Source organism: Pecten maximus, chromosome 6 (assembly GCF_902652985.1).
Source record: "Pecten maximus chromosome 6, xPecMax1.1, whole genome shotgun sequence".
NCBI classification, from domain to species: Eukaryota; Metazoa; Mollusca; class Bivalvia; order Pectinida; family Pectinidae; genus Pecten; species Pecten maximus.
In genome coordinates this window covers 46,720,649-46,864,827 of record NC_047020.1, presented here as the reverse complement: position 1 = coordinate 46,864,827, position 144,179 = coordinate 46,720,649, and the positions used below count along the sequence as shown (strand labels likewise).

Below are 144,179 nucleotides of genomic sequence, written 5' to 3'. Positions count from 1 at the left end.
TTCACACGTGGCAGAGTTGCCGGCCTTTTGATTTCAACAGTACACATATCACTGCTGTATCTATTTTTTAAACGAACATTAATGTTCGGTTATTGCAATCAAGAACTGGACTGAGAAATATGACCATATTTGGTAACCACATTCACCAATACGCCATCTACTGTCTGTTTCAATGAAATATGGCTGCCCCCATGGCCTTACGCTTCAAATAATTTACTTGCAAAAACATCTTGGTTTTATATAGTCGTTTTACCGAAAATGTTCAAATGTATTCAGTAGTTGTTTTCAAGATGCATACGATTTGAGAAATGCATAACGCTAGCGAAATGTGAAGACTAAATGAACCTGAACTTTGCGAATAACTCCAGGTCAATATATTTATGTAAACAACTATTGCGCAGGCGCATTCGTCTCCGGATGTTTAGAAAGTTTTGCTCTTCAGTGTTCATTCCAAACCGGCTGACATTATAGCATAGGTCTGCAAATATGTCCGCGATTTACTTAAATGTGTAATATGTATATTCTAGAATGTTACATCATTATCAACTAGGTGTGTATTTCTATAATTTAGAGAAAGAAATATATCAATAACGGCGTAAGAGACGATACATTGTATCATACTATAGGTTACTGTACGTGTTTGCGAGAAAGAACTGTACATATGCAATTAGGTGGCATTTGTGGTCAGGGTGGCTGGTCATAGCGTTAACGTTGTCATCGATTTCCATATACCATTTTCCTTTGACGAAAATGACCAATAAATCAAATGCAAATGATAATATCTTGTTATGTGCACGGGATCGCTTGTTGTAGACGATACTTGGAGCGTATTTACTGTTGTAAGGGAGGTAACTGCAAGATTACGGAAATCAAAAATTAAACCAATTTGATTGGTCGATTCTTCCATGACTTTCGCAGGGGGTTTACAATCGAAGTGACAGATAACTACGGCAATATTCAGATGATATCAACAATAACATTTTTGGATACGTGTGGTTGGCAGTTGTCATGTTTTTATTTCGGCAAAGACGAGAATATTTACTGAAACTGACCACAGGTGAAGCGGACTTGGAAATACCGAAACGAAGAAAAATGGGGCTTAATTATAATATAAATTGGCATTATTTTCTGAGGATTGACCAAAATATATGTTCTTCAATGCCTAATTGTATCATATATAAAATATTAGAGGTTCATTTGACCGAATTTTAGATTAATTATTTATTTGCGAATCGCGGTCTGATTGTCGTTAGAGTTGAATTACCAAAATGGCCGATAGTGGACCCAAAATCGATATTTTTACGAGAGTTTTTTTTAATTTACCTGGAAGTATTTTGAAATAATTTGCAAAATACCGAATTCACGACCAAATTTTCGATTGTGACGAACTACTGAGACGGTGTTAAGTTCATGTTAAGTCAATCTGATTAAAATCAGCTGTTACATGGCTACGTTTACTATGCACTACGTCTACTAGGTAAAAATTTTAAAGACTATAACTTCTGATATATTGTGATTGATACTCTATATAATATTGCTGTGGAACTTGTGTTATTTTTCAAACAAATTCATTTTAATAATTTGTTAATTTAGAATTTTCATTAAGTCATGATCAAGACTTGAAATTCTCACTACACCATACTTCAAACACGGAGTAATCAATGAATTGATAAACTGAAAATTGAAGTCAAGCAAATGAGTTAATATTTACCTTAAATATTTTTTCAATATACAACAAATGTTCAGATGACTATTTGTGCCATGCTGTTACAAGATTCTAAAATTGAATTAGTATGTAAATATATGTTATCCTGTCAATATCCACAAAGCGAGTGTAGTCTACTGTACTCAAAGTCATGCCAGTAGATTGCGGTACATATACTTACTGCTTACATCTAGTGCTTACTTGTGTGAACTATAAATCAATAACAAAATGGTTCATATATTTCTATATATGACTTCACAAATTATGTGGTGTCTGAAGATCTGAATGAAGTTAATAAACGATGTATTAAATTACTTTTATGAAATATTCAAGTCATAGATCATTCTCTTTTAAAAATATTGATTTCAGGTCCATTTTGGTAATTAAACTATGACGGCAATCAGGCCTCTAATGGAGAATGATTACAAAAATTTAAAATACTTCGGTCAAATAAACCCCTAATATTTTACATATGATTAATTTTGACATTGGAGAACATATAATTGTGTCCATTCTCTAAGCACTGGTAGAAAGTACAGAATAGAGCTTCATAAATATATTCTCAAAATTACTAATTGCTAATTAAGTATAACATTTTACATAAACCTCCCATGACTGAGGTGAACTTAAACTTGCAAATCTCCTGTGTCATTCCAATTTTGATATGTGTAAATATATACACGTACGGTATATATAAAGATATAAATATGGAATGATTCACAAATTTGCATACAGTTATTGAATCTTATAACATGTACACCCCGAAAAATGTTCTCTCCACATAAAGGATGTGATTTGTGCAATTACATTGCTGAACTGTGTGGTTCACTATGATTGGATGATCAATATTGGAAAGGGACAATAAATAGGGAATGTGTCATCCATCGAATGGACTGTAACCTTTATCAGCTTTGAAGTTGAAAATGAAGCTTGAAGTTTTCTTTTCCTGTTTGCTGAATTATTTGATGAAGATAGTCTTTATATGGTTGTTATTCTTTCTCACATTGTTTACAATTAATACTGTAATTATACCAGAAGTATATCTTCTCATATAAAGATTTATTAACATCAAATGATTCCTGAACAAAAGGAGTCAAGTTTTTTGTTTTGAAGTACCATACATGCTTGAGTACAGTTTCAATAGGATATATTCCTAATCCAGGCCTTGATTAGCAGCTCTGGTTTTGGTTTTCAGTAATTCTTTATGTGTGTTTCATCATATTAAGTTGAAATATGCTAAACTAACGATGGAACTAGCCTAAATTTAGTGCATATTGGAAGATGGCATCAATAAGGTCACAGAGTCCTGGCTGTATTATAACTGATGATGCCTTCCCGAAAGAAAGAAGACATATTTTATTTTCATCCATCCAAGATAGATCCACAAACTTCCAATTTCAATTAGGATATTACAGAAACATGCATGTGTTCAATCATATCAGAACAGCTGCAAACACTTCAAATTATTTGCAATTAATTCCTAAACCGATATCAGTAAATTTATCAACTTTAAACTTAGAAGATTACTGATTTTGCATTAAACAATAATGTTCGTTTACAGTACTTCCAGTACTTTGATTTAAATTAACATTTTCTTGCCTCTGTACTTCGGACCAGGTGAACTAAAAGTTAGGGAAAATCAGACAAAGTTCAAATAAAAAAAATGGGATTTCAAGGTAGAAATCATTGTAAAAATGTTATCTACCAAAACCAACCTACACATGTACATACATATACAGTATACATAGCCACTGTGATGTCGGACATGCTACTGTGTTCTTGTGAACCTGCTTTGGTGAAGCGCTTTAAAATCCACATTTAATGGCTTGACACCACCATCCTGTGACCTTCACTAAAGATATTAAACAACTAAAAGTATTTCAATTTGTTTTTCTGTTCAGCGAGAAGTACAGAGGATTGGTGTGCGTCCTGTTGGTAAAAAACGGATGGTGGCCTTGTTGAAGGATGTCTACAATAAAACTCACCAGTGTAAGTATCTCAAAAGTCTACCTAGTCATCCAGATAACAACCTCGACATTAATGTCATCCAGATAATAACCTCAACATTAATGTCATCTAGATAATAACCTCAACATTAATGTCATCCAGATAATAACCTCAACATTAATGTCATCCAGATAATAACCTCAACATTAATGTCATCTAGATAATAACCTCGACATTAATGTCATCCAGATAATAACTCAACATTAATGTCATCCAGAATATAACCTTAACATTAATGTCATCTAGATAATAACCTCAACATTAATGTCATCCAGATAATAACCTCAACATTAATGTCATCCAGATAATAACCTCAACATTAATGTCATCCAGTTAACAACAACATTAATGTCATCTAGATAATAACCTCAACATTGATGTCATCCAGATAATAACCTCAACATTTATGTCATCTAGATAATAACCTCAACATTAATGTCATCTAGATAATAACCTCAACATTAATGTCATCCAGATAATAACCTCAACATTAATGTCATCCAGATAATAACCTCAACATTAATGTCATCTAGATAATAACCTCAACATTGATGTCATCCAGATAATAACCTCAACATTAATGTCATCTAGATAATAACCTCAATTTAACATTTATGTCATCCAGATAATAACCTCAACATTAATGTCATCTAGATAATAACCTCAACATTAATGTCATCTAGATAACAACCTCAACATTTATGTCATCCAGATAATAACCTCAACATTAATGTCATCCAGATAATAACCTCAACATTAATGTCATCTAGATAATAACCTCAACATTAATGTCATCTAGATAATAACCTCAACATTAATGTCATCCAGATAATAACCTCAACATTAATGTCATCCAGATAATAACCTCAACATTAATGTCATCCAAGATAATAACCTCAACATTAATGTCATCCAGATAATAACCTCAACATTAATGTCATCCTAGATAATAACCTCAACATTAATGTCATCCAGATAATAACCTCAACATTAATGTCATCCAGATAATAACCTCAACATTAATGTCATCTAGATAATAACCTCAACATTAATGTCATCCAGATAATAACCTCAACATTAATGTCATCCAGATAATAACCTCAACATTAATGTCATCCAGATAATAACCTCAACATTAATGTCATCCAGAATATAACCTCAACATTAATGTCATCTAGATAATAACCTCAACATTAATGTCATCCAGAATATAACCTCAACATTAATGTCATCCAGATAATAACCTCAACATTTATGTCATCCAGAATATAACCTCAACATTTATGTCATCTAGATAATAACCTCAACATTTATGTCATCTAGATAACAACCTCAACATTTATGTCATCCAGAATATAACCTCAACATTTATGTCATCTAGATAATAACCTCAACATTAATGTCATCCAGATATAACCTCAACATTAATGTCATCCAGATAATAACCTCAACATTAATGTCATCCAGATAATAACCTCAACATTAATGTCATCTAGATAATAACCTCAACATTTATGTCATCCAGATAACAACCTCAACATTTATGTCATCTAGATAATAACCTCAACATTTATGTCATCCAGATAATAACCTCAACATTAATGTCATCCAGATAATAACCTCAACATTAATGTCATCCAGATAATAACCTCAACATTAATGTCATCCAGATAATAACCTCAACATTATGTCATCCAGATAATAACCTCAACATTATGTCATCCAGATAATAACCTCAACATTATGTCATCCAGATAATAACCTCAACATTATGTCATCCAGATAATAACCTCAACATTTATGTCATCCAGATAATAACCTCAACATTAATGTCATCCAGATAATAACCTCAACATTAATGTCATCTAGATAATAACCTCAACATTAATGTCATCCAGATAATAACCTCAACATTAATGTCATCCAGATAATAACCTCAACATTAATGTCATCCAGATAATAACCTCAACATTTATGTCATCCAGATAATAACCTCAACATTTATGTCATCCAGATAATAACCTCAACATTAATGTCATCTAGATAATAACCTCAACATTAATGTCATCTAGATAATAACCTCAACATTAATGTCATCCAGATAATAACCTCAACATTAATGTCATCTAGATAATAACCTCAACATTAATGTCATCCAGATAATAACCTCAACATTAATGTCATCCTAGATAATAACCTCAACATTAATGTCATCCAGATAATAACCTCAACATTAATGTCATCCAGAATATAACCTCAACATTAATGTCATCCAGATAATAACCTCAACATTAATGTCATCTAGATAATAACCTCAACATTAATGTCATCCAGATAATAACCTCAACATTAATGTCATCCAGATAATAACCTCAACATTAATGTCATCTAGATAATAACCTCAACATTAATGTCATCCAGAATATAACCTCAACATTAATGTCATCTAGATAATAACCTCAACATTAATGTCATCTAGATAATAACCTCGACATTAATGTCATCCAGATAATAACCTCAACATTAATGTCATCCAGAATATAACCTCAACATTAATGTCATCCAGATAATAACCTCAACATTAATGTCATCCAGAATATAACCTCAACATTGATGTCATCCAGATAATAACCTCAACATTTATGTCATCCAGATAATAACCTCAACATTAATGTCATCCAGAATATAACCTCAACATTGATGTCATCCAGATAATAACCTCAACATTAATGTCATCCAGATAATAACCTCAACATTAATGTCATCCAGAATATAACCTCAACATTGATGTCATCCAGATAATAACCTCAACATTAATGTCATCTAGATAATAACCTCAACATTTATGTCATCTAGATAATAACCTCAACATTAATGTCATCTAGATAATAACCTCAACATTTATGTCATCTAGATAATAACCTCAACATTAATGTCATCAATATTTCCTGATAGTTGTGAATCTTTGTTTTCTTTCTTTTTTTATTACCATGACTAATCTTTTTTAGGGAAGTATTTTTACTCTGTCACCTTTTATAGATAATTATACAGATGTAGGGCCTCCACTGGAGAGTTGGTCATCATCTGTACTCTGTCACCTTTATAGATAATTATACAGATGTAGGGCCTCCACTGGAGAGTTGGTCATCATCTGTACTCTGTCTCCTTTATAGATAATTATACAGATGTAGGGCCTCTACAGGAGAGTTGGTCATCATCTGTACTCTGTCTCCTTTATAGATAATTATACAGATGTAGGGCCTCTACAGGAGAGTGGGTCATCATCTGTACTCTGTCACCTTTATAGATAATTATACAGATGTAGGGCCTCCACTGGAGAGTGGGTCATCATCTGTACTCTGTCTCCTTTATAGATAATATTATACAGATGTAGGGCCTCCACTGGAGAGTGGGCCATCTGTACTCTGTCTCCTTTATAGATAATTATACAGATGTAGGGCCTCCACTGGAGAGTGGGTCATCATCTGTACTCTGTCTCCTTTATAGATAATTATACAGATGTAGGGCCTCCACTGGAGAGTTGGTCATCATCTGTACTCTGTCACCTTTATAGATAATTATACAGATGTAGGGCCTCCACTGGAGAGTGGGTCATCATCTGTACTCTGTCACCTTTATAGATAATTATACAGATGTAGGGCCTCCACTGGAGAGTGGGTCATCATCTGTACTCTGTCACCTTTATAGATAATTATACAGATGTAGGGCCTCCACTGGAGAGTGGGTCATCATCTGTACTCTGTCACCTTTATAGATAATTATACAGATGTAGGGCCTCCACTGGAGAGTGGGTCATCATCTGTACTCTGTCACCTTTATAGATAATTATACAGATGTAGGGCCTCCACTGGAGAGTGGGTCATCATCTGTACTCTGTCACCTTTATAGATAATTATACAGATGTAGGGCCTCCACTGGAGAGTGGGTCATCATCTGTACTCTGTCACCTTTATAGATAATTATACAGATGTAGGGCCTCCACTGGAGAGTGGGTCATCATCTGTACTCTGTCACCTTTATAGATAATTATACAGATGTAGGGCCTCCACTGGAGAGTTGGTCATCATCTGTACTCTGTCACCTTTATAGATAATTATACAGATGTAGGGCCTCCACTGGAGAGTGGGTCATCATCTGTACTCTGTCACCTTTATAGATAATTATACAGATGTAGGGCCTCCACTGGAGAGTGGGCCATCTGTACTCTGTCACCTTTATAGATAATTATACAGATGTAGGGCCTCTACAGGAGAGTGGGTCATCATCTGTACTCTGTCACCTTTTATAGATACTTACAGTGTATACAGATGGGTCACTTTGGGCACAGGTTTCACTTACTAAACTTTAGACCAGACACTGATAACACTATAACTAAACTTTGGGCCAGACACTGATAACACTTACTAAACTTTGGGCCAGACACTGATAACACTAACTAAACTTTGGGCCAGACACTGATAACACTAACTAAACTTTGGGCCAGACACTGATAACACTTACTAAACTTTGGGCCAGACACTGATTACACTTACTAAACTTTGGGCCAGACACTGATAACACTTACTAAACTTTGGGCTAGACACTGATAACACTAACTAAACTTTGGGCCAGACACTGATAACACTAACTAAACTTTGGGCCAGACACTGATTACACTAACTAAACTTTGGGCCAAACACTGATAACACTAACTAAACTTTGGGCCAGACACTGATAACACTAACTAAACTTTGGGCTAGACACTGATTACACTAACTTAACTTTGGACCAGACACTGATTACTCTAACTAAACTTTGGGCCAGACACTGATTACACTAACTTAACTTTGGGCCAGACACTGATAACACTAACTAAACTTTGGACCAGACACTGATAACACTAACTAAACTTTGGGCCAGACACTGATTACACTAACTAAACTTTGGGCCAGACACTGATAACACTAACTAAACTTTGGACCAGACACTGATTACACTAACTAAACTTTGGACCAGACACTGATAACACTAACTAAACTTTGGGCCAAACACTGATAACACTAACTAAACTTTGGGCACGACACTGATAACACTAACTAAACTTTGGGCTAGACACTGATTACACTAACTTAACTTTGGACCAGACACTGATTACTCTAACTAAACTTTGGGCCAGACACTGATTACACTAACTTAACTTTGGGCCAGACACTGATAACACTAACTAAACTTTGGACCAGACACTGATAACACTAACTAAACTTTGGGCCAGACACTGATTACACTAACTAAACTTTGGGCCAGACACTGATTACACTAACTAAACTTTGGACCAGACACTGATACACTAACTAAACTTTGGACCAGACACTGATAACACTAACTAAACTTTGGGCCAGACACTGATAACACTAACTAAACTTTGGGCCAGACACTGATTACTCTAACTAAACTTTGGACCAGACACTGATTACACTAACTAAACTTTGGACCAGACACTGATTACACTAACTAAACTTTGGGCCAGACACTGATAACACTAACTAAACTTTGGGCCAGACACTGATAACACTAACTAAACTTTGGGCCAGACACTGATTACACTAACTAAACTTTGGACCAGACACTGATAACACTAACTAAACTTTGGACCAGACACTGATAACACTAACTAAACTTTGGGCCAGACACTGATAACACTAACTAAACTTTGGGCCAGACACTGATAACACTTACTAAACTTTGGGCCAGACACTGATTACACTAACTAAATTTGGGCCAGACACTGATAACACTAACTAAACTTTGGGCCAGACACTGATAACACTTACTAAACTTTGGGCCAGACACTGATTACACTAACTAAACTTTGGACCAGACACTGAAAACACTAACTAAACTTTGGACCAGACACTGATAACACTAACTAAACTTTGGACCAGACACTGATTACACTAACTAAACTTTGGTTCAGACACTGATAACACTAACTTAACTTTGGACCAGACACTGATAACACTAACTAAACTTTGGGCCAGACACTGATGACACTTACTAAACTTTGGGTCAGACCCTGATAACACTTACTAAACTTTGGGCCAGACACTGATTACTCTAACTAAACTTTGGGCCAGACACTGATAACACTTACTAAACTTTGGACCAGACACTGATAACACTAACTAAACTTTGGGCCAGACACTGATAACACTTACTAAACTTTGGGCCAGACACTGATAACACTTACTAAACTTTGGACCAGACACTGATAACACTTACTAAACTTTGGGCCAGACACTGATTACACTAACTAAACTTTGGGCCAGACACTGATAACACTTACTAAACTTTGGGCCAGACACTGATAACACTAACTAAACTTTGGGCCAGACACTGATAACACTAACTAAACTTTGGGCCAGACACTGATAACACTAACTAAACTTTGGGCCAGACACTGATAACACTAACTAAACTTTGGGCCAGACACTGATTACTCTAACTAAACTTTGGGCCAGACACTGATAACACTAACTAAACTTTGGGCCAGACACTGATAACACTAACTAAACTTTGGGCCAGACACTGATAACACTAACTAAACTTTGGGCCAGACACTGATAACACTAACTAAACTTTGGCCAGACACTGATAACACTAACTAAACTTTGGACCAGACACTGATAACACTAACTAAACTTTGGGCCAGACACTGATAACACTAACTAAACTTTGGGCCAGACACTGATAACACTAACTAAACTTTGGGCCAGACACTGATAACACTAACTAAACTTTGGACCAGACACTGATAACACTAACTAAACTTTGGACCAGACACTGATAACACTAACTAAACTTTGGACCAGACACTGATAACACTAACTAAACTTTGGGCCAGACACTGATTACTCTAACTAAACTTTGGACCAGACACTGATTACACTAACTAAACTTTGGACCAGACACTGATTACACTAACTAAACTTTGGACCAGACACTGATAACACTAACTAAACTTTGGGCCAGACACTGATAACACTAACTAAACTTTGGACCAGACACTGATAACACTAACTAAACTTTGGACCAGACACTGATAACACTAACTAAACTTTGGACCAGACACTGATAACACTAACTAAACTTTGGGCCAGACACTGATAACACTAACTAAACTTTGGACCAGACACTGATAACACTTACTAAACTTTGGGTCAGACCCTGATAACACTTACTAAACTTTGGGCCAGACACTGATAACACTTACTAAACTTTGGGCCAGACACTGATAACACTTACTAAACTTTGGACCAGACACTGATAACACTTACTAAACTTTGGGTCAGACACTGATAACACTAACTAAACTTTGGGCCAGACACTGATAACACTTACTAAACTTTGGGCCAGACACTGATTACTCTAACTAAACTTTGGGCCAGACACTGATAACACTTACTAAACTTTGGGTCAGACACTGATAACACTAACTAAACTTTGGACCAGACACTGATAACACTTACTAAATTTTGGGTCAGACACTGATAACACTAACTAAACTTTGGACCAGACACTGATAACACTTACTAAACTTTGGGTCAGACCCTGATAACACTTACTAAACTTTGGGCCAGACACTGATTACTCTAACTAAACTTTGGGCCAGACACTGATAACACTAACTAAACTTTGGACCAGACACTGATAACACTAACTAAACTTTGGGTCAGACCCTGATAACACTAACTAAACTTTGGGCCAGACACTGATAACACTTACTAAACTTTGGGCCAGACACTGATAACACTTACTAAACTTTGGGTCAGACCCTGATAACACTAACTAAACTTTGGGCCAGACACTGATCACACTTACTAAACTTTGGGCCAGACACTGATCACACTTACTAAACTTTGGGCCAGACACTGATAACACTTACTAAACTTTGGGTCAGACCCTGATAACACTAACTAAACTTTGGGCCAGACACTGATCACACTTACTAAACTTTGGGCCAGACACTGATCACACTAACTAAACTTTGGGCCAGACACTGATTACACTAACTAAACTTTGGGCCAGACACTGATAACACTAACTAAACTTTGGACCAGACACTGATAACACTTACTAAACTTTGGGTCAGACCCTGATAACACTAACTAAACTTTGGGCCAGACACTGATCACACTTACTAAACTTTGGGCCAGACACTGATAACACTTACTAAACTTTGGGCCAGACACTGATTACACTAACTAAACTTTGGGCCAGACACTGATAACACTAACTAAACTTTGGACTAGACACTGATAACACTAACTAAACTTTGGGTCAGACCCTGATAACACTTACTAAACTTTGGGTCAGACCCTGATAACACTTACTAAACTTTGGGCCAGACACTGATAACACTTACTAAACTTTGGACCAGACACTGATAACACTAACTAAACTTTGGGCCAGACACTGATAACACTTACTAAACTTTGGGCCAGACACTGATAACACTAACTAAACTTTGGACCAGACACTGATTACACTAACTAAACTTTGGGCCAGACACTGATAACACTTACTAAACTTTGGGCCAGACACTGATAACACTAACTAAACTTTGGGCCAGACACTGATAACACTAACTAAACTTTAGACCAGACACTGATAACACTAACTAAACTTTGGGCCAGACACTGATAACACTAACTAAACTTTGGGTCAGACCCTGATAACACTTACTAAACTTTGGGTCAGACCCTGATAACACTTACTAAACTTTGGGCCAGACACTGATAACACTTACTAAACTTTGGGCCAGACACTGATAACACTAACTAAACTTTGGGCCAGACACTGATAACACTTACTAAACTTTGGGCCAGACACTGATAACACTAACTAAACTTTGGGACCAGACCCTGATTTACACTAACTAAACTTTGGGCCAGACCCTGATAACACTTACTAAACTTTGGGCCAGACACTGATAACACTAACTAAACTTTGGACCAGACACTGATAACACTAACTAAACTTTGGGCCAGACACTGATAACACTAACTAAACTTTGGGCCAGACACTGATAACACTAACTAAACTTTGGACCAGACACTGATAACACTAACTAAACTTTGGGCCAGACACTGATAACACTAACTAAACTTTGGGCCAGACACTGATAACACTAACTAAACTTTAGGCCAGACACTGATAACACTAACTAAACTTTGGGCCAGACACTGATAACACTAACTAAACTTTGGGCCAGACACTGATAACACTAACTAAACTTTGGGCCAGACACTGATAACACTTACTAAACTTTGGGCCAGACACTGATAACACTAACTAAACTTTGGGCCAGACACTGATAACACTAACTAAACTTTAGGACCAGACACTGATAACACTAACTAAACTTTGGGCCAGACACTGATAACACTAACTAAACTTTGGGCCAGACACTGATAACACTAACTAAACTTTGGGCCAGACACTGATAACACTAACTAAACTTTGGACCAGACACTGATAACACTAACTTAACTTTGGACCAGACACTGATAACACTAACTAAACTTTGGGCCAGACACTGATAACACTAACTAAACTTTGGGCCAGACACTGATAACACTTACTAAACTTTGGGCCAGACACTGATTACACTAACTAAACTGAAATATCTCCTGGATTATGATCTTACAAGCATCATCAGAATCGATAAAGAATGTTGTGTTTGAATTTAAACAGATGAGACAGACAGTAATGTTGAGGATGAAGAGGATGAGGAAGATGAGGAGGATAAGGAGGATGAGCAATCAAGTTGTATGAAGGAACAAGAAGCTGATGAATTAAATTCAAGTCAGGAGTCATCTCAGAGGTTGTCATACTCAGTATAGGGAGGGTTATAGTAATCACTGGTCATACTCAGTATAGGGAGGGCTATAGTAATCACTGTGGTCATACTCAGTATAGGGAGGGCTATAGTAATCACTGGTCATACTCAGTATAGGGAGGGCTATAGTAATCACTGTGGTCATACTCAGTATACGGAGGGCTATAGTAATCACTGGTCATACTCAGTATAGGGAGGGCTATAGTAATCACTGGTCATACTCAGTATAGGGAGGGCTATAGTAATCACTGGTCATACTCAGTAAAGGGAGGGCTATAGTAATCACTGGTCATACTCAGTATAGGGAGGTTTATAGTAATCACTGGTCATACTCAGTATAGGGAGGGCTATAGTAATCACTGGTCATACTCAGTATAGGGACGGCTATAGTAATCACTGGTCATACTCAGTATAGGGAGGGTTATAGTAATCACTGGTCATACTCAGTATAGGGAGGGCTATTGTAATCACTGGTCATACTCAGTATAGGGAGGGTTATAGTAATCACTGGTCATACTCAGTATAGGGAGGGTTATAGTAATCACTGTGGTCATACTCAGTATAGGGAGGGTTATAGTAATCACTGGTCATACTCAGTATAGGGAGGGTTATAGTAATCACTGGTCATACTCAGTATAGGGAGGGTTATAGTAATCACTGTGGTCATACTCAGTATAGGGAGGGCTATAGTAATCACTGGTCATACTCAGTATAGGGAAGGCTATAGTAATCACTGGTCATACTCAGTATAGGGAGGGCTATAGTAATCACTGGTCATACTCAGTATAGGGAGGGTTATAGTAATCACTGGTCATACTCAGTATAGGGAGGGTTATAGTAATCACTGGTCATACTCAGTATAGGGAGGGTTATAGTAATCACTGGTCATACTCAGTATAGGGAGGGCTATTGTAATCACTGGTCATACTCATTATAGAGAGGTTTATAGTAATCACTGGTCATACTCAGTATAGGGAGGGTTATAGTAATCAGTGGTCATACTCAGTATAGGGAGGGTTATAGTAATCACTGGTCATACTCAGTATAGGGAGGGCTATTGTAATCACTGTGGTCATACTCAATAGAGGGAGGGCTATAGTAATCACTGGTCATACTCAGTATAGGGAGGGCTATAGTAATCACTGGTCATACTCAGTATAGGGAGGGCTATAGTAATCAACGTGGTCATACTCAGTATAGGGAGGGCTATAGTAATCACTGGTCATACTCAGTATAGGGAGGGCTATAGTAATCACTGGTCATACTCAGTATAGGGAGGGTTATAGTAATCACTGGTCATACTCAGTATAGGGAGGGCTATAGTAATCACTGTGGTCATACTCAGTATAGGGAGGGTTATAGTAATCACTGGTCATACTCAGTATAGGGAAGGCTATAGTAATCACTGGTCATACTCAGTATAGGGAGGGCTATAGTAATCACTGGTCATACTCAGTATAGGGAGGGTTATAGTAATCACTGATCATACTCAGTATAGGGAGGGCTATAGTAATCACTGGTCATACTCAGTATTCAGGTTACAAATTAACAAAAACACTTCCCGTTGTATGATCTGTAATTCTGGTAACACTAATGTGTTTGTAATGTTATTGTTTATAGCGACATGATGGAGGAGAGCTATCTACAGGGGTCCACCGATGACCTTGTGCTGAGTCAGGTGAGATAAAAACTATAACAGACTTAATATTACTGCTGATCCTGTCTCAACTAGAATGATAAACATCAGATTTCTGTGTTCAAATGAAACTTCACACAAATATAAGGACCATATGTAGATGCATGTGACTTTTTAGCTCACCTTGCCCGATGAGCTTATGCCATGGTGCAGTGTCCGTCGTCCGGCGTCCGTCAACATTTCCTTTGAATCCCTACAAGTCCTGAACGCCTGAATGGATTTTGATGAAATTTTGTCTGGAGCATTATTTGGCAAAGGGGATCAAACTTTGTATAAATAGAGGATATGGCTCCCCTGGGGCAGGGCCCAATATGGGAAATTGAGGTAAATCCTTTAAATTGCTACTTGATTAAACCCTTGAGATCCCCACCCCATAACTTTGCTGGACATTAACACAATCCTGTTATAGATATAGGTCTTTCCCCACCCCTAGAGACTGAGTTTCTTTGATATATCTTTGAAACCATTGGAATCCCCTCTCTATAAGCATGTATAGCATTGTTGGTCATAAAGAGATAAATACAATCCTAATCTAAAAATAGGCCATTGAGTCTTTCCCCACCCCAAGAGACTTAGTTTCTTTAATATATCTTTGAAACCAATATTGGGATCCCCACCCTATAACCATATACCGTATATGACCTAATTAAGGCGCCTGCCCTAATAAGGGCGCTCCTACCTTTTTTCCAAGGAAAAAAAGCTTGGACTGAATGTCAAAATTGTGTTCATAAGTAATAATTCATGTGAAATGTTTTGCTTCTAAATGTGTTCAATTTTCTTCAGCAAATTAAGTCACTGGAATACAAGTTTTCGCCACATTTTGTCTGTTCCTACAGATGTCAGTGCAAAGTACGACCGAAACTAAACACACATACAAATTCCATATAAATACATATGTATATAACTTACCATCTTTATTTGAAGATAAAGTAAAAGACTTCATTCATGTTGTTAAGTAACTGTTGTTAGAACAGAACGCTAGTAAGACATTGTAAATCAATTATTAGGTCAAAGAAAACGATGTCTATGATATGGGAAATCACCTGTGTCTATAAATAGAATTAACACAAAAGGGTTCCTTTTGAACATAAATGGTGGAACACACATTCTCAGGTCTAAAGAACAGCTGGCATGGTTTGCAAGTTTACAGGAATATTCAAGTGATGTTTAAGCTTAATATATGATAATGAATAGATATCTCATTCTGGAATATTTTGATGACTGAATATTTTACCGTTTCCACAGCCTTGGGTATTCTGCTATAAGGTATAGTCTGTTTCATAAAACTTCAGAATAACGAACCTTAATAAGGGCGCCCCCACTGTCAATAACCGTGCCCTGCGCCCTTATTAGGTCATATACTGTTAGCATTGTTGGGCATAAAGCAGATAAACACAATCATGATGTAAAAATAGACCCTGGGGTCTTTCCCCACCCCTAGTGTCTTAGTTTCTTGGTTATATTTTGTTTGAAAATGTTGGGATCCCAACCTCATAACTATATATAGCATTGTTTGACATCAACAAATATAGGTATTAACAAATAGAACATGAACATTGTTTTGACATTTGGTTATATTTTTTTTGAAATCGTTGTTACAGGCATCGCAGCAGGATGACTCTGCCCTTTCTGAGAAACTCTACCAATTTGTGAAATCATCCACAGATATTTATAGAAAAGTGTTGATGTATGAGGTGAGATTTTTGCTTTGTGCCTGCTCCAGGTTTATCATAGCCTGCCTCTCACATTTTAATTTTATGTCATATTATGAGATTATGGTCTATAATTAGTGTGTGAAGCCACTAGAGCACTGACATTGAATAATCCAGAGATTTCAGAGATCCCAGAGATCCCAGTGGGATCTTGGCACCCACTATTAACTGACCTTTGTTGGTTCCACGTCAGACCGATATTTTCTCTACTTTTTCTTTCTTTCCCCATTGATATTCTTATACCAAGAAAAACCTTGAAATCTCAGAAAGATCTAGGAACTTTCTAAGAAATAAACTGTCAATATCCAAGACAGCTGCCTGTCTGCCATTTTGTTTTCCTGATCAGATTCAAAACTGGACGAGCACTTTCGACGAAGTAGGACCTACAGGTGAAGTTTCAGAAATATTCCTCTAGTGCAGGATATGTTGATATAACAAACTTCAACTTTCAAAATCCAAGATGGCCACCTGTTGGAACCTTTACACCTTAAGTCTGAGAAAAAGTCTGTAACAATAACAACTTCAAATTCTCAAAATCCAAGATGGCCACCTGTGCCATTTTGTTTTTCTGAATCAGACAGATCAGAATGAAAATTGAATGGGCATGGTCCAAGGGGAACCTACTTTATTGTAAAAATTGAGGAATCTGAAAGTCTTATGTTTAGCTCAGTTTCTCAAAAGGTATCAAATTGATTGTTATTTCAACCAAAGCTGGAATATAATTGCATTGTAGTATGGATATCTCAACAAACTCATTACATGAATTTTTAATTTTTGCTGTATTTTTCGGTTAAAAGCCTTTAAATTTGGAGAAATTAAATCAGATAAAAATCTTTATTGCTTCTCTAAATTCATTAAAAAATAAGTTTATAGCCAATCACAAATCAGATATTTTATTTCTCATATCTCAGAAAGTGATTTAGTGGTAAAAATGACATATTGAGGTGAATTTTGAGAATTAGTGATTTTGTGAAATTTGTTTACAATGCATCAATATTTACACAAGTCATTAAGGTATACTCCCACAAGTGGAGGTTTGTAGGTCATGTGACCCAAAGGGTCAGGATGACTTATAGTCAATGTTCTTTGTCCATCGTCATGCTCTGTGTGCTGTGTGCCATCTGACCAAGTCTTGTTATTTTTCGCGATTGTGCGAAATCCAATATGGCCTCTATGGCAAACGGCTCCAATATACAAGGGTCTTTAGAGCCCAATGGCCTCTTGTTTAGGACATAAACTTTTTACATATCAAACTTCTTCTCAAGTTCTGCCAGTTGGACGAAGTTCTAACTTGCATGAAATGATGGTGAGATATAGTGCTGACCAAGTTTTGTTATTATTCTGGTCAGTTTCAAATCCAAGATGGCTGCCATCACTGCCATCTTGAAAAACACATTTTAAACTTCTGCAGTGTTACTGGCACCATAAAGAGCTGGAAGTTGCCAGGAATGTTAAGGAAGGGGAGCCAAGAAAGTGTTGTCATAGCAGCCATGGCAACCACTTTTTAACATGATTGCGCAATGATGGTTTTCCTAGACAACAGCTTTTTGTGTTTTGCAAAAAGCAGGCGACATACAGGTATCACTATATTGGCGTCGCTGGTGTTGGTGTCATCAGTGGCATTGGCGTCCACACAAAGGTTTCAGTGTGATAACTCAAGCTCCCTTGGGCGAATCAAACCCAAACTTCATCCAGATCTTGCAGGATCTTGAGGGGTTCTTTTGGGAGGGGGGTGGGGGGATGTGTCAAAGGTTAAGGGTACTGACTGTTACTATAAATAGAAAATCTGTTTCCATGCAATAACTATTAAAATCACCCAACTTTCTGTACAGGTGACTTCAGCTCTGACCTTCAATGAGATGTTCCTGACCAAGTGTTGCTATTGTTCACTTTCCCTCTCCACACCACAACCTCTATAATCCAGGGTTCACTTTCCCTCTCCACACCCAACCTCTCTAATCCAGGGTTCACTTTCCCTCTCCGCACCCCATCCTCTCTAATCCAGTGTTCACTTTCCCTCTCCACACCCAACCTCTCTAATCCAGGGTTCACTTTCCCTCTCCACACCCAACCTCTCTAATCCAGGGTTCACTTTCCCTCTCCGCACCCCATCCTCTATAATCCAGGGTTCACTTTCCCTCTCCACACCCAACCTCTATAATCCAGGGTTCACTTTCCCTCTCCACACCCAACCTCTATAATCCAGGGTTCACTTTCCCTCTCCACACCCAACCTCTATAATCCAGGGTTCACTTTCCCTCTCCACACCCCATCCTCTCTAATCCAGGGTTCACTTTCCCTCTCCGCACCCCATCCTCTATAATCCAGGGTTCACTTTCCCTCTCCGCACCCCAACCTCTATAATCCAGGATATACTTTCCCTCTCCACACCCAACCTCTATAATCCAGGGTTCACTTTCCCTCTCCGCACCCAACCTCTATAATCCAGGGTTCACTTTCCCTCTCCACACCCAACCTCTATAATCCAGGGTTCACTTTCCCTCTCCGCACCCCATCCTCTCTAATCCAGGGTTCCCTCTCCACACCCCATACTCTATAATCCAGGGTTCACTTTCCCTCTCCGCACCCCATCCTCTCTAATCCAGGGTTCCCTCTCCACACCCCATCCTCTATAATCCAGGGTTCACTTTCCCTCTCCGCACCCCATCCTCTCTAATCCAGGGTTCCCTCTCCACACCCCATCCTTTATAATCCAGGGTTCACATTCTCTCTCCACACCCCAACCTCTATAATCCAGGGTTTACTCTCCCTCTCCGCACCCCATCCTCTCTAATCCAGGGTTCACTTTCCCTCTCCACACCAAACCCCTAAAATCCAGGGTTCACTTTCCCTCTCCACACCCTATCCTCTCTAATCCAGGGTTCACTTTCCCTCTCCACACCCAACCTCTATAATCCAGGGTTCACTTTCCCTCTCCACACCCAACCTCTCTAATCCAGGGTTCACTCTCCCTCTCCGCACCCTATCCTCTCTAATCCAGGGTTCACTTTCCCTCTCCACACCCAACCTCTCTAATCCAGGGTTCACTTTCCCTCTCCACACCCAACCTCTCTAATCCAGGGTTCACTTTCCCTCTCCGCACCCCATCCTCTATAATCCAGGGTTCACTTTCCCTCTCCACACCCAACCTCTATAATCCAGGGTTCACTTTCCCTCTCCACACCCAACCTCTATAATCCAGGGTTCATTTTCCCTCTCCACACCCAACCTCTATAATCCAGGGTTCACTTTCCCTCTCCACACCCCATCCTCTCTAATCCAGGGTTCACTTTCCCTCTCCGCACCCCATCCTCTATAATCCAGGGTTCACTTTCCCTCTCCGCACCCCAACCTCTATAATCCAGGGTTCACTTTCCCTCTCCGCACCCCATCCTCTCTAATCCAGGGTATACTTTCCCTCTCCACACCCAACCTCTATAATCCAGGGTTCACTTTCCCTCTCCGCACCCAACCTCTATAATCCAGGGTTCACTTTCCCTCTCCACACCCAACCTCTATAATCCAGGGTTCACTTTCCCTCTCCGCACCCCATCCTCTCTAATCCAGGGTTCCCTCTCCACACCCCATCCTCTATAATCCAGGGTTCACTTTCCCTCTCCGCACCCCATCCTCTCTAATCCAGGGTTCCCTCTCCACACCCCATCCTCTATAATCCAGGGTTCACTTTCCCTCCCCGCACCCCATCCTCTCTAATCCAGGATTCCCTCTCCACACCCCATCCTTTATAATCCAGGGTTCACATTCTCTCTCCACACCCCAACCTCTATAATCCAGGGTTTACTCTCCCTCTCCGCACCCCATCCTCTCTAATCCAGGGTTCACTTTCCCTCTCCACACCAAACCCCTAAAATCCAGGGTTCACTTTCCCTCTCCACACCCTATCCTCTCTAATCCAGGGTTCACTTTCCCTCTCCACACCCAACCTCTATAATCCAGGGTTCACTTTCCCTCTCCACACCCAACCTCTCTAATCCAGGGTTCACTCTCCCTCTCCGCACCCTATCCTCTCTAATCCAGGGTTCACTTTCCCTCTCCACACCCAACCTCTATAATCCAGGGTTCACTTTCCCTCTCCACACCCAACCTCTCTAATCCAGGGTTCACTCTCCCTCTCAGCACCCCATCCTCTATAATCCAGGGTTCACTTTCCCTCTCCACACCCAACCTCTATAATCCAGTGTTCACTTTCCCTCTCCACACCCCATCCTCTCTAATCCAGGGTTCATTTTCCCTCTCCACACCCAACCTCTATAATCCAGGGTTCACTTTCCCTCTCCGCACCCAACCTCTCTAATCCAGGGTTCACTTTCCCTCTCCACACCCAACCTCTATAATCCAGGGTTCACTTTCCCTCTCCACACCCCATCCTCTCTAATACAGGGTTCACTTTCCCTCTCCACACCCAACCCTTATAATCCAGGGTTCACTTTCCCTCTCCACAACCCATCCTCTCTAATCCAGGGTTCCCTCTCCACACCCCATCCTCTCTAATCCAGGGTTCACTTTCCCTCTCCACACCCAACCTCTATAATCCAGTGTTCACTTTCCCTCTTCGCACCCTATCCTCTCTAATCCAGGGTTCACTTTCCCTCTCCACACCCAACCTCTCTAATCCAGGGTTCACTTTCCCTCTCCACACCCAACCTCTCTAATCCAGGGTTCACTTTCCCTCTCCACACCCAACCTCTATAATCCAGGGTTCACTTTCCCTCTCCACACCCCATCCTCTCTAATCCAGGGTTCATTTTCCCTCTTCACATCCAACCTCTATAATCCAGGGTTCACTTTCCCTCTCCACACCCAACCTCTATAATCCAGTGTTCACTTTCCCTCTCCACACCCCATCCTCTCTAATCCAGGGTTCCCTCTCCACACCCCATCCTCTCTAATCCAGGGTTCATTTTCCCTCTCCACACCCAACCTCTCTAATCCAGGGTTCACTTTCCCTCTCCACACCCAACCTCTCTAATCCAGGGTTCACTTTCCCTCTCCACACCCCATCCTCTATAATCCAGGGTTCACTTTCCCTCTCCACACCCAACCTCTATAATCCAGGGTTCACTTTCCCTCTCCACACCCCATCCTCTCTAATCCAGGGTTCACTTTCCCTCTCCACACCCCATCCTCTCTAATCCAGGGTTCACTTTCCCTCTCCACACCCATGGAACCTCTCTAATCCAGGGTTCACTTTCCCTCTCCACACCCAACCTCTCTAATCCAGGGTTCACTTTCCCTCTCCACACCCAACCTCTATAATCCAGGGTTCCCTCACCACACCCCAACCTCTCTAATCCAGGGTTCACTTTCCCTCTCCACACCCAACCTCTATAATCCAGGGTTCACTTTCCCTCTCCACACCCATCCTCAAAACTCAGGGGTGTAGAGGGGATATCACACAATATACTGTAGATCACTTATATTTCGCGAGTACTTAATTTCGCAAACTCACCTAATTTGACTTATTCGCGAATACATAATTTCGCGAATTCTGATCTCATAATGACTTTTAATTCGCGAATGACGTTAACAGATCGGCGATTTTTCCATGTTGGTAGCCATTTTGTTAATGAGAGTCATGTGACGGTACAAGAAAAGTCATGATTCAATCATGTGATATCGGTGTCTGGACATACTGAATTGTATTTACCGTACCTGTATACATTCTAAATGGCTGACAAAGGCGGTGTCAGACATTGAACAAAACCTACGGCTCATTAAGAATGCCTGGACGATGACAGGACTACAATAGGTTGTGAGTTAACGTACATTGTAATTAACGTACGTGTGTATACAGTGATACCGATGAACAGTTCTCGGGACAGTCTATTGCGAATGATTTATACTCCAGGCGATTATTTGCTCTGAATGTTTGAATTAAATAAATAATTTGTTTGATTTCAACTTTGTTATGGTAAATATCTTTTCGAGAATCAAGCCATGCTATGTATACATGTAACCTTACATAACTTACAACAGTGTGGGTAATAAAGTACGACCTATTCCGGGTGACCATCCGGGATCCTCGGGACCGTACCTATTGTACTTCAATTAACTACATGTAAAACGTCGTCTAGAAGTTAATTAAGTCCGAGTTCAACCACAATATCAGTGTTCAGTGGGTTAGTTTTGTGTGTGAAATTTTGGTGTTTTGTGATGTAAAAACATATCCGTATAATATAATATATCATTCAATCATTACTTTAACGGCGATCTGCATCAACTAAAGATTACCGTAGATTCAAAATGGACGCCACTTAGTATTCTTGTCATTCTTATACAAATATTCATGAGGGATTTGAATTCGCATTTGACTCTCCTCGCGAAAATATAAGTGATTTACAGTATACTGTATCGTACACCTCCAGGGGTGCAGAGGGGGATATCACACAATATATACTGTATCGTACACCTCCGGGGGTGCAGAGGGGGATATCACACAATATATACTGTATCGTACACCTCCGGGGATGTAGAGGGGGACATCACACAATATATACTGTATCGTACACCTCCAGGGGTGTAGAGAGGGATATCACACAATATATACTGTATCGTACACCTCCAGGGGTGCAGAGGGGGATATCACACAATATATACTGTATCGTACACCTCCGGGGATGTAGAGGGGGACATCACACAATATATACTGTATCGTACACCTCTGGGGGTGTAGAGGGGGACATCACACAATATATACTGTATCGTACACCTCCAGGGGATGTAGAGGGGGATATCACACAATATATACTGTATCGTACACCTCCGTGGGTGTAGAGGGGGACATCACACAATATATACTGTATCGTACACCTCCAGGGGTGTAGAGGGGGACATCACACAATATATACTGTATCGTACACCTCCGTGGGTGTAGAGAGGGATATCACACAATATATACTGTATCGTACACCTCCGGGGGTGTAGAGGGGGATATCAAACAAAATATACTGTATCGTACACCTCCGGGGGTGTAGAGGGGGATATCACACAATATATACTGTATCGTACACCTCCGGGGGTGTAGAGGGGGATATCACACAATATATACTGTATCGTACACCTCCAGGGGTGTAAAGGGGGATATCATACAATATATACTGTATCGTACACCTCCGGGGGTGTAGAGGGGGATATCACACAATATATACTGTATCGTACACCTCCGAGGATGTAGAGGGGACATCATACAATATATACTGTATCGTACACCTCCGGGGGTGTAGAGGGGGACATCACACAATATATACTGTATCGTACACCTCCAGGGGTGTAGAGGGGGACATCACACAATATATACTGTATCGTACACCTCCGTGGGTGTAGAGAGGGATATCACACAATATATACTGTATCGTACACCTCCGGGGGTGTAGAGGGGGATATCAAACAAAATATACTGTATCGTACACCTCCGGGGGTGTAGAGGGGGATATCACACAATATATACTGTATCGTACACCTCCGGGGGTGTAGAGGGGGATATCACACAATATATACTGTATCGTACACCTCCAGGGGTGTAAAGGGGGATATCATACAATATATACTGTATCGTACACCTCCGGGGGTGTAGAGGGGGATATCACACAATATATACTGTATCGTACACCTCCGAGGATGTAGAGGGGACATCATACAATATATACTGTATCGTACACCTCCGGGGGTGTAGAGGGGGACATCACACAATATATACTGTATCGTACACCTCCGTGGGTGTAGAGAGGGATATCACACAATATATACTGTATCGTACACCTCCGGGGGTGAGGAGGGGGATATCACACAATATATACTGTATCGTACACCTCCGGGGGTGTAGAGGGGGACATCACACAATATATACTGTATCATACACCTCCGAGGATGTAGAGGGGGACATCACACAATATATACTGTATTGTACACATCCAGGGGTGTAGAGGGGGATATCACACAATATATACTGTATCGTACACCTCCAGGGGTGTAGAGAGGGATATTACACAATATATACTGTATCGTACACCTCCAGGGGTGTAGAGGGGGACATCACACAATATATACTGTATCGTACACCTCCAGGGGATGTAGAGGGGGATATCACACAATATATACTGTATCGTACACCTCCAGGGGATGTAGAGGGGGATATCACACAATATATACTGTGTCGTACACCTCCGGGGGTGTAGAGGGGGATATCACACAATATATACTGTATCGTACACCTCCAGGGGATGTAGAGGGGGATGTCACACAATATATACTGTATCGTACACCTCCGGGGGTGAGGAGGGGGATATCACACAATATATACTGTATCGTACACCTCCAGGGGTGTAGAGGGGGATATCACACAATATATACTGTATCGTACACCTCCAGGGGATGTAGAGGGGGATATCACACAATATATACTGTGTCGTACACCTCCGGGGGTGTAGAGGGGGACATCACACAATATATACTGTATTGTACACATCCAGGGGTGTAGAGGGGGATATCACACAATATATACTGTATCGTACACCTCCAGGGGATGTAGAGGGGGATATCACACAATATATACTGTATCGTACACCTCCGGGGGTGTAGAGGGGGATATCACACAATATATACTGTATCGTACACCTCCAGGGGATGTAGAGGGGGATGTCACACAATATATACTGTATCGTACACCTCCAGGGGTGTAGAGGGGGACATCACACAATATATACTGTATCGTACACCTCCGGGGGTGTAGAGGGGGATATCACACAATATATACTGTATCGTACACCTCTGAGGATGTAGAGGGGGATATCACACAATATATACTGTATCGTACACCTCCAGGGGATGTAGAGAGGGATATTACACAATATATACTGTATCGTACACCTCCGAGGTGAGGAGGGGGATATCACACAATATATACTGTATCGTACACCTCCAGGGGTGTAGAGGGGGATATCACACAATATATACTGTATCGTACACCTCCAGGGGTGTAGAGAGGGATATTACACAATATATACTGTATCGTACACCTCCGGGGGTGTAGAGGGGGACATCACACAATATATACTGTATCGTACACCTCCAGGGGTGTAGAGGGGGATATCACACAATATATACTGTATCGTACACCTCTGAGGATGTAGAGGGGGATATCACACAATATATACTGTATCGTACACCTCCAGGGGATGTAGAGAGGGATATTACACAATATATACTGTATCGTACACCTCCGGGGGTGTAGAGGGGGACATCACACAATATATACTGTATCGTACACCTTTTCTAGTGTATTACTTAGTAAAACTTGAAAAGATTGACCAGGTATATCTCACCTTAAAAAAGTTGATGTTTGGTAAGATACCTCTGTATAATGGTCTGTAATTCTTGCTGGTGTTTCAGCCGTTGGAAGTGGATTGGTTAAAGAAAGAAATAACAGAAGCTGGCATCAAATGTTCCATGGAGAAGTTACTTTGTTTCCTGGATGAAAAGGTAAATGTTCCTATACTGAACTACAGCATTCACTATAACCATGTTCATTAACAAACAGAGTTTTTATGTGTAATTTTTACGTGGCCCAGTGTACAGAGTTACGTGTTACAGTATACAGAGTTACGTGTTACAGTATACAGACTTACGCGTTACAGTATACAGAGTTACGCGTTACGGTATACAGAGTTACGTGTTACATTATACAGTTATGGTTACAGTATACAGAGTTATGTGTTACGGTATACAGAGTTACGTGGCCCAGTATACAGAGTTACGTGTTACAGTATACAGAGTTACGTGGCCCAGTATACAGAGTTACGTGTTACGGTATACAGAGTTACGTGTTACGGTATACAGACTTACGTGTTACAGTATACAGAGTTATGTGGCCCAGTATACAGAGTTACGTGGCCCAGTATACAGAGTTACGTGGCCCAGTATACAGAGTTATGTGGCCCAGTATACAGAGTTACGTGGACCAGTATACAGAGTTACGTGGCCCAGTATACAGAGTTACGTGGCCTAGTATACAGAGTTATGTGTTACAGTATACAGAGTTACGTGGCCCTGTATACAGAGTTATGTGTTAAAGTATACAGAGTTACGTGTTACAGTATACAGAGTTACGTGTTACAGTATACAGAGTTACGTGGCCCAGTATACAGAGTTACGTGGCCCAGTATACATTGTTAGGTGGCCCTGTATACAGAGTTACGTGTAACAGTATACGGAGTTACGTGTTACAGTATACAGAGTTACGTGGCCCAGTATACAGAGTTACGTGTTACAGTATACAGAGTTGCGTGTTACACTGTATACAGAGTTACGTGTTACGGTATATAGAGTTACGTGTTACAGTATACAGAGTTACGTGTTACAGTATACAGAGTTACATGGCCCAGTATACAGAGTTACGTGTTACAGTATACAGAGTTACTAGTAACATTATACAGAGTTACGTGTTACAGTATACAGAGTTACGTGTTACAGTATACAGAGTTACGTGTTACGGTATACAGAGTTACGTGTTACAGTATACAGAGTTGCGTGTTAAAGTATACAGAGTTACGTGTTACGGTATACATAGTTACGTGTTACATTATACAGTTATGGTTACAGTATACAGAGTTATGTGTTACGGTATACAGAGTTACGTGGCCCAGTATACAGAGTTACGTGTTACAGTATACAGAGTTACGTGGCCCAGTATACAGAGTTACGTGTTACGGTATACAGAGTTACGTGTTACGGTATACAGACTTACGTGTTACAGTATACAGAGTTATGTGGCCCAGTATACAGAGTTACGTGGCCCAGTATACAGAGTTACGTGGCCCAGTATACAGAGTTACGTGGCCCAGTATACAGAGTTACGTGTTACAGTATACAGAGTTACGTGTTACAGTATACAGAGTTACGTGTTACAGTATACAGAGTTACGTCTTACAGTATACAGAGTTACGTGTTACAGTATACAGAGTTACGTGGCCCAGTATACAGAGTTACGTGGCCCAGTATACAGTGTTAGGTGGCCCTGTATACAGAGTTACGTGTTACAATATACGGAGTTACGTGTTACAGTATACAGAGTTACGTGGCCCAGTATACAGAGTTACGGAGTTACGTGTTACAGTATACAAAGTTACGTGGCCCAGTATACAGAGTTATGTGTTACAGTATACAGAGTTACGTGTTACGGTATACAGAGTTACGTGTTACAGTATACAGAGTTGCGTGTTACACTGTATACAGAGTTACGTGTTACGGTATACAGAGTTACGTGTTACGGTATACAGAGTTACGTGTTACATTATACAGTTATGGTTACAGTATACAGAGTTATGTGTTACGGTATACAGAGTTACGTGGCCCAGTATACAGAGTTACGTGTTACAGTATACAGAGTTACGTGGCCCAGTATACAGAGTTACGTGTTACGGTATACAGAGTTACGTGTTACGGTATACAGACTTACGTGTTACAGTATACAGAGTTATGTGGCCCAGTATACAGAGTTACGTGGCCCAGTATACAGAGTTACGTGGCCCAGTATACAGAGTTATGTGGCCCAGTATACAGAGTTACGTGGACCAGTATACAGAGTTACGTGGCCCAGTATACAGAGTTACGTGGCCTAGTATACAGAGTTATGTGTTACAGTATACAGAGTTACGTGGCCCTGTATACAGAGTTATGTGTTAAAGTATACAGAGTTACGTGTTACAGTATACAGAGTTACGTGTTACAGTATACAGAGTTACGTGGCCCAGTATACAGAGTTACGTGGCCCAGTATACATTGTTAGGTGGCCCTGTATACAGAGTTACGTGTAACAGTATACGGAGTTACGTGTTACAGTATACAGAGTTACGTGGCCCAGTATACAGAGTTACGTGTTACAGTATACAGAGTTGCGTGTTACACTGTATACAGAGTTACGTGTTACGGTATATAGAGTTACGTGTTACAGTATACAGAGTTACGTGTTACAGTATACAGAGTTACATGGCCCAGTATACAGAGTTACGTGTTACAGTATACAGAGTTACTAGTAACATTATACAGAGTTACGTGTTACAGTATACAGAGTTACGTGTTACAGTATACAGAGTTACGTGTTACGGTATACAGAGTTACGTGTTACAGTATACAGAGTTGCGTGTTAAAGTATACAGAGTTACGTGTTACGGTATACATAGTTACGTGTTACATTATACAGTTATGGTTACAGTATACAGAGTTATGTGTTACGGTATACAGAGTTACGTGGCCCAGTATACAGAGTTACGTGTTACAGTATACAGAGTTACGTGGCCCAGTATACAGAGTTACGTGTTACGGTATACAGAGTTACGTGTTACGGTATACAGACTTACGTGTTACAGTATACAGAGTTATGTGGCCCAGTATACAGAGTTACGTGGCCCAGTATACAGAGTTACGTGGCCCAGTATACAGAGTTACGTGGCCCAGTATACAGAGTTACGTGTTACAGTATACAGAGTTACGTGTTACAGTATACAGAGTTACGTGTTACAGTATACAGAGTTACGTCTTACAGTATACAGAGTTACGTGTTACAGTATACAGAGTTACGTGGCCCAGTATACAGAGTTACGTGGCCCAGTATACAGTGTTAGGTGGCCCTGTATACAGAGTTACGTGTTACAATATACGGAGTTACGTGTTACAGTATACAGAGTTACGTGGCCCAGTATACAGAGTTACGGAGTTACGTGTTACAGTATACAAAGTTACGTGGCCCAGTATACAGAGTTATGTGTTACAGTATACAGAGTTACGTGTTACGGTATACAGAGTTACGTGTTACAGTATACAGAGTTGCGTGTTACACTGTATACAGAGTTACGTGTTACGGTATACAGAGTTACGTGTTACGGTATACAGAGTTACGTGGCCCAGTATACAGTGTTAGGTGGCCCTGTATACAGAGTTACGTGTAACAGTATACAGAGTTATGTGTTACAGTATACGGAGTTACGTGTTACAGTATACAGAGTTACGTGGCCCAGTATACAGAGTTACGTGTTACAGTATACAGAGTTGCGTGTTACACTGTATACAGAGTTACGTGTTACAGTATATAAAGTTACGTGTTACAATATACAGAGTTACGTGTTACAGTATACAGAGTTACGTGTTACAGTATACAGAGTTGCGTGTTAAAGTATACAGAGTTACGTGTTACAGTATACAGAGTTGCGTGTTAAAGTATACAGAGTTACGTGTTACGGTATACAGAGTTACGTGTTACAGTATACAGAGTTATGGTTACAGTATACAGAGTTACGTGGCCCAGTATACAGAGTTACGTGGCCCAGTATACAGAGTTACGTGTTACAGTATACAGAGTTACGTGTTACGGTATACGGAGTTACGTGTTACAGTATACAGAGTTACGTGGCCCAGTATACAGAGTTACGTGTTACAGTATACAGAGTTGCGTGTTACACTGTATACAGAGTTACGTGTTACGGTATATAGAGTTACGTGTTACAATATACAGAGTTACGTGTTACAGTATACAGAGTTACGTGTTAAAGTATACAGAGTTACGTGGCCCAGTATACAGAGTTACGTGCTACGTATACGGTATACAGAGTTACGTGTTACAGTATACAGAGTTACGTGTTACAGTATACAGAGTTACGTGGCCCAGTATACAGAGTTACGTGTTACAGTATACAGAGTTACTAGTAACATTATACAGAGTTACGTGTTACAGTATACAGAGTTACGTGTTACAGTATACAGAGTTACGTGGCCCAGTATACAGAGTTATGTGTTACGGTATACAGAGTTACGTGACCCAGTATATAGAGTTACGTGTTACGGTATACAGAGTTACGTGTTACGGTATACAGAGTTACGTGTTACAGTATACAGAGTTACGTGTTACAGTATACCGAGTTACGTTTTACGGTATACAGAGTTACGTGTTACAGTATACAGAGTTGCGTGTTAAAGTATACAGAGTTACGTGTTACGGTATACATAGTTACGTGTTACATTATACAGTTATGGTTACAGTATACAGAGTTATGTGTTACGGTATACAGAGTTACGTGGCCCAGTATACAGAGTTACGTGTTACAGTATACAGAGTTACGTGGCCCAGTATACAGAGTTACGTGTTACGGTATACAGAGTTACGTGTTACGGTATACAGACTTACGTGTTACAGTATACAGAGTTATGTGGCCCAGTATACAGAGTTACGTGGCCCAGTATACAGAGTTACGTGGCCCAGTATACAGAGTTACGTGGCCTAGTATACAGAGTTACGTGTTACAGTATACAGAGTTACGTGTTACAGTATACAGAGTTACGTGTTACAGTATACAGAGTTACGTGTTACAGTATACAGAGTTGCGTGTTAAAGTATACAGAGTTACGTGTTACGGTATACAGAGTTACGTGTTACGGTATACAGAGTTATGGTTACAGTATACAGAGTTATGTGTTACAGTATACGGAGTTACGTGTTACGGTATACAGGCTTACGTGTTACAGTATACAGAGTTATGTGGCCCAGTATACAGAGTTACGTGGCCCAGTATACAGACTTACGTGGCCCATTTTACAGAGTTACGTGGCCTAGTATACAGAGTTACGTGTTACAGTATACAGAGTTACGTGTTACAGTATACAGAGTTACGTGTTACAGTATACAGAGTTACGTGTTACAGTATACAGAGTTGCGTGTTAAAGTATACAGAGTTACGTGTTACAGTATACAGAGTTGCGTGTTAAAGTATACAGAGTTACGTGTTACGGTATACAGAGTTACGTGTTACAGTATACAGAGTTATGGTTACAGTATACAGAGTTACGTGGCCCAGTATACAGAGTTACGTGGCCCAGTATACAGAGTTACGTGTTACAGTATACAGAGTTACGTGTTACGGTATACGGAGTTACGTGTTACAGTATACAGAGTTACGTGGCCCAGTATACAGAGTTACGTGTTACAGTATACAGAGTTGCGTGTTACACTGTATACAGAGTTACGTGTTACGGTATATAGAGTTACGTGTTACAATATACAGAGTTACGTGTTACAGTATACAGAGTTACGTGTTACAGTATACAGAGTTACGTGGCCCAGTATACAGAGTTACGTGCTACGTATACGGTATACAGAGTTACGTGTTACAGTATACAGAGTTACGTGTTACAGTATACAGAGTTACGTGGCCCAGTATACAGAGTTACGTGTTACAGTATACAGAGTTACTAGTAACATAATACAGAGTTACGTGTTACAGTATACAGAGTTACGTGTTACAGTATACAGAGTTACGTGGCCCAGTATACAGAGTTATGTGTTACGGTATACAGAGTTACGTGACCCAGTATATAGAGTTACGTGTTACGGTATACAGAGTTACGTGTTACGGTATACAGAGTTACGTGTTACAGTATACAGAGTTACGTGTTACAGTATACCGAGTTACGTTTTACGGTATACAGAGTTACGTGTTACAGTATACAGAGTTGCGTGTTAAAGTATACAGAGTTACGTGTTACGGTATACATAGTTACGTGTTACATTATACAGTTATGGTTACAGTATACAGAGTTATGTGTTACGGTATACAGAGTTACGTGGCCCAGTATACAGAGTTACGTGTTACAGTATACAGAGTTACGTGGCCCAGTATACAGAGTTACGTGTTACGGTATACAGAGTTACGTGTTACGGTATACAGACTTACGTGTTACAGTATACAGAGTTATGTGGCCCAGTATACAGAGTTACGTGGCCCAGTATACAGAGTTACGTGGCCCAGTATACAGAGTTACGTGGCCTAGTATACAGAGTTACGTGTTACAGTATACAGAGTTACGTGTTACAGTATACAGAGTTACGTGTTACAGTATACAGAGTTACGTGTTACAGTATACAGAGTTGCGTGTTAAAGTATACAGAGTTACGTGTTACGGTATACAGAGTTACGTGTTACGGTATACAGAGTTATGGTTGCAGTATACAGAGTTATGTGTTACAGTATACGGAGTTACGTGTTACGGTATACAGGCTTACGTGTTACAGTATACAGAGTTATGTGGCCCAGTATACAGAGTTACGTGGCTCAGTATACAGAGTTACGTGTTACAGTATACAGAGTTGCGTGTTACACTGTATACAGAGTTACGTGTTACGGTATATAGAGTTACGTGTTACAATATACAGAGTTACGTGTTACAGTATACACAGTTACGTGTTACAGTATACAGAGTTACGTGGCCCAGTATACAGAGTTACGTGCTACGTATACGGTATACAGAGTTACGTGTTACAGTATACAGAGTTACGTGGCCCAGTATACAGAGTTACGTGTTACAGTATACAGAGTTACTAGTAACATTATACAGAGTTACGTGTTACAGTATACAGAGTTACGTGTTACAGTATACAGAGATACGTGGCCCAGTATACAGAGTTATGTGTTACGGTATACAGAGTTACGTGACCCAGTATATAGAGTTACGTGTTACGGTATACAGAGTTACGTGTTACGGTATACAGAGTTACGTGTTACAGTATACAGAGTTACGTGTTACAGTATACCGAGTTACGTTTTACGGTATACAGAGTTACGTGTTACAGTATACAGAGTTGCGTGTTAAAGTATACAGAGTTACGTGTTACGGTATACATAGTTACGTGTTACATTATACAGTTATGGTTACAGTATACAGAGTTATGTGTTACGGTATACAGAGTTACGTGGCCCAGTATACAGAGTTACGTGTTACAGTATACAGAGTTACGTGGCCCAGTATACAGAGTTACGTGTTACGGTATACAGAGTTACGTGTTACGGTATACAGACTTACGTGTTACAGTATACAGAGTTATGTGGCCCAGTATACAGAGTTACGTGGCCCAGTATACAGAGTTACGTGGCCTAGTATACAGAGTTACGTGTTACAGTATACAGAGTTACGTGTTACAGTATACAGAGTTACGTGTTACAGTATACAGAGTTACGTGTTACAGTATACAGAGTTGCGTGTTAAAGTATACAGAGTTACGTGTTACGGTATACAGAGTTACGTGTTACGGTATACAGAGTTATGGTTACAGTATACAGAGTTATGTGTTACAGTATACGGAGTTACGTGTTACGGTATACAGGCTTACGTGTTACAGTATACAGAGTTATGTGGCCCAGTATACAGAGTTACGTGGCCCAGTATACAGACTTACGTGGCCCATTTTACAGAGTTACGTGGCCTAGTATACAGAGTTACGTGTTACAGTATACAGAGTTACGTGTTACAGTATACAGAGTTACGTGTTACAGTATACAGAGTTACGTGTTACAGTATACAGAGTTGCGTGTTAAAGTATACAGAGTTACGTGTTACAGTATACAGAGTTGCGTGTTAAAGTATACAGAGTTACGTGTTACGGTATACAGAGTTACGTGACCCAGTATATAGAGTTACGTGTTACGGTATACAGAGTTACGTGTTACGGTATACAGAGTTACGTGTTACAGTATACAGAGTTACGTGTTACAGTATACCGAGTTACGTTTTACGGTATACAGAGTTACGTGTTACAGTATACAGAGTTGCGTGTTAAAGTATACAGAGTTACGTGTTACGGTATACATAGTTACGTGTTACATTATACAGTTATGGTTACAGTATACAGAGTTATGTGTTACGGTATACAGAGTTACGTGGCCCAGTATACAGAGTTACGTGTTACAGTATACAGAGTTACGTGGCCCAGTATACAGAGTTACGTGTTACGGTATACAGAGTTACGTGTTACGGTATACAGACTTACGTGTTACAGTATACAGAGTTATGTGGCCCAGTATACAGAGTTACGTGGCCCAGTATACAGAGTTACGTGGCCCAGTATACAGAGTTACGTGGCCTAGTATACAGAGTTACGTGTTACAGTATACAGAGTTACGTGTTACAGTATACAGAGTTACGTGTTACAGTATACAGAGTTACGTGTTACAGTATACAGAGTTGCGTGTTAAAGTATACAGAGTTACGTGTTACGGTATACAGAGTTACGTGTTACGGTATACAGAGTTATGGTTACAGTATACAGAGTTATGTGTTACAGTATACGGAGTTACGTGTTACGGTATACAGGCTTACGTGTTACAGTATACAGAGTTATGTGGCCCAGTATACAGAGTTACGTGGCCCAGTATACAGACTTACGTGGCCCATTTTACAGAGTTACGTGGCCTAGTATACAGAGTTACGTGTTACAGTATACAGAGTTACGTGTTACAGTATACAGAGTTACGTGTTACAGTATACAGAGTTACGTGTTACAGTATACAGAGTTGCGTGTTAAAGTATACAGAGTTACGTGTTACAGTATACAGAGTTGCGTGTTAAAGTATACAGAGTTACGTGTTACGGTATACAGAGTTACGTGTTACAGTATACAGAGTTATGGTTACAGTATACAGAGTTACGTGGCCCAGTATACAGAGTTACGTGGCCCAGTATACAGAGTTACGTGTTACAGTATACAGAGTTACGTGTTACGGTATACAGAGTTACGTGTTACGGTATACAGAGTTACGTGTTACAGTATACAGAGTTACGTGGCCCAGTATACAGATTTACGTGGCCGAATATACAGAGTTACGTGTTACGGTATACAGAGTTACGTGTTACGGTATACAGAGTTACGTGTTACGGTATACAGAGTTACGTGTTACGGTATACAGAGTTACGTGTTACGGTATACAGAGTTACGTGTAACAGTATACAGAGTTACGTTTTACAGTATACAGAGTTACGTGTTACAGTATACAGAGTAACGTGTTACAGTATACAGAGTTACGTGTTACAGTATACAGAGTTACGTGTTACAGTATACAGAGTTACGTGTTACAGGTATACAGAGTTACGTTTTACAGTATACAGAGTTACGTGTTACGGTATACAGAGTTACGTGTTACGGTATACAGAGTTATGTGTTACAGTATACAGAGTTACGTGGCCCTGTATACAGAGTTATGTGTTACAGTATACAGAGTTACGTGTAACAGTATACGGAGTTACGTGTTACAGTATACAGAGTTACGTGGCCCAGTATACAGAGTTACGTGGCCCAGTATACAGAGTTATGTGTTACAGTATACAGAGTTACGTGTTACGGTATACAGAGTTACGTGGCCCAGTATACAGAGTTACGTGGCCCAGTATACAGAGTTATGTGTTACAGTATACAGAGTTATGTGTTACAGTATACAGAGTTACGTGTTACAGTATACGGAGTTACGTGTTACAGTATACAGAGTTACGTGGCCCAGTATACAGAGTTACGTGGCCCAGTATACAGAGTTATGTGTTACAGTATACAGAGTTACGTGGCCCTGTATACAGAGTTATGTGTTAAAGTATACAGAGTTACGTGTTACAGTATACGGAGTTACGTGTTACAGTATACAGAGTTACGTGGCCCAGTATACAGAGTTACGTGGCCCAGTATACAGAGTTATGTGTTACAGTATACAGAGTTACGTGTTACGGTATACAGAGTTACGTGGCCCTGTATACAGAGTAATGTGTTAAAGTATACAGAGTTACGTGTTACAGTATACAGAGTTACGTGTTACAGTATACAGAGTTACGTGTTACAGTATACAGAGTTACGTGTTACAGTATACAGAGTTACGTGTTACGGTATACAGAGTTACGTGTTACGGTATACAGAGTTACGTGTACAGTATACAGAGTTACGTGTTACAGTATGCAGAGTTACGTGTTACAGTATACAGAGTTACGTGGCCCTGTATACAGAGTTACGTGTTACAGTATTCAGTGTTAGGTGGCCCTGTATACAGAGTTACGTGTTACAGTATACAGAGTTACGTGTTACGGTATACAGAGTTACGTGTTACGGTATACAGAGTTACGTGTTACAGTATACAGAGTTACGTGGCCCAGTATACAGAGTTACGTGGCCCAGTATACAGAGTTACGTGTTACAGTATACAGAGTTACGTGTTACAGTATACAGAGTTACGTGGCCGTGTACACAAAGTTACTCACAATAATTTGTTTATTCTTTTGTTTGATTCCTAGTGTATAACCTTCACAATGAAGAAGATGAGAAAAGAAAGAAATTTGCGAAGAGGAAAAGGACGAGGAAAACCTTCACCAAAAAAAGGCACAGATTCGTCACCGAAAAAAGGAGTGTCCTCAAAACGGACTAGAGGCTCTCCACAGAAATGTCGACATAAGGCTCCAACATCTAGTACCGATTAGAATGGTTACAATGGAATCGTAAACAAAAACATTTTATCTGATGTCATCATCTAGTACAGATTAGAATGGTTACCATGGAATCGTAAACAAAAACATTTTATCTGATGTCATCATCTAGTACAGATTAGAATGGTTACCATGGAATCGTAAACAAAAACATTTTATCTGATGTCATCATCTAGTACAGATTAGAATGGTTACCATGGAATCGTAAACAAAAACATTTTATCTGATGTCATCATCTAGTACAGATTAGAATGGTTACCATGGAATCGTAAACAAAAACATTTTATCTGATGTCATCATCTAGTACAGATTAGAATGGTGACCATGGGATCGTAAACAAAAACATTTACAGTTACAGTAACATTACAGTTACAACATCAATTATACGTTCTTATACAGTAACAACCTCTATCATACATCCTTCTACTGTAACAACCTCTATTATACATCCTCTTACAGTAACAACCTCTGTCATACATCCTCCTACAGTAACAACCTCTATCATACCATCCTCCTACAGTAACAACCTCTATCATACATCCTCCTACAGTAACAACCTCTATTATACATCCTCCTACAGTAACAACCTCTATCATACATCCTTCTACTGTAACAACCTCTATCATACATCCTCTTACAGTAACAACCTCTATCATACATCCTCTTACAGTAACAACCTCTATTATACATCCTCCTACAGTTACAACCTCTATCATACATCCTTCTACTGTAACAACCTCTATCATACATCCTCCTGCAGTAACAACCTCTATTATACATCCTCCTACAGTAACAACCTCTATCATACATCCTCCTACAGTAACAACCTCTATCATACATCCTCCTACAGTAACAACCTCTATTATACATCCTCTTACAGTATCTACCTATATCATACATCCTTCTACTGTAACAACCTCTATCATACATCCTCCTGCAGTAACAACCTCTATTATACATCCTCCTACAGTAACAACCTCTATCATACATCCTCCTACAGTAACAACCTCTATCATACATCCTCCTACAGTAACAACCTCTATTATACATCCTCTTACAGTATCTACCTATATCATACATCCTTCTACTGTAACAACCTCTATCATACATCCTCCTACAGTAACAACCTCTATCATACAGCCTCCTACAATAACAAACTCTGTCATACATCCTTCTACTGTAACAACCTCTATTATACATCCTCCTACAGTAACAACCTCTTATATATCCTCTTACAGTAATAACCTCTAGTAATTTCACACCTGGTAATTGTTTAGCGGTATACTAACCCACTCAAACTTGAGAATTCGTAATTCTCCGAACATGTTTATATATTTCTTAAAGTCCTGTTTTAAGAGAAGACAGGATTTGCGACACACGAATGGAAAGTAAAATCACAAGGATCTCAATCACTTCACGATAATTACACAATTACAAAAAGAAATGATTTTTTTTTCTAAATCGTACACTTTAATCATTGCGAGTTTAATAAGTTTTAGTATTAATTATGATTAGTCACGATGAACTAAATTGTATGTTTTTTATCATAAAAAACGGAGCTAAAATTATGGTTTTAACAAGTACCTTATATATGTACCTGCACGAAAACTATCAATAATATTATAATTGTTGCGAAGCACTTTTATATAATTTCACTGATAACGATCGTATATACATGTAGATATATCTTTCTCAAGCATTTAATAGTCGGTAATCCATGAGACAATGACATGTTCAAATAAGGGATAAAATCTGGTATGTATAAGTACGTGGTAGGCTCCAACACTGGTTTTCATACGGGAGAGATATAGTTAGTCAGTATAATAATAAGTCTATTGTAGATCATGATGAATCTATTTATTAATTTCTGAATTAAGTGTCCTTCACGACAGGTGCAATTCGCGTACTTCGATGTGCGATATCTCGGCACTCGGTGAACAGATTTTGATGCGGTTCGCGACATTCTCCTTTGGTGGTTACATAGAATAACATATTTGAATATCGTTTTTCGTTCCAGGTACACTTTAATGACGCGAGTGGAGAAAAAAATAACCGAAACTAGATATACACGTCTCTGCCGAAACTGAGAAATAATGCGGTTTAATTAAATTGGAATTATTTTCGAGGAATGGACCCAAATATATGTTCTTAATTGCACAACTCAGAGACCTCTGCACAACTATATCATACGTAAAATATTAGGGTTTTAAATGACCGAGAAATATCTAAAATCATTTTTATTCATTCGTGTTTCGCGGTCCGATTGCCGTCTGAGTTGAATATTAATTTAACAGTTCTATATTTTAATGAAAAAAGCATGTGTTATAATTCCAACATCCTCATTCTGCAAATTTTACATGAACTTGTAAAATGCAAAATCAGAATCAATAATAATGGTTTAATATATTATCCATGGTTATACATATTACACAATATGCAAGAAATAATAAGTGCAGGATACAGTACTTTACCTTGATGATAAGTAAGATTATGAACTATATATGATTGACTACTCAGATTCATTTTCTGTATGAAATATTTGTTTACTTTGCTTTACTGGACAATAAAGACATTCAACATATTTCAACTATATATATTACTCCATCCTATTCTTTTAGTTGCCTAATACATTCACAGATATGGATGGTTATTTCTACAATATTTGAAGATCAATTTCTCACACCTGGGGAGATGATTGACATGCCTGTGTATATCTAATTGGCCAGTGTATTGAAAGATCTCCTGAGGCTATACCTGAACTGTCCGGTAATAAAATGGTGTCACATCTGTATCAGCAGGTGTGGGCAGAGAGAGGAGGGGATCTTTTTCACTTTCACTTTATTCACTCTAAGCCTGACGGCTCATAAGCATACTAAAATATTACATCATATGATTTACAATCCTTAATATATAATACAAATTAACGAAAGATGGACAGCATTGATATAATTACTTTACATATACTATAGATCTATCAAAATATATCATTGAAAATAAATATTAAAGTAAAGTTACAGATGTTTAACGTTTCTGAGCGGCAATATTGAATGGATAAGTGAGTGGCGTATACAATAGTGTAGTCAGGGGATAGACGGCTATACATGTAATGTTGGTAAACTGATATGAGTGAAAATAATATAAGCTAAAGCTGTGATCTAGAACGTGCTGTAAAACACAATTTCAAGTACTTCCCGAAATTAAAGCTCTTTCCTGTTACTACTTTGAAGGTTTAAAGATAAAGTATGATTTATCATTTTGTATCGGATAAGAAAACTGAGCTAGTTACACTTCTTGTGCATTAAAACATATTTACTTGTGCAATTAATATTAAGTACAAAAAAGTTGAATGCAAAGGTAATCAAATCATGTTTTTATTTCCTGTTGATTTAACAGTATTCGCAATAATACATACAAGCTGTTACAAATCCATTTCTTCTGAACTAGTTTTACATTAAATATTCCATAATTACATTACAATCATAGTAAATATTATATATCTAACATGATATAATATAAGCAATATTAAGACCAAGCTATTACAGTCTTAGAACATTTTACCAAAATAACATATCCAATATACTTATTTTATACCATAAGTTGTACAATATTATAAAATTGGTTATTTAACAGAACGCTTAAATATAGACTCTAACTGATAAAAGAGGGCAAAATATCACCGAAAACGTAAACAACCCTGGTGTTTACTATCATTTGTATATTTCAGTCTCAGTTCCCCCGTGTCGGAGTCATACTTTTAATATGGTGATCTAGACTGCTATAAAAACAATTTTGTAAGCATCAAATATTGTCAAAATTTGTTTCGTGATAATTTATGTGCATATATTTTTCGTACAAACTAAGTTCGCTACATATTATTGGTTTCCGCGTGTCTGAGCCATACTTTATGGTCGTCTATAGACCGATACTAGCTAGATTAGTAATATTTCAAACTTTTTGTTTGAATACCTTTAAATATGTAGTATTTCTATATCAAACATATTGCAGTATAAATGCATAATTTTATGTATAGTTCCAGTATGAAAATGGTGTTCGCTATGTTATTGGCAAGCATTATATTTCCAGTTTTAGATTCATATTATGATAATTGATAATAATTACTCTTTGTAATCACATTTATGTACGTGTATCGTTGTCATATTTCCGATACAGATGTGATAATCTTGCATTATTTTAGCTATAAACAGTGTTCTCTTAATAAATTAAATGTATCTATCCATATAATTTCAATAACTTCGGATGAAATTCAGACTTTGTTGACACATTTTTTATAGGTTGCATATATTATTGTTTAAATGTATATTTGTAAACGCTATGTTATCATTATTGTTGTGGTGATATATTTAATTTTATTCTGAATAAATGTCAAGAACTGGATCCTCAGTTTTTCTTTCTTATTCTTCCACGAGGTATGTACCGAAAGCCACATGGTCATTTTTTTGGAAGTCTTTGCTTGTTACAGTTACCTCCCTTCGAATATACTTCGTTTCAATTTCAGAACTGAGAACCGAAATCAGCACTAATCAAGTTGGCTAAGAATCTTTTAAATGTCATAATTAAACTTGCCATGCATTTATCTCGACATTAAAGGGTGTTTTGGTAGGTTTATGGTGTTTTGGGGTGGTTTTTGGGTGTTTTGGGGTAAATCGTCGCGTTAAATATAGTCTTTGCTTGTTAGAGTTACCTCCCTTCGAATATACATTTTACAATTTCAGAACTGAGAACCTAAATCAGCACTAATCAGGTTGGCGAAGGACCTTTTAAATGTCATAATTAATGTTGCCATGCATTTATCTCGACATTTAAGGGTGTTTTTGGGTAGGTTTATGGTGTATTTGGGTGGTTTTGGAGTGTTTTGGGGTAAATCGTCGCGCCCCTTTCTTGGTGATATTTCAAATTCTAGTGGCCTAGCATATGTTGTAGATAGTAGGATGTTACATAAATTATACAATTCTTTGTCAGTTAGGTAACCTAATTATTTTGATTTCCTATTACATATCAAACATGTTTTATTTATTTTTTCAAAATCATTAATTATGAACGGCCCTTTTGGACCACTAGTCCAGACCACCATTGTGGCTTTAATATTTATGATGGAATCGGTCACTAGAGCCACCGCTAATTACATGTGTATAATTAATAATTATGACATATGCGTCATATTTTTTTTTTTTGTAATTTTTTATTTATTTTATTTTATTATGCATCTTCTACATTATCATAATCCTATCATCATCATCCTCATCATCATCCTCATCATCATCATCCAGATACATCTACATCATTATCATCATCATCATCATAATCATCATCATCATCTTTATCATCCACAAATGTACCATCATTATTGCGATCCACATTCGATGACAAACATTATCATCATCATCATCATCATCCATCATCATCCTCATCATCATCCTCATCCTCATCATCATCATCATGAACAACAATCCTTTCCAGCCTTTCATCATTCCATACTTCACTTACATCTTTATTGTCATTCAGAATACAATCTTATTCTTACATCCAACCCTCATCATCCTAATTTGATCATCATACATTGTATATCATATTCGCATTATACATTTAATTTATCAGTGATAATAACCTCACTAAATTGAACTTAATCTTCAATCTTCACATCATTTTTCTTAAAAAACAAACATCAACATTCTCACTTAATGAACGCAGGTGATTATATAATATAAGTTGGCTAGTCACTCTCACAGCTTACACTCATTGAGAGAGAGAGAGAGTTTGGGAGATACAAACTATAACTAGATTAAGTAAGTAGCTAATGCAAAGAGCTAATGAGGCTATGCCAGGGACTTGGCAAAACAAAAAGGTCTAATTAATGTATTAAAAATTTAACCACTAAGCTCTAATAGAGGTGCCCATTTTCTCCAGTTAAGTTCAAATTCCCTTTGAATTATTTCACTTTTACTATTATTTAGATATTTTTGAATGAGGAAGTTGTCTTTGATGACATTTATAAGTGCGTTCAGGTTCAAAGAGTTGCTCAGGCATCTGGTCTTATAAATATAATGCTTCAAGAGAATTAAAATTTCATTATCCACATGACTTGAAATTTGTGAAATAATTCCAAAAAGGAATGATTCTTTATTATATGCAAAAGGAATAAGGAGTGTGTCGAGTAAGGATTCAAATCTTTGAAGTAGATCTTGCACTTCTGTACATTCCCATAAACAGTGCACTATTGTTTCAGGCTCCATATTACAAAATGTACAAAGATGACTTTGACTCAATTTGACTTTAAAAAGAAAAGTATTTGTTACCAGAATATTATGTATAATTCTAACCTGGAACCATTGTAGTTTTGAATTTTTTGTGACAACAAAAGGTAATTTAAATATTTTTGTCCATTTTTCTTTATCTATATCATAGTCCTGATTCCATTTTATGACTCCAGTAGGCACTGTCACGGGTGCAATAATAGCATTATAAAAATCTTTAGAACCTCTGTTACTCTTGAAGAATATATCCCATAGGAGTGGTACAAAAGGCTGAGAAGGTTTTTCCCACAGGAAATCATGTTTACTTAAAAAGCATTGGATAGCAGAAACTAGTCCATGATACTGCAAAAAGTTTGTGTTAATTTGAAAATTATATAAAAACTCCTCAAAGGATAAAAAGGTCAAATTGTCTGCATTCTTTATCATATTCAATGTAAACACACCCGCCTTAAACCAGTTTGAATAAAAAACAAATTTGTTATTAACCTGGATATCATTATTATACCAAAGAGGAGATTTTAAGATAGAATCTTGTCTAGTACAATTCATAAATTCCGAGTTATTGAGTCTGCCCCATGCTTTTAAAACATCTTTCCAAAATAGATTGTTGCATCTGTGTCCACTTAATTTGATATATTCTTTTCCACAATTAAACAGCTTTTTGGGTCAATAATTGTATTTAACAAAAATTTCCATTTGCCTGATGACTGAGTAATTCTTCTAACCCAACTTAGCTTCAGGGAATTAATGAAGGCATGAACATCAATCATCTTCCATATAGTTTTGAACGACCACATCTTTTTTTATCTTATGACATTTACCATTCCACAAATAATCAAAAAGCAGTGAGCTTAAAAGAGAAATATATTTTTCTGGTGGATTTGGCAAATTTAAAAACAAATAATTCAGTTGTGAAATTAGCGATGACTTAATAATATTAATCTTCCCTAATGGAGTTAAGGTTCTTCTCTTCCATGTTTGAATCATTGCCTTAAGATTTACGATTTTTTTATCAAAGTTCATTTTTGGAATTTGACTTAAGTCTACAGAAAAGTCTATCCCTAAAAATGTGAACCTATCTCTTCCCCACTGTAAATTAGCTTCTTGCATAAAAGTATCTTGACTATATATCCTACTCCCTATCCATATAACCTGGGTTTTACTAGTATTAATGTTTAGTCCAGATATTTTTGCATAATTCTTCAGTTCAAAGACCCCTCAGACCGGGGCAATATTTCTCAGTGTATTAAAATTGAACGTGGATGTCGTCAAGGCGATCCAATCGCACCATATATTTTCATTCTTTGTGCTGAAGTCCTAGCAGCAAAAATAAAAACAATAACCTTATTAAAGGTATCAGTGTTGATAACTCTGTCATTTTAAATGTGCAATATGCAGACGACACTGGGCTGATATTGGATGCCTGATTAACTGATGCACTAATGTTATAATGCAAAATCTTTACCCACTTTCTTGCGTCTTCCCCAAAATTAAAATAGCTAAGTACTTTATCTACGAATTCCCATGAGACCGAATCAAAAGCTTTTTCAAAGTCTACAAGCATTAACATTCCTGGAATGTTGTGCTCTTCTGCAAACTGCATAATGTCGTAAACTGTGCGAATATTTTCCCCAATGTACCGCCCCGATAAAAATCCTGTCTGGTCTTCGCTTATAATTTTTCCCAATACTGTTTTAAAACGACGTGTGATAATCCCAGAGGCAATTTTATAAGTAATGTTTAAAAGAGTAATAGGTCTCTAATTTTTAGCTCACCTGGACCGAAGGTCCGGTGAGCTTATGTCATGGCGCAGCGTCCGTCGTCTGTCGTCCGTCGTCCGTCAACATTTGCTTCAAATCCCTACTAGTCAAAAAGTTCTTATTGGATTTTGACCAAATTTGGCCACAAACATCCTTGGCAGAAGGGGAACAGATTTTGCATTAATGGTGACTCTGACCCCCGAGGGGCCAAAAGGGCGGGGCCCAATAGGGGAAATAGATGTAATTCCTTTGAATCGCTACTAGTCATAAAGTTATGGATGGATTTGAACCCAATTTGGTCAGAAAGATCCTTGGGGAAGGGGAACAGATTTTGCATTAATGGTGACTCTGACCCCCGAGGGACCAAAAGAGCGGGGCCCAATAGGGGAAATAGAGGTAATTCCTTTAAATCACTACTAGTCATAAAGTTATGAATGGATTTGAACCCAATTTGGCCAGAAAGATCCTTGGGGGAAGGGAAACAGATTTTGCATTAATGGTGACTCTGACCCCGGAGGGGCCAAAGGGGCGGGGCCGAATAGGAGAAATAAAGGTAATTCCTTTGAATCGCTACTAGTCATAAAGTTATGAATGGATTTGAACCCAATTTGGTCAGAAACATTATTGGGGGAAGGGGAACAGATTTTGCATAAATGGTGACTCTGACCCCTGAGGGGCCAAATGGGCGGGGCCCCATAGGGGAAATAGAGAAAATTTCTTTAAATCGCTACTAGTCATAAAGTTATGAAAGGATTTGAACCTAATTTGTTCAGAAACATCATTGAGGGAAGGGGAACAGATTTTGCATAAATGGTGACTCTGACCCCCATGCCATGGTGCGGCGTCCGTCGTCCGTCAACATTTGCTTCAAATCGCTACTAGTCAAAAAGTTCTGATTGGATTTTGACCAAATTTTGTCAGAAACATTATTGGGGGAAGGGGAACAGATTTTGCATAAATGGTGACTCTGACCCCTGAGGGGCCAAATGGGCGGGGCCCCATAGGGGAAATAGAGAAAATTTCTTTAAATCGCTACTAGTCATAAAGTTATGAAAGGATTTGAACCTAATTTGTTCAGAAACATCATTGAGGGAAGGGGAACAGATTTTGCATAAATGGTGACTCTGACCCCCATGCCATGGTGCGGCGTCCGTCGTCCGTCAACATTTGCTTCAAATCGCTACTAGTCAAAAAGTTCTGATTGGATTTTGACCAAATTTGGTCAGAAACATTATTGGGGGAAGGGGAACAGATTTTGCATAAAAGGTGACTCTGACCCCTGAGGGGCCAAATGGGCGGGGCCCCATAGGGGAAATAGAGGTAATTCCTTTGAATCGCTACTTGTCATAAAGTTATGAATGGATTTGAACCGAATTTGGTCAGAAAGATCCTTGGGGAAGGGGAACAGATTTTGCATCAATGGCGACTCTGACCCCCGAGGGGCCAAAGGTGCGGGCCCAATACAGGAAATAGAGGTAATTTCTTTAAATCGCTTCTAGTTATTAATGGATTTGAACCCAATTTGGTCAGAAAGATCCTTGGGGGAAGGGGAACAGATTTTGCTTAAATGGTGACTCTGACCCTAAAGGGGCCAAAGGTGCGGGGCCTAATAGGGGAAATAGAGGTAATTCCTTTAAATTATTACTTGTCATAAAGTATGAATGGATTTGAACCCAATTTGGTCAGAAAGATCCTTGGGGGAAGGGGAACAGATTTTGCCTAAATGGTGACTCTGACCCTGGAGGGGCCAAAGGGGCGGGGCCCAATAGGGGAAATAAAGGTAATTCCTTTGAATCGCTACTAGTCATAAAGTTATGAATGGATTTGAACCCAATTTGGTCAGAAAGATCCTTGGGGGAAGGGGAACAGATTTTGCATTAATGGTGACTCTGATCCCCGAGGGGCCAAAGTTGGGGGCCCAATAGGGGAAATAGAGGTAATTCCTTTGAATCGCTACTTGTCATAAAGTTATGAATGGATTTGAACCCAATTTGGTCAGAAAGATCCTTGGGGGAAGGGGAACAGATTTTGCATAAATGGTGACTCTGACCCCGGAGGGGCCAAAGGGGCGGGGCCCAATAGGGGAAATAGAGGTAATTCCTTTGAATCGCTACTTGTCATAAAGTTATGAATGGATTTGAACCCAATTTGGTCAGAAAGATCCTTGGGGGAAGGGGAACAGATTTTGCATTAATGGTCACTCTGACCCCCGAGGGGCCAAAGTTGCGGGGCCCAATAGGGGAAATGGAGGTAATTCCTTTAAATCGCTACTTGTCATAAAGTTATTAATGGATTTGAACCCAATTTGGCCAGAAAGATCCTTGGAGGAAGGGAAAGAGATTTTGCATAAATGGTGACTCTGACCCTAAAGGGGCCAAAGGTGCGGGGCCTAATAGGGGAAATAGAGGTAATTCCTTTAAATCGCTACTTATCATAAAGTTATGAATGGATTTGAACCCAATTTGGTCAGAAAGATCCTTGGAGGAAGGGAAAGAGATTTTGCATAAATGGTGACTCTGACCCTAAAGGGGCCAAAGGTGCGGGGCCTAATAGGGGAAATAGAGGTAATTCCTTTAAATTGCTACTTATCATAAAGTTATGAATGGATTTGAACCCAATTTGGTCAGAAAGATCCTTGGGGGGAGGGGAACAGATTTTGCATAAATGGTGACTCTGACCCCGGAGGGGCCAAAGGGGCGGGGCCCAATAGGGGAAATGGAGGTAATTCTTTTGAATCGCTACTAGTCATAAAGTTACGAATGGATTTGAACCCAATTTGGTCAGAAAGTGCATAAATGGTGACTCTGACCCTGGAGGGGCCAAAGGGACGTGGCCCAATAGGGGAAATAGAGGTTATTCCTTTAAATCGCTAGTAGTCATAAAGTGATGAATGCATGTTCTAAAAGCAATTCTTGAGGTCTCTCAGACCTTAAAAAGCCTGGACTTCATTAATCTTTAAAGCAGTTCGGATTCCCACACTTTAACCATATATAGCATTGTTAGAGATTAACAAATAAAACAAATTGAATATGAACATTATTTTGACATTTGGCCTAATCCAACCAGGTGAGCGATACAGGCCCCATGGGCCTCCTGTTTAAGAAATGTCGTGGTTTATCTCCCTTGGGGATACAAGTAATAACACCATGTCTTTGCGTAACTGAAAGCTGACCAATTGTAAAACCATAATTTATCGAACGTACAACAAAATTACCTAAATTTTTCCAAAATACTTTAAAAAATTCTGAGGTGAAGCCATCTGACCCTGGACTTTTGTTATTTTTCATTTCCTTAAGAGTTTTCCCAGCTTCATCATGTGTTATTTTACCCTCTAAGCTGTTAGATTCATTGTTATTAAGTTTTGGAACATTACAATTTTGAAGATGTGTTTCTAAGTTAACATCATCAACCTCCCTAAATCTATATAAATTGTCATAAAATAATTTTACTTCTTCTAAAATATCATCTTGCTTTGTAATAATATCATTATTATCTTTCTGAATTTTTGGGATGATTTTAGAGGTATAATTTCTATTTTCAAGATTGAGAAAGTAAGATGTTGGTTTTTCTCCCTCTTCTACCCATTTGGCCCTGGCTCTGATTATGCTGCCCCTAATCCTCTTTATTCGGGTAGATTCCAATTCCCTTTTTTGCTCATTTAATAACTCAAGATCTGGGTTTTCTTCAGCATCTATTATTGCTATGCATTTCTTTATTTCTTCCTCCCTGAGATTAGTTTGCTTTTTCCTGTAAGATGAGTATGATATAGACTTACCCCTTATTTCCATTAATAGAGTCTCCAAAAAAAGTTGGTCATTTATCACTAACTGTATATCACTATCTGGAATATTTTTAACAGACTCGAAATTGTAAACAGGTAAGCAGTATTGTAACTTAATATTTTCAATACAATTTTTAACAATATTTATATATTCAGGGTCATGTAATAAGGAGTTATTAAGTTTCCATAGACCTTTGCCTTTCTTAAATTCATTTAGTTTTAAAGTAATAATGGGGGCAGAATGATCTGATCTATAGCCAGCGTCGATTCTAGAGTTTGTTATACCTGATAAAAGGTTCTCTGAAACAAGAAAAAAATCTAACCTAGCCTGTTTGATAGGGTTACTTCTACGCCAGGTGTATCTCCTGCTTGTTGGATTATATTCCCTATAAATATCAATCAAATCAAAATTCTCAATCATTTCCAAAACCTTATCTCTAGCATTACTATTATTAACATTTCTGTAACTACTATCATAGTCTAACTCTGGGTTCAGAACTAAATTAAGTGTTTTGGGGTAGGTTTATGGTGTCTTTGGGTGGTTTTGGAGTGTTTTTTTGGTAGTTTTGGGTGTTTTGGAGTGTTTTTGGGTAAATCGTCGCGCCCCTTTCTTGGTGATATTTCATATTCTAGTGGCCTAGCATATGTTGTAGATAGTAGGATGTTACATAAATTATACAATTCTTTGTCAGTTAGGTAACCTAATTATTTTGATTTCCTATTACATATCAAACATGTTTTATTTATTTTTTCAAAATCGTTAATTATGAACGGCCCTTTTGGACCACTAGTCCAGACCACCATTGTGGCTTTAATATTTAGGGTGGAATTGGTCACTAGGGCCACCGCTAATTACATGTGTATAATTAATAATCACGACATATGCGTCATATTTATTGTATTGTTGTTATACATGTTTTTATACTGATGGGCTGTAAGGCCTAAAGTTAAATAAAGATAAGAATTTAATTGAACTTTTGAAAAAAAAATTTAGATCATCTACAATAATATTAAGTACTTTTTTAATACAATGTACTTTCAAACTTTGCAAAGTTATCTTTTGCCATATAAATGAAAACCCAGCCACATTGTAAAGTGGCACATTTGCTAACCTTTGATCTGGAAAAACATTCTCACTAGATGGCCAAAGGTCAACCAAATTTGTGATCTATACCACCCAGGGGCTTATGGGCGGGCCAAAAAATAGTCAAATAAACTGAAATTTCAAGAAACTTATTTTCAAGACCTAAATAAGGTAGATTGAATCAAATACTTTTCACAGATAGAAGGGTCTTAAGGTGTTTTACCAAAATTGTGAGTTTCATGACCCTGGGGTCACACGTTTGCCCCTGGGGAGGGAGAAAACTTTACTATAGTTTACATACTAGGGAAATCACAACGACTATCAATTGTTTGATTGCTATTGGAATTCATTCTAGCTTTTGTCAACATTATCAATATGGAATGACAGCTTGATGGTAGGCACATGTTGGGCCTGACTGACCCCCTCAGCTGATGGGTGCGGCCAAAAAGGATCAATTACATTGTAAATTAACTTAAATATTTCAAAACTCAGGTGACTGTTATATTTCAACACTCATGTGACTGTTAAGGCGTATGGGCCTCTTGTTATATAATTGTGAAGTACTGGATGGATCTTTCTCAAATTTCATATGAAGATTCCTCTTGGTCTGTAGTTTGCGAAGTGTCCAGTTTTTTAACTGATCCCCAAAAAAACCAACAATAGGGTTGACAAATGGCCCTGTTGGAATTTTACTATGAGTTTGTTGACCTCTTGTTATTTCTTGAAAAATACATAATGGGTTGTTATCAAATTAACTGTTGAGAGTCCCCTTGGTCCCTCCGGTGAATGTCCTTTCTTATTTATTTGGGAATGATCTAGAAAACGTAATGGCTGAACAATTAAGAATAGAATGGCATATGATTAAGATTACCTAAGAGAAAAGAAGGAAAAGGGTCCAAACTTTTAGAACAAATCGTCAGTGATGGGTGCCAAGATCTCTCTTGAAATTCTTGTTTGGTTTATGAAGTTTTTTATTATTTCCTATTTATTTCAACACCATTGCTCCAGAATAAAAACAAATTCAATAATACCATAAAAAGACACCAGTATATTGATTTTGAATATTATTCAAAAGAGAATTTATATTGACAATAGTACATAATACATTAATTGAAATAGTTTGTCAAAAGGTCTCATTTTGATTGTTTGATTTATAAAATTACAGGAGCATCATGGACTCGGCATGCAGTTGCACATGCAGACGTTTAACCAGAGATTCAAGGCCTGACAATGCTTGTTTGAATTACACATGCTCTCACACAAGTTCTAGTGCAGGTACTTCATTAATATATTAATAATAATATATTATCTTGTACACTTAACTTTCATGCATTTAGCACTGTATTATCTCAGCTTCATGCGTATTTATGACTTTAATGTCTCCTTCCATTTTTTGGTGGTGGGGGCATATAGTGTTGTCAATATCTGTTCTGTCCTAGCTGACCTGAATCGATGTCATTGCTCTTGCATTAAAAGATATTTATGCAAACGAGCAATACCAAAATGTACTTCAAATGAGTCGAAGATAGGTTCAATATGGAGGGCTACACACTTATAGAATACATCTGATTCTGAACAGTGCACTTAAAATGATCGATAGCTGTTAGATAGTGTTATGATTAATTGAAAAAATGTATTGATGATATCTTCACAGGTCATGAGGCTAGAAAAATTCTGCTGACACCAAATTTGGTATTTGATGTCGCAAGAAATGTTCATGGATCCTCATCTTCCGAAACGTCGATGACCAGAACAAGAAAAGACACTAGGGATTTTTTAAGCCACAGAAAAGGACAAAGAGTAAAGATTTCAAGAAAACAGTTAGGGTGTCGTATTGTGGTACTTCTCTTCCATTACCATTTACAAAGGATCTTGTTGTAGGAGAGGGTATTTTCACTTTCGCATGTAATGATGATGAAGAAACTCTGAAAAAAACCCATTATGGAAATGCTCAAGAGTGGTCATGATGTTGGTGAAGATTATATGATGTGACAATTCTTTCCTACACAGGAAAGGTCTTATCAGTTCCAAGAATTTCAGAACAGGGGAATCCCCCAAAGCAAATGTTGGCCAAGGAAAACTATACATTATGGTGAAATCTGCTGAGAGTAAAAGTAAGTCACAGGTATATACCGGTAATTATAGATTGTTCTACAAACAAGGGCTGTCATACACCATATTAATGTTTAGCACTTTGTTCTACAAACAAGGGCTGTCATACATCATATTAATGTTTAGCACTTTGTTCTACATACAAGGGCTGTCATACATCATATTAATGTTTAGCACTTTGTTCTACAAACAAGGGCTGTCATACACCATATTAATGTTTAGCACTTTGCTTCCTTCAATATCGCTAAAAATATTTTTACCAAACTTGGTCACCAGGTTATTTTTGTTATTATCAGTAAAGCAACATTCAAAATCATGGATATGACCTAAACATATGACTAGGTTAGTAGGTACATTCTGACCAGCAAAAATAGCATTGATTAAAAGGTCTAGATTCCTGAAATTGAATATTGACAAACCACAGTTATGATCATGATGTGTTACAATTATTAGCAGCATTTTTAGCTCACCTGGACCGAAGGTCCGGTGAGCTTATGCCATAGTGCGTCGTCCGTCGTCCGTCAACATTTGCTTCAAATCGCTACTAGTCAAAAAGTTCTGATTGGATTTGACCAAATTTGGTCAGAAACATCCTTGGTGGAAGGGGATAAGATTTTGCATAAATGGTGACTCTGACCCCCAAGGGGCCTGAGGGGCGGGGCCCAATAGGGGAAATTGAGGCAATTCCTTTAAATCTCTACTAGTCATAAAGTTATGAATGGATTTGAACCCAATTTGGTCAGAAACATTATTGGGGGAAGGGGAACAGATTTTGCATAAATGGTGACTCTGACCCCTGAGGGGCCAAATGGGCGGGGCCCCATAGGGGAAATAGAGGAAATTTCTTTAAATCGCTACTAGTCATAAAGTTATGAAAGGATTTGAACCTAATTTGTTCAGAAACATCATTGAGGGAAGGGGGAACAGATTTTGCATAAATGGTGACTCTGACCCCCATGCCATGGTGCGGCGTCCGTCATCCGTCAACATTTGCTTCAAATCGCTACTAGTCAAAAAGTCCTTATTGGATTTTGACCAAATTTGGTCAGAAACATTATTGGGGGAAGGGGAACAGATTTTGCATAAATGGTGACTCTGACCCCTGAGGGGCCAAATGGGCGGGGCCCCATAGGGGAAATAGAGGAAATTTCTTTAAATCGCTACTAGTCATAAAGTTATGAAAGGATTTGAACCTAATTTGGTCAGAAACATTCTTTGGGGAAGGGGAACAGAATTTGCATAAATGGTGACTGACCCACAAGAGGCCAAAGGGGCGGGGCCCAATAGGGGAAATAGAGGTAATTCCTTTAAATGAATGTTCACATAATCAACAAAATATTATTTTCTTTTATGTTATAGAAGTGAATTGTTTTTTAGTATTTTTTTTTCAAAAAAGTAACCCATAGTCTTTTTTATCACCATTTTTTGAGATTTAGCTTTTGATATGAAAAGTTCTGATGTCAAACTTTTTTGAATACGTGGCAGATCAAAAGGAATTGTTTTTTGTAACAGTCATAGAATTTTGGGAGGAAGCAAGCTTATTTTTTGTCCCATTATTTGTATTTTGGACATTTGTGAAATGCAAGGAAAACACAGATTTTTTTTTTCAAAATTACCACCATATTGGTAATTTTTAAAGAAACACATATCTAAATTTTTGCCATATTTATAAGGTACACCTTTGCTATTAAAATTGATTACATTTGGTCAATATTACAAAAGCCACTCATGTAAAATCAAAACAATACTTTTAACATGGTTCAAACTTCAGATAAGCAGATACTGAAGTTGAACTCATAGATTCTTACTGTTTGTTATTGATCTGAATTATTACCAATGGCAACAAAAATGAATATGTATTTACATGTAAAATGTGTACTGTTTTAGCACTTATGTGGACCTGTTCCAAAATGAGCCTATTCAGCTGCTAGATTCTTCAGATTCTGATGAGGAACTGCCGGATATTAAGGAAAGGTATATCTAAACAATATAAGCAATACACGGCTCAACAGCTTAATTCTATGACACTATTACATTTATTTTTTTTTAAATATGCTCCCAGAAAATATTTTGGTTTAATAACATATGCATGTAGTTGCCACTTCGTCTTGTCAATCAGTCCCTTCATCTGATCATTGTGCCACAAAGTGATTGTCCAAGCGGTAACTTTTAAACATGAAAAAGAAAAAAGGCAGGCAACTAAAACATCATACACATATGTAAGATAAGTTGTAAGTTGATGGCAAGGCTGTGTGCACTGCATCATTTCAGGTTTTATACATCCATGGTCAAGGTCATATTGGGGTCATATTTACATTAGCATTATAATTTCTAATATGGTAAAAGTATATGAATGAAACTTATTCTCACACAAATGTTTAGAATAGCAATTCAGTGTGCTTTGTACCACTTTCAGGTTCATAATTCATTGTCAAGATCATATTTATCATATCAGCGAAGAGCATAATTTCATGTATTTACAAAATTTGCATGTTCGAAGGATCCTGACGACTATGTCCTTGTTTCATACAAGATTTTAGCCTTTTAAAGTGAAAATTCAAGATGACCAAGCTGAAAGATCGTGCTTTTAATATCTGAATTTGATTAATATTATTTATGCAGCAATTTGCTGATAACATAAGCATAATAAAAGGGTTGGGTAAATGTTTGCTTGAATGGCATTGTACTTCTAGTATATATTTTCTTGATCATACACATTCAACATTTTTAACGATTTTGTCTGCCAGATTTGCAAAGCAAATGAGTCTGACTCTGATAGAAAATGAGTTAAGATGCTTATAATAAAGAATAAGGTTAAAGGAAATTAAAAATGAAATCAGTGAGCAGACATTAATTTTCAAATAATTTTGTATTAACATATATATCTTTTAATTCAGTGTCATGAGTCTACAAGAGGAGTTGGTATTATTACGATCACAAATAGACCATGAGCAGATGACAAGATTCAACATCAACAGGCATGATGTATTGGATGGGACTAGAAGAGCCCTGCATCACAAATCATTTTGTCCGAATTGAAAAATGTCAGTAAAATTCACTGATGATTCTGGAAGTTCTGAGGGAGCAGTGGATGAGGGTGGACCAAAACGTGAGCTTTTATGTCTGCTCATGCACACAGTTCAAAGCTTGAATATTTTTGAGGGACCAAGTACAGGAAGACTTTTGTCCATGAATCCTACGGGTAAACGCTGATTATATGACAACAATGCAGTATTGAAGTTGAACAGTATTCCATTATTTTACAATTAGTCCCAAGCTTTTTTAGTTTAATGAATGCCCTTCTGTCAGTCATATCTTTTTGAGATATTTGGAAGAGAGGGTTGAATTTTGTCCTAATTTGTATAATGGGGGGGGGGGGGGGGGGGGGGATTTGATGGATTTCAAAGTTGGTATCAAATAATGTTCCTGTTGAAAATTTAGAAAAGTTATGATTAATCAAGTTTGTTTGGTAAACTTATGACCAAATCATTTTTTTGGAGGGGGGAGGGGGGGAAAACAGAAAACAGTACAGACTTTCAGGATAAATTTTCTTTGTGCATATCAAATTAATAGTGTTGTCCAGAACATTATGTCTTGGATATTTTCATATTAAGTTCAAAATACAGTGGAACTTCGTTAACTCGAACTCGGATAACTCGAATACCCCGCTTAACTCGAAGTACCTCGCCGGTCCCGGCTGAATTCTCTCTTTATCTTAGTAAAAAAAACCTCGGATAATTCGAATTCGGATAACTCGAAAAACTCGGATAATACGAAGCAAAAATTTGGTCCCAACATTAAAAATCCTACTTGAAATGTTCGAATAACTCGAAGTATAATTTTCGTCGATCGGTGGCAAACGCCGACATTTTTTAAGAGCTAAATTCCGTTTGTAATACTGAACATATCGGCACTACTAACCTACATGCTATTATAAGTGTTTCATAAATTCATAAAAGAAATTGTCGGTTGAATCTTATAACAACAAGTCTTGGTGATAAAAAGTACTGCTTTACTTACATCAGGTAATGTCCCAAGGCGGTCGCCGATATCAGTACACACGATAGTCAACAACTCATCTACCCGTTCGCTCAAGCGGAACTAATCTCTGACACACCGGTAGATCTACCCGGCTGATGTTTTTACAGGTGTAGAAATGACACAGTCACCGGCGCCTATTAAATCTTTAAACTGCTGAAACAATAGCGTAATTACTGCTGAGGTGTTCAGAGTACAACTGTAACGGTCAGTGCTGTCTATTAAATCGGATAAAACGCCAACTCAGTTACAGTAACATTTTATACGCACATGCGCAGCCCAACTTCCGGTGCTAATACACATGGAAATGGCGTGGTTATCAATAAAAAGTAAGTAGGCCGATCAAACAGTATTTTATATATGTCCAATAAAAGGTAATGGTTCTGTTACGTTTTGTATGCAATCTGTGTTAAACTTAAACGGTTATTTGTTTTGACATTAATAACTTGTTATTTTGTCGAATTCCGTTGTATCGTTTACCTTTTGCAAACATGACTTGCACATCAGATCGTTATTGAAGTGACTAAGTGAAAGACACTTTATCGTGACTTTATATCGGCAAAACTACACCAAATTACAAGTGACATAACGAAACATTACATATATATTTACATGTATTGACCAGTCTTCACACTAAACTGATGAGCGACAGAGCGAAGTTATAATGATTATATAATGTTGACAAATATTGACCAAACTTAATTCGAACACTCGGATAACTCGAAGTTTTTTCGTGGTCCCGTCGACTTCGAGTTAACGAAGTTCCACTGTATTAGCAAACCGAAGCATATTTCAAAAACACATTAAGTATCGCTAACTTTCAAAAATTAATATGCATATCATCCGTGTATATATATAGCCAAGTAGTGCCTTTTGCTACAGAATAAATCTAGTGACAATATAGACAAGAGGCCCAGAGGGCCTGTATCGCTCACCTGGTTTCATGAGATATGAAACAAGAATGATGCTTAAGCATATTTGTCGCTGGTATTGCTATGTCAATATATATCATAAGCCTTTTATATGGGTACATGTACATTGGTTTTATTTTGATACTAAAAATGCCAAAAGGTACATTAATCCATGAAATGAAATTGACTTTTGGCGCGACCCCATAGGGATGCTACCACACAAATGTGAGTGATATCCATTGCTTAGTTTCAGAGAAGATCTTGTTTAGACCAATTGGCCCCTTTTGACCCTGCCCTCTGCCCCTGGGGGTCAGCTCCTTCCTTTATACAATTTTGAATCCCTACCCCAATAGGATGCTAATAGTCAAATATGAGCTGTTTTAGAGAAGTTGTTCATATCAATTTAGCCAAATTGACCCCTTTTGACCCAGCCCCTCAGCCTCCAGGGGGTCGGCCCCATCATTTGTACAATTTTGAATCCTTAACCAAAGTGAATGCTACCAGTCACATATTAAAGATATCCATTGCTTATTTTCAGAGAAAAAGTTGTTTATATCAATTTTGCCAAAATAACCCCTTTTGGCCAGCTGAGTCAGTTTGAGGCAGGGTCTCCTTGTAGAAGTTAGTGACTACCTCTGAACAACATGCAGGAGACCTGTCTGTCCACATGCCATCCAGGAAATGGTGCAATAATTTATGAAAATGAAGCTTACCAAGCAAAATAAATAATATTTTCTTTTCAAATAAATGATTTAAACTTCTTGTAAGGTAGCAGTGTAGACCAGCTTGTCCGGTTTCTGAAAAATTAGTAGCATCTTTAAGTCTGAGGCTGGGTCTCCTTGTAGTAGTTGGTGACTACCTGACTGAACAACATATAAGAGGCCCATTGCATGCCATCCAGAGCAATAAGGGTAAAATGGTTCTGCCCAAAGACACAACCACGACAGCACATACCGGCCTGATTGTCAGCTTCCCTTTTCTTCTGCAGGATAACTGTTCAAACTTTTCTATACTTCTTCTATATATATAATACTAATAAACTTTGTGTATTTGGTTTAACGTCCTATTAACAGCCAAGTTCATTTGAGGACGTGCCAGGTTTAGAGGTGGAGGAAAGCCGGAGTACCAGGAGAAACACTACCGGCCTACGATCAGTACCAGTTAACTTCCCCACGTAGGTTTCGAACTAGCAACCCAGAGGTGGAGGGCTAGTGATAAAGTGTCATGACATATCTTAACCACTCGGCCCCTCAATAATAAATAATTAATAAACTATCTTACAGTAAAATTGTGGAAAATTTGTTTCTTAATATCTAAATGGCTTGAAATTGAGAGAATAGTTCTACTAAATGAAATGAAAACCATATTTCATACAAAGTCTCAAAAAACATTTTAATGAAGTTTTTTTTTAAGTAGAACATAGAGGGTAATTACTTGCGGTCTAAGGCTTGCAATTACAGTAACTGTTTAAAACTTTTTAATTCTTATTTGTCACAGTTGCTATTGTAAAAGATGTGATAATTAAAGAAAATGGTGTCATCCCAATATCAAAATATTTGATATTGAGAGACTAGTTCTACAATATGAAATTAAAATCAGATTTTATGTAAAGTTTCAAAATTCTGAATTTGTTTCTTCAGTAGAATATAGAGGGAAATTAAGTGCGGTCTTTGGCCAACAATTTAGAACACCCCTCCTAATGTAAATATATGCATATGGTGGTGTTGGCCTAAAAAAAGAAACATATAAACTATTTGCATGTACACTAGTCCCTGTGTTACAGTATTTTACCTGTGTGGAGATGACATTATGAAGAAGACTATTTTGTAGAATGGTTATAAATTAAAATCCTGGTCATTGTTTGAATTTGTCGAATAATTTTCTATAATACCTTTATATAATTAAAGTTTAGATTCAAAAGATTTTACTAATTGCTACCTGTGCGCAGATGAAATTTGGGAGAAAAACTATTTTGTAAAATAGTGATAACAAAATATTGGTAATTCTTTAATTTTGACAAGTAGTTTTTCTATAATACCTTTTGTAATAAGTTGAAACAGATTAAAAATTCAAAAGATAAAACAAAAATACAACATGGTCCCACACCCTAAATTAGTTAATTAAATTAATGTGATATAACAATTGACATAATTTTAGTAAAATTTTGTCAGAACAGGTTTCTCGCACATGGTTTTCTTTGGCACATGTACATGTAAGCAAAGAGTTGAAATATGTTGATATGGAATTGATAATAAAGCAACTTATAGATATTTGAAAATTGACTAATTCATGAAATTTCAAAGTCAACTATTTTGTAAAATTGTGATAGCTAAAACCTGGTAGCTCTTTGATTTTGTCAAATAATTTTCCATCTTATACTTTTTTTTGTAATAAGTTAAGAAATTAATTTAATTTTAAAAGATAGAAAAAAAAATGCATGACACCCAAAGCAACAAAAAAGATGATATAATTTGACACTGTCCTAAGAACCATCTCAATAAAGGGCAGGTCAGAGACTTTAATTTCAAAATTTAAAGCATTAGAATATAAATATTTCATTAGAAATTTGAAAAAAAAACTTCTATTACTGAAAAAGAATTGTTCAATATACCAGAGACATATATACATGTCTCTGAATATACTGCTAGTGTGTACTGAAGTACGTGTACAGTAGTTCCTTGAAAGTTCGTGTCATCGTAAGCTAATATGTATGAGATATGATTCTCGAAACGTCGTTGCTCCTCAACATAAACAAATATCAGCTGATCAAGACATCAAAGCATCAACTAACGACACAGTAATTTCATTAAACAAACAAACAATAAAAATTAAATATTACATATTTAAACGTCGCCTGTCTCTAAAACGTTAATGAACACGTAACATTTACACTAGGCCTACTGCCAGTACTGGAAGCCTACGACTCGGTAGGCTACGAGTTTAGATTTGTTATCGAAAAGAATTGAACGCTGGTCTGGGTTGACGATGAATACTGATCCTGGAATGCAACAAATATGGTCATAGTAGAACAACTATAATCTCCAATGTCACTTTTAATATGACATAATATTAAAAAGTCCTGGTCCTGACGGGAAAATGTAATACAACTCACTTAGAATGCAGCTGAAGCCTGGGGTTAAACGAGTAAGCGGCGTGAAGTCCCCGGTGTTGTTCCATCCGGAACTCCTCGGAGAATCATTTCAGCGATAATACCCGATGAGTTCAGGATGGCGTTATCTATAGTTGTCCTTTATATATGCGGTCAAGCCGACCAAACCAAGTGTGTTAATAATTTCTATTAAATATAAACTTCATACGTCAATTTTAACGGACCTGTTGATGTTAATGCAGGCTTTAAAACACATCATCAAGATGACTCGCGCAAAACAAATATAAAACCAGTTGATTCGTAATGAATGTAATGCTGATAACTATGTATGCCGATCCGGTCCATCTGTTCTACCGTGCTAAACGGAAAGGAAACACCCGGTCTTGCGTCATCAAAACAGGCAGGAAAATACCCCAGTCGAATGGAAAAATACTGAGAAGGTCGAAAAAATAGGCCATTTTCAAAACAATCTTGTAACCGTTCTGCTAAAGATATCGAAAAACTAAACAGACTGTTTTCTTCAGGAAACATTTATCTCTTTGTATGTGCATTGTACATATCTCTGGATTTTTTTCTGAATTTTGAGGGCGATTTAAACAGAACCTCTTAGTCAAAGTGACGATTTTGGCATGTTTTACCCAAAATATCTCATAAATACGAATTTCCACAGGGATACCAGATACATCCAGACCTAGATCGAGCCGAGTTTTACAATGGTTCAACAGCCCATCAAAATTGTATGTGCCATTTTTTCCGCTCCCAAATCGCTACAATAGCCGGCAAAAATCGCGAATTAGCTCATACTATCATTACGTTCCGTAAGGAACGATAACTCTAATGAGTTATCGCCCCTCACTACACTTCATTCTTTACTAAAAATGCCAAAAGGTACATTAATCCATGAAATGAAATTGACTTTTGGCGCGACCCCATAGGGATGCTACCACACAAATGTGAGTGATATCCATTGCTTAGTTTCAGAGAAGATCTTGTTTAGACCAATTGGCCCCTTTTGACCCTGCCCTCTGCCCCTGGGGGTCAGCTCCTTCCTTTATACAATTTTGAATCCCTACCCCAATAGGATGCTAATAGTCAAATATGAGCTGTTTTAGAGAAGTTGTTCATATCAATTTAGCCAAATTGACCCCTTTTGACCCAGCCCCTCAGCCTCCAGGGGGTCGGCCCCATCATTTGTACAATTTTGAATCCTTAACCAAAGTGAATGCTACCAGTCACATATTAAAGATATCCATTGCTTATTTTCAGAGAAAAAGTTGTTTATATCAATTTTGCCAAAATAACCCCTTTTGGCCCCGCCTCTTAGGTCCCCTGGGGTCAGCCCTGTCATTTGTACAATTTTGAATCCCTACCCTAGGGGGTTGCTACCAGGCAAATATGAGTGATATCCATTGCTTATTTTCAGAGAAGAAGTCGTTAATATCAATATAGCTATATTGACCCATTTTTGCCTCGCCTCTCACGCCCCTAGGGGGTCAGAACCACCATTTGTACAACTTTGAATCCCCACCCCATAGTGATTGCTTCCAGGCAAATAGGAGCAATATCCTTTGCTCAGTTTCAGAGAAGAAGTCGCTTATATCAATACAGCCAAATTGACCCCTTTTGATGCCGCCCCTCAGGCCCCTTGGGGGTCAGTCCTGTCATTTGTACAATTTTGAATCCCTACTCTAGGGGGTTGCTACCAGGCAAATATGAGTGATATCCATTGCTTAGTTTCAGAGAAGAAGTTGTTTATATCAATTTAGCCGAATTGACCCCTTTTTGTCCCGCCCCACAGCCCCCAGGGAGGTAGACCCCACCATTTGTACAATTTTGAAACCCTACCCCAAAGGGATTCTCAGTCAAAATTGAGCAATATATATTGCTTAGTTTCAGATGAGAAGTTGTTCATATCAATTTAGCCAAATTGACCCCTCTTGGCCCCGCCCCTCAGGCCCCCCGGGGGTCAGCCACACCATTTGTACAATTTTGAATCCCCACCCCATAGTGTTGCTACCAGGCAAATATGAGCAATATCGTTTCTTCGGTTTCAGAGAAGAAGTTGTTTTTATAAATATAGCCCAAATGACCACATTTGGCCCCGCCCTTCCGGCCCCTGGGGGTCAGCCCCATCATTTGTACAATTTTGAATCCCCACCCCATAGTGTTGCTACCAGGCAAATATGAGCAAAATCGTTTGTTCGGTTTCAGAGAAGAAGTTGTTTTTATAAATATAGCCCAAATGACCACATTTGGCCCCGCCCTTCCGGCCCCTGGGGGTCAGCCCCATCATTAGTACAATTTTGAATCCCCACCCCAAAGTTATGCTACCAGGCAAATATGAGCGATATCCATTGCTCGGTTTCAGAGAAGAAGTCGGTATCATCAATATAGCTATATTGACCCATTTTGGCCCCGCCCCTCAGGCCCCTAGGGGGTCAGTCCCATCATTTGTACAATTTTGAATCCCCACCCCAAAGTGATGCTACCAGGCAAATATGAGTGATATCCATTGCTCGGTTCCAGAGAAGAAGTCGTTAATATCAATATAGCTATATTGACCCATTTTTGCCTCGCCCCTCAGGCCCCTAGGGGGTCAGCACCACCATTTGTACAATTTTGAGTCCCCACTCCATAGTGATGCTTCCAGACAAATAGGAGCAATATCCTTTGCCCGGTTTCAGAGAAGAAGTCGTTTATATCAATATAGCCAAATTGACCCCTTTTGGCCCGCCCCTCAGGCCCCTGGGGGTCAGCACCACCATTTGTACAATTTTGAATCCCCACCCCATAGTGATACTTCCAGACAAATAGGAGCAATATCCTTTGCTCGGTTTCAGAGAAGAAGTCGTTTATATCAATGTAGCCAAATTGACCCCTTTTTGCCCCGCCCCTCAGGCCCCTGGGGGGTCAGCCCCATCATTTGTATAATTTTGAGTCCCCTACCCATAGGGATGCTTCTGACCAAATTTGGTCAAATTCTGATCAGTGGTTATGAAGAAGAAGTCAATTGTTGACGGACGGACGGACGACGGACGACGGACGCCACGGTATGGCATAAGCTCACCTTGGTCCTTCGGACCAGGTGAGCTAATAATACTGACTTAAGATCATTTTACAATTATTTCAGCTCTTGATTCTGGTCTGTACAAAGATGTAGGAACAGTAATAGCCATATCCATTGTTCATGGAGGACCACCTCCAAAAACTTTTTTCCACATAAGCTGTTCTCCATGTTAGTAGGAACAGCTAGATGTTGATTGCACAACAAATGATATCATGGATGATGACATCAGAACAGAGATAGTACAGGTAGTTTTTTTTTAATCTTAGTTAATAAGGCTTCAAAATAAACAATTAAATATCATTTATTTAATTGCATTTATGACCTATGCTTGTGGGTATATATTCTATATTGATATCAGGGGTAGAATTTAACTTTTTTAGTAACTCGCACGTTGTTGCGAGTGGATAAAATTTTAACTCACAAAATTACAAACTTACTCGCAATTTTGAAATTATGTGTTAACATTAAATATAACAGATGTTTTATGATAATTGTTTTGTTTAACGTCCTATTAACAGCCTGGGTCATTTAAGGACGTGCCAGGTTTGGAGGTGGAGGAAAGCCGGAGTACCCGCAGAAAAACCACCGGCCTACGGTCAGTACCTGGCAACTGCCCCACGTAGGTTTCGAACTCGCAACCCAGAGGTGGAGGGCTAGTGATAAAGTGTCGGGACACCTTAACCACAGGGCCACCGCGGCCCCTTGTGTTTTATGATAAATAATCTTTACTTTTCAGAACCCCAAACAAAAGAACAGTTGCTTCAAATAAAGTTCTTATTTGAGACAAAATACAATTAATCTTTTTGTTTTTTGTTTTGTTTAACTCACTGTTCATATCAGCCAGGGCATACTTCCTTCAAATATCATCAACTTCAAGATCAATGAATATTGAAGCCGATCTTTTCATTTGATGTTCCGGCAGCGGCTGAAATAAAAAATTTGGTTATGTCAGCCATGCTAGCAGACGTCGTGCTTTGTTTCTCAGAAACTCTCGTTTCTTTTCCATTACAATATATTCATGTATATATCGTAGTCTTTGAGACGCTTGAAACTAATGAGTGCTGTGTACAAGCGTCACCAAGATAATGCATTGTCTGTGTGTCGGTTTTTGTTTCAAGTTTTTGTCGATGTTTTACTATGTGTGTCTGTTTTACCAGGATTTATATGCACTCGCAGAAAAATGCAAGTACCACAATTTTCTGCTCGCAAAATTAAAAATCAGCTCGCAGTTAGCGAGTGTGCGAGCGTTAAATTCAAACGCTGTACTCTATTTCTCCTATTCAGGCCTGCCCTTCCGGCCCCAGGTTGGTCAGAGTCACCAATTATGGAAAATTTGTTCCCCAAGAATGCTTCTGACCAAAATTTGGTTTAAATCCATTGAATAAAAAGTTTACAGACAGGGGATGGATGAACGATGGATGCCTGGCTATAGCAAAAGCTTGCTGTGAGCTAAAATATATCGACATAACATTTACTTCCATTGTATGACTATCTGTACTTAGGTTGTGTCACCATCACAAAACAGCTTCCATTTATATAGACCAACTTACAATGTCTGACACTATAAAACCAGGGAGCAGTGTGGATTATCTCCCCTTAAACCTACCTCTCAGTGTGGATTACCTCCCCTTAAAACCTACCTCACAGTGTGGATTATCTCCCCTTAAACCTACCTCACAGTGTGGATTACATCCCCTTAAAACCTACTTCACAGTGTGGATTATCTCCCCTTAAAACTTACCTCAGTGTAAATTATCACCCCTTAAAACCTACCTCACAGTGTGGATTACCTCCCATTAAAACCTACCTCACAGTGTGGATTACCTCACCTTAAAACCTACCTCAGTGTGAATTATCTCCCCTTAAAACCTACCTCACAGTGTGGATTACCTCCCATTAAAACCTACCTCACAGTGTGGATTACCTCACCTTAAAACCTACCTCAGTGTGGATTATCTCCCCTTAAAACCTACCTCACAATGTGGATTACCTCCCCTTAAAACCTACCTCAGTGTGGATTACCTCACCTTAAAACCTACCTCAGTGTGGATTATCTCCCCTTAAAACCTACCTCACAGTGTGGATTATCTCCCCTTAAAACCTTCCTCAGTGTAAATTATCTCCCCTTAAAACCTACCTCACCTTAAAACCTACCTCAGTGTGGATTATCTCCCCTTAAAACCTACCTCACAGTGTGGATTATTTCCCCTTAAAACCTACCTCACAATGTGGATTATCTCCCCTGAAAACCTACCTCACAGTGTGGAAACAATGTTTAAAACACATTCTGGAATGTTAGCGAGACATTTCGATTTCAATTTAAAGCTTTGCTTCCTTACTCTTATCATTTGAACAGTCATTCTGGTAATATGGACAGATTAAGGGGCATTCTGGTAATATGGACAGATTAAAGGGCATTCTGGTAATATGGACAGATTAAGAGACATTCTGATAAATTATAAACATTTGTATGTGTCATGCTCACAACTAGTTGTACTTTTTTGTGAGCTCAGTAGCTACAACAGGTTTGGGGGGTTTGTTTATACGATAGTATCCCAACAAAGTCGCACATCCTCAGACACAGTAGTAGACACAATCTTATTGAGACACTTTCATTTGGTTTCTATTTTTCAACACAGACTTTGGTACACACAACCTCTATCATACATATTCAACCTTCAGTGTTAACACCAGAAATTGGTACTAAGGTGGAGAAGTGATGATACATTGTAGGTTTGAAAAGATTTGCAGTATTTTAAATGCATTTATATCATAATATTACGTAGCGGTGTTTGGTATACACAGTGGTGTTACACAAGTTTTACCAAAGGAGTCAAAGAACACTTAAATAACTAAACCATTGTCTGTTTTATATAACTATACCATTGTCTGTCCTATATAACTAAACCATTTTCTGTTTTATATAACTAAACCATTGTCTGTCCTATATAACTAAACCATTGTCTGTCCTATATAACTAAACCATTGTCTGTTTTATGTCCTATATAACTAAACCATTGTCTGTTTTATATAACTAAACCATTGTCTGTTTTATATAACTAAACCATTGTCTGTCCTATATAACTAAACCATTGTCTGTTTTATATAACTAAACCATTGTCTGTTTTATATAACTAAACCATTGTCTGTCCTATATAACTATACCATTGTCTGTCCTATATAACTATACCATTGTTTTATATAACTAAACCATTGTCTGTCCTATATAACTAAACCATTGTCTGTTTTATATAACTAAACCATTGTCTGTCCTATATAACTAAACCATTGTCTGTCCTATATAACTATACCATTGTTTTATATAACTAAACCATTGTCTGTCCTATATAACTAAACCATTGTCTGTCCTATATAACTAAACCATTGTCTGTCCTATATAACTAAACCATTGTCTGTCCTATATAACTATACCATTGTTTTATATAACTAAACCATTGTCTGTTTTATATAACAACCATTTTAATGTTACATACAAATTGTCACCAATAAACATATCACATCAAAGGAGCACTTCATGTCAGATCAGTATTTCTTTAAGGTATAATACTAAATACAGGCAATCTATATAAAGTTTTACTGGAGATCACCGTAGAAAATTGCGTATAAATTTATCTCGATGAACGCTAAGTTTTATACCCATCAACACATTATAAATACACAGGATCACAAAATACATTTGTTTCAATCTGATATTAACGTCCTGCTGCTGTTGTCAGTAAATTGGCCAGATCTGAATTATAAACAGTTTATCAAGGATTTCACATCAAATGGCGATGTCAGGAAAGTCTGTGAATTTGTTGCCAGTAAATTGGCCAGATCTGAATTATAAACAGTTTATCAAGGATTTCACATCAAATGGCGATGTCAGGAAAGTCTGTGAATTTGTTGCCAGTAAATTGGCCAGATCTGAATTATAAACAGTTTATCAAGGATTTCACATCAAATGGCGATGTCAGGAAAGTCTGTGAATTGCCTTGTGATCACTTTAGGTCCAGCTCATGTCGGAGTGGATGTGAAGTCGTGATCACTTTAGGTCCAGTTCGTGTCGGAGTGGATGTGAAGTCGTGATCACTTTAGGTCCAGTTCATGTCGGAGTGGATGTGAAGTCGTGATCACTTTAGGTCCAGTTCAGAGTGGGACATGGGTAAATAGGAAGGAGACACTCTCACCATTGTGTGTCCGTCGTATGGCTTCTGCCAGCATCATGGAAATATCGACACACTGTCAAGTAGAAATAATCACATATCATCATGGAAATATCGACACACTGTCAAGTAGAAATAATCACATATCATCATGGAAATATCGACACACTGTCAAGTAGAAATAATCACATATCATCATGGAAATATCGACACACTGTCAAGTAGAAATAATCACATATCATCATGGAAATATCGACACACTGTCAAGTAGAAATAATCACATATCAACTAAACGTTTGACACATGATTTCTCTTAGATTTGACAGCACTATGTGATTAAAAAATTTATAATTGTATCTAATTTGCTGCCTGCAAAAACCATCAGTCTGGAAGTGAAGTGAATTAATCACAACAAGACATGAAAGTGTTAATAGACGTTTGAGTGAGGGTAGATCTGTTGTTTAGACGACAGACCGAGGACAGACCGAAGACAGACTGATGACAGACTGACGACAGACCGATGACAGACTGAGGACAGACTGAATGACAGACTGACGACTGGCTAACGACAGACTGAGGACGGGCTGACGACAGACTGACGACGGACTGAGTACAGACTGAGTACAGACTGCCGACGGGCTAACGACGGACTGACGACAGACTGAGTACAGACTGAGTACAGACTGACCGACGGACTGACCGATGAGACTGACGACAGACTGACCGAGGACAGACTGAGGACAGACCGACGACAGACCGACGACAGACTGGTTACAGACTGAATGACAGACTGATGACAGACCGACGACAGATTGACGACAGACTGATGACAGCCCGACTACAGACCACAGAAATAGGCTGATTAGCCCACAATCTAATGATGCTTTAACAAATACTATATATCAAATGTATTATTTATTATCAAATATTAATTCCTAAAGGTTTAAAATTAGAGTATATACTTGCTCTATGAGGTGAATTTATTTTGTTGGAAAGTGTTATGATACAGGTCAATGTAATCAAAAGTCAGTCATCAACATCTACCAACAAAACCTCTCAAACTTTTAAAAACTGAAAAAATACACAACAAAAAATAAACCATACCAACAATTGTCTGTTTCTACAAAACAACATCTGTCACATCTCATGAACAGAAGAATGATAGGACAGAAATATCTGTCACATCTCATGAACAGAAGAATGATAGGACAGAAATATCTGTCACATCTCATGAACAGAAGAATGATAGGACAGAAATATCCAAATCTAAGAAAAACGAGATCCCAGAGGGCATCCACCATTGAGTGATCCATATCAGTAAAATTTAAGACTGATCTTTTCTCTTCTTTTACAGTCTTTCACTCTTCCTTCAAAACATTTAATAACTTGATATAGCACAATATAGAAGGAGCAACCTGCAATTGTTAAAATCCAAGATGGCTGCCTGTCAGCCATGTTATTTTCCGATTGGTCGCAAAATGCAATATGCACAACTACAGACCAAGGGGAACTTACTTATGAAATTTGAAAAAGATCCCTTCAGTACTTTCTGAGAAATAGTGATAACAAGAATTGTTTACGGAGGGATGGACCAAGGACTACAGACACAGGGCGATTTGAATAGCTCATAATCTGATGATGGTGGGCTAAAAAGCTTGAATTAGAAAAGTCCCCTTTTCTGGGATTTATTTAACTTTGAAAAGGCAGGTTTTCAACTAAATTGATGAGTTTCCTAAATATAAAAAAAAAAAATTAACAATAATCTAAAGCAAGAGCCATTTTTACATTTATTATAATAAATTTTTTTTCTGAATTTTAAGATTTATTATCACATTCCAGATATCTACACAAATGAGGACATGTGTTTACCAAGACATGCACAAACCTACAGTGATGAGGAATGAATGACGTCACAACTAGAGTGGAACATGGCTGAACAGATATGAAACCGATTCCCCATTATGTGTTCTTCTCACTGCCTCAGCTAAAATGATGGAGATGTCGATACACTGAAAAGAAATGGACACTTTTATTACAAACAGTTCAAATATTGATATATAATTATACAAGACATGGCCCCAAGCCTGTACACAGGCAGAACAATTTTATTTATCAAAATTAATGTGTATAATTTGTCCAGGTGTCGGCGTACATGTCTGTTATTTACTGTGCATATTAAATTTGCTTTTCTTATTCAACTGTGTCTGCACCTATCCAATGATTTGGACCAGACTGATGACCACACGGATGACCACACGGATGACCAGACTGATGACCAGACTGATGACCACACGGATGACCAGACTGATGACCACACGGATGACCAGACTGATGACCACACGGATGACCAGACTGATGACCACACTGATGACCACACGGATGACCACACTGATGACCACACGGATGACCACACTGATGACCACACGGATGACCAGACTGATGACCACACGGATGACCAGACTGATGACCACACGGATGACCAGGCGGATGACCAGACTGATGACCAGACTGATGACCAGGCGGATGACCACACTGATGACCACACGGATGACCAGGCGGATGACCAGACTGATGACCAGGCGGATGACCACGCGGATGACCACACGGATGACCACACGGATGACCAGACTGATGACCAGGCGGATGACCAGATGGATGACCAGACTTATGCAGACACTATCAAATTTCATATCCTTAAGCCAGAACTTGGGTGTCAAGCTGAAACCTTAATTCCTTAACAGCGTGCGTACTTTTAGTTAGCAATTTTTAAAATCAAAATCTAACTAAAGGAGAGAACATAAAACATGAAAATGGACACTGGACACTGGGCCCTGTTAAAAATCTTGTACCGATCTGAAGAAAAATAATAACAGAAACAACATATCATTGGTAACATTGTTCTGTATAAAATTCTGACCCTGAAATTTGCTTCAGAAACAAAATTGTATGGCCTCTAAGTAATGAAGAACCACACAGTATAAGCTTTAAACATACTATAGGTCTAATACAGGATTATGGAATGTTTGGTCATCAGAACGAGATTATGTTAGATACCAGGGTGTAAGAATACTCAGGGATCAGATCAGACAAGGTCATGTACTCCGGGGTCAGATCAGACAAGGTCATGTACTCCGGGGTCAGATCAGACAAGGTCATGTACTCCGGGGTCAGATCAGACTAGGTCATGTACTCCGGGGTCAGATCAGACAAGGTCATGTACTTCGGGGTCAGATCAGACAAGGTCATGTACTCCGGGGTCAGATCAGACAAGGTCATGTACTCAGGGGTCAGATCAGACAAGGTCATGTACTCCGGGGTCAGATCAGACAGGTTTCACAACAGTTAAATCAAGTGTATTTTACTTCAAAATCCTCAATAGATTATGTGATAACCTTTCACATTAAAACTCAAATAAATGAAACATGGCATGGTTTTCGTTAAGAGCAGGTTAACATAAAAAAGAACTCGAGGTTTTCACACAATATATCATGTTCGTAGGTACTTAAACAGGTTCAACTACACATCTCAACTGATGACAACACCATATTGATTTGTGATTCTCATTTGACAAGAGGCACAGTGGGTCCGATTCGCTTAGTTAGGAATCATAGCAGAATTTCTACAGAGGAATTTCTACAGAGTTGTCCTTCCTTAAACACATCCTCCACCGTATCACGACCGCGTTAGTAAAATATTATCACCAACACAAACCATCTACAGGTATCAAATCAATCAACAATAAATGAACTTTTTAGATGTTTTAATCAATAATTATTCTGTAAAAGGTAGCAGTGATATAGACTGTATCAGGACTAAACTGTATTTGTCAATGTGCATCCCGACCAGACTTGCAGTGAAATAAAACATGATCAAAATTAATTAATGGGCAGTTTTAAACAGATACTGATAGCACATTTTATAGAAACCTAATTCAGTACATTTTGTGAAAATTACAGCCCAAAAATATATTTTTCATAAAATACAGGAGTGGAACCGAGATTTAATTTGGCCTTATTTAATTGTTTTTTCTGATTTCATTAAGATCCTTACTGGACACATAGAATGCACTGTCCAGGAGACTAAACAACAATTTTCATTATACTTATGAAGTATTGGGTAAATTGTTTTTTTAAGAAACAAGTGGCCCAGAGTGCCTGCATTTTTCACCTGGATATTTCAGTTATCATGGCAAAAATGTTACATTACAATTATTTTTCTACCGTTTTTGCTGCATTTTCCAACTATGGTTTAAAGTTTTTCAACTTTTTTTTTATTTTGCAACATTTTCCCTATTAGGCCGAAGGGACCCATATCCATCATTTATACAACATTAGATCTCCTTGGCCCAATAATGCTTCATATTAAATATAATCAAAATCCATTTAGTCATTTAAGACTAGTAGGGATTTAAATTTTTTACCTTAATTTCCCTTATTGGGCCCCGCTCCTCTAGCCCCAGGGGGTCAGAGTCATCATTTATGCTAAATCTGTTCCCCTTTCATCAAGAATACTTTTAGTTAAAATCAATTCAGTACTTTATGACTAGTAGCAATTTAAAAGACATCTATTTCCCTTATTGGGCCCCACCCTTCTGGCCCCAGGGGGGTCAGAGTCACCATTTATGCTAAATCTGTTCCCATTCCCCGGAGGATGTTTCTGACCAAATTTGGTTTAAATCCATTTAGTACTTTGCAACAAGAAGCGATTTAAAGGATTTGTATCTATTTCCCATTGGGCCCCGCCTCTCTGGCCCCTTCGGGGTCAGAGTCACAGTATATGCAAAATATATTCCCCTTACCCCAAGGATGTTTCTGACATAATTGGGTTTAAATCCATTGATAACTTTATAATGAGTAGTGATTTAAAGAAATTACCTCTATCTTCCTCTATGGGCCCCTTGGGGGTCAGAATCGTCATTAATGTAAAATCTGTTCCCCTTCCCACAAGGATCTTTCTGACAAAATTTGGTTAAAATCCATTCTGTGTTTTATGACTAGTAGTGATTTAAGCAAATGTTGACAGACGATGGACGACAAACGGAAGACGATCGACGAACCATGGCCCTTTGGGCAAGGTGAGCTAATAAACAATTTTGTTACAGATACTGTATGGTTTCAAATTAGTTGATAATGTCATTTGTTTCCCGATATACTGAGGAGAAAGTTGAAATCAAATGTGTAAGTAAACTGTATACGACTTACAAAGGGGACTGAAGCAGCTGTCGAGGTAATTAGGGCATTGATATCACAACTGAATATCTAGTACAATCATTTGTGACATGGTAAGGAATAATTTTAAAGTAAACTTCCAGCACGGATAACAAATAAATAATTTGTATGAATTACTATAATTTACAAGAGGCCCAGAGGGCCTGTATCGCTCACCTGGTTTTATGAGATATGAAATAAGGATGATGCTTCAGTATATTTGTCGCTGGTATTGCTATGTCAATATATATCATAAGCATTTTATATGGGTACATGTACATTGGTTTTATTTTAATACTAAAAATGCCAAAAAGTGCATTAATCCATGAAATGAAATTGACTTTTGGCGTGACCCCATAGGGTTGCTACCAAACAAATGTGAGTGATATCCATTGTTTAGTTTCAGAGAAGATCTTGTTTGGACTAATTGACCCCTTTTAACCCTGCCCTCTGCCCCCTGGGGGGTCAGCTCCTTCCTTTATACAATTTTAAATCTCTACCCCTATAGGATGCTACCAGTCAAACCATTGCTAACTTTCAGAGAATAATTTGTTTAAATCAATTTAGCCAAATTGACCCCTTTTGGCCCTACCCCTCAGCCCCCTGGCGGCCTGGGTCAACCCCAACATTTGTACAATTTTGAATCCCCACCCCATAACCATGCTGCCATACAAATGTGAGTAATATCCATTGCTTAGTTTCAGAGAAGAAGTTGTTTAAACAAATTGACCAATTTTGGCCACGCCTCTCAGGCCCCTTGGGGGTCAGCCCCACCATTTGTACAATTTTGAATCCCTACCCCAAGGTGATGCTACCAGTAAAATATGAGCGATATCCATTGCTTAGTTTCAGAGCAGAAGCCTTTTATATCAATTCTGCAAAACTGACCCCTTTTGGCCCCGCCCCTCAGCCCCCAGGGGGTCGGCCCAGTCATTTTAACAATTTCAAATTCCTACCCCAAGGTTGTTTGGTTCCAGAGAAGAGGTCAATTATATGAATATAGCCCGATTGACCACATTTGGCCCCGCCCTTCAGGCCCCTGGGGGGTCAGTCCCATCATTTGTACAATTTTGAATCCCCACCCCATAGTGATGCTACAAGGCAAATATGAGTGACAGGCATTGCTGGGTTTCAGAGAAGAAGTTGATTATATCAATATAGCCAAATTGACCACATTTGTCCCCACCCCTCAGGCCCCTGGGGGGCCAGCCCCATCATTTGTACAATTTTAAATCCTCACCCCATAGTGATGCTACCAGGCAAATATGAGCGATATCCATTGCCCGGTTTCACAGAAGAAGTCGTTTATATCAATATAGCCCAATTGACCCCTTTTGGCCCGCCCCTCAGGCCCCTGGGGGGCCAGCCCCATCATTTGTACAATTTTGAATCCTCACCCAATAGTGATGCTACCAGGCAAATATGAGCGATATCCATTGCTCGGTTTCAGAGAAGAAGTCGTTTATATCAATATAGCAAAATTGACCCCTTTTGGCCCCGCCCCTCAGGCCCCTGTGGGGCCAGCCCCATCATTTGTACAATTTTGAGTCTCCTACCCGTAGGGATGCTTCTGACCAAATTTGATCAAATTCTGATCAGCGGTTATGAAGAAGAAGTCAATTGTTGACGGACGGACGGACGGACGGACAACGGACGGACGACAGACGCCACGGTATGGCATAAGCTCACCTTGGTCCTTCGGACCAGGTGAGCTAATAATGTAGTACAGAAAGTTTGGGCCATGCTAGTTATATTAGTTCAGATTACTTGAAATTAAAAAGACTTATTTTATGCTTTATGAGAAATTCAGGAATAATTGGGAAATTGTGGTTATAAAGATATTTGGCACATCAGTATACGTGGGAATTAAAACAAGAGGCCCATGGGGCCTGTATCGCTCACATGGTTGGATTTGACCAAATGTCAAAATAATGTTCATGTTCAATTTGTAAATACATATACAACAAGAGGCCCATGGGGCCTGTATCACTCACCTGGTTGGATTTGACCAAATGTCAAAATAATGTTCATGTTCAATTTGTTAATACATTATACAAAAATGTACTCTCTGAAAGACCATATGGATTATTTTTACAACATAATGGTGTTTAAAGAAACTAAGTCCCTTAGGGTGGGGAAAACCCTTTGGCCTATTTTTACATAAGAATTGTGTTTATCCCTTAATGCCCAGCGATACTATACATAGTTATGGGATTGAGGGTCACAGTAACCATTTATGCAAAATCTGTTCCCCCATCACCACGGATGTTTCTGACCAAATTGGGTTCAAATCCATTTAAAACTCAAATCTCTATTTCCTCTATTTGGCCCCTCCCTTCAGGCCCCTTGGGGGTCAGAGTCAATATTTATATAAACTCTCTTTCCCCCTTCCCCTAAGGATATTCCAGACTAAATTTGGTTCAAATCCATTCATAACTGTATGAATAATAGCGATTTAAAGGATAAACCCCTATTTACCTATTTGGCCCGCCCCTCAGGCCCCTGAGGGTACAGAGTAAAAATGTATCCAAACTCGGTTCCCCTTCTCCCAAGGATGCTCTTGACCAAATTTGGTTAAAATCCATTTAAAACTTTATGGCAAATAGCAATTCAAAGACTAATCTCTATTTCCCCTATTTGGCCCCGCCCCTCAGGCCCCTCAATATTTATACAAACTCTTTCCCCCCTTCCTCTCTCGATGTTCCTGACCAAATTTAGTTAAAATCCATTCGTAACTTAATAATCAATAGCAATTTAAAGGATTAACCCCTATTTTCCCTATCGGACCCCACTCCTCAGTCCCCTGGGGATTCAGAGTAAAAATTAATACCAACTCGGTTCCCCTTCTCCAATGAATATTCCTGACCATATTTGGTTAAAATCCATTTAAAACTTTATGACTAGTAGCAATTAAAAGACTAATCTCTATTTCCCCTACTTGGCCCCGCCCCTTAGGCCCCTAGGGGTACAGAGTAAAAATTCATATAAACTCTGTTCCCCCTCCCCTCAAGGATGTTCCTGACCAAATTTGGTGAAAAGCTATTCAATACTTTAGGACTAGTAGCGATTTAAAGGAGCAACCCTATTTCCCCTATTTGGCCCCGCCCCTCAGGCCCCTGGGGGTTGAGAATAAAGATTTAAACACTCTGTTCCTCTTCCCCCAAGGATGTCCCTGACCAAATTTGGTTCAAATTCATTCATAACTTTATGACTAGTAGCGATTTAAAGGATTAATCCTATTTCCCCTATTTGGCCCCGCCCCTCAGGCCCCTGGGGTTCAAAGCAAAAATTTATACAAACTATGTTCCCCTTCTGCCAAAAATGTTCCTGGCCAAATTTCATTCAAATTCATTCATAACTTTATGACAAGTAGCGATTTAAAGGATTAACCCTATTTCCCCTATTTGGCCCCGCCCCTCAGGTCCCTGGGGGGTTCAGAGTAAAAATTTATACAAACTATGTTCCCCTTCTACCAAGGATGTTCCTGACCAAATTTGGTTCAAATTCATTCATAACTTTATGACAAGTAGCGATTTAATGTAGTAACCCTATTTCCCCTATTTGGCCCCGCCCCTCAGGCCCCTGGGGGTTCAGAGTAAAACTGTATAGAAACTCTGTTCCCCTTCCCCCAAGCATGTTCCTGACCAAATTTGGTGAAAATCCATTCAATACTTTAGGACTAGTAGCAATTTAAAGAAAAAGTTGACGGACGACGGACGGACGACGGACGCTGCACCATGGCATAAGCTCACCGGCCCTTCGGGCCAGGTACGCTAAAAATGTACTCTCTGAAAGACCATATGGATTATTTTTACACCATAATGGTGTTTAAAGAAACTAAGTCCCTTAGAGTGGGGAAAACCCTTAGCGATAGCGATACTATACGTAGTTATGGGATTGAGGGTCACAGTAACCATTTATGCAAAATCTGTTCCCCCATCACCACGGATGTTTCTGACCAAATTGGGTTCAAATCCATTTAAAACTCAAATCTCTATTTCCCCTATTTGGCCCCTCCCTTCAGGCCCCTTGGGGGTCAGAGTCAATATTTATATAAACTCTCTTTTCCCCTTCCCCTAAGGATATTCCAGACCAAATTTGGTTCAAATCCATTCATAACTTTATGAAAAATAGTGATTTAAAGGATAAACCCCTATTTCCCTATTTGGCCCCGCCCCTCAGGCCCCTGAGGGTACAGAGTAAAAATTTATCCAAACTCGGTTCCCCTTCTCCCAAGGATGTTCTTGACCAAATTTGGTTTAAATTCATTCATAACTTTATGACTAGTAGCGATTTAAAGGAGTAACCCTATTTCCCCTATTTGGCCCCGCCCCTCAGGCCCCTGGGGGTTCAGAGTAAAAATTTATACAAACTCTGTTCCCTTTCTGCCAAGGATGTTACTGACCAAATTTGGTTCAAATTCATTCATAACTTTATGACTAGTAGCGATTTAAAGGAGTAACCCTATTTCCCCTATTTGGCCCCGCCCCTCAGGCCCCTGGGGGTTCAGAGTAAAAATTTATACAAAAACTGTTCACCTTCTGCCAAGGATGTTCCTGACCAAATTTGGTTCAAATTCATTCATAACTTTATGACTAGTAGCGATTTAAAGGAGTAACCCTATTTCCCCTATTTGGCCACGCCCCTCAGGCCCCTGGGGGTTCAGAGTAAAAATTTATACAAATTCTGCCAAGGATGTTACTGACCAAATTTGGTTCAAAGTCATTCATAACTTTATGACTAGAAGCGATCAAAAGGAGTAACCCTATTTCCCCTATTTGGCCCCGCCCCTCAGGCCCCTGGGGGTTCAGAGTAAAAATTTATATAAACTCTGTTTCCTTTCTGCCAAGGATGTTACTGACCAAATTTGGTTCAAAGTCATTCATAACTTTATGACTAGAAGCGATTAAAAGGAGTAACCCTATTTCCCCTATTTGGCCCTGCCCCTCAGGCCCCTGGGGGTTCAGAGTAAAAATTTATACAAACTCTGTTCACCTTCTGCCAAGGATGGTACTGACCAAATTTGGTTCAAATTCATTCATAACTTTATGACTAGAAGCGATTTAAAGGAGTAACGCTATTTCCCCTTTTTGGCCCCGCCTTTCAGGCCCCTGGAGGTTCAGAGTAAAAATTTATACAAACTCTGTTTCCTTTCTGCCAAGGATGTTCCTGACCAAATTTGGTTCAAATTCATTCATAACTTTATGACTAGTAGCGATTTAAAGGATTAACCCTATTTCCCCTATTTGGCCCCGCCCCTCAGGCCCCTGGGGGTTCAGAGTAAAAATGTATACAAACTCTGTTCCCCTTCCCCCAAGGATGTTCCGGACCAAATTTGGTGAAAATCCATTCAATACTTCGGGCCAGGTGAGCTAAAAAAAAGAAGTCAACCAATAGACGATTACAATAACCTAAGGTTTTCAACAAACGTCAACCAATCAAATCCCAGCTCCTAGGTCAGCCAATGTTACCTGGATCTTTGGGGCGTTCTTCATTCTCTCCTCCTGCGGGATGGTATTGGTAACAACCATGGCTTCAAACATTGAGTTGTTGATACGAGATATGGCAGGCCCAGAAAAAATCCCGTGTGTACAGACTGCATACACTTTGGTGGCCCCAGCTTCTAATAGTCTACAATGTCAAATAGAATAATTCTGTAGGAATACAAAACAGAGGTAACATTGGTATAACTACTATCATCCAACCACTTGTTTTAACTTTTAATTTACTAGCTGTCCTAGGCTAATACTGCTTGTTGGATTCTCTCAGTCTCTAGATAAACAGATTTTTCTTTCAAAATCAGATGGCCTATATCGCTCACCTGGATATTTCAGCAATTTTAACAAAACACTTTCAATTGGACCCAAATGACCTTGATTTTTGGCCTCCGGATGGATTTTTATGAATTGAACATGTTGACTAAATTTCATGGAAATCAGTCAATAAATACTAAAATTAACAGGTAAGAACTAAATTTGTGAACAGACAGACAGCCGAATGAACAGACAGACAGCCCAACGAACAGAAAGACAGCTGAACGAACAGACAGACAGCCAAACGAACAGACAGCTGAACAGACAGACAGACAGCCAAACGAACAGACAGCTGAACGAACAGACAGACAGCTGAACGAAAGAAAAGACAGCCGAACAAACAGACAGACAGCCAAACGAACGAACAGACAGCTGAACTAACAGACAGCCGAACGAACAGACAGCCGAACAAACAGACAGACAGCCAAACAGACAGACAGCCAAACAGACAGACAGCCGAAAGAACAGACAGACAGCTGAACGAACAGACAGACAGTTGAACGAACGAACAGACAGCCAAACGAACAGACAGCCGAACGAACAGACAGACAGCCAAACAAACAGATCGACAGCCGAACAAACAGACAGCCGAACGAACATACAGACAAACAAACAGACAGCCGAACAGACAGACAGCTGAACAAACAAACAGACAGCCGAACAAACAGACAGACAGCCGAACAAACAGACAGACAGCCGAACGAACAGACAGACAGCTGAAGGAACAGACAGCCAAACGAACAGACAAACAGCTGAACAGACAGACAGCCAAACAAACAGACAGTGATTGCTAAAGGGTGTCCTATCTCTAATATGGAGACCTTAAAATTTAGACAAAATCCTCTAATTCCTACAAAAGAAGGATTTTAAAGAATTTGCTATATTTCCCTTCAGGTACCTAATCGGTCAGCCAAACCATTTGTACAAATGTGATATGAATGATATCTAGTTCATAGTTTTAGAGAAGAAATTGTTTATAGCAATACAGTCAAATTGCTCTTCTCTGGCTTCACCACTCTGCCCCCTGGCGGGTCAGGCCCCCCCCCCCCCCCCCCCCTACTAACGTCTCCCTTGACAAGGCCTCACTTTTGGCCTTTAGTTGAGTGTTCGCCTCTGTGAGGAAGGCTTTAGGTTCTGTCCCCTGGTCGAGACAGATTCCAGTATACTACCCCCCCCAACACCCCAACACCCCCCGGAGGGTCGGCCAAACTATTTGTACAGGTTTTAACCCCCACTAGATGCTTGGTATGGCATAAGCTCACCTTGGTCCTTCAGACTAAGTTAGCTAATAAACTGGGTTTTAGCCTAAAGATAAACTGGTTTTCTGTCGGCCTAAAGATAAACTGGTTTTCTGTCGGCCTAAAGATAAACTGGTTTTCTGTCAGCTTAAAGATAAACTGCTTTTCTGTCAGCCTAAAGATACACTGGTTTTCTGTCACCTAAAGATAAACTGGTTTTCTGTCGGCCTAAAGATAAACTGGTTTTCTGTCGGCCTAAAGATAAACTGGTTTTCTGTCAGCTTAAAGATAAACTGCTTTTCTGTCAGCCTAAAGATAAACTGCTTTTCTGTCAGCCTAAAGATAAACTGCTTTTCTGTCAGCCTAAAGATACACTGGTTTTCTGTCACCTAAAGATAAACTGGTTTTCTGTCAGTCTAAAGATAAACTGGTTTTCTGTTGGCCTAAAGATAAACTGCTTTTCTGTCGGCCTAAAGATAAACTGCTTTTCTGTCAGCCTAAAGATAAACTGCTTTTCTGTCGGCCTAAAGATAAACTGGTTTTCTGTCAGCCTAAAGATAAACTGGTTTTCTGTCAGCCTAAAGATAAACTGGTTTTCTGTCGGCCTAAAGATAAACTGCTTTTCTGTCAGCCTAAAGATAAACTGGTTTTCTGTCAGCCTAAAGATAAACTGGTTTTCTGTCACCTAAATAAAGATAAACTGGTTTTCTGTCAGCCTAAAGATGAACTGGTTTTCTGTCGGCCTAAAGATAAACTGGTTTTCGGCAGCCCAAAGATAAACTGGTTTTCTGTCAGTCTAAAGATAAACTGGTTTTCTGTTGGCCTAAAGATAAACTGCTTTTCTGTCGGCCTAAAGATAAACTGGTTTTCTGTCAGCCTAAAGATAAACTGGTTTTCTGTCGGCCTAAAGATAAACTGCTTTTCTGTCAGCCTAAAGATAAACTGCTTTTCTGTCAGCCTAAAGATAAACTGCTTTTCTGTCAGCCTAAAGATACACTGGTTTTCTGTCACCTAAAGATAAACTGGTTTTCTGTCAGCCTAAAGATAAACTGGTTTTCTGTCACCTAAATAAAGATAAACTGGTTTTCTGTCGGCCTAAAGATGAACTGGTTTTCTGTCGGCCTAAAGATAAACTGGTTTTCGGCAGCCCAAAGATAATTGGAAATCCAAAAGGAGTTTAAAATGTGAAGATTACGGACGGCGCATGATGGACGATGACAGACGAAGCACAATGGCTATCAAGATGACCTAAATATTACCTCTATGGGTGATTTTATAAAATTAAACATAACTAGTAATTTAAAAGTCACAACATGTAGAAATGATTATGTTGATTCTGTGTTGTACACCCGTCCACATGTGCGTCACCTTTCATATCTCACAATGAAGACCTTGAAAATAGGCCAAGATCTCTTAAAGGCTGAACCTTTATAGCACTCAATCCTTGCAGAAATATTACACAAATGGGACTTCTGGAACTTGAAAAGAAGATCATTGAAGTTTTTAACATATCAGACTCCTGTGACTTTGAAAACAGGTCAAGGTCATTGATATGAGGAAACTTCATATCAGTACTAGTCCATAGCAGGAACCTATTGGCTGAAGATGAACACCTTGTTTCTGTTAGAATTTGAAAAGAAGTTTTACAAATTAATTTTTAACTATTTCTCCCATGTGACCTTAAAATAGGTCAAGTTCATTCATATGTGGTAACTGCTGACAATGTATTACGTACCTGGTTCATCTGGAACTAGAAGTTTATCACAAGTATTACAAAGTCCTGGCACAATTAGAACTTCAAAGAAGTTTTGCAAATTATTTTTAACTATTTGGCCCCTTGTGACCTTGAAAATAGCTCAAGGTCATTCATATGAGGAAACTTTATACCACTTTATACTTGAAACCTGTAAACAATATATAAGGCCCCTGGATATTCTGGATCAGAAGATTTTTGAAGTTTTTAACATAAAAGACCCATCAGGCCTTGGTCATGTATATGAGGAAAGTGTATACCATTCTGTACTAGGTACCTGGTGGCAAAATATGCAACCTCTGGGTCGTCTAGAACTTGAGAAGACGATTCTTTATATCTTTAAAAATTTGACCCCTGTGACCTTGACAATAACCAAAGGTCATTTATATAAGGAAACTTTAATGTAATCTTCCACAGGTCAGTTTCCAGTTACTTATAGTTTACTAGAAGTAGAAAATAGAAGTAGAAAATTGATGGACAGACAGACGACAGATGCCAAATTATACCATAAGCTCGCTAATAAATCTGAACAGTTCCATATGAAATGTAGACAACTTTCTAGAACGTGATGAGGAAGCCTTACTTTTCTGCTGCATGACAGACAGTTCCACAAGTGTCAGCCATATCATCCACCAAGATGGCGATGCGTTCCTTCACGTCCCCGACCAGAACCATGGAGGCCACCTCGTTGGCTTTTTTACGCTCCTTATGGATCAGAGCAAAGTCCACATTGAGACGATCGGCAATGGATGTAACCCTGCAATGATCACATATTGCCATCAATGAATTTTTTCATATACATGATATATATGCAAATTATCTCAAAAGATTGAAAAACATATTGGAGCAGAAAAAGAGAAATATTAACCAAGTACATGATTTAAATCACACATATTTTTCTTACATGAAACCCTGATATCCTTATTTCTAAACACTGTTTCCTAAAAACATTAAAAACTGATTTAATCATCTCATATGTGACCTTGACCTGACCTTTTGGCACCACCTGCATCAGGGGAGACAATACAGCTGTTTCTCCATTCCTGGATGTTGTCTTTGATCCACTTAAGTACAGCTGGTTCAGCGTATAAGTTGTCAACAGGAATATCAAAAAAACCCTGGAAAGCAGAAAATTGGTCATGTTCACTATTCAACCAAAGGACATCTTTGATTGGTTTTCCTGACAATATAGGGCAGAAGTCAGTTGACTCCTCGTTTAATTTTGACCAAGATTGCTCCATCATCTCAGAACAAAGTATTCATCAGTAAAAACATACCTAAGGACCTGTTACAGGTTACATTGATTTTTGAAAATTCAAAAGGTCCCAGGTTCCATCACCATTCTAATATCCCCCTACATGGGAGTGTGACAGGGTTCCATTTTTAGTCCAAATAATGCACAATTAACTTTTTTTGCTTCAAAAAGTTATCATTTTCTTTAGAGTGATATTTACTGCAAATCAAAGATGCATTTATGCAACAAAAAATATCTATTAAACAAGAGGCCCATGGGCCTTAACGGTCACCTGAGATTTGAAATATTTCAGTTAATTTAATTGACCCTTTTTGGCCCCGCCCATCAATCCCTACTGGCCTAGGGGTCAGTCAGGGCCAACATATGCATATTATCAAACTGTCATCCCATGCTGAAAATGTTAACCAAGTTAGAATTAATTCTAAAAGAAATCAAACAAATGATAGTCAAAAATATGATTTCCCTTTATAAACTATAGTAAAATTTACCCCCTTCCCAGGGGCAAATGTGTGACCCCAGGGTCATGAAATTCATAATTTTAGTAAAGCACCTTAAGACCCTTCCATCTATAAAGAGTATTTGATTCTGCCTTATTTTGGTCTTGAAAAGAAGATTTTTTTTAAATTTCAGTCAATTTGACCCTTTTAAGCCCTACCCATCAGCCCCTGGGGGTCAGTCAGGGCCAACATGTGCATAACATCAAACTGCTTTCACAAGCTTATAATGTTAACCAAGTTAGAATGAATTCCAATAGAAATCAAATAAATTATAGTCAAAAATGTGATTTCCCAATATAAACTATAGTAAAGTTTACCCCCTCCCCAGGGGGAAAATTGAGAACCCTGGGTCATGAAATTCAAAATTTTAGTAAAGCACCTTAAGACCCTTCTATATATTAAGAGTATTTGATTCCACCTTATTTCGGTCTTGAAAAGAAGATTTTTGAAATTTCAGTCATTTGACCCTTTTTAGCCCCGCCCATCAGTCCCTGGGGGTCAGTCAGGGCCAACATGTGTAAACCATCAAACTGCCTTCACAAGCTGATAATGTTAAGCAAGTTAGAATGAATTCCAATAGAAATCAAACAAATTATAGTCAAAAATGTGATTTCCCAATATAAACTATAGTAAAATTTACCCCCTCCCCAGGGGCAAACAGGAGACCCCAGGGTCATGAAATTTACAATTTTGGTAAAGTACCTTAAAAACCTTCCATCTATGAATATTGTTTGATTCCACCATATCTGAGGGTAGAGAAGATTTTTGAATTTTTAGTCAATTTGTCCCTTTTTAGCCCCTCCTATCTGCCCCTGGGGGTCAGTCAATGCCAACATGTGCATGCCATCAAACTGTCATCCCATGCTGATAATGTTTACCAAATTAGAATGAATTCCAATCGAAATAACACAAATATAAGTCAAAAATGTGGATTTCCCAATATAAACTATAGTAAAGTTTACCCCCTCCCCAGGGGCAAACATGAGACCCCAGGGTCATGAAATTTACAATTTTGGTAAAGTACCTTAAGACCCTTCCATCTATGAATAGTGTTTGATTCCACCATATCTGAGGGTAGAGAAGATTTTTGAATTTTTAGTCAATTTGTCCCTTTTTAGCCCCTCCTATCTGCCCCTGGGGGTCAGTCAATGCCAACATGTGCATGCCATCAAACTGTCATCCCATGCTGATAATGTTTACCAAATTAGAATGAATTCCAATGAAATAAAACAAATATAAGTCAAAAATGTGGATTTCCCTATATAAACTATAGTAAAGTTTACCCCCTCCCCAGGGGCAAACATGAGACCCCAGGGTCATGAAATTTACAATTTTGGTAAAGCACCTTCCAATTATGAATAGTGTTTGATTCCACCATATCTGAGGGTAGAGAAGAAGATTCTTGAATTTTTAGTCAATTTGACCATTTTTAGCCCCACCCCTCAGGCCCCTGGGGGGTGGGGACCATATAATTTACAATTTTGGTTGACCTTTAGCCATAGAAGCTTCCTGCCAAATTTCATTGAATTTGGTTTAGGGGTTTTTGAGAAGTTGAAAATGTAAATTGTTTACGGACGCACAACGCACGACTACGGACAAAAGGGGATTAGAAAAAGTCACTTGAGACTTTGTCTCAGGTGACCTAAAAAATCACACAACCTTAAACCCCAAAAATACCTAAATTTTTAAGCCATGTTCACTTTTTACGCAATTGGTACAACAACTTCCAGTTCTTGTACACCCAAAATATTTCGCAATTATTTGGACCATCATGTTCAATATCTATGGTGAAAATCTTAGAAAAATTGAAAACCGGTAAAGTTGTCATATATACAACAATCTGCAGGGAGGTACTTTTCAAAATAGCCCTGCAGGTTGGGCATAAGATTTGTTTGTTTGTTTGTTGGTACCTGTTGCCCCCATTGCATGATCGTAAGAGGCGACTAAATTTCGGATCTTATCTTTTCTCTTCTTTCTTAGCAACTTTCTTCTTCCTAACGTCTCCCTTGACAAGGCCTCACTTTTGGCCTTTAGTTGAGCGTTCGCCCCTGTGAGGAAGGCTTTAGGTTCTGTCCCCTGGTCGAGACAGATTCCAGTATACTACCCCCCCCCCCCCCCCCCCCCCCCACACACAACTCCATTGCAGGGGTATACAAACATTCCTCAAGTTTAGAATACTATAGTCTATACCTGAATTTGAGAAGCATGGAGGTCCATTGTGATGATATGGTCGGCGCCTGCTGTAGATAACATATTTGCAACAAGTTTGGCAGAGATCGGAGCTCGACTCTGGAAAAGTGAACAAAAGTATCAACAAGTTTGGCAGAGATCAGAGCTCGACTCTGGAAAAGATAACGTAGAGACAGTGAACAAAAGAACAAAATTATCAACATAGCACCAACATCCCGGTGATACACTTATTCTCTACTTGTTATTTTATGATGACGCCCCAGTGATACACTAATTCTCTACTTGTTATTTTATGATGCAGCCCCAGTGATAGTCGTGATACACTAATTCTCTACTTGTTATTTTATGATTACATCCCGGTGATACACTAATTCTCTACTTGTTATTGTATGACGACATCCCGGTGACACAATAATTCTCTACTTGTTATTTTATGACGACATCCCCATGATACACTAATTCTCTACTTGTTATCGTATGACGACATCCCGGTGATACAATAATTCTCTACTTGTTATTTTATGATGACATGCTATGAGATGTTATGACATGTTATCAACATACCATGACATGCTATGACATGTTATGATATGATATGACATGATATGTTATGACATACTATGACATGCTATGACATGTTATGACATGTTATGATATGCTATGACATGTTATTACATGATATGACATGTTATGACATGCTGACATGTTATGATATGCTATGACATGTTATGACATGCTATGGCATATCTATGACATGTTATGACATGCTGACATGTTATGACATGCTGACATGTTATGATATGCTGACATGTTATGACATGCTATGACATATGTTATGACATACTATGACATGATATGATATGTTATGACATACTATGACATGATATGATATGTTATGACATACTATGACATGCTATGACATGTTGACATACTATGACATGATATATGTTATGACATGATATGTTATCACATACTATATGATATGACATGTTATGACATGCTATGACATGTTATGACATGTTATGATATGCTATGGCATATGACATGCTATGACATGATATGTTATGTTATGACATGATATGATGTTATGACATACTATGACATGATATGACATACTATGACATGATATGATATGTTATGACATACTATGACATGATATGATATGTTATGACATGCTATGACAAGCTAACTAGTAGAAATAATTCCTGATCATACCTTATCTTTCTTGTCTTGTCTGGCGTAAGGGAAACACGGGATGACAGCCGACACACGACAGGCTGAAGCTATTTTACACGCGTTGATCATGATGAGGAGTTCCATCAACATGTCGTTAACCTCATCACAGCCACTCTGTACAATATAAACATCCTCTCCTCGCACAGACTCTCCGATCTCAACACTGAAAGTAACAGAAGGTATAAGTCAACTATCTTCACAATGGAAACAACAGTTATATAAATACAGCGACCGTTACATATAAATCTACAGAGGCCCATATCATTTGGATATTTGTAGTATTCCAACGTATCTTCATGTTTACAACACATGCATTACCGATATATATTAATATGTTCATCCAATGTTTAAGGAAAGTCAGTACATTCTACAAATGACAGAGTTAAGAACATTTGTCAGAACCAGCGATCTCTATCCTGTTAAAGTCAGTACATTAGTCAGAACCAGCGATCTCTATCCTGTTAAAGTCAGTACATTAGTCAGAACCAGTGATCTCTATCCTGTTCAAGTCAGTACATTAGTCAGAACCAGTGATCTCTATCCTGTTCAAGTCAGTACATTAGTCAGAACCAGTGATCTCTATCCTGTTAAAGTCAGTACATTAGTCAGAACCAGCGATCTCTATCCTGTTCAAGTCAGTACATTAGTCAGAACCAGTGATCTCTATCCTGTTCAAGTCAGTACATTAGTCAGAACCAGTGATCACTATCCTGTTCTAGTCAGTACATTAGTCAGAACCAGTGATCACTATCCTGTTCTAGTCAGTACATTAGTCAGAACCAGTGATCTCTATCCTGTTCAAGTCAGTACATTAGTCAGAACCAGTGATCACTATCCTGTTCTAGTCAGTACATTAGTCAGAACCAGCGATCTCTATCCTGTTCAAGTCAGTACATGAAGTGTTCTTTTAAGTCCAGTTGTTGAAAAGATTCTTTCTAAATATATAATGAAAAAAAACTTGCATGGGCGCCAATGTAACAGAGCGCATGATTAATTAAATTTAAATCACTGCCTCTGCTAGGGATCGAACCCAGGACCTCTCGCTTACTAGTCTTACACTCAACCAATCGAGCTAAAGAGAAGATCTCTCTAGCCGAGCGGTATATTGCGGTTAGTATTTACCAGGGTTACATACTCCCCCTACAGGGTTGCCAATGTAAGAGAGTGCATGATTAATTTAATTTAAATCACTGCCTCCGCTAGGGATCGAACCCGGGACCTCTGGCTTATTAGTCTTACCCTCAACCAATCGAGCTAAAGAGAAGATCTCTCTAGCCGAGCGGTATATTGTGGCTAGTATTTACCAGGGTTACGATTTGATAACGTCTGCAGATTTTCCCCCGCTTGTTTTGATAATCCATAAATAATATAATACACTGTTGATAAACACACAGCGTGATGCCTTTCTCAAATCACACACAGAATTTGTCTGAAATACTAAGTCACAATTATTATACTCAATGTATTCCAAATATTACAGACACGTTTGATGATTCAGTATATATATTGGAAGTTCTTGAAATCTTGAAACGACTCTTCCGTATATGCAAGTTTCAAGTTCCAATGTTGACATTTAACCATTTTTTCATCTGGTCCCCTTTCTTTCCAAAGACCAGAAATGTGCTACCGAGACCACAAACAACAATCCTAAGTTATTACCGGTAACTGTTTTGTTGAGAAAGTTTTCAGAGATAAGTATTCACCTGCTATCGATCGAGTTCAGCTTAGTGTGGGGCTCCTAATGTGGTATGTAAATTATACATGTAAGTCTGATTATTTGGTAAACAGTTCGCCGTCTTCTGACCGACTGACCGAGTAAGCAGTTAACCGTTGACAACCCCAGTTGTAAGTTGTTTTATATATCAAGGCTCGTTGACAACCCCAGTTGTAAGTTATGTTTTATATATCAAGGCTCGTTAACAACCCCAGTTGTAAGTTATGTTTTATATATCAAGGCTCGTTGACAACCCCAGTTGTAAGTTATGCTTTATGTATTAAGGCTCGTTGACAACCCCAGTTGTAAGTTATGTTTTATATATCAAGGCTCGTTGACAACCCCTGTTGTAAGTTATGTTGTATATATCAAGGCTCGTTGACAACCCCAGTTGTAAGTTATGTTTTATATATCAAGGCTCGTTGACAACCCCAGTTGTAAGTTGTTTTATGAATTAAGGCTCGTTGACAACCCCAGTTGTAAGTTATGTTTTATATATCAAGGCTCGTTGACAACCCCAGTTGTAAGTTATGTTTTATATATCAAGGCCCGTTGACAACCCCAGTTGTAAGTTATGTTTTATGTATTAAGGCTCGTTGACAACCCCAGTTGTAAGTTATGTTTTATATATCAAGGCTCGTTGACAACCCCAGTTGTAAGTTGTTTTATATATCAAGGCTCGTTGACAACCCCAGTTGTAAGTTATGTTTTATATATCAAGGCTCGTTAACAACCCCAGTTGTAAGTTATGTTTTATATATCAAGGCTCGTTGACAACCCCAGTTGTAAGTTATGCTTTATGTATTAAGGCTCGTTGACAACCCCAGTTGTAAGTTATGTTTTATATATCAAGGCTCGTTGACAACCCCTGTTGTAAGTTATGTTGTATATATCAAGGCTCGTTGACAACCCCAGTTGTAAGTTATGTTTTATATATCAAGGCTCGTTGACAACCCCAGTTGTAAGTTGTTTTATGAATTAAGGCTCGTTGACAACCCCAGTTGTAAGTTATGTTTTATATATCAAGGCTCGTTGACAACCCCAGTTGTAAGTTATGTTTTATATATCAAGGCCCGTTGACAACCCCAGTTGTAAGTTATGTTTTATGTATTAAGGCTCGTTGACAACCCCAGTTGTAAGTTATGTTTTATATATCAAGGCTCGTTGACAACCCCAGTTGTAAGTTATGTTTTATATATCAAGGCTCGTTGACAACCCCAGTTGTAAGTTATGTTTTATATATCAAGGCTCGTTGACAACCCCAGTTGTAAGTTATGTTTTATATATCAAGGCTCGTTGACAACCCCAGTTGTAAGTTATGTTTTATATATCAAGGCTCGTTGACAACCCCAGTTGTAAGTTATGTTTTATGTATTAAGGCTCATTGACAACCCCAGTTGTAAGTTATGTTTTATATATCAAGCCCCCACAGATATGTGTGTAAAAATCGCCACAATACAAGCTCTGTCACTAAACATGATCAATCTCTACACTGGCTACCACTCCACCGTCGTCACTTACAAATTTGATAGTATTTTACAAATTAGTAGAGTCTTGCTGCAATCCATCCTGAAATCCTCCTACCTAACGACCTGCGCACTCACTCAAGCCAACACAATGTTAACCCATTGTCAGACACATACAGACCTCTAGAGACTGCTTTAAGGTCCTTCACAACACTTGTGCTGAATAAAATTTGAGAAATAACCAAACAGTTTGTAATCAATGATGAACCCCTTCACTAATGTTTTGTTGTGGTATATTTGTTAAAGGGTAGTTACAGAAACATCAAAAACAGATATTTCAACATAAAATTATTTGAATTTGATTAAATGACCTAGTTTAAAATTGGTATATAATCAGAAACTATAGAATTCAGAGAGCTTATCTGAAATATTTTTTTTGTGAAACAGTTACAACGATATCATTGTATTAGTGTTCATCTATGTTTTGCCAGGCTTGTTTTTAGGCAAGCGTGTGGGTAACCTTTGTAGACTTATTCCAGACTTGACAAAGATGACCTGGTTACCTGTTCGTCGGCTAGTAAACTTTCTGAAATTTTTGTTCGAAAGTTTTTTTTGCTAATTACTCAACAACACCAGTCATTTATTGATATCAACTAATTGGCATAAATATAATCATCATATATTTATTTAGGATTCTGTTATTATATTTGACGATATTGAATATTTATGCTGGCATAATATAGGGAGTACAAGCGTCATGATCCACCTTAAACACTCCTTTAACCTAAAACAATAGCACAATGGAACTCACTCCCCCAGTCTTTTGTTTCTGCTGACACCTTTAAATCACTTGTCACAGTGTCATTCTTCTCTCAAATGTAAAATATCAGGTGCCGCCCCCCCCCCCCCCCCCCCCCCCCCCCCAAAGTACCAAGAAGAACCTGTTGCCTTATATAAATTAACAGCACTCTGAAGTAAGCCCAACTACTGATTTTTGAATATGTGTATTCAGTTGTTTTTTTCCTTTACATGTGAATATTATGTAAATTATTACTGAATCCATGGCACCTCCATTTCATCTTCGTATGGGGCTTTTTGAACCTTTAAAAGATGACGCCATTTTTTGTTACAAATGCATAAAAGAACTTTTTATTTCTATTCAAATTGTCCTGCATTTGAGTAACCATTTTACTTCTCGGAGAGTAGTAACTGTAACTCAAATGCAGGACTCCTATGCGAGGTTGTCCAACCTGCAAACTATAATTCTAAAATTAGAACTAAAAACTCGCACCAGCATTCCCCGTTACTGAATTTCTTTGTGACCACTTTCCCCGGTTCTATACCAAGTCGGTCACATATCTTCTGGGCAAGGTCCGTATGAGAGCTGCCACTGAACACTTTGATGTTTGGCATTCTCGAGTAGTTCCCTAAAGCTGACGATGGTCGCGTAGCAGGCATTCGAGCTCCTAGGTCAACATGTGGAGGGTAAACCCGAGTCAACGTTACTTAAAAGCTCCGAAAACTAGTGCAAAGTTCAACCTGCCTTTGAAACATTCAGATGCTGCAGAATATTCGGATGATGAGTCATATATGATACCCCTTTTAATTTTTCATCGTATAATAAAATGTTTATATCAGGATGTAGAATTGTCCTGATGTAAAATTAAAAAGTTGCTTCTCAATTACACAATATCACAGAATAACGCTGACAAGTCACTAGAGTGTTGGAGAGAGCATAATCGGTTTTGCGTTTTATTCTACTTCCGTTCTAAAATTTAACCGGAAGTGGTTTATGTTGGCTGTGCCAGTGTTGTGCTATTTATCACCACTCCATCCATAACTTATCCATGGCAAACATAGCAATTCAACGAATTCAAAGAGAATTCAAAGAAGTTGTTAAAAGTGAAGAGGTGAGCGGTTAATGGCACAGTTCATGTTTAATTGAGTCCCAAACCATCTGCTCGGTTACCAAGTGGTAAAAACAGATGTAAGAAAAGCCCCCCCCCCCCCCTTCCCACCTTTACCATTATCTGTACCTACACTACAGTTACATAATATTCCATTGCTGATCATGCGTTGCACATACAGTAGAAATATATTAAAATGTTGGTTTATTGAAGTAAATATATATATAGACTAAACTAGATAAATGAAATATGAACTACACACAATATACTACAGTGTCTGCATTACAGTATGTAGTTTAAGTGTTTTTGCTGTGTATTTTTGGAAAATCTGATAAACGCAATTGGGGAAATCTTACAACTAAATTATGTTAAAATTTATAATCACATGTTAATAATTGTTTCTTGAGGGTCATGCCTACCAGTTTTAAATTGCAGTGTAAATTCTGGCTTTGCATGATGACACTGATAACTGATCATTTTGCGTTAAAACCTGTTCGTCCTAAGGGTTGTTTTGGACTAAATCCCATTCGCCCCAGTTCGTTTTGGCCTACTTTTTCATTTTTTTTCTGTCGAGTACAAATTATTAAACAATTAAAAGTTATTAAACAAACCAAACATTCAATATAACGATAACGTTTAATATGAATTTATACCAGAAGACTGTCAACTATCCACAACAATACTGCGATATCATAGTACACTCCCTTGAATCATGTAAGACATCATGGCCGTCAACGAGTAGCCGATACGCTGAAAAATGATAGTACTAAAGGGATGTCATATGTAAGCTCCCTTTGATACCTAGTTGTGCGTATTGCATTTTGAAACTGATTATCGATTAGAAAACAACATGGCCAGCAAGCGGCCATCTTAGATTTTGGCAATTGAAGATTGTTATTGCTATTTCTCATAAAGGGATCTTTCTCATATTTCATATGTAAGTTCCCCTAGGTTACTACGGTGCAACTTCCGAAAACCGAACCTTCTAAAAACCGAACACCTCTGAATACTGAACGAATTGTCATTGTACGGAATTGGTCTTTCTTTATTTTAGTATTAAAAAACTTCCGAACACCGGACCGATTTTGTGTCCGGTTCCTGTTAAAATATACCAAAAATTACTTCTGAAAACTGGCCTTACCTGAGCGATTATGACACGAGGTCAGGCTAGTCAACCGTGAAACAACACCTGTGACAGGTATTGTGTGAAGCCTAATTGTTTCGAGACCTACGTATACCTGTAGGTGATCTGTGCAGATATCCAATATGTACCCTGAGGGGGCATTATGACGGTAGGCCCCCAATCAACCTGACAATTATGAAACAATGCCACACTTCATTGAAGCGCAGCGGTTTGTTTATCTTCTCAATGCAAGTAGAGCTAGAAGCCCGATCCGGAGTTTCGTATCTAATTTAAATGAGGCCCAAAGGGGTTTGTTTTTGCATGGTCGTAAATGAAGACCGTAATGTTATTTTAGACAACACTGATGTCTGAAATACGACCAGTATCAACTGATCAATTGTAATTAATATTGAAACAAAAAATCTTCACACCCTTTCATATTATTTGATGTGTAAAATATTCCGTACCGGCCCCATCCACATGACGAAGCTTCACTGGATATAACAAAATGTAGGTAAAGTGCAGTTGTACATGTGAAAATACTGTTTAAACCTACAGTTATAGTTATTTGTCTTTCTTATATATATATAATCTGCAATATATACATTGATTGACTTTCATAATATTCATATTATTCAGACAAACCAAATTGTCCACGTACGTACGTGCCGGTTTGTAATCGGGTACATTCTAACAAAACATCGCCCCGACCAATTATATCCGGAATTTGACCGGTCATTTTTTTATCAACTTCTCCAAACCGAACCCTCTGTGAACCGAACGAATATCCTTGTCCCATGCATGTTCAGTTTATAGAGGTTCCACTGTAGTTATGCATATTGCATTTTGGGATGGATCGGAAAACAACATGGCCCACAGGCAGCCATCTTGGATTTTGACAATTGCAGGGTGCTCCTGCTATATCGTGTTATGTTAAGTTATTAAATGTTGTGAAAGAAGGAAAAAGAAGAGAAAGAGATCAGAATTTCATTTGATCGATATGGATTATTCATTGGTGGGCGCAAAGATCCCTCTGGATCTCTTTAACAAATGTAACACCTGTATATACTTCTTCATAATGAATATACCAAGTATAGTATACATGTACCAAGTAAAGTACACGTGTACCAAGTATAGTATACATGTACCAAGTATAGTACACGTGTACCAAGTATAGTATACATATCATAATACAGGAGTTGTTTGCTCCATGGTCGGACTGTTCTACTGTATTGTGCTACCCTAAGTTGTGTTTAATGAGTTAGAGACTCTGGATGACTTGTTCTCCTCTAACTGAAAATTAAACATTGTTTTTGAAGGTATGTTTTATAGCATGTCAGCTAATATATGTATAAATGTGTTGGTATTTTTAGATGGTAGTTCTGGAATAACATTTGATTTTATAATCTTCTGTATAGGTTTGTACAATTTTAACCTTTTTGATGATACAGGTAGCCAAATGCAGTATTAAAGTGGAGCTAATAAACGACTCGTATACAGAGCTGAAGGGAGAGATAGCTGGCCCCCCAGATACACCATACGAAGGCGGCACATTTATACTGGAAATAAAAATACCAGAAACTTATCCATTTAATCCCCCAAAGGTTTGTAACTATATAATCCCCAAAGGTTTGTAACTATATAATCCCCCAAAGGTTTTTAGCTATATAATCCTCCAAAGGTTTGTAACTATATAATCCTCAAAGGTTTGTAACTATATAATCCCCCAAAGGTTTGTAACTATATAATCCTCCAAAGGTTTGTAAATATTTAATCCCCCAAAGGTTTGTAACTATATAATCCTCCAAAGGTTTGTAACTATTTAATCCTCCAAAGTTTGTAACTATATAATCCCCCAAAGGTTTGTAACTATATAATCCTCTAAAGGTTTGTAACTATATAATCCTCCAAAGGTTTGTAACTATATAATCCCCCAAAGGTTTGTAACTATATAATCCCCCAAAGGTTTGTAACTATATAATCCCCCAAAGGTTTGTAACTATATAATCCTCTAAAGGTTTGTAACTATATAATCCTCCATAGGTTTGTAACTATATAATCCCCCAAAGGTTTGTAACTATTTAATCCCCTAAAGGTTTGTAACTATATAATCCCCCAAAGGTTTGTAACTGTATAATCCTCCAAAGGTTTGTAACTATTTAATCCCCCAAAGGTTTGTAACTATATAATCCTCCAAAGGTTTGTAACTATTTAATCCTCCAAAGTTTGTAACTATATAATCCCCCAAAGGTTTGTAACTGTATAATCCCCCAAATGTTTGTAACTATATAATCCCCCAAAGGTTTGTAACTATATAATCCCTCAAAGGTTTGTAACTATATAATCCCCCAAAGGTTTGTAACTATTTAATCCTCCAAAGTTTGTAACTATATAATCCCCAAAGGTTTGTAACTATATAATCCTCTAAAGGTTTGTAACTATATAATCCTCTAAAGGTTTGTAACTATATAATCCCCCAAAGGTTTGTAACTATTTAATCCTCCAAAGGTTTGTAACTATTTAATCCTCTAAAGGTTTGTAACTATATAATCCTCTAAAGGTTTGTAACTATATAATCCTCTAAAGGTTTGTAACTATATAATCCTCTAAAGGTTTGTAACTATATAATCCCCCAAAGGTTTGTAACTATATAATCCTCTAAAGGTTTGTAACTATATAATCCTCTAAAGGTTTGTAACTATATAATCCTCTAAAGGTTTGTAACTATTTAATCCCCCAAAGGTTTGTAACTATTTAATCCTCCAAAGTTTGTAACTATATAATCCCCAAAGGTTTGTAACTATTTAATCCTCCAAAGATTTGTAACTGTATAATCCCCCAAAGGTTTGTAACTATATAATCCCCAAAGGTTTGTAACTATTTAATCCACCAAGGGTTTGTAACATAACTACTGAAAGGTATCGAATGTTGCAAATAAACCTTCCTAAATTGTGGTACTATTATACCATCTGATTAAATTGTTATTCCATTAACACTATTCTGTTTTAAACCTGTAATGAGCCTGTTTGTCCGATTGTCTAACATAATGAGCTGTATATTTATATGTTTGTCCCATTGTCTGACATAATGAGCTGTATATTTATATGTTTGTCCGATTGTCTAACATAATGAGCTGTATATTTATATGTTTGTCCGATTGTCTAACATAATGAGCTGTATATTTATATGTTTGTCCCATTGTCTGACATAATGAGCTGTATATTTATATGTTTGTCCCATTGTCTAACATAATGAGCTGTATATTTATATGTTTGTCCCATTGTCTAACATAATGAGCTGTATATTTATATGTTTGTCCCATTGTCTAACATAATGAGCTGTATATTTATATGTTTGTCCCATTGTCTGACATAATGAGCTGTATAATAGATATGTTTGTCCCATTGTCCAGGTGAGCGGTACAGGCCCTCTGGGCCTCTTGTTATAATAGTTATGACCATATTTGGTGTTATCCTTACAGGTAAAATTCATCACCAGAATTTGGCATCCTAACATCAGTTCAGTGACGGGAGCAATTTGTCTTGATATTTTAAAAGATCAGTGGTATGTATGAAGGTTATGTTCAATTTTAGTTTTTTTTTCATTCTAATAAGAAAACATAATTTACAATTTGAAATTTGTTGGAAGTGTTCATATTATAAACATTTGGTTTTCCTGAAATAATTGAAATAATAACTTTTTAACAAGTGGAGAAAACTCCCTTTTAATTTTTGAATCACCAATGCTTGAGTTACTAGAAAACATGTACCTGTTGATTTTATACTGGTATCCAGATACTGCGGTTTGTCACACAGACATTGTTACCCTGTCATTGACAGCTATAATGCTGCACTCTTCCCTTTTTCAATATCCCTCCACACTATTAGATTTATTCCCCTTTTTCAGGGCGGCAGCCATGACTTTGTGGACATTGTTACCATGTCATTGACAGCTATAACTATTAGAGTTATTCCCCTTTTTCAGGGCGGCGGCCATGACTTTGCGGACAGTGTTACTTTCCCTCCAGGCGTTACTGTCAGCAGCCGAGCCTGATGACCCACAGGACGCGGTGGTGGCCAGACAGTACAAAGAAAATAATGAAATCTTTAAAAGGACTGCTTCACACTGGACAAATAAATATGCAGGAGGTATGAGTCGTAGTTTGTATTTACCAATCGTTGTAGTAGTAACTAGTATAATGATTTATTGTGTGTAAATCTCACTACAAAACAGCTTTAACACGGTATGTATTGTATCAACCTCAAAAATTGTTTTTAAAAAACGTTATGAAATAGTTAGATTAGTTATTTGTAGTCAAACAGCAATATATTACTGTAAACATACTTATTTTAGCGGGAGTTTAATTTTAGTGGGAGTTTAATGTTAGTGGGAGTTTAATTTTAGCGCTTTTCGCGCTGTTTGTACAGCACTAATTTATGTACAGTGCTAAAAAATTTAATTTAACACTGGATATATGTATGAGCTGGCCCTTTTTATCATTTCCTTTATTTTTCTCTATATATGTCACTTCAGTAATAGGACCGCCCCACAATTCCGTATCACGACCACTTTTGACAGTCTAAAAGACCACTATAATTAACATTAATTGACCCCCTGGTGTGTAGTGACCTGTCACCAGTGGACAGACTTACCTGGTGTGTAGTCACCAGTGGACAGACTTACCTGGTGTGTAGTGACCAGTCACCAGTGGACAGACTTACCTGGTGTGTAGTGACCAGTCACCAGTGGACAGACTTACCTGGTGTGTAGTGACCAGTCACCAGTGGACAGACTTACCTGGTGTGCAGTCACCAGTCACCAGTGGACAGACTTACCTGGTGTGTAGTCACCAGTCACCAGTGGACAGACTTACCTGGTGTGTAGTCACCAGTCACCAGTGGTCAGACTTACCTGGTGTGTAGTGACCAGTCACCAGTGGTCAGACTTACCTGGTGTGTAGTGACCAGTCACCAGTGGACAGATTTACCTGGTGTGTAGTGACCAGTCACCAGTGGACAGACTTACCTGGTGTGTAGTGACCAGTCACCAGTGGACAGACTTACCTGGTGTGTAGTGACCAGTCACCAGTGGACAGACTTACCTGGTGTGTAGTGACCAGTGGACAGACTTACCTGGTGTGTAGTGACCAGTCACCAGTGGACAGACTTACCTGGTGTGTAGTGACCAGTCACCAGTGGACAGACTTACCTGGTGTGTAGTGACCAGTCACCAGTGGTCAGACTTACCTGGTGTGTAGTGACCAGTCACCAGTGGACAGACTTACCTGGTGTCTAGTGACCAGTCACCAGTGGACAGACTTACCTGGTGTCTAGTGACCAGTCACCAGTGGACAGACTTACCTGGTGTGTAGTCACCAGTCACCAGTCACCAGTGGACAGACTTACCTGGTGTGTAGTGACCAGTCACCAGTGGACAGACTTACCTGGTGTGTAGTGACCAGTCACCAGTGGACAGACTTACCTGGTATGTAGTGACCAGTCACCAGTGGACAGACTTACCTGGTGTGTAGTGACCAGTCACCAGTGGTCAGACTTACCTGGTGTGTAGTGACCAGTCACCAGTGGACAGACTTACCTGGTGTCTAGTGACCAGTCACCAGTGGACAGACTTACCTGGTGTGTAGTGACCAGTCACCAGTGGACAGACTTACCTGGTGTGTAGTGACCAATCACCAGTGGACAGACTTACCTGGTGTGTAGTGACCAGTCACCAGTGGACAGACTTACCTGGTGTGTAGTGACCAGTCACCAGTGGACAGACTTACCTGGTGTGTAGTGACCAGTCACCAGTGGTCAGACTTACCTGGTGTGTAGCGAGCCGGCAACAGCTTGTCACATGTCAGTCATTCGATCTTCTATTTATCTATACAGACAACCTTTTCTACAAGTTGACAAACAAATAATCAATTTTTCTATACAGACCACCTTTTCTACCAGGTGACAAACAAATAATCAATTTTTCTATACAGACAACCTTTTCTACAAGTTGACAAACAAATAATCAATTTATCTATACAGACAACCTTTTCTACCAGGTGACAAACAAATTATCAATTTTTCTATACAGACCACCTTTTCTACCAGGTGACAAACAAGTTATCAATTTATCTACCTGGGCTAGTGTTATTATGGACCTTTGGTTTACTTCTGCCTATTGAATCCCTGTAAATCTTCTTTTCTTTGCCAGCCAAGACTCGAAATTTTACTACATAATTATGTCATTGGAAATTGTCTTATATGTCCAGTGTTGATATTATCATCAAATCCCCAGATTTGGCTCGGTCTTTTTGTGTGAATTTGAAAGAGCTTGATAAATTTCTCTGCGATGTTATGATAAATGAATTTGTCATTTGGTCTGTTTAGTCATTAGTACACTTTGATACCATTGAGGCAGTGGCACAGACATTCAAACACATCACTGACTAAGATTGTAAGATTGCTATTTGACCATCATTACTGTAGGTGGTAATATTAGCAACAGAATGACTAGGTCTACAACTCACCCGTAATTTGAATGACAACAGTCCACTAATGACTTACCTGGTCTACAACTCACCTGTAACTTTAATGACAACAGTCCACTAATGACTTACCTGGTCTACAACTCACCTGTAACTTTAATGACAACAGTCCACTAATGACTTACCTGGTCTACAACTCACCTGTAACTTTAATGACAACAGTCCACTAATGACTTACCTGGTCTACAACTCACCTGTAACTTTAATGACAACAGTCCACTAATGACTTACCTGGTCTACAACTCACCTGTAACTTTAATGACAACAGTCCACTAATGACTTACCTGGTCTACAACTCACTTGTAACTTTTATGACAACAGTCCACTAATGACTTACCTGGTCTACAACTCACCTGTAACTTTTATGACAACAGTCCACTAATGACTTACCTCGTCTACAACTCACCTGTAACTTTTATGACAACAGTCCACTAATGACTTACCTGGTCTACAACTCACCTGTAACTTTTATGACAACAGTCCACTAATGACTTACCTGGTCTACAACTCACCTGTAACTTTTATGACAACAGTCCACTAATGACTTACCTCGTCTACAACTCACCTGTAACTTTTATGACAACAGTCCACTAATGACTTACCTTGTCTACAACTCACCTGTAACTTTTATGACAACAGTCCACTAATGACTTACCTTGTCTAAAACTCACCTGTAGTGACAACAGTCCACTTATGACTTACCTCCCAACCTAATTCATGTCCATGCTAATAAGTCGTATTGAACATTTTTCTGTGTTTACAGTAAAATATGTAGATTTACATTAATCATATATATATATAGGTGTAAATCATCCCGGATTACATAACAAGAGATCCTACAGGCACATACCATTGAATCATCTTTATTGGTTCTATGTCAATCTTTATTATACATGTACACCTGCAACGAAGTAGGGGGGTATTGTGGAATCAGGTTGTCCGTCCGTCTATAGACATATTTTGTCCAGACATACACAACTCCTCCTAAACCGATGGGCAGATTCCAATGAAACTTCACTCAAATATAGAGGACCATGTGTAAATGTGCATGCCACTTTCTTTTTCTCAAAATTATGGTTGCTATGGCAACTGGTCACTATAAACATGTTTTCTGATAAGAACCATAACTTTAAGTTTGTCTGGACAACTCCTTCTAAGCTGAAAGGCCGATTTCAATCAAACTTCACACAAATACCGGGTATAGAGGACCATGTGTAGATGTGCATGCTACTTTCTACCATGTGTAGATGTGCATGCCACTTTCTTTTTTTCAAAATTATGGTTGCTATGTCAACTGGTCACTGAATTCTCTTTATTGTGAACAACACATATTTCAAACTTTCTTAATTTCAGAAATATTGGCTACACAGGTTATCTTAGTTAGCCTCTAATTAACAGTTCCAATTCACAATTGACTCATGCAGATTGCGGGGGTATTAGTCAGCCATCCTGGGGACAGTTCTAGTTTCTTTTGATTAATTTAAAGATAGCTATAGAGAATCATAATAGAATTCAATTCAGGTGAAACAAACACAATCCTTTCTGGAGCAATCAAGACAGCTTTAAACATTTGTTATGGAGGTATTGACGTCTGCCATATTATTGTGATATCAAATCACCTTGGTATCTATTTTGGAACCATGACGCATCATGATTCTCAGGATTTGTCTTGTTTGTTCCAGGTCCAAATAAAGATGAACAGTATGAAGATCGTGTAAAACAAATACAAAGCATGGGATTTGATGAAGTAAGTATACTGGGGAGGGAAGTGAGACAAAGCTTGGGATTTGATGTAGTATACTGGGGAGGGAAGTGAGACAAAGCTTGGGATTTGATGTAGTATACTGGGGAGGGAAGTGAGACAAAGCTTGGGATTTGATGGAGTAAGTATACTGGGGAGGGAAGTGAGACAAAGCTTGGGATTTGATGTAGTATACTGGGGAGGGAAGTGAGACAAAGCTTGGGATTTGATGTAGTATACTGGGGAGGGAAGTGAGACAAAGCTTGGGATTTGATGTAGTATACTGGGGAGGGAAGTGAGACAAAGCTTGGGATTTGATGGAGTAAGTATACTGGGGAGGGAAGTGAGACAAAGCTTGGGATTTGATGGAGTAAGTATACTGGGGAGGGAAGTGAGACAAAGCTTGGGATTTGATGGAGTAAGTATACTGGGGAGGGAAGTGAGACAAAGCTTGGGATTTGATGTAGTATACTGGGGAGGGAAGTGAGACAAAGCTTGGGATTTGATGGAGTAAGTATACTGGGGAGGGAAGTGAGATAAAGCTTGGGATTTGATGTAGTAAGTATACTGGGGAGGGAAGTGAGACAAAGCTTGGGATTTGATGGAGTAAGTATACTGGGGAGGGAAGTGAGACAAAGCTTGGGATTTGATGTAGTAAGTATACTGGGGAGGGAAGTGAGACAAAGCTTGGGATTTGATGGAGTAAGTATACTGGGGAGGGAAGTGAGACAAAGCTTGGGATTTGATGTAGTATACTGGGGAGGGAAGTGAGACAAAGCTTGGGATTTGATGTAGTATACTGGGGAGGGAAGTGAGACAAAGCTTGGGATTTGATGTAGTATACTGGGGAGGGAAGTGAGACAAAGCTTGGGATTTGATGGAGTAAGTATACTGGGGAGGGAAGTGAGACAAAGCTTGGGATTTGATGGAGTAAGTTTACTGGGGAGGGAAGTGAGACAAAGCTTGGGATTTGATGGAGTAAGTATACTGGGGAGGGAAGTGAGACAAAGCTTGGGATTTGATGTAGTATACTGGGGAGGGAAGTGAGACAAAGCTTGGGATTTGATGTAGTATACTGGGGAGGGAAGTGAGACAAAGCTTGGAATGTGATGTAGTATACTGGGAAGGGAAGTGAGACAAAGCTTGGGATTTGATGGAGTAAGTATACTGGGGAGGGAAGTGAGACAAAGCTTGGGATTTGATGTAGTATACTGGGGAGGGAAGTGAGACAAAGCTTGGGATTTGATGTAGTATACTGGGGAGGGAAGTGAGACAAAGCTTGGGATTTGATGAATTTTCATAATTCAAAAACAAAACTCAGTTGATAATACTGGTTCATCAGATTTTTTCAAGTAAGATATTATATACTGTATCTATAAATGCATTGAGAGTTTCTGTTGAAAGTTAAAAATAGTCCCAGAACAATAAATTAGTAAAAAAAATTTAAAAAAATGGATTTGCAACAAACAGAGACTATATATGTTGTTCTTTGTTTTTGTTTACTTCCAGCATAAAGCTAGAGTTTCCTTGTCAACTTACAATTGGGATATTGGGCGTGCAACGGAAAATCTGCTAAGCTAAAGACTGTGTTGATTATAGACTGCTTAATGAGTTTAGTATATATGTAATAGTATACAGGAGGCACCCATCACTGTGGACTCACCGCCATTAACCTGGGGTGGCCATAGTGGCCCTTCCTGTGTGTCATGTGTAAGCAAGGGAAAGGAAAATGTGTTTTAATTGAAAGCTGTGATGAGTGGAACGATTGCAATTGAAAGATACCGTCTGAGCTTTTTTTGTTACTTTTTTTAATAAACAAAAAGCCATACACCACAAAGATTATATAAAAAAAATTCTACAATGATCAACATTGAAAGCAAATGATTGTTGACAAATGAAATGTGTGTTTAATTTTGTATCGACAGAATGTTATAGGTATTAACGGTATTATTTATGACTATATTAAGACTGATTTCACCACCAACTTTATTTCGGAGTTTGCTCAAATAAACCAGGTGAGCGAACAGGCCCTCTGGGCCTCTTGTTGTTGTCCATCAAGGAATTGCGAATTAAGAGTTTCACGAAAAATAAATTATTATCTTTTAAATAGATTATTACAGAAAATGTTGTTGTTGTTAAAATCCTGTCTATTCACTTACATCAATGAAGAATGGGTAGTTTGGGTAAAGGCCATGTGGGACCGTTTTTCATGGGTTTTTTTGGGGTTTTTTTTGTAGACTTTCATTATTTTATTTTTAATAAGTGAAAGTATGAAGAGGTAATGGTTCATTAATATCCAGAAGTCGACAAATCACTTTATATTAAAGATGCATCAAATCATTGATCTCAAATTGATAGTTAACTAAATTATGTTGGTCTATTGATAGTTAACTAGAGTATGTCGGTCTATTGATAGTTAACTAGAGTATGTCGGTCTATTGATAGTTAACTAGAGTATGTCGGTCTATTGATAGTTAACTAGAGTATGTCGGTCTATTGATAGTTAACTAGAGTATGTCGGTCTATGGATAGTTAACTAGAGTATGTCGGTCTATTGATAGTTAACTAGAGTATGTCGGTCTATAGATAGTTAACTAGAGTATGTCGGTCTATTGATAGTTAACTAGAGTATGTCGGTCTATGGATAGTTAACTAGAGTATGTCGGTCTATTGATAGTTAACTAGACTATGTCGGTCTATTGATAGTTAACTAGAGTTTGTCTGTCTATTGATAGTTAACTAGAGTATGTCGGTCTATTGATAGTTAACTAGAGTATGTCGGTCTATTGATAGTTAACTAGAGTATGTCGGTCTATAGATAGTTAACTAGAGTATGTCGGTCTATAGATAGTTAACTAGAGTATGTCGGTCTATTGATAGTTAACTAGAGTATGTCGGTCTATAGATAGTTAACTAGAGTATGTCGGTCTATAGATAGTTAACTAGAGTATGTCGGTCTATTGATAGTTAACTAGAGTATGTCGGTCTATAGATAGTTAACTAGAGTTTGTCTGTCTATAGATAGTTAACTAGAGTATGTCGGTCTATTGATAGTTAACTAGAGGATGTCGGTCTATTGATAGTTAACTAGAGTATGTCGGTCTATAGATAGTTAACTAGAGTATGTCGGTCTATAGATAGTTAACTAGAGTATGTCGGTCTATTGATAGTTAACTAGAGTATGTCGGTCTATAGATAGTTAACTAGAGTATGTCGGTCTATAGATAGTTAACTAGAGTATGTCTGTCTATTGATAGTTAACTAGAGTATGTCGGTCTATAGATAGTTAACTAGAGTATGTCGGTCTATAGATAGTTAACTAGAGTATGTCGGTCTATAGATAGTTAACTAGAGTATGTCGGTCTATTGATAGTTAACTAGAGTATGTCGGTCTATAGATAGTTAACTAGAGTATGTCGGTCTATTGATAGTTAACTAGAGTATGTCGGTCTATAGATAGTTAACTAGAGTATGTCGGTCTATAGATAGTTAACTAGAGTATGTCGGTCTATAGATAGTTAACTAGAGTATGTCGGTCTATAGATAGTTAACTAGAGTATGTCGGTCTATAGATAGTTAACTAGAGTATGTCGGTCTATAGATAGTTAACTAGAGTATGTCGGTCTATAGATAGTTAACTAGAGTATTGTCGGTCTTATTTAAATGAAAAGACCTAGCCTACTCTGATATAGTGGTAATCAACTTAGTATCTACATAAATGATCTAGAACAAAGTCACATCAGGTGAGCGACACGGACCCATTGGGACTCTTATTGGTTAAGGAATGCTATCTTTTGAAAGTCTGCTAATGATTGTTTTAATTTATTGTTACAACACAGTAGACATCTATGATACAGGAGTACAACAAGGATCTGAGATTGATGATTATAGAAGCCAGTGTATGGGGACAGGTATGGTTTGGTGAGAATTACACGTTTGGAGGGAAAAGAAACTATTTCACTTCGTGCTACATTGTTTGTCAAACTGATTGTCTGTCTTAATGAAATACAATCAGTAAAGGTATGTACCTGGGGTATACGATGTAGGTAATTATTACGATCTGATCACGCTATTAAGTGATAACATTTGATGAAGCCATTCTGTAGAGACTCCCCGGTTAACCCCCACCCACCTAGCCAAACACCCAGTACAACGGAACCTTGTAAGTCTGGTGCCAGATAAAAGTCTAAAAAGAAATAATATCCCTTTGTGAAAACATTTGATAGAGGAACAGCCTCCAGCTGAAAATACTCCAGTTATTCACCAGACATGTCCATGAGTATGAGCCAGTTACATGTTGATGTGTACAGACTTATTTTGTACATGTCAATGTGTACAGACTTATTTTGTACATGTCGATGTGTACAGATTTATTTTGTACATATCGATGTGTACAGACTTATTTTGTACATGTCGATGTGTAGACTTATTTTGTACATGTCGTGTACAGACTTATTTTGTACATATCGATGTGTACAGACTTATTTTGTACATGTCATTGTGTACAGACTTATTTTGTACATGTCGATGTGTACAGACTTATTTTGTACATGTATCGCTGATCAAGGTTTATATATAATAAGTAGACAAATAATAGCACAACTGTTATAGGCATTTCATCTGCATTATTATCTTACTTTCAAATTCAAAATAAAAGTCAAACACTGTACAGTTTGTTATAGAGTTTAGACCGCCCTCAATTCAGTATACCCCATTGTAACAGATCGGAGACGGGGCCTTTTTATCCTCCGTATGTTGTTTTGTTTCTTCATACTGTCACATCACAGGACACAGTTGGCTAAGTCTGCTATGCATAAATGTATTGTAAATTCAGTTATTGTGACTTATTTCTAGTCCACAAATTTTGATGAGCGAAAAGAAGAATTTGGCCAACTGTTAATTGATAATAACACAGAGTTAACAACAGCTGATAATCTCTTCAATATGTGTAGCTGTGATAGACATTGGGAGTTGTGTGCTAAAATTCAAAATTCACCGGAGTTTGTCCTTGTGAGAAGTACTGGGTAGCTTTATAAGTTACCTCCCTTTATAACATGTGTTATCTGTAGTATGTATGTTCTAATGGCTCACCTGAAGGAATTAAATTTGTCCAAAATTTCTATTGAAAAATGTAATCATAATCTAATTTTTTTAAATGTATTAAAACATTCAACTCTCAAAAAAGATGTCAGTCAATTGTCGATTGGTATACAAATACATGTATCTGTCTTCCATACAATAAACAACAATTTAATCTTTGCTTATAGCTAACCATCAGATACAGGTGACATATACAGCAGGGTAGAATTAACAAAGTTGTGGAGTAAATGTTTTAGACATGTGTACTAAATTATATATAGACAAATTGGAGGAGTTGTACATAATGTAGTAATTGTGATTAGAACCAGTGAAATTTATGTCTGGTTTTTATCACATTTGATTGTATCTGTATGTGTGATCAGTGATAATAGCTATTATGTTAAGTTTGATGAAGACAGTGAGGATTATTATTGAGGATTTCACTTTTTATCAGGATATCAGGCTTTACTAACAAAATTATAAAACTTTTGTGTAATATATTCAAAGCTTCAATCCAACAGATGGATTTCACTTTTTATTTTTGAACAAAGTAAGATTGTGAACATATTGTAAATGGTTGGTCAGAATATCACCTGTGACCTACATTTCTGGGGTCACTTTTTATACAACCCTGAAAATAATGTTCACAGACACCATGTCCAATTGCCAATAAAAATTCCAAAATGATCATAAAAAGTTGAATTCTTATCTTTGAATACTGCAATCATTTGGTTATGAGTAAGAAATAGTTGCTGTCATATTCGAAGCAAGTTCTCATGACCTGACCGGAGGACTTCATCTTACTTGTTCACTAATACACGTGCAACCTCATCATTGTCATCCATCATTCATTGACATTTTCACATTTTCTACTTCTTCTCAAATACTCCTGAACCAGTTTTTTTTACGGAAACCTTCCTGGCCTAAATGTCAGCTAAAATTGTAAATTACATGGTCCTATCATCCAGGGGCGGTGCAAAAAGGTTCAAAACGACTGAAATTTCAAAAATTATCTTCTCAAGACCCAGATGGGGTAAATATAATACTTAGTTTAAAGTACTAAATCAAAATAGTGTAATTCCTGGTCCCCTTAGTTTCCTCTTTCTCCATGAGAAGGGCATTGACTTAACTATTCTCCATGTAGGAATTTTTTAGAATCACACAAAAGATAGATACATCTTAAGGCTTCGAGGATAATACAGGCCCATGGGCCTCTTGTTTTGTTTGTTTATTTTTTTCCCCCATGTTTTTCTATGCCATAAGTGTAAATCCTACATTTTTGTGATGTTACAGTTTTGCTGTATCTTGAGATGTACCGGTATTCTATTCACAATAAATTACAAATTATTTTTCTTATTTTTGCTTGTTTTGAATAAGTAAATATTTTGACAGATATAGTTGTATAAGTATTTCATTTTTAATCTGTGATTACAATTGTATCTGAAAAAAAAATTCAGAATATTTGAAGTTGTCAGAATGAATCAATGTTTAAATTGATAAATGTGAAAAAAAAACATCACACAATCTAAAGACATTACAAAGTTTTATTGTTACCCATCTCGCAAGCTCCTATGTATACGCTGAGAGTTTTCACTGGGAATTACAGTACTCTATGTATATGTCGAGAGTTTTCACTAGGAATTACAGAACTCTATGTATATGTCGAGAGTTTTCACTAGGAATTACAGAACTCTATGTATATGTCGAGAATTTTCACTAGGAATTACAGTACTCTATATGTATATGTCGAGAGTTTTCACTAGGAATTACAGAACTCTGTATATGTCGAGAGTTTTCACTAGGAATTACAGTACTCTATGTATATGTCGAGAGTTTTCACAAGGAATTACAGTACTCTATGTATATGTCGAGAGTTTTCACTAGGAATTACAGTACTCTATGTATATGTCGAGAGTTTTCACTAGGAATTACAGTACTCTATGTATATGTCGAGAGTTTTCACTAGGAATTACAGTACTCTATATGTATATGTCGAGAGTTTTCACAGGGAATTACAGAACTCTATGTATATGTCGAGAGTTTTCACTAGGAATTACAGTACTCTATGTATATGTCGAGAGTTTTCACAGGGAATTACAGTACTCTATGTATATGTCGAGAGTTTTCACTAGGAATTACAGTACTCTATATGTATATGTCGAGAGTTTTCACAGGGAATTACAGAACTCTATGTATATGTCGAGAGTTTTCACTAGGAATTACAGAACTCTATGTATATGTCGAGAGTTTTCACAGGGAATTACACGTCATCAACTAGTCACCAAGTAGGTCACATCGACCTAGTCACCAAGTAGGTCACATCGACCTAGTCCCCAAGTAGGTCACATCGACCTAGTCACCAAGTACGTCACATCGACCTAGTCACCAAGTAGGTCACATCGACCTAGTCCCCAAGTAGATCACATCGACCTAGTCACCAAGTAGATCACATCGACGTAGTCACCAAGTAGATCACATCGACCTAGTCACCAAGTATATCACATCGACCTAGTCACCAAGTAGGTCACATCGACTTAGTCACCAAGTAGGTCACATCGACCTAGTCCCCAAGTAGATCACATCGACCTAGTCACCAAGTATATCACATCGACCTAGTCCCCAAGTAGATCACATCGACCTAGTCACCAAGTACATCACATCGACCTAGTCACCAAGTAGGTCACATCGACCTAGTCCCCAAGTAGATCACATCGACCTAGTCACCAAGTAGATCACATCGACCTAGTCACCAAGTAGATCACATCGACCTAGTCACCAAGTATATCACATCGACCTAGTCACCAAGTAGGTCACATCGACCTAGTCCCCAAGTAGATCACATCGACTTAGTCACCAAGTAGATCACATCGACCTAGTCACCAAGTAGATCACATCGACCTAGTCACCAAGTAGGTCACATCGACCTAATCACCAAGTAGATCACATCGACCTAGTCACCAAGTAGGTCACATCGACCTAGTCACCAAGTAGGTCACATCGACCTAGTCACCAAGTAGATCACATCGACCTAGTCACCAAGTACATCACATCGACCTAGTCACCAAGTAGATCACATCGACCTAGTCACCAAGTACATCACATCGACCTAGTCACCAAGTACATCACATCGACCTAGTCCCCAAGTAGATCACATCGACCTAGTTACCAAGTACATCACATCGACCTAGTCACCAAGTAGATCACATCGACCTAATCGTCAAGTACATCACATCGACCTAGTTACCAAGTACATCACATCGACCTAGTCACCAAGTACATCACATCGACCTAGTCACCAAGTAGGTCACATCGACCTAGTCACCAAGTAGGTCACATCGACCTAGTCACCAAGTAGATCACATCGACCTAGTCACCAAGTACGTCACATCGACCTAGTCACCAAGTACGTCACATCGACCTAGTCACCAAGTAGGTCACATCGACCTAGTCACCAAGTAGGTCACATCGACCTAGTCACCAAGTAGGTCACATCGACCTAGTTACCAAGTACATCACATCGACCTAGTCACCAAGTAGATCACATCGACCTAGTCCCCAAGTAGATCACATTGACCTAGTCGCCAAGTAGACGACATCGACCTAGTCCCCAAGTAGGTCACATCGACCTAGTCCCAAAGTAGATCACATCGACCTAGTCACCAAGTAGGTCACATCGACCTAGTCACCAAGTACATCACATCGACCTAGTCGCCAAGTATATCATGGACATTGGTCGTTAGCTGGTACATGTAGCTGGTCTCATAACCAATGTTGAAAACAGACCCCTACATTTATGTGTAAATTGGTATAGCTTGATCTATATACTACATGTACATTCTGATATCATATATAACATAGGTTTTTTTTATACCAAAACATATGTTTCCATTTCGAATAATCGATTTTTTTATATCTAGCAAATATTTTCTGATATCTAGAAATCTAGAATTCTTGATTTCTGATATCAAAATAAACTAGTAATTATCAATGTGACATGTGAGGACACGACCGCCTGACGTCTTGTTGACGTATACAAAAGGAAGTCTGACATGTGAGGACACGACCGCCTGACGTCTTGTTGACGTATACAAAAGGAAGTCTGACATGTCAGGACACGACCGCCTGACGTCTTGTTGACGTATACAAAAGGAAGTCTGACATGTCAGGACACGACCGCCTGACGTCTTGTTGACGTATACAAAAGGAAGTCTGACATGTCAGGACACGACCGCCTGACGTCTTGTTGACGTATACAAAAGGAAGTCTGACGACCAATATTTTCACAATCTCGAAACTCCCGTATTAAACAACCAAGCCCGAATATCCTATGGCCTGAGGGTGTTATCCGTCGGAACAAAAATATGTGGACGAACGGGAGCTGATGTAATCCCAATACCTACTCGGGAGAGGACAAAGGAGAGAGGCGATCAAAGTACCCATGCATTTATGTCAAATGGAGTAAATCGGTGAAGCTTGTGTTGAACAGTTAGTTTTCAACAGACCAGTCCTTGAGAATTGACCTTTTAAGCTGTCATTTTTCAACGACACTTCCTACTTTTAACAGCATTCAGGATCCATTTTCAACATTGCACCGGGACCCTTCGGCCAAGTACTTGCCTCCTACCATTAGACCAAGTACCCCTGCCTCCTACCATTAGACCAAGTACCCCTGCCTCCTACCATTAGACCAAGTACCCCTGCCTCCTACCATTAGACAAAGTACCCCTGCCTCCTACCATTAGACCAAGTACCCCTGCCTCCTACCATTAGACCAAGTACCCCTGCCTCCTACCATTAGACCACCGTGCCTTTATAAAGCACCCATACAATTGAGCCGAACTACATTTTTACAGGTAAATGTCACAGGTAAGAATGTTAAGACCTATCGGCACACAACTATTGCAGATATTTTCATTTTCACGGATATGCCTTTGTGTTTTTTGGCATAGCCGTCTAATTTTGTTTTGGCCCCGGATATGACGCGACAGGTGGCGTTACTGGTCAAGATGAAGTATGTGATTGGTCAATGTAGCGGTCAATGCAAAATGCAGATATACAGTTAAAAACGAAACAAAGTTAAAGGGACCTCACGGTAAACCAATATTTATTTTGTATTTTTATTGGGTATATCTTTTAAAAGAAATAACCTTCTGAACAATAACCATTCGAATTCGATGATGTATGTACATAAAAACATCAATTATCAATTATCAAAAGGTTATCAGATCAACAATCTGAATATGCAAAAATTTTGTGACATATACGATAAACGCATGCGCACAACAAACTAAAACACATGGAAACAAAAATGGCTTCCAATGTGAATCGACTGCGGTTGAAAACGATAACAGCTTCCGCAATGAAGATAATAATAGGAAAATGAGTCAAACACAATCCTAGAATTAAACTTGGGAAGCAGTACAATAGACTGTAACAGTTCAAACATGAAAACAGCAGTAATACGGACGCCGCTCGTATTCTGCTTTATTGTTTGATAGTAGGTCATGACAATCTCGGAAATATTTACACAAACTCGGTAAGATTTCCACAATCTCGGTAATATTTACACAAACTTTGTAATATTAACACAAACTCGGTAATAGTTCCACAAACTCGGTAATATTTATACAGTCTGTACCAGTACATCGCTACTGCCACTATACTATATGAACAATGTTTACACTTATTTACACATAAATATGTGTGCCGTAATATATACAGAACGTGTTATTTAACATTTAAACCACTGTATAATATCGTTATCCAACTAACCCAGATGGAATATAGATATCGCCTTGTAAACTATCGTGTGTTTGTGCTGCCACGATTTCAAAACAGTCACGTAATAATTTAAAAATAATTTCCGCGCTAAATTTAGAGGGGGATTCCCAACTAAATCGAGTGGTCAAGCTGGACATAGGGATTGACAGTGAACATTGGGACAGCATAGAAACATAACTGGAAAGGAACAAAACGCGTACATTCAGTGAAAATTGCAACGTTTTTACCGTGATGTCCCTTTTAAATTGAATGCAAGCTGCATAAGTGGATGCATCTATTCAAATGACACATTTGCAGTCTTATTATCACCAAAAATGATTCAAACTGATATAATTTTGTTATCCGTGCTGAAACTGCGCATTTATTAATTACATCGTAGTTCGTTAATTTATTTCACCAGTAGTTTTACATTATAACCACCAGCATTAAAACTATGCCGTTTATCTTTTTTAAAGATATTTCTTGTTCAGAATTCAATTAGGTTTCATTGAATATTTGAATTTGTTAAGTTTTTGTCAATATTGTAGATTGTTAATGTAATAAATAATATCTAGTTTTATAATTGTCATAACTAGCCCAACAGTTGTTGGGGAGATGGAATATTTCTCCTGTGTTGATATATAATAGAGTGGGATTAGCGACTTGTAATATAATCAAAATCAATCTTAAAGCGCTTGTTTGGCTTTCTCTTCTTGTGAGTTAAAATGTCTACCCTTGATATATATACACATGTACCTTGGGGTTTCGTGTAAGATGTCTACCCTTGATATACAAATGTATACACATGTACCTTGGGGTTTCGGGTCTCGTCCTGTGGTTTGATACGACGATCTTATATTTACAAAATGTACAATGATACCAACTATGGCGGTTATCTATGGTGGCTCGTTAGGGCCAAGTATCAAATCTCGCATTCTCGCACTCTCGACCTTAGGTCGAGAACGCGAGAATGCGAAAACGCGACGGCGAGGGAGCGAAAACGCGAGATTGCGAAAGAGCGAAAACGCGAGAATGCGAAAACTCGACGGCGAGAATGCGAAAACGCGACGGCGAAAACGCGAGATTAATCTCGCACTCTCGCCGTCGCGATTTCGCTCCCTCGCCGTCGCGTTTTCGCATTCTCGCGTTCTCGACCTAAAGTCGAGAACGCGAGAACGCGAGATTAGTCATTAACGGCCGTCCTCGCACTCTCGCTCCCTCGCGTATGGAAGTTCCCATAATTTCACATGCGTGTTTAACTCAAAGCGTCTGGAGGATCGGGATCCTTTTCCGAATTCGACCTTCAGATCAATTACTATAGTTAATATTTGTCCCTTATTTTTAATATGTCAGATCATTTGTACATGTAAGTCAAGATCATGATTCTTTCTAGGTGTACCATATGCCAATACACCCACCTGTTATAAACATGTACTTAGATATATGTAAAGATAATATAAGCATGTACATGTACCTGGTCAGTATATCACTGACAGTTTAGACTATAATGGTCTGTTTAACAAATGATACTGTTTCCAATCAATTTTCTATTTACATATTATACTCAGAAATATATTGCGGTAAGAAAGGTGAATTATTTTTTATCAAAATTTAATATTGAATGAAAAAAATGGGAAAATTTAATTAATAATTCTTAAACCCTTTTTTTGAAACTTTTACTTTTAAATGCATACAATGTTTACTCCCTTGAACTTGTTGGCACAACTTTCTCTCTCTCTGTGTCTGTAGGTCAATTTGACACAATCACAGGCAATTCTGAAATTAATTATGAATGAAGATTCATTGGTGAATGAAAATGTGTGAAAGTTAAATTGTCTATGTATGACATGTTTGCATTGTTATAAACTTGATAAAAAAAGAATAAAGATTACGAAAAAAAATTCTTCACTATAGAAAACTGACTTTGGTGATGCAATAGTATACTACTATAGCAGCATTGTCATACAATGGTATATTCATGAAGGTACATGTTTTGATAAATGTTTGTAATTTTAAATAATGTATCTTCCAATTCAAGGCAACAGTGTATGATAATATATTGTTAATTTAAGGAAGAAAGAAAAGGCAGTGGTCAAAACCTGGGATACCGCAGCCTGACTAAGAGACTTTTGACAAAGCATGGCATGGCAGTTGGAAGGTAAATACTAAAATCATTTAACCTTTTTCATTGATTATAATTTAATCCTACAAATTCAGTGAGATAAAACACTTCTTTGTATCTGTTTGAATTATATACTTCCACATTCATGACATCATAACAAACAAGGAAAAGTTCTTTATCCAGGCATTTAAGACGTCTTAAAATTGATGATAAACACTAGGATTTAGGTCCAAATACATGTATACCTGTGTCGCATACAACTTTCTTGATTACTCACACTTTTTTTATTACCATAACATCTTGAGTAATGATTAAGGTTGTTTGACTGTACCATGTAATTAAATATGCCTCAGAATCACTTCTATGTTGCGGGATCTTATTCATTAGCCTCTTAGAGTATCAATGTTTTTACTATCCAACTGGCCCGTATTTTATCTTTCAGAGCTTCCAGAAAAGTGTTAATGTTATCCGACTTTGATATAGTACATATATTGTATGATATTGCTAAATGTTGTAGACTGATATTTTACACTAATCCTGTTGTTGACTTTATTTTTACAGAAAATCAGTATCTAGCATTCTTAGGCAAATTGACCCAAAAGGTGTGGAGCTTAGGACACATCACTGCCTGATCAGGAGGACATACTACAACAAGGGGCCCAACTTCCTGGTCCATATAGATGGGTATGACAAATTGAAGCCTTTTGGATTAGCCATACATGGAGCCATCTGTGGGTGACAAAGTCTGTGAACATTTCAGAATCTTAATTAAACTTCTGTTTTGACTGTTCAAATCCTCCTTTGCTCTTGATCTCTTGTTTAACCCTAAACAGTTATTGTTATTCATTGTGTGATTTGAAAAGGCAAACAAGTGGTAAGTTAATTTTTTCTCTTGGAGGGCAGCATGTATATTTCTCTAGTTGCATAAAATGTATATATAGGAACTCCCTTGGTTTCTTTTTGTGATCTGTACCAAGATACATGTATGTATGATAGTTTTTAGACTGATTGTGATAAAAGTGACCAATAGACAGACCATCTTGATTCAATCGTTCTATTAATCTAGTTATTATGTCACAATATGATGTTATTCCTATTGGCATGACTGTTAACATAGAAATGGGAGAGAGAAAAGCAGGGAAAATATCATACCGTACTCAATTAAAGTTCATTTAATGGTGTGCAGCAATATCTTTATCTAGTTTGAAATAAGTATCATTATGGTTTATATAGTAACTTTGAAGTTTTAATGCATAGTAATAATGAGTTAGTATCTGAGTATTCCTATATAATCAAATTCTTGACTAAGTCTTCTTTTAATTCAAGATCAAACTGCATATAACAGGAAAAAAATCATAAAATATTGCCATAGGTTATTTGATATTAATTTGGAATGAAACCTAAGTTTCATGAATTGTATTTGAAATTGCTCTTGTTTCAATTGTAAAAGTTGTAAATATTTAATATTACAGATTTTCACGACGTGTCTTATGGTTAAAAGTTGCCAGAACCAACAATGACCCAAGAGTGGTTGCCTCATACTTTCTAGAGTTTGTAGAAGAGATAAATGGTATGTAAAGCAAAAATTTAAGGTGAACATTCATCATGTATTTTAACAAATTAAAGTAATGCAAAAGCCAACACCCTTGCCGCCAAAGTGATACCTATATGTCTCAGGTGACACAAAATAGATTCCTTCCTCATTAGCATTGGCATAATTTACTTTGTTTTGTTTCTTAATCAAAATGATTTAGGAGTTCCAAGGTGTATACTTACCAGACAACCAGAGGACTGTCGTTCTGGAAAACCAGAGATGATGTATCTACACCCCGAGCTATACAGTATTGTTAAATTTTTTGTTACAATTTTTTTAAAATTTAATTGAGGTAATCTTAACCCAAAGGGTCATCAACATTGTTCGTCTACCATTCCAAGCCTTCATATATGTGTTTCATAAATATTCCAAGCCTTCATATATGTGTTTCATAAATAATAATACTTTACTGGTGGTACATTAACTAATTTAATAATGAATTTTAATGAAACTTTGCTAGAACCAGAAGGAATTCATCTTTGTTAAAATAAGGTTCCTAATAACCAGAGACATAGTGTTGTTGCCTAAAAGTTCCAAAGGGTTAAACCTCTCAATCTTTAAAATCCATAAGTTCTAGAAATGCTATCTCTAAAAATTGTTCAGGCTGAGCCCATGGAACTCCCCATTTGTCCACAGGGAGGAATCAGTTTACCATATATAAGGAAATAAATGTCTTGCATCTTTATTCACATAATATGAGGGTGTGTAATGCATTGCGTCTTGGCAATACTGAATTCTGTGAGGTGAAATGGGAAACTTAATCCCAATGAGTTGGACTAGGTGATGTGGCAGGAAAAGTGATTACATATAAATGAAATATTATATATATAATGATATTGTATATAAAAGTTTATGTCCAGTTTTAGAATCGATGAAGATTATTTTAAGTTACAAAATAAAAGTTGTTGGTGTAACCCCCCTGTGGTCCCCATTTTACCCCAGGGAGATACAATATGATCCTTTTTACAATTAGATCATTGATACTTTATTTGAAATTTTCAATTCTTGCCTAGGACACCAACATTGTTTCTAGTTTATTGCCTATAATTATGATTTTATCAATTTTAACAATTTGTATTATTTCATTTCAACTCTGCATTGTCAGATGAATATATACTTGGCAAGGTACACAAGCCTCCCGCTTTTGCTTTCAATGCCAATCTTAATTTTAAAATTTTGATTACCATATATTACATGTATATCATAATGTTATGTTTTAGAGACAGTGGATTACAAATTTTCAGTGAAATTAAGTGATGTGGAGTCCTTGAAGAGTTTCTGTAGTTATCCAAGCTGCTATGGATGCACAGAGGAGATGAAGGAACACGTCACGTCTATTTTGCTTGAAGGTAGAAGGAGTGAGCCTATAAATTCTGAAGATGCAAAGGAACTGTTCCAATGGATGTTACAAAAGATATAGATTGGATAAGTTGACAATGTGATGAGGATTGTGACAATAATAGTTTATCCTCAAAAACTTTAAAGATTAACAAAAACAAGAGGCCCAAAGGACCTTAAATGGTTATCGGACTACATCGAGTATGTCAAACTTCAAAAAGTAGTATAACCCATAATGGTTGAAATGTTGGATACATGTGACCTTAAAAGTAGGTCAAGCTTATTCATTTGAATAAAATTGGTATTCCTCCATCCCAGCAAGCTACAGGCCCAACATCAGGTCTCTATATATATGTACCTAGGTTATTTTTTTTAAATATCATAGTCTTTTTGACCCCAGTCACCTTGAAAGTGGGTCAAAGTCATTCAATTAAACAACATGGTGGGGCTTTGCATCAGCATGGTACAGGCCCAATATGTCAGATGACCTTAATAAAGAAATAACATGAGCTATATCTTCCAAATTTATTTTTTATTTGATTTGAACATCAATCAAAGAAAGAAGCTAACACTCAGAATATTAATGTTCATCCTTTCTTGTAAACAACTGAAGACACTGCATTGGAATCAAATGAAATTGTCAGTAAAATTCTCTAAATCATTGAAAATAGCATGTAATTGAAATTATATCCAGTCTTACCACGTTGAACCTAATGTGTGTAATATAAACTGGATCTGTTGCGCAATCGCATTTGATTAAATTGAAATGAGTCCATGATTTAAAAGCTATTTTTAAAGGAAAAGCTTATGGAAAATGACAACATGCGAAATCAGATTGCAAACTATACACATTTGTCTCCTAATTTAATGTTGGGTTGAGGGATTCAACCAACAGGTTATAACACTTGTTGACCCTAGGTTATTTGACTTATTGTGTCATTCTGACATACTTTTCTTCATGTCTTAAAATCTTATCTTCCACAAAATGCGAAATCTAATCTTGAACCAGTGACCTTCACCTTTACATGACCACAGGTCAGTTGGTTCTCAATTTGTTTCTTATAAACTTTGCTTCATAATTCCCTTAATGCCATTACAAAATATTAATCAGACGACTAATATTGAGGTTATCAATTTGACCATACATATCTATTAAGTAGTAAGTCTATTCAGTAACAGTGATCTCATAGTTGACATTTTGACCACAGATTCAATCCCACTTTGTATCATTCATCACTTCTCACTCAAGTTTTGCCAGGAAGCCAACTTCCGGACAAACAGACAGACGACGGAGACAAATACATTGATCTCCAGTTTCACCGGCAGGGGCCTAAATAAATGTTCTTCACTTGAGGTTAGCTGCTATAGATCTAAAAAAATTGGCACAACATGCAATGAAAGCCTTGAACACAATTTTAAAATCTAAGAAACTTTGCTGTCATGAAAATGTTTTGATTGTCAAACGATTAAAACCTCCTGCCCATTTTATTGCTTTTGTAATTGTATCCTGAAACTCGTCAGGATCATCGAAACAACGCCATATTGTTAATATAAGGGCACAGGTGTGGGCTGTTGGAAATTGTTTAGTGCTTCCAAAGGACACTTCCAGAGATTTTTCAAATCCTAGTGGAGGAATGCTTGCTGCTCCAGTCCAAAAGGATAACACGTCGTCTAATGAAATCCCTGTGGATCCCCCTGAGAGAAAAAATTAAAGATACTATTGTCACAGATATATTTTTCTAATACATTTACATGTATCAATTGCTACATAAATATCATAAAAAACATTTTGCAGAATACAGGGCATGTGATACTTATATAGAAATCTTTCAAACAATACAAACATACCCTCAATGTTTCAATGCTTAAAGATCATCAGTTCATTAAACAAATTCATGTTTTGCAGCTGAACATACAGATCAACTATACACTGTAATGCAATATAACCATTTAAATATTGAGCAGCTCGGATTAAGTTTTCAATTTATAGCTTGAATTTTAAAGCTGGTGAAAGTTTGTATTCTGAAACACATTTTGGTCTGGCAGAATATTCTACACTAAAATCTATATGCCATTATAGATACAAATGGTATGTGTTCATAATGCAAATAACCTTCTGAATAGGCAAGAAAAGCTTCTAGACAATACAAAGCCTTTTCCTCCTGCCTCTTATTGTTGGATCCATCAGGACTCCAGTTCACCTTATAAAGCTCCCCGATGTCTCTGAACCGTAGAGCTTTGCTGGTCTGGGTGAAGAGATGAAGAAAAGACTTTGAGGCCAGTTGGACTGCATCTAGCAGTCTTCCCACTTTGTTCAATCCATTCCTGAACTGAAAAAATTCTGACTGGACTCTGAAATGTAATAGACACATTGATACATGTGCATATTTCTGTTGTATGCCTATACAAGGTCAATATATATGTATGTTACTATCCATGTAAGGAAACTATGGTGGATTATATTCACTTTGGGGTGGGACGCTGACATGGACGCAGGCAGTGGGGTACAGCATTAGCTCAGGGTTACTCATAACCAGTGAGCTAATATTAATAGTATTACCAAGGGCAATAACTCTTTAGATTACTTTTGAATCATTTCCATTTTCAAACTCGAAGATCTTATCAATATATATCAACATACAAAGGTTATTGTTGACAGACAGACCAACGCTGGAAGCCACGGTATGGCATAAGGTCACCTTGGTCCTTTAGACCATGTGAGCTAAAAATTCAAGAACTTATAGCGTCTGAATTTTGATAGAAATTATGTTGAATTTTAGGAAAATTATAATTGCCTCTCTTGTCTACAGTTGACCATGCCTGACACAAGTTCTTACCAAGGACTCTATACACACTGACTGTCAAAATGAATTGAACTAACCGCACGTGAGTGACCCGACATCCCTGAAACTTCATGTGTGAAAAATTATCTTCCTTTTTGAATAGTGTTCAGTTTGATCAAGGGTTGAAGCACTGTCAACTTTAGGCGTTATGTACGTACAGAGAGCTGATGAGGAAAACTATAGTCTCCCCCCTTCCGCAGCTTCACTGTTTACCATGGACTTTATAATATTTGAATCATCAGAATTATTTTGCATTTTTTTTTTAATTTAGCTGGAAAACATTTGGCTCTGACTTACCGGTAGAAAATTTCATTTTTTTTAGGATGTCCATTAGTTGTTGTTTTTTCTCAAAATGTCTAAAATTAGAGATAGACAAACTCTGTTCCAAGCACCAGTCACTGATTTTATCCAGTTGATTGTGGTACTGCTTTTCATCAAGTGTATTCTGCAACTAAAAAGAAAAAAAAACATTATTTATGTAAGAACGTTTTATAGCACACCACTCAATGTACCTATACTGGCAAAATCATATTTTTATATTTATTATACTCCAGTATATCAGTGTTCTAGAAATGGTTTTCAAGGATGACGTTCAACAAAGTTCGAATTTAAGGTAATCATACTACAATATTCACATGTTCAGGTGGAATGAATATGCACATAAAGTAAATTTGAAGTCCCCGCCAGCATGAAGAAGATATTGATGAGGATGAAGGTTATTCAAATTATAAAAGAAGTAGATGATTTTTTGACGAAAATTGACTTATCCCAATTTGTACATTTATTTGCTTAAAAAAGAAGACTGTGTTGCTTAACCCAGTATACTACATTGTTAAATGAGCCAAGTTTACTGATTTATTATGTAGATCATATCAACTCACCAGAATTAATTTCTCTCTGGTTTCCCAGTCGAAGATACAATCCTCCAACAAGGGCAATGTTTCTGTCTCCATAGCAAAATCTCCATCTAACACAACATTTGCAACAGCTGGATGGAGAACTGGTATACTTGGCCCACCATGGAGGAGGGAAAAGGCAACCAGTTTGCCTGACAGTTCATAGAATCCTTGAGATAATTTTTCAAGGTCATGCCGAAAAAAGTTCTGCCCTTCCTGACCCTGAAAAATTTTCCCACATATCTCTGCCATAAGACCTCTGAAACATGAAAAAAATATCTATTGATGGATTTGTGGACCAATGAAATGATTACAAACTGAACTTTTAAAAGAAAAAGAATCTGATCTGCGGCTAGAAAATAGCTTTTAATATGCATGAATACCCTTCCACCAATTTGAAAGTGTCACTGAAATATTAAAACATGAATTGTATGAAAAACTGATGATTGAGGATTTTATAAGGTTATACAGGAGCAACTGTGACCTCAACATTGACCTTGGAACCTGGCTGATACAAAAAAGAACATGTCTGAGATATTCTGTGTATATACATGTACCTTCATCAAAATATTATTAAGAAATGCAGAACCTAGAGTGACGATACTGAATCGGTCAATAATTTTCTATACATTTTATAGGTAGAGCAAAACCAATTTCATCTCTTACCTAGACTCTAGAGTAAAGAACCTGTGGGGTGTGGGAAAAAATTTTCCTATTTGACACTTTATTAACAAGAATCGTATCGAGGATTGTATCGCTCACCTGGTTGGATTAGACCAAATGTCAAAATAATGTTCATTTTCAATTTGTTTTATTTGGAAATCTCAAACAATGCTATATATGGTTATAGTGTGGCATGTAGCGATTTAAAGGAATATTGCACAAAATTATTGCATATATATATTAGTCCGCCTGAAGTAGCCTGGGAGAGCAGAAAGGCCTTGCAGCAATGTTTTTCATTATCTTGTTATAATCTACCTTTCGAGGACATATTACATTTTCTTATATACATGTACTACTATCAAATCCACTCAACTCTCTTACCATGTCATCCTTGAACGATTGCGTGAGATGGCCACATCCAATCTTCTCCAGGATGACTTCAAATGGATCAACTTCAACTGTGAACAAATTTCTTAAAAGTGCAGTAAATACAATCTTCAGACAAACATAAAAATATACAACCTAAGGTCAAGTAAAATTATAGTTGTGATTCCTCTTTCCAGACTATCACTATTCTTTTTAATGCTGATCCAATCGGTCTCGAGTTCAAACCAAATTTCATATTCTAATTGCCAGTATAGCCACTCAAAACAACGTACTATCCCCTAAATGCTGACCCTTTTTGAAACATTTCATCAGATTTATCATGCTCTGACCAAGTTATACATTTTAGTTCATAAATCACAGAGGATCTGTGTAAATAATTGTCAGGTCCAGATATTTGGACACTTGCTTGATAATGTACATCAATGATCGAAGGCCAAACATCACCTGTTTAAGTGTTAACATTATACACCCTGTGGTAGGTTAGTCTGTAAGGTACTGTATGGTAGTTGATGAGCTACCAGTCCTTTGAGATTCATTTGACATTGTAAACAGAATGTGCTATTACAGATAATGTACAATTCTTAAACAAATACTGAATACAGCTCTCAATTAGTTACTCACATATTTGTAAGACAATTCATGAAGTAGGAGTCTGAAACGTAGCTGTCAACTTTGTAAGAACCGCCATATTGAAGAGAGCGGGTAATACTTAATATTAGGCCTAGATCCCAAACTGTTAAAAAACCCGGATTTCAGTTTTTGCCAATAAGAAAAAGGAAGTGGCCCAGGGGCCTTCTTATGGTCAGACAGGTCACCTGAATTCTGATAGTGATATGAACTAATTATACCTTATCCCCTCTCTAGGGAGAAATTAGAACGAATATTCATACCCTGCCTACACTGCTCTCCGGCAGACGACCATCTGTCAAAAATTATCCGTCCGTCGTCCAGAGCTACGTTATCGCAGCTAGGGAGAAATGTGAGACCCATACCATGATTCATAATTTTGGTAAAAGATACTAGACCTTCAGACCCTTCCATGTATGGAAGTTGAATCCACCATATACTGTACCAAAGCAGAGACATATATGTATATATGTCTCTGACCAAAGGTAGAAGTAGCTAGAGAAGATTTTTCAAATTTTAGTCAATTTGAGCACTTTTCGCCCCTCCCCTCAAGTCCCTGGGGGTCAGACAATGCCAATTTACACAGGGGCTTGTGTGCAATGTCCAATGTATGTACTATTCAACAGCCATCCCATACTGATAGTTCTAGTATGGTTTAGACTATATTATTTTCTATGGCAATTGAATAAATAATGCTAAATATTATGTGTTCCCTATATATGTATATAACTACAGTAAAATTTGCCCCTACCCGGGGGAAACCCGAGACCCAAGGGACAGGGTCATGAAATTCACAATTTGTTTAAAGACCTAATAGGCCTATAAGACCTTTCAATCTATGAAGAGTACCGTATTTGAATCCACTGTTTGGGAGCAGAGAAGATTTTTGAAATGCTAATTTAACTTTTTTGGCCTCGCCTCACAGCACGCAGTCCTCTGCGAGCAGTCAGTGCCAATATATGCATACTATTCAACAGTCATTTCAAACCGACAAATCTAACAAAGTTTTTTTACATCAATGAATCCTAAGGAAAAAATATTACACGAACTAAATACACGGTATGACATCTTAAGTTTGATTTTAAAAATCAGTCCAGCCACGTGGACAGGTGGTCGAGTAGCCCGAATGATTCTGGTCGTTTTAATATGGCCAGATAGCAGGGAATACATTCCTTAGCTAGTAGTAACAACGAAGGTTGAAATACTTTCAATGCAAAGGTGTAATATGTAAAAAAAATTCTTGATAGGGGTACTTACTTGTACTTTCAGAAGTTGAAGCCATCTTGTAAAGGCGCGCGGTGAAGCATCCCGATCCTCCAGACGCTTTTGGTTAAATACGCATGTGAAATTATGGGAACATCCTTACGCGAGGGAGCGAGAGTGCGAGGACGGCCGTTAATGACTAATCTCGCGTTCTCGCGTTCTCGACTTTAGGTCGAGAACGCGAGAATGCGAAAACGCGACGGCGAGGGAGCGAAATCGCGACGGCGAGAGTGCGAGATTAATCTCGCGTTTTCGCCGTCGCGTTTTCGCATTCTCGCCGTCGAGTTTTCGCATTCTCGCGTTTTCGCTCTTTCGCAATCTCGCGTTTTCGCTCCCTCGCCGTCGCGTTTTCGCATTCTCGCGTTCTCGACCTAAGGTCGAGAGTGCGAGAATGCGAGATTTGATACTTGGCCCTAACGAGCCACCATAGTTATCTGTGGTGGAGATGTTTATCCGACAGCATCTCGTGTCCGATAATAGATAATAGAGATGAATCAGAGAAAAGTTCTTATTGTTAGGTTTTATCTAACCCGAGTTTCCTCTGGCCCTGACACCATACACCAGACATGGTGTCAGGGCCAGAGGAAACTTGGGCTAGGTTTTTATCCATAGGAACTTGATACAAAACCCCAACCCATTGCCATATGCGTCAAGTGATATCTATCAGAACGGGTTTTCCGGAACTCTACGTTCTAATTCTAATAGTTGTGAATCGTCTGTCAATCACAGAATTTTAATAGAAAGTAATAAAACGTATAAGATATTAGAATCCAAGAAAAAGAGACAATATATGAGATTAGAAGGAGACATGCTAGAATATTTGCCTAAATATAATCCGCGTCAATTTTATAAGAAATTTGTAAGGCAAAATCATCAGGTCTCAAACGAATTTGAATTGTTTATATGAATATTTTAAGGATTTGTCAAATGCTAATGACGTAAATACTAATAACGATACAGACCTAGATAGTGATTCTGCTATGTCTGTAGATAATGAAGTTGACCACGATATACCAGTATATGATGAATTAGATTCTGAAATTTCTATAGAAGAAATATCACGAGCAATTCTGACAATGAAACGTGAAAAAGCACATGGGTTGGATGGTATTTTAAATGAATGTTTATTATCGGGGGAAACTCCTTTTACCCGCATTGTGTACTTTGTTTAATGAAATTTTAAATTCAGGATATTTTCCGGCTGAATGGTCTGGAGCCGTGATTACTCCGGTGCATAAAAAGGGAGATAAATCGAATCCTAACAATTTCAGGGGTATAAGTTTGTTAAGCTGTCTTGGAAAATTATTTACTTCAATATTAAATCGTAGGTTATTGAAATGGAGTGAATCATATGACATTATATCTGATGCCCAATTCGGGTTTCGTCCTGGAATGAGTACAATTGATGCTATTTTTGCATTACTATGGTGGCATGGATCTGCCATCACATAACGAGATAATTTTGTCAACATAGCGAGATAAATATACCATATAGCGAGATAATAAAACGACATAGCGAGATAAAACAACCGACATAGCGAGATAATTTAATGCGTTTACGATGTCGCTATCTCGACATCTCGCCGCATTAGATGCTACTACTGACATGGATTTTTTTCTTGTCAACGTGACGTGACCCCCATTCGGAAGTTCAGCGCGCCAGTGCACACGAGGCTTGGACAGGGATAATCGTAACATTTGCCATAGGTATCTAACATGCTTTGTTTACCTGTTTGTTGTAGGTGTTGGGCCGTTCAGCTTCCCTGTCCAAGCCTCGTGTGCACTGGCGCGCTGAACTTCCGAATGGGGGTCACGTCACGTTTTAAATTAATTCAGCTATTCAGAGGTGTCATACCTGGCCGGACCAGTTAAGTACAGAGGTACGGACAAAAGCCCCTTCACACTAATCAAAAAGTGGACAAAAGCCCCTTCATAAAAATATATATATATATATATATTTTTATATTGATCTAAAAAAAAAATTAAATATATATTTTTAGCAATATAACATTAAGTTCAATCAAGTGCTACATAAATGTATAAGTGACTTCAGTCACCAGTGGCTTCTGCAATGTAAACAACCGGTTCCAACAACAACTACTTGAGCTGTTACATAAACATTAAGCTGTTACACAGGTGTTTGGTAGGTTTTTCATTGATGTTGTATTCTCATGGAAATAAATATATCATTAATGGCTTCATTGTTTCTTTGATTTTAATTATTCCTAAAATTAAACTTATTACAACACAGAGCAACATGTTTGGTTAGGTACTTATTATATTAAAATTTGAGACACTGCAAATAGGGATCAAAATTTAATGTTTATTGCTTTTGTAGACATTTCTTTGATTATCAATATTTGCAGAATATTAGGAAGTCAAAAATTATGTGTAATCAGTAACAATTTGTTCATCATGGAGAGCTTTCCTGAAATTTTTAGCTTACTTAATAATATAAAGTTTGAAAAAATAAATTATGATGTTTAACCACAGACATATAATGCTACACTGACATTGAACCAAGGACCTTCACCCTTCACACAATTATTCTCCAAATTTCAGAGATAAAAACAACAATATATATATATAGTTTCTGTTTTTCAAAAGTACAGATTTATATAAAGTATACCAGCTAAATTTATAAAGAAGGGGCTTTTGTCCGGGGGGGGGCTTTTGTCCTACACTCAAATGTACATACATATTGCGTGATTAAATCTGATAACAATGAGAATAAAAAAGAATGATACATATCACTTTCAAAACACAGACAGCTAACTTAGGACCTACCACAGGGACACGTTACAATAGTAATGTATGTATAAAATATATGGGGGGTATGTTTATATCGACCCCCCATATATTTCATACATACATTATATTGTAACGTGTCCCTGTGGACCTACCGAACGTATAAATATAGTCTAGCTCCGGAACCTTATGTGACTTTGATCATGAATTATAAACATCGACAAACCTTAGCCAAATTTCGTTGTGGCAAGTTGAAACTTAAAGTAGAGACGGGTCGGTATTCTCATCCCGTTACGCCTTTACAGGAGAGAAAGTGTACTTTATCTCATTCAGACACTATAGAAGATGAAACTCATTTTCTCATAGATTGTGACTTTTACTCAGATTTGAAACTTTCTTTATACAACAAAGCATTATTTTATTTACCAAATTTCACAAATCTTGATTCTTCAATCAAATTACAATTTCTTATGCAAAATGCGAACTTACAATCCACGTTAGCATCGGCATTATACAACATGTACAGACGAAGATAATGTTTTAATTTTGTTTAATTTGTACATTTATGTATCTTTACCCAAATATGGAGGTTATGTTACTGCACTGGTAGTTTCTCTAATCTTGCAATTTTAGATAAGTCGAAGTTGTGTTCTTAAATCCTAATTAATTTTAACAAGATACTTGATATTCTTAATAGATATAATTTTTAAGTGTCTCGTTTTTACCATGTTGTAAAAATGTGTGACACTCTAATAAATATTGTATTGTATTGTATTGTATTGTATTGTATTGTAAATATAACAATTTTACAACGCGAAATTAGACCGCGAAGAAATCCAAAATTTTGAAAAATCTAAATTGTCCAATAAATGTTTCTTTTACACCTATTTTTATTTCTATAAGTACCACTAATTTTATCAAATTCATTATGAAATATCCCTCCGGCTCCGGTAAAGTCGCGACTTTTTAAAAATGTTTTAACTGTTCACTATTGTATGTCTAAAGTTCGGCCGGAAGTCAACTGTTCGTGCTCCAAAGATATGTGCGATCGGTGCTGCCCTGAATGGTTATGTTCGTGATTAACCAAAGTTATTCCTGGGTGGGATATTTTGCCCGTTATATCCACTTATCTGATTTTGTAGGCTCACAATCAGGCGTTGTTTCAGTTTTAGTTACTCGTCCTTCCCCAAATTGATAGATTTTAAATTAGAGATCTATCTCTTCGCTTGTTCTTATGTGAAGGCTGTTTATTGTCTCGTCTTTCTTCTTCATTATTTACTTTCTATTCTCTACAGCTTTTCAAGTTCCTTTATTTGGGACACGTAGTTGATAATGGTGACACTTTTCACACGCATACATTCTTCTTCAGTGAAAGAAATGAGGTACGGACAAAAGCCAAATTTCAGAGATAAAAAAAACTATATACAGTTTCTGTTTTTCAAAAGTACAGATTTATATAAAGTATACCAACTAAATTTATAAATAAGGGGCTTTTGTCCGGGGGGGGGAACTTATGTCCGGGGGGGGGGGGGGGGGGGGGGGGGGGGCTTTTGTCCTACACTCGAAAGAAATACCATATACAGTACAACGTTAAAGGGACTATATGGTTAAAAAACACTATGAGAAAATGATATAAAACGTTATATTTTCTATGAGTATGTTACAAAACTAACACTTTCTGCTAATTACAAAATGGGTTTTTGTCCTACACTCCATAAACATGGGCCTTAAAGTTTAACCAGAACGAAAGCTGATATATTTAGATTATTCTATTTGTTCCCCAAGTCGAAAACAGTATCAACATCGGTCCTTCCGGTACCGGAATATCGCATACAACAATAACAAATATATCATTGTATTAGTGATGGACAATGATCCTGATATTGTGAGTTTTAACATTTCTTTTGAGTGCCGTTATATCCGTAAAAAAAATCATATCTACTGCTATTTACTCAACGGATACACGATTGTTTTATCCAGGAGTTGAGAAACAACTTTGAAAACTCCACTAATTATATCTAAACACATTGTTGGCCGGTTTGAATTATATTATAAGTCTTTAACTGTAAAATTTAATTAAAAATATCCTTACTAAGCTTAGGGTACAGGCATATCCCGAGAGCTCAAAGGCTGTGTTAATTATGGGGTACAGACAAAAGCCCTCCTGGACATTTAGCGCATTAGGACATTATTCCCTAGGACAAAAGCCCCTTCACACTAATCACAAAATGGACAAAAGCACCTTCATAAAAAATCAATTTTTATTTTTGTTTTTTGTATTGATAGTTTTTTTTTTAATTTCAATAATGTTTTTAGCAATGGTGGCTTCTGCAATGTAAGCAACCGGTTCAAACAACTACTACTTGAACTGTTACATTTTCATTGATGTTGTATTCTCCTGAAAAGAAATATATCATTAATGACTTCATGTACTTCAACAGTGAAATGTCTACGTTTGTACAGGTATAAATTTGTTTTTATATTATTTCTATGATTTTAATAATTCTTAAAATAATTACAACACAGAGCAACATGTTTGGTTAGGCACTCATTATATTATAATTTGAGACACAGATACTGAAAAAGGAGATGTTTTAGGAACCTGATGGCACCATGAAATCGACGATTATTGATAAAATACTACTTATATTATAACATAACTATTTACTATTAAAAATAGATTTATATAAAGCATACCAATTTAATTTACATGTATATAGAAGGGCTTTTGTCCGGGGGGGGGGGGGGGGGGGGGGGGGGGCTTTTGTCCTACACTCGTTAATTATGTAATATGTAAAAGAGGAGAAAGGATGGAACTCATTTTATATTATTGTGGTCCGCTTTTTTCAAACAGAGATAATTTATACATGAAGCAGTATTTTTACCTGCGCTCCTCTGCATAAAAGTTGACTCAACTGTTTGCGAGTAAAATTTTTAAAACTCCTAAGAAATTTTAGTAAATGCTTAATTTATGCCGCGCTGGAAAGAATGTTATTCTATATGTAGAGACCAGCTTTTGTGTTTTGAAGAATCCATTCAGAATGCTGTGTTGCATTTGGAAACAATTGAATTGAAAAAAAATAAATAAATAAAATGAAATCGATCATGGCTCTGTTAGTTGCACGTCAGTCATATTTAATCTGATAATTAGTTATTTTGGCTGTGTATTGTAAGGAATAGTCATATTGGATTGACTTACCTGTGGTAACGTTAATTCACAACTTACCTGTGGTAACGTTAATTCACACCTTACCTGTGGTAACGTTAATTCCCAACTTACCTGTGATAACGTTAATTCACAACTTACCTGTGATAACGTTAATTCACAACTTACCTGTGATAACGTTAATTCACAACTTACCTGTGATAACGTTAATTCACAACTTACCTGTGATAACGTTAATTCACAACTTACCTGTGGTAACGTTAATTCACACCTTACCTGGCTGTGATCGGGTGACATGTTGACATGCAGTGATGAGTACACAAGCAAATTTACACACGTTCCAAATAATTATTGTCTGTAGCCAATTTTAAGAGATATAAAAAGCTGCATTTGAATCTTTTATCATCGGTTAAGAAAAAAAACAAAAAACAAAAAATCAAACAGTTCAGGAAAGGCTCTGTTTAAGTGCACATGTGAGTGTGTGTATATAAGGTTAATTGTGTGTAGTGCACATGTAAGTAGGTCCATATAAGGATATGTGTTAGTACACATGTGCATATGTTTGATATGAAAAAGAACATGTTATTAGATGAGCATCATAAGTGCTGGCATGAATAATAATTATGAAGACGATGATGAGGGCAATTGCCAAAGAAGATGCTCTGCTGGTGTATGTATGTGTGAGAGGGTGTGTGTGTGAATTGAATCTATCTCTAATTGAATTAAACATATCTTTAATTGAATTAAACATATATTTAATTTAATTGAACCTATCTTCAATTAATTTAATATATGTTGATTTGTCGTTCCATACCGGCGAGCCTTGATCAAACCAAACTAACTTGGTGGTCAGATGGACGTGATCTATAACTACTTAAACTACGAATGTTCGTGAAGTATACGTCTCTCATTCATTTCCATTTCGATCGTACTGATAATTCTAACCAAGTTCGAGTTATTTCAATCAGAGACTTGTATATCACGTGATATACAAGTCTCTGTTTCAATTGAACATTGTGTGATTTCTCTGTTTACCCCCTCCCATTGGCAAAATACTAGACACCAGGGTCGTGAGTCGGGTCAGTCAGGAATCAATATATGTATACCCCATCTCATATCGATAATTCTAAACAAACTGGAATTATTTTCAGTACAAATAAGATGTTCAAAATGTGATTTCCCTATACAGACTTATCAACTACAGTAAAGTTTACTCCCTCCCCGGAGGGAAACGCGAGACCCTATGGCCATGAATTCCGCGATTTTATGAATGAAGATTCTACCATTACTGGGCCCATATAATTTTTTTTTTTACATTTTATACCATAGAAACTAACTGCAAAATTTCATTAAAATAGGTATGCGGGTTTGTAGGAGATGTGAACTGAAAAGTTGAAAAGTTTTTATAAGCATAGGTGCACGACAACGGAGCCTGCGCCATGTGCTATGATTTCCCGCGAGGTGTCACTCTGCGTTTGAACTGGTCACGTGGTGTAAACACAGCATCAACTGCATGTGGTCATTGTGGACACAACTTGCGACGACAGACTGAAGTGTAAAAAGTTAAAAACGATAGTTTGTTTATTGACATAATTAGGGCAGACAGTGTCATGTCAACTCTACACACTTTACCCGTGTTACATGTGCACACAGATGACAGAAGTCACGAGGGCGAACCCATCTCCCCAACGAGTTCGGCGATTGCCCGTGGAAAAGCATTGAAGAACGCCATGTCGTTCGTTCGTTCTTCAAACCAAGGACCAGGCTCACCTGCTAGACCTATGGTAAAGTGATACAATGTCTATTTTATGTGGAGTTATTCTGTTTGATAAAGGTCTGTTTAAAACGTGATATGTATCGGCCACGCCGAGTCAAGTAAGCGGTGATTTATGTAATCGGATCATGTGCAATCTCAACGCATATTATTGAGACTTTGAGAGTCCGTTATGAAAAATAAAACCATTAATATTTTACAATTCAGTTTTTAGTGTCAAATTGTAAAAAACTAGTGCGACAAAGAAAACAAGTTTCCTGGGAGTTTGAATTTTCTCACATAACTGGTTATATGTTTGAAGAAATTAAAATTAACAACAAAACCAAATTTCCCGCGGCACCGCGTGTTCTAGCATAGGACCTACCAAAGTATGGTCAAAATGATGCAAATAACATTGTTATTTTGATAAAAAAAAAAAGTCAAGAAATTTTAAATAAATCGTTAAAAATGTAAAAAAAATTAAATTGTTGGTCCAAAGGCCAAAGGTAATGCAGATCCTCAAGTAAAGAATTTCAACTCTGGGTCTGATTGATCATGGTTCATACAGACTTGAGTTTTCCAGGATTTTTCCAGGACTTGATCACATGGTGCCAAATACAAACTATATGGTTATAACTATATATGGTAGGACTTTATAAATGACTAGTTTGACCCCTGGAGACGGGCAGGCCGCAAAAGGGGAGCTTGGATAAATATTTGCTTTAAAATACTCTGTAATGCCGGAGTGGACAACAGCCAAATTTGGTCTGAAACATCATGGGAGGGCATTCATTAGTGGGGATATCAACCCCTGGGAACAGAGGGAAGGGGCCCCATAAGGGGAACCTAGCTGAAATTTTGCTTGAATATAAATTACAAGAGTTATCAGTCCTTTGTGCAACTTTTTAGCTCACCTGGCCTGAAGGGCAGTTAAGGTTATGCCATGGTGCGGGTACTGTCGTTGGGCTGTTGTCTGTCATCATTTCCTTTACATCATTATTTGTCATAAAGTCCTAAATAGATTTTAACCAAATTTGGTCAGAAACATTGTAAAGGGAATGGGATAAGATTTTGCGTAAATGGTGACACTGAAACTGACTTCCATTCATGGTCACAGGGGTCAAATATGCTTAATTCTTTAAAAGACTTCTTCTTAAGTCCCAAAGACCTGATATTGGGTCTGTAGCAAGCTGGGATGTATGGCAACACAGTTTGTTGATATGGATGTCCTCATTCAAGGTCATAAAGGTCATTTCTGTCTTAAAGTTGTAAAAGGTTTTCGAAGCCCGTCAAATTGTCCTTGACAATTTCTAGTTTATTTATTTATCTACCTATCTATTTATTAATTCATTTATTTATTTTGCAAGAAATAGTTTAAACTTGTGGAGTAATTATTAGCTCACCTTGGTTCTTCGGATATAATTACATAATTATGCATATGCCATACCGTGGCGTCTGTGGTCCATCCGTCAACAATTGACTTCCTCTTCATAACCGCAGATCAGAATTTGACCAAATTTGGTCAGAAGCATCATCACGGGATGTCGACTCAAAATTGTACAAATGGTGGGGCTGACCCCCCCAGGGGCCTGAGGGTGGGGGCCAAAAGGGGTCGATTTGGCTCTTTTAATATAAACGACTTGTTCTCTGAAACCAAGCATTGGATATTGCTCCTATTTGCCTGGTAGCATCACTATGGGGTAGGGATTCAAAATTGTACAAATGGTGGGGATGACCCTCTGGTGGCCTGAGGGGCAGGGCCAAAAGGGGTCAATTTGACTAAATTGATATAAACATCATCTTCTCTGAAACTTAACGATGGATATCGCTCATATTTGACTGGTAGCACCCCTAAGGTATAGGGATTCAAAAGTGTACAAATGGTGGGGCTGACCCCTTGGGGGCCTGAGGGGCGGGGCCAAAAGGGGTCAATTTGGTTGAATTCATATAAACAACATCTTTCTGAAACTAATCAATGGATATCACTCATATTTAACTGGTAGCACTCTTATGAGTAAGGGATTCAAAATTGTACTAATGATGGGGCCAACCCCCCGGGGGCCTGAGGGGCGGGGCCAAAATTGGTCAATTAGACAGAATTGACACAAAACGACATCTTCTCTGAAACTAAACAATGAATATCACTCCTATTTGACTCCGGTAGCATCCCTAAGGGTTGGGGATTCAAAATTGGACAAATGGTGGGGCTGACCCCTGGAGGCCTGAGTGGTTGGGCCAAAAGGGTTCAATTTGTCTAAATTGATATAAACACTTTTTTTGTAGTGTTAGATTCCTAATCCATAACCATGTGCAGCATCGCTGGCCACCAAATGAGATAACTACGATTCTATTGTATAAATAGCTACAGGCCCTTGGGTCTTTCCCCACCCCTAGGGGACTTAGTTACTTTAAACACAATCATGTTGTAAAAACAATCCCTTGGGTCTTTTCACACCCCTAGGGAGTCAGAACTTTGTTTCTGGGTTTTATCTTTGAAGCAGTTGAGGTCCCTTCCCCACAACTATATATATAGTGGTGTTAGACATTAACAAATAAAGCTAACAAATTGAACACCAACATATTTTGACGTTTGGTCAAATCCAACCGGGCGAGCAATACAGGACCTCTTGTATTTGGTTATAAAATATTTCTATATGTATAAATTTGTCAAATGATCTCCCTTTTGTTTGCGAAAGCCAGAATGGATTTCGATGAAATTTGGTCTGGAGCATTAATCGGCAAAGTATACGTAGATGTAATGTTGTATAAAAGGAGGATAAGGCTGCTTTTAGGCCAGAGGAACAGGTCCAATAGGGGAAATAGATGTTAACATTTTAGGTCACTTGAGACTTTGTTGTCTCATCATGATCAAGTGACCTATATTCTATAGCTAGTAGCCTTTTTTCCGTTGTAAACAATTTACATTTTCAACTTCTTCTCCAAAATTCCTTAAACCAAATTCAATGAAATTTGGCAGGAAGCTTCTATGGCTAAAAATTAATCAAAATTGTGAATTATATGGTCCTCACCCCCAAGGGGGCTGAGGGGCGGGGCCAAAAATGGTCAAATTGACTAAAACTTCAAAAAATCTTCCTTACTCCCGGGCCCACATGTGGTGGGATAAAACACTATAGATGGAAGGGTCTTAAGGTGCTTTACCAATTTGTGAATTTCATGACCCTTGGGTCTTGTATTTGCCCCTGGGGAGGGGGTAAACTTTACTATAGTCTATATATAGAGAAGTCATATTTTTGACCTATTTGTTGGATTTGTATTGGAATTCATTCCAACTTGGTTAACATTATTTAGCATGGGATAACAGTTTGATGGTATGCACATGTTGACCCTGACTGGCCCCAGGGGCTGATGGGCGGGGCTAAAAAGGGTCAACTTGACTGAAATTTCAAAAATCTTCTTCTCAATACCCTAACAAGGTAGAATCAAATACTCTGCATAGATGGAAGGGTCTTCAGTTGTTTTACCACAATTGTGAATTTCATGACCCTGGGGTCTTCACGTTTGCCCCTGGGGAGGGGTAAACTTTACTATAGTTTATATTGGGAAATCACATTTTTGACTATAATTTGTTGGATTTCTATTGGAATTCATTCTAACTTTGTTAACATTATGATTATCAGCATGAGATGACAGCTTAATGATATATATATGGGCTCAGACTGACCCCTTGGACTGATGGGTAGGGCCAAAAAGGGTCAATTAAATTAACTGAAATATTTTAAAACTCAGGTGACAGTCAAGGCCCATGGGCCTCTTATTTAAATTGGTAACTATAAGTCCCGAATGACAGAATGGATTTTGATGAAATAAGTTCTGGAGCGTGATTGACTAAAGGAAATTGAATGTTGTATAAACAGAGTATGTTGCTCCATTGGGGCAGGAGGGATAGTTAATAGTTAAGCCTTTTTAGTCATCTGACCCAAAGTAAAATTTTCATATTTCAAACTTTTTAAGTTCCACCTGTGACACTGATCTCTAACTTGCCTGAAATGATCCTGAGATGGCCGCCATGTTGAAAAACACATTTTTAGGTGCTGTGAAACAGCCACCTTAGGCGATATCGATCATCGCCAAATTTCACTAGAACAAGTTCATTTAGAACTGTTGGAGGAAATCAAAATGTCACTTATTTCTATGATAAATCTCAATAAGTTGAGGATGATAACAGAAATAATTCTTCATGCTAACAACACACTAGACAATGATATCTCCTTCCGCGAAGTATTTTGTTTGTGATAATGGAATATGATTCACACTTTTATGTGTTTGAAGACATTTTTTTAAGATAAACAAATTAAAGAATGAGCTGCCGAACAGTCAAATTCGTAAACAATGACCTGTTTTATCCCTGAGTATTCCTAACTATTTTCTGTACAAATTATTACGCTTTCTTGCTAGTTTGTGTGAGGGGAGATAACTCGTGTACACTCTAGTTGATGCGACATTGGAAAGTCGCATCAAGCTCTTGGATTGATTGATAAAAATGGCCCTCGCTCATCGAATACTGTTTGTCTCGGATTTTCCAATTTGAAATTGATAAGTGAAATCAGATTGGTTTTACATTTGATACTTAAAATGAAAGTAGAATACTTCTAATTTGTTCATCATTTCCAAGAAATAGGCCACACAAAATGGCCCTGTTGGTTGGGCTGGTTGATATGATTATGAGGCGAAACCTAATTATGTTAGCTGGTTTCCGCAACAGAGATTTCGATAGCAATAAATTAAAGTGGTTGCATGTTTTAAATCAGTCAATAGTGAAATGCTTGTACAAAGTACTAGTATATAAGATGAACGTGCGAATCAATGATGAGTCATCGGAACTGATAAGGTAGACCAATTCATAGGGAACAAATTATTTCCAAGATGTGTTTCTTCTAACGAAAATTGTCAAATATCTAATCATGATACAGATCAGTTAATACACAGAGAGAAAAAGCTGTAAATTGAGTACAATTTAAAAACTTAGGAACCAAACATATACTGGGAGAGTAATTCACAGGAACGTTGTACATAGGGAATCGTGAACCCAAATATACTGGGAGAGTAATTCACAGGAATGTTGTACATAGGGAATCGTGATGTGGTTTATCAGGAAACATGATATGGACTTCACAGATTAATCGATCTAGGAGTTAAACTTGTTATAGTATGCCAATTCATTTCCACTGGTGCCATTGAGCTGGAAATCGGTGAGGATGTTATAAGGAAGGGGAGCAAACAAAGTGCTATTTTTCAGCCCTGTGAAAACTGACATGGCAGCCATGGTGCAGTCTGTGACATTAACATTTTCAAACACTAGTCCGGACAAGCAAAATGCAGTGTTTATTACAACAAATATATTGAGATTCAAGGATTTTCCACTAGTACGAACCAAAAAGTACTAGTCATGGGCATAGGACTAGTGGTTAACATCGCAGACTGATGGTGGCCATTTTGTAGCATGATTGCACAATCATAGTTTTCCTGAACAACACCTATCTTAAACTTCTTCTAAAGTTCCACCAGTGGGATTGAGCTGTATCTTTCCTGAAATGATTATGAGATGGTCCTGACCAAGTGTTGTTATTCTCAGTTGTTGTCTACCACTATACTACTACTGCATCACTACGGTCTGTTTCGGCCTCTTGTTGTTATAAGGTGTAACTGGGGAAAAGTTAGAGACAGAGGTAATCTACCAATAATATGATTGCATGAACTCTGTAAAATCCACAATTTTTTAGTTATGGCCATTTTCAAATTTTCACCTATGATGTCATAGTGGCCATTTTAGATTTGACTGACTTGAAATGTTGCTGAAGTATCTTCAGACCTTAACCTATAACATACTTAGTCAGCCTATCTTTTACCAATTAAAGGATAAAGACTAAAAAAAACAGACGAAGAATAATAATAAGAATAAGAATCATAACAAAATTATTAAAGCATCTGTGAAAAGTCCTAATAATACCAAACATTTCTTAGAGTCTAGTTTCGCCCCTAGACACCTACCAGTCATACTTATATCATTGTTTTATATCCAATCTCATGTGACTTATTACATGTTTTAAATGTTTTAGGATTGTGTTCTAAACCTTATGAACAGCGATTCAGAGATTCAGTCAGTTGACCATGTAATCCTTCACACTCCTTCAGCCTCATACAATAGTACATTGATTATCAGGTGAATGGTTTAATACACTGCCACCCATATGCATGCCAGTACACTATTACCTAAAATCAAATCTGAGTATTGAGGATATTTTGCTCTAGTTTACTAATTGTGAACAAAGTAAAAGTGCTCTGGAATCCTTGCTAAAAAAATGGATTATTTTACAGATGATGGAGCCATGTAAAGTGGAGTGTATCTGTAACAGGGAAATGAAGACGGTCCTGTGTCGATCCTGTGGAATGACCTTCAAAGGTCGAGTGCGACGAATCTGTTTGATCCACCCCAACAACATTCACCTGATGGACCTGGAGTGCTGCCCTAATTGTAAGGCTTCACACATCAAGGAATTCACAGAAACAATGGCTGGAAAACGTAACATATGAAGTGACTACATCATGATCAAGAAACTGTGCCAAAGACATTGCAGCCAAAATGTCAAATTACTGTGTGTTTCAGACATTGCAGCCAAAATGTCAAATTACTGTTGTGTTCAGACATTGCTGCCAAAATGTCAAATTATTGTGTTTCAGACATTGCTGCCAAAATGTCAAATTACTGTGTTTCAGACATTGCAGCCAAAGTGTCAAATTACTGTGTGTTTCAGACATTGCAGCCAAAATGTCAAATTACTGTGTGTTTCAGACATTGCAGCCAATGTGTCAAATTACTGAGTGTTCAGACATTGCAGCCAAAATGTCAAATAACTGTGTTTCAGACATTGCAACCAAAGTGTCAAATTATTGCTGAGCTGAAGGTTCTATAGCTCTGATCCAGAGAATCACTACATATTTATATATAATTAGGTCACCTGAGACTAAGGGACCACCTGTAAGGGGATCGGTGAAGTGTTGGTGATCTGTAAAGACTACATGATGATGACATTCACTGGTAACCCTAAAACCTTGAATTTACTCGCGCGAGTTTGAATTTTTCAGTGAAAGTGAGCGTTTTCAACGTGGCGTGAGTATTTTAAGTGTAATTGAGTATTCTCAGTGTGTCGTTTTTAAATTCAGTATGCCGTTTTTAAATTCAGAGTGCCGTAGATCGTTACGCATCAGCGCACTCGACAAGTAGTATAGGATTACCTGTACCGATCGATCGATGAAACGTCCAACACCGCGCGCGACCTCGTGTATCGTACGGTAGAAATACGTGTTCTTGCAAACGGGAAATATTACTGGAAGCAACATTTATTGCTCTCGGATTTGGACGTTATTCTTTACCCCTGATCAATCGTTATCTATTGTAATTACGCCTGTAATTAATCACAACCCACCTATTCCGTTTACTTGCTCCGAGATCGACTGATATTGTCGTGATATTTGATGTACTTGTTTTCGGTAATACGGCGGTGGTGTTGTCAAAAAAATACCCATGTTATGATTTACCCCGTATAATGTGAAGTGTTCATATGAGAAAGTGTATTGAAGCAATAAACCGGTTACGTTGACTACTGTACATCGTATTTTGTTATTTATTTATAATACTTGACCCGGGCGGGATCCATATGTAATCACTGTGTATTAACTGTGTCAATCTTCCTGTTTCAGATATATCCATGACTGAGAAGTATCGCCGTTGCTGTATTACGTGTTCAAGAAACCGTCAACACATGTGATGATTGATAAACATGTTAAATGATACAATTAAATTGTTAAATCGCCAGTATATTGCATTTTGTTATTTATACTTACCCGGGACGTATCGGAGATGACGTACGTACAGTAGCAGGTAAAGTATTCAACGTTTATATTAACTGTTTCAATCTTCTTTTTCAGGTATTCCATGACCCAGGTAGAATGACGTTGTTCATCATATTTTCAAGTGGGTTCGAGGATAGAAACCTACATCTCATTTATCAATAAAATAGTCATCAGTATTATAATCTATATGCAGTTATATTCATTAGCTTACCTGAAGCAGATCGACGATCCTATCCATTACTTGGTAACGGGTGTCTTCAGGTAAGATATATCCTATCACAACACACTGCGTTTAACAGCTATTAAAGCAAAACCCTTCCATTTGTTGTATATGCTATCAAACAATATATTTGCTATCAGTGATCCCATGTGTGCACGTTGTTGTTTTTTTTGTAAAAAAAAATGTACAAGGGGTCCGCGCGTTAAAAATGACGAATTCACAACTTTAAAACTAGTTTGATATATTAATTATTTCTTAGACCCTTTTATGTCCGATAAAAATATAGCCTGTCAAATTGTATTGCAGTATTTCAAAGTAAGAGCCTGTAAACAAATTGTGTATCATGACACGAGATCCGTATTAAATAATAAAAAAGGTCGATTAATATTTACTGAAATAAATGGTGATAATTCGTGTCGTTTGTAAATGCAGGGACCGTGATACCATACTCCTACATTTGTGTAACCACGGACAGAGCAATTAAAAATCTTAAGTTCCTGATATCTAACATAAAAAGGCCGCTGATTTTATTTTGTATCCGACCTTATTGGACTGATACCAGTGTGATTAGAACCAACTTCTTGGGATCTAGATAAACTCTACCCTACCGCATTGTCCCGACAGTAAACGACCAATACCTCTCAAAACGGCCCTTTTCAGGGCCGACTTCTGTTCACGAAACGCAAAAAAAAAAAAAAAAAAAATGAAAATGCACAACTCAAATCTATAGAACTAATATTTCAAAAAGCAAATCGTACGTATTACGTAGTTTCACTCGGGCAACAAACGGTCATTTTTGTACACGTGTTGTTGCAGCAGTACAAGATGGAGAATATAACATTTGGTATTAAATTTACTTTATTTTTTATGTTTCTGGTAGCAACAGGATATTTTATATTAGAATAGAAATAAGCAAACTGATGATGTGGGACAAACAGCACGACACTTACTTTGCTAGTTACGTGACTCCGCCTATTGATAGATTTCGTCACCTGTCACCGTCTTCCAATGAACACAAGTAGGCGGAGACGCGGGTTAGTTGACAGGTAGACAGGCGCCAAAGTTATATAAACTAATCCAATTAGACTACACCGCAGGTGGGCGGAGTCACGGATAGATGATCTGTCATGTCAGATGATCACTTGTCTCAATGATTGTTACATTCAATATTAATGCATTAATTGATCACTTAGTAATTGTATGTATGTATTCATGGTTATGATGAATAATGAGTGTTTGTAAGTATTTATTTTTCAGGTTTCAAATTTGAAATTCTGTAATTAACATATCCCACGGACGGTGAAGTGATCTCCAAGGCTGGATTCAGTATCAAAATACATCGATACTCGTCCGATTGCAATAAAATGTTGCACGATGTTAGATATAAGTACAATTTGTATGTTGCAGAAAAAAAAATAAACAAAACATATTAATGAACGAATTCCTTGGCGTGTAAAAGTCACTGGACACCGATATATGTATTTAATTCTATACAATTTTTCATTAAAAGGACGTCAATTTCATTTGAATAATTTTTGTAAGATGGGTACGACTTCGCCTATTTCTCTGGGTACGAGTCCGCCAATTTTAGGTACGATTCCGCCAATTTAGGGTACGAGCTTCTATGAAACATACAGATACATTTACTAGCACCGTGCCAGAAGTGTAATTTTCTTTTTTATACATTTTCCACCTTTTATTTAGTGTTAACTTTTATTCTTTCATACAGACAAGACAAAATACAACAAATATCGCTTCAAGACTGAACAGGATATGGACTGTACCTTTACTGAGGAACGATAACGTTTCAGAAAATATATCAAGTACAATGAATATAACTCTTGTTGCATCAATAATTTATTCTATTGCGCGATAGTTTCAAAATATGGACGATGTATACCATTTCACTGCCTAAATCTTCTGCTGGATTTTATATATACAAAATGAATAAATGTACTTTGTATCTATTGTGATTGTTACCATGCCGCTAACGATTGCTCTTTCTCAATGTTAATAAAATGAAAATATAAATTTTCAAATCTATCATATAGCAATTAAAAAAAAAAGAAAAAGACTTTCCGTGAATACAGCATCCAGATGTGAAAAATTTAGAGGATATTGTTTACACTGACTCTATCTTTGTCTCTATATTCAATAATTAAAAGCTATTGACGCTATTAGCTTTATTATTATCTAATGATTAAGAAATGATTAACGATGATTAGTGTATTGTTGCAAGATATACAACGAGGACGAGGATATTTTGCAATTAAATTAATAACTCTGCAGAGGATATTTTGCAATTAAACTAATAACTCTGCTTATAACATTAATGTATTACAATGGCCTTACAGACATAAGGGCGTGATATTCTGCAAAGGTAAGTGTGTTTACTCGTGTAACATACAGGTTACGGTATAGTGTACAGGTGACCGCTCCAGCGTCTGACCGGGTCCACCCAGCCAAACTCGGTCAGTCGTCACTGATGTGTGTTTGTGTCCATGTTTCTGGTAACATATAGGTTATGGTACATGTATTTTACAGGTCTTCTAGAAGAACTCGCGCAGTGGGAAGTTCGGTTAGGGGATAAACTTCACTGTTTAAAATGATAATCTCAAAGAAAACAGTAACCACATGTGTCCATGTAATTAACAATGGGTGACTGGACAGGTGTAAAAGAAGACTGGCACTTTCGGAGTGAAACGGAGAAAAGTAACTCTTAATGATGATAATTGCTGTATATTTAAGGAAATCCAAAGGAAGAACGCTGTTATTTTTTTTATATAGTTTGCATTATTATCGTATTTTCTTTCTCTGTATACCTTTTTTGGTAAAGGTGTTGAGATGAGATGAATCGGGATAAGTACAAACTCACGCATATGTTATCCTCATATAAAAGTGCTACCGAAACCAGGGACATATAATTTTCTATTATAACAGGCCATATATAACATGTAACATCTTACTATTTTGTTTATTATAACGAGCCGTATACAACATGTAACATCTTACTAATTTTCTTTTATAACGGGCCAAATACAACGTGTATCCTCTTGCTAATTTTCTATGATTACGGGTCATTAACATTAAAAATTGAATAATTTTCTATTTCAACGGGTCGTTGTAGCACTTGTTCATGAAAAATTAGTAACTCCCAGACAGGATTCATAGAGTACATTTTCAACATCGTGGTTATGTGAATGAGCCAAATTTTTGGTTAATTATTCTATAGGCAAACTTTTGAGATACGAATTTGTTTTGCTTGTAGGGAAAACGAAACTCACTGAATTCCAAAAATATATCTTCGGAACTTTTTTGAAGTGCATGGAAACCTCACGTGTGAACTCACAAGTAATTATCGGCATGTGCCGATTAGAACCTGAACGCCAGAAATCACAGACACCTGTGGTGCAGTGACAGGTGTTATAAGCTTGTGGACCGTAATTTCTCACCTGGTAATTGTTTAGCGGTATACTAACCAACCCAAACTTGAGGATTCGTAATTCTCCGAACATGCTGGTATATTTTTTCTAATTCCTGTTTTAAGAGAAGACATGACTTGCGACACACGAATGGAAAGTAAAACACAAGGATCTCAATCACTTCACGATAATTACACAATTACTAAAAGAAAAGAAAGATAAATAAATGAAAAAACGAAATAAAAGGAAAAATACACTTTAACCATTGCGAGTTTAATAATTTTAGTATTAATTATGATTAGTCACGATGAACTAAATTGTATGTTTTTTATCACACGAAAAAACGGAACTAAAATTATGGTTTTAACAAGTCTCTGTGATATGTACCTGTACGTATTGACCAATACTATTATAATTGTTGCCAAGCACTTTTATATAATTTCACTTTCAACGATCGTATATAAATTATATCTTTCTCAAGCATTTAATCGTCGGTAATCCCTGGGACCATGACATGTAACATAAGGGATAAGATCTGTATGATTATAAGCAAGTTGTAGGCTCAAACACTGGTTTTCATACGGAAGAGATACTAGTCTGTTGTAGATCATGATGAATCTATATAAAATATAACTTTCTGAATTAGGTGTCCTTCATGACTAAAAGCGGGTTTTGCATAGATTACAATGCATAAGTTTACAGTATGTGTGTATCGTCTCACAAACCAGAATATCCAGAACTGTTGTATTTTAAAATGACACATTATTTTATTTAAATAATGTTGATGCCGTGTTCCTTTTTATAGTAATGAGTAAGACATAACCAATATACATTTATTTATGATTGACCGATTATCAGATCGTGTATAACATCTGTATTTCCCTGGTATAACACATCAGTCTGTGTTACCCAAACGGTCATTTCAGAGTCCATTTCACAACAAATTAATCTCTTAAAAGCTCAAATTGATATTGTTGGATTCCAAGTTCTTGTCAGCAATATTCACCAAATTCATCAACCCTAAATCTCGTATCCAGATCATATGTGAAAAGAGAATAAAATGAAGTTGAATTTGAATCTTCAGACTGGTCTGTGTTACTACTGTCCACGCTGTCTATACTGCAGGCCACCA

The 144,179-nt window shown here is 37.7% G+C and overlaps 5 protein-coding genes and 2 long non-coding RNA genes across 14 annotated transcripts in view; 5 read left to right on the top strand and 2 right to left on the bottom strand.

The window, feature by feature from the left end:
* LOC117329918 overlaps positions 1-37,807 on the top strand; it is a 141,071-nt gene extending 103,264 nt beyond the window's left edge. Inside the window, exons 18-23 of the mRNA XM_033888151.1 lie at positions 3,607-3,694; positions 13,466-13,595; positions 15,231-15,288; positions 16,908-17,000; positions 26,427-26,516; positions 37,125-37,807. Of these exons, the coding sequence (XP_033744042.1) occupies positions 3,607-3,694; positions 13,466-13,595; positions 15,231-15,288; positions 16,908-17,000; positions 26,427-26,516; positions 37,125-37,307 (642 nt within the window). The 3' untranslated portion in view covers positions 37,308-37,807. The remainder of the gene's footprint in view (positions 1-3,606; positions 3,695-13,465; positions 13,596-15,230; positions 15,289-16,907; positions 17,001-26,426; positions 26,517-37,124) is intronic.
* A 13,808-nt stretch (positions 37,808-51,615) lies between these two features.
* LOC117329917 lies at positions 51,616-63,950 on the top strand. Its single transcript, XR_004533290.1, has 4 exons — positions 51,616-52,324; positions 54,210-54,296; positions 55,220-55,524; positions 63,511-63,950. It is a non-coding gene; the product is annotated as an uncharacterized LOC117329917 (long non-coding RNA).
* A 2,955-nt stretch (positions 63,951-66,905) lies between these two features.
* Positions 66,906-91,544, bottom strand: LOC117329914 (ribose-phosphate pyrophosphokinase 1). 4 transcript variants are annotated; one of them, XM_033888147.1, is made up of 8 exons: positions 91,274-91,544; positions 86,782-86,965; positions 85,567-85,665; positions 82,618-82,742; positions 82,208-82,381; positions 78,292-78,451; positions 69,499-69,622; positions 66,906-67,689 (listed from the first exon to the last, which is right to left on the bottom strand). In XM_033888147.1, the coding sequence occupies exons 1-7, from the start codon at positions 91,438-91,440 to the stop codon at positions 69,530-69,532; spliced, it is 1,002 nt and encodes a 333-aa protein (XP_033744038.1). In that variant the 5' UTR covers positions 91,441-91,544; the 3' UTR covers positions 66,906-67,689; positions 69,499-69,529. The 4 variants fall into 4 exon arrangements, with proteins under 4 accessions (XP_033744038.1, XP_033744037.1, XP_033744040.1 ...); XM_033888146.1 differs by having other exon boundaries at positions 69,503-69,622; XM_033888149.1 differs by lacking the exon at positions 66,906-67,689 and adding an exon at positions 67,696-67,873.
* Positions 91,545-91,736: 192 nt separating this feature from the next.
* On the top strand, positions 91,737-107,722 carry LOC117329916 (ubiquitin-conjugating enzyme E2-22 kDa-like). The gene is made up of 6 exons (XM_033888150.1): positions 91,737-91,892; positions 94,464-94,616; positions 96,494-96,576; positions 96,997-97,160; positions 101,236-101,300; positions 102,804-107,722. Exons 1-6 carry the CDS (start codon positions 91,830-91,832, stop codon positions 102,873-102,875), a joined length of 600 nt encoding a protein of 199 aa, XP_033744041.1. The 5' UTR covers positions 91,737-91,829; the 3' UTR covers positions 102,876-107,722.
* A 6,054-nt stretch (positions 107,723-113,776) lies between these two features.
* Positions 113,777-117,696, top strand: LOC117329912. Of its 4 annotated transcripts, none has more exons than XM_033888142.1 (5): positions 113,777-114,291; positions 114,817-114,990; positions 115,728-115,825; positions 116,010-116,096; positions 117,070-117,696. In XM_033888142.1, exons 1-5 carry the CDS (start codon positions 114,278-114,280, stop codon positions 117,267-117,269), a joined length of 573 nt encoding a protein of 190 aa, XP_033744033.1. In that variant the 5' UTR covers positions 113,777-114,277; the 3' UTR covers positions 117,270-117,696. The 4 variants fall into 4 exon arrangements, with proteins under 4 accessions (XP_033744033.1, XP_033744035.1, XP_033744034.1 ...); XM_033888143.1 differs by having other exon boundaries at positions 113,911-114,291; positions 114,817-114,939; XM_033888144.1 differs by lacking the exon at positions 116,010-116,096 and having other exon boundaries at positions 113,781-114,291.
* Positions 117,697-117,704: 8 nt separating this feature from the next.
* On the bottom strand, positions 117,705-124,118 carry LOC117329913. 2 transcript variants are annotated; one of them, XR_004533288.1, is made up of 6 exons: positions 123,861-124,118; positions 121,971-122,047; positions 120,912-121,185; positions 120,328-120,481; positions 119,301-119,539; positions 117,705-118,882 (listed from the first exon to the last, which is right to left on the bottom strand). It is a non-coding gene; the product is annotated as an uncharacterized LOC117329913 (long non-coding RNA). The 2 variants fall into 2 exon arrangements; XR_004533289.1 differs by having other exon boundaries at positions 119,389-119,539; positions 123,861-124,117.
* A 7,145-nt stretch (positions 124,119-131,263) lies between these two features.
* Positions 131,264-138,576, top strand: LOC117329911. Its single transcript, XM_033888140.1, has 2 exons — positions 131,264-131,564; positions 137,870-138,576. The coding sequence occupies exons 1-2, from the start codon at positions 131,391-131,393 to the stop codon at positions 138,083-138,085; spliced, it is 390 nt and encodes a 129-aa protein (XP_033744031.1). The 5' UTR covers positions 131,264-131,390; the 3' UTR covers positions 138,086-138,576.
* Positions 138,577-144,179: the final 5,603 nt, after the last annotated feature.

What these genes read in the sequence shown, in the direction of transcription:
- LOC117329914 (XM_033888147.1), bottom strand. Translation starts at nt 91,440, where the DNA reads ATGCCTGCTACGCGACCATCGTCAGCTTTAGGGAACTACTCGAGAATG. An exon ending in TCCATGCTTCTCAAATTCAG is followed by an intron (nt 82,743 to 85,566) that starts GTATAGACTATA and finishes TCTGCTTTCCAG; the next exon opens with GGTTTTTTTGATATTCCTGT. An exon ending in AGAACGCCCCAAAGATCCAG is followed by an intron (nt 69,623 to 78,291) that starts GTAACATTGGCT and finishes ATTTCTTTTCAG; the next exon opens with TGTATCGACATCTCCATCAT.
- LOC117329916 (XM_033888150.1), top strand. Translation starts at nt 91,830, where the DNA reads ATGGCAAACATAGCAATTCAACGAATTCAAAGAGAATTCAAAGAAGTT. An exon ending in AAGTTGTTAAAAGTGAAGAG is followed by an intron (nt 91,893 to 94,463) that starts GTGAGCGGTTAA and finishes TTGATGATACAG; the next exon opens with GTAGCCAAATGCAGTATTAA. An exon ending in ATCCATTTAATCCCCCAAAG is followed by an intron (nt 94,617 to 96,493) that starts GTTTGTAACTAT and finishes TTATCCTTACAG; the next exon opens with GTAAAATTCATCACCAGAAT.
- LOC117329912 (XM_033888142.1), top strand. An exon ending in ATACATGGAGCCATCTGTGG is followed by an intron (nt 114,991 to 115,727) that starts GTGACAAAGTCT and finishes TTAATATTACAG; the next exon opens with ATTTTCACGACGTGTCTTAT. An exon ending in TCTACACCCCGAGCTATACA is followed by an intron (nt 116,097 to 117,069) that starts GTATTGTTAAAT and finishes GTTATGTTTTAG; the next exon opens with AGACAGTGGATTACAAATTT.
- LOC117329911 (XM_033888140.1), top strand. Translation starts at nt 131,391, where the DNA reads ATGTCAACTCTACACACTTTACCCGTGTTACATGTGCACACAGATGAC. An exon ending in GCTCACCTGCTAGACCTATG is followed by an intron (nt 131,565 to 137,869) that starts GTAAAGTGATAC and finishes ATTATTTTACAG; the next exon opens with ATGATGGAGCCATGTAAAGT.